The following is a 121,334-nucleotide window of genomic DNA, read 5'->3' on the forward strand; positions in this document are numbered from 1 at the left end:
AACTTTTTATAGAGCTCAAACTGCCCACAAAACCACATGGCCTTACAGTAAATTCCATGTATGGATGGAAGGTAAACATCATTAGCCATGAGTAATTGAACACGTGGATAAAAATAATATTCATACCGTTTGACTGTCTTTATCTGCCAGACTAAATGGCTGTTCTACAATCAACACTAAACTGTGTGTTTACTCCAATTAGCTTTCCGAATCATTGTAACAACTACACAGACCGCTCTGCTTCCCATCATCTCTCAGTAAACATCCTTCACCTTATCTGTTCTGTTCCTAAACACTTAGATCCACCAGTAAGCTAGCAAATTCACGGGACACTAATTGACAGTCATTTGTGCAGGCAAATACTATGTTTATCGTAATTCCTGATTTAAAATGGGTTACGATAAGTGGAACCATCATGCTCAAGAGGTAACTCAGGGTGAATATAATCCATTGAAAATAATGAATGAAAGCATGTACTTTTTAAGAGGGCCTGTTACCTTTATATGTTTACTGTAAGGCCAGTTGTAGTGATTTCCAGAGGAGGTAAATTATTGTGTAATTACAGTTTGGTCCTTAAAGACCAGCTTGCTACTGTATATTCTTCGTATCTGCCATTGTATGTTAATGAGTTGTTCTCACAGACAGGCTTGGGAAAGGTTCAAGGTTATGGACCTTGCTATTGGTTTATATTCATTGGAATTTTTGTGACAGTCTTTGAGAGCTTGTTAGAGAAGACGAGCAGCTCTTTGCTGCCCGGTTGGAGCCCAGTGTTTGATCAACTTATCTCCTCCTCTCCCTTTACAAGTTGGAGGTGGTTCAAAACTGTAAACAGTCAGCTTTTCTATTCACAATCAATAACCAAATGTGAGCTAAAAAGGTGAAAAGACAATAGTGATCACTGAGTAAGAGGGGAAAGGCTATCGTACACGGTTAAAAAGTAAATGTCATTTGCGTTTGTTGAGGGCCATATATGAAGCGAGCCGCTGAACCCTTGTCTGTGCTGTGCTGTGACACACACGTAAGAAAATGTAGCACCATTTATTCTGTTAGTGTTTATCGATTGTGTCCACAACATGTCCACCACAATAAATAAACTGAAATTGTACCCTTACCGATAAGTGGTAACCATACCAAAAATACCACTAGAAAGCAATACAATCTGTTTAATAGTGAAGAAAATACAGTCGCCTACTGTACATGTTACAAGGTTCTCAGTCCTACTACGTGTCCTTCTCATGAGGCCACCACAACCCAGTCCACCCCAAAGCCCTCGGACACACAGCAGCTACTTAGTCCACAAGCAGACAGCAGCCAATGGCAAAGGTCCTGTTTATTTCAGATTGACTGTCTGTTCTGTTGACTCAGAAGGGCCTCTTTGGATGGAGCAACAGACCCATCAATGATTAAACACTTGTTTTTTGGATATATAGAAGCTTATAGAAACACTGGGGCCTATTCCCAGCTTTATTCTCATCACAGCTTTCCTCCTATTACATCCAGTTGTGAATAGTCAAGCAATGAGGTGAATGGCTTCTTACTGTAACACATTGGCTAAACAAATTAAAACAAGGCCACAAAGCAAGACACCCTTCTGAGAACAATGTTTTATGAAGAGGATCAAAATACATTTTATTTTTCTTCAATACTTCAATAGGTATTTCCCGATACTGTTATATTTTCCTACTTTAGCTGTTCTCTTTGCAATCCATCAAAATGTATAGTGCTCTTTCTGCCATACTACATGTACACCTGACAATTAGGTGGCCTAGCCAGGAGAGCCATTCCATTATGGCTACCTATAGACATTGTGCTGAGGTGTAGATTAAACTTTCACTTATAAACACAGCATCATCTAATATTTGTGTTAGTTATGATTTATGAAAAACATGATCCATCTAATGAATGCCTTCCCGACGGGGCACAGACTTCAACATCTAGTTTTGTTTCATATTTGGTTAAGTTTTCGACTAATGTGAATTTAACATGAAATCAACAAAAAATATCACCATGTCATTGGATTTAGGTTAAAAGTTGGGTGAAAAAAATACAAATTGCCCTTAAGTTGATTCATTTTTGCAAATCCAATCAGTTATCCGCGTTGATTCAAGGTCATCTCATAGATTTATTTGGTTGAAATGATTTGACTAGTTTTTGACCAATGGGTTGGCTCTCTGCTTGATCACTTGTGCCTTATCCAAGACCAAGTTGCCTGTGACTAATGTGTGTTAGCATGTGTGTGCATGTGTGTGTGTGTGTGTGCTTTTTTGGGGGGGGGGTTCTGGTCTGGTTTTCTCTGTGTTAGGGAGTACACATGGCTGCCAGATTGCTTTGCTGAATGAGGAGGATTTTGGGGAAATGGGAGGAGGTGGGAGGAGGGGGAAGAGGGGTAGTGCGTTCATGGAGAGGAATGGACAGCTTAATTAATAACCACTGTCCCCTTTCTCCATGACCCCAGCCAGTCACACATACTCTCCCTGCAACCCCAGACAGCCAGGAGCAGCTAGATGCTCATGAGCAAATATTGATGGTGCTGTACTTTACAATGTGGAGATCAGAGAGAGAGGGTGAAGGCTGGGACTAGACTGGACTTACACTGGGGAAATCAACAGGAAGGAATACGGTAAGAGCGAATGATAGAGAGGGACAGGTTGATTCTTTGTGTGGGCTGACAAACTGGCCTGGAGGCCCTTGTTGACATCTTCATGTGGGCTGTTGTTTAATCTCTGGGGAAATTAGCCCTGGCTAATTAATTAAAGCTATGTCAGGTGTGATTTATAAAACCAGTGGTTCACATGGTGATTTACCTCCTCTCTGCTCACTGCATGATGGTGTCAGTTAATGTGGCCATGGGTGCTGTTAGTCAGTAACATATTCAGGGAGACCATGGAAAAGTTTGGGGAAATCACTGTGTTCATTTTACTGTGATAACAGGGGAATAGACTAGCAACTCTCAAGGATCTCTTTAATTATGAATGTACTGCACAGGAACAGACCTCACTTAATACAGAATATAACCTAAAGGGAATACTCATCAAAATAATTGTTTTGGAATTGTTGTGTTGGGTACATTGTGGTTATGGTTACAGCAATAATGGAAACATCACATAACACAAGACAAGTCTGAGTCCATGTCAATACTTAAATCACATCTGAATATTTATTTTTAGGTCTGGAAGATAAACATCAATATCAGGAGTTTTTTGTGTAATTCCCCTTTAATTGTGAATCTAGCAGGTGAGGAATGTGTTGTCTGATGTGCCAGTCTAGTGATGGTTCTGTAATGCTGTTGCTCATTTCATGGCAAAGTTAGCAAATACCAAGTAATAGATCAAAATGATATACTTCCTGATGATATACTTCTTCCAGGTATGCCTACCTTACAGTAAACATTAAACTGAGAAAGTTTTGGGGAAATTACTGTCTGTCAACCCACAAGATGGTTATCACATCAGCTGGCCACACACAGAAATAAGTGAAAGAAATACATGCGCACCACACAGACATACAGGGGAAATATTGCTGGAAATGAATTGGCAGCTATTGTGTTAGGCTTGGCATTTTAAGCCAATAGTAGCTAACCGGGGGTAGGATAATGTCAGCGTTGCATTAATTAGATAGTAGCTGGGAACTTGCAGTGTCTAATACTTGTGAGATTTGTTAATGACAATTTGCAGTGGAACATGTGAAAATTGCATGTACTTTCAGAATTGTTTGGGGAGCTAATCATAGGTGGGCTGAGAGCTACTGGTAGCTTGCGATCAACCTGTTGGAGACCCTAGTTTAACAGGATTTTGCACTCCACACACAATTATATGTGAAGTCCCTCAGTCGAGCAGTGAATTTCGAACACAGATTCAACCACAAAGACCAGGGAGGTTTTCAAATGCCTTGCAAAGAAGGTTACCTATTGGTAGATGGTTAATAATAAAAAAAGGCAGACATTGAATATCCCTTTGAGTATGGTGAGGTTATTAATTACACTTTGGATGGTGCATCAATACACCCAGTCACTACAAAGATACAGGCGTCCTTCCTAACTCAGTTGCCGGAGTAGAAGGAAAACGCTCAGGGATTTCACCAAAGGGCAAAGGTGACTTTAAAACAGTTACAGAGCTTAATAGCTGTAATAGGAGAAGGCTGGAGGCTGGATCAACAACATTGTAGTTACTCCACAATACTAACCTAAATGACAACGTGAAAAGAAGGACTGTACAAAATAAAAATATTCCAAAACAAAAGCATCCTGTTCGCAATAAGTCAATAAAGTAAAACAGTAGAAATGTGGCAAAGACATTAACTTTATGTCTTGAATATAATTTTTATTTTATTAATTATTTAACCAGGCAAGTCAGTTCAGAACAAATTCTTATTTACAATGACGGACGATGCTGGGCCAAATCCAGACGATGCTGGGCGCCGCCCTATGGGACTCCCAATCACGACCGGTTGTGATACAGCCTGGATTCGAATCAGGGTGTCTGTAGTGACGCCAAAAGCACTGAGAGGCAGTGCCTTAGATCTCTGCGCCACTCGGGAGCCAAAAAATGTTATGTTTCGGGAAAATCCACTCTTCATATTTTCAAGCATGGTGGTGGCTGTGTCATATTATGGGTATGCTTGTCATCGGCAAGGCTAGGGAGTTTTTTTAGGATAAAAATAAATGGAATAGAGCTAAGCACAGGCAAAATCCTAAAGGAAAACCTGGTTCAGTCTGCTTTCCAACAGACACTGGGAGACAAATTCACCTTTCAGCAGGACAATAACCTAAAACACAAGGCAATATATACACTGGAGTTGCTTACCAAGACGATAGTTGAATGTTCCTGAGTGGCCTACAGTAGTTGCAGCTTACAAATATATGACAAGACTTGAAAATGGCTGGGTGAGGAAAACATTTTTGTAACCAATTTTGAATTCAGGCTGTAACACAACGTAGTCAAGGGGTATAAATACTGTAGCAGGTTGAAATTCGCTGCTCAACTGAGGGACCTTTGAGATAATTGTATGTGTGGGGTACATACTGTAGATGAGGTAGTCATTAAAAATCAGGCTAAACACTATTATTGCACGTAGAGTGAGTCAATTCAAGTCACTATGTGACTTGTTAAGCAAATGTTTACTCTTTAACTTAACAAAGGGGTTTGAATACTTACATTATTTATTCATCTGTAAAAATTCTGTAAAAACATCATTTCTGTCTGACATTATGGGGTATTTTGTGTAGGCGAGTGACATAAAATCTCAATTTCATCCAAATTCAGGCAGTAACACAATAAAATGTGGAGATCAAGTTTATAAGTAGCCGGCTGGGCTGATGAGACAGTGGATTGCGCAGTCAGATGGAACAGAGTAAATAGACATTTTAACATCATAGATTTAGCCGGTGGAAACTTGTGCAATAGACACCGGATGGAATGCGGTTTTAACCAATCAGAATTCAGGATTAGACCCACCAGTTGCATAAAATGTATTTTATCTGTACCTTGGCAGATTTAAACAGATTTCATCTGTAACTTGGCCACTCAGGTACATTCACTGTCTTATTGATAAGCAACACCAGTGTAGATTTGTGTTGTAGGTTATTGTCCTGCTGAAAGGTGAATTCCTCTCCCAGTCTCTCGTCTAAAGCAGACTGAAGCAGATTTTCCTCTAGGATTTTGCCTGTGTTTTGCTCCATCCATTTCTTTTTATAAAAGAAAAACTCTGCCTGTATTTGCTCATGTCAAGCATACACATACCAGGATGCTTGAAAATAAGGAGTCAGTTACTCAATGAAGTGTTGTGTTAGATTTGTCCCAAACACAAGGCTATGCATTTAATCCAAAAAGTGTATACATTTGTTGTGTTTTTTTGCAGTATTACTTTAGTGCCTTGTTGCATACAAGATGCATGTTTGGAATATTTTTATTCTGTACATATCCAGCAGGGCTTGGACTGTAACTGGTTAATCCCACTTTGTAAAACAATAGAATGTGAAGATATCCAAGGGGTCCGAAAACCTTTGCAAGGGCTAAAGTGTTGTCTGTGAGGTATTTAACAGGTAAGCTACTGTATCACAAAGCTGCTTAACAAAATGTTAAACTCACACTAACGTTATGTCTAGGTGTATCTTCGTTTCTTACAGGATTGGACTGGAAATAATTTACTTCCATCATCTTTATTCTGAGCTGAGGTCCATTCAGATTTGTGAATGAATGAGTGGGTGGGCCCCGAAGTAAATGTGGTGGGACCACTACAGATCCCACACAACGATGGATTCCCATTGTCCGAGAACTCACACTTCTTTGGTAAGCAACCTTCAGTGACGAGCCTGGACCCAGATCAGTACTGTATGTGCTTCATCTAACTCCTCCTACTATTTTCGTCAAGCAATACATAATATGCAGTGTATTATATACAGTTGAAGTCAGACGTTTGCATACACCTTAGCCAAATACATTTAAACTCAGTTTTCACAATTCCTGACATTTAATCCTCGTAAAAAGTTCCTGTTTTTGGTCAGTTAGGATCACCACTTTATTTTAAGAATGTGAAATGTCAGAATAATAGTAGAGAGAAATTATTGATTTCAGCTTTTATTTCTTTCATCACATTTCCAGTGGGTCAGAAGTTTACATACAATCAATTAGAATGTGGTTGCATTTCCATTGAATTGTTTAACTTGGGTCAAACGTTTTGGGTAGCCTTCCACAAGCTTCTCACAATAAGTTGGGTGAATTTTGGAACCATTCCTCCTGACAGAGCTGGTGTAACTGAGTCAGGTTTGTAGGCCTCCTTGCTCGCACACGCTTTTTCAGTTCTGCCCACAAATTTTCTATAGGATTGAGGTTAGAGCTTTGTGATGGCCACTCCAATACCTTGACTTTGTTGTCCTTAAGCCATTTTGCTACAACTTCAGAAGTATGCTTGGGGTCATTGTCCATTTGGAAGACCCATTTGCTACCAAGCTTTAACTTCCTGACTGATGTCTTGAGATGTTGCTTCAATATATCCGCATAATTTTCCATCCTCATGATGCCATCTATTTTGGAACGTGCAGCAGTCCCTCCTGCATCAAAACACCCCCACAACATGATGCTGCCATCCCCATGCTTCACGGTTGGGATGGTATTCTTTGGCTAGCAAGCATCCCCCTTTTTCCTCCAAACATAACAATGGGCATAATGGCCAAACAGTTCTATTTTTGTTTCATCAGATCAGAGGACATTTCTCCGAAAAGTACCATCTTTGTCCCCATGTGCAGTTGCAAACTGTAGTCTGGCTTTTTTATGGCGGTTTTGGAGCAGTGGCTTCTTCCTTGCTGATCGGCCTTTCAGGTTATGTCGATATAGGACTCGTTTTACTGTGGATATGGATACTTTTGTACCTGTTTCCTCCAGCATCTTCACAAGGTCCTTTGCTGTTGTTCTGGGATTGATTTGCACTTTTCGCACCAAAGTACATTAATCTCTAAGAGACAGAATGCGTCTCCTTCCTGAGCGGTATGACGGCTGCGTGGTCCCATTGTGTTTGTACTTGCGTACTATTGTTTGTACAGATGAACATGGTACCTTCGGGCATTTGGAAATTGCTCCCAAGGATGAACCAGACTTGTGGAGGTCTACATTTTTCTTTCTGAGGTCTTTGCTGATTTCTTTTGACTTTCCCATGATGTCAAGCTAAGAGGCACTGAGTTTGAAGGTAGGTCTTGAAATACATCCACAGGTACAGGACGGCAGAGTAGCCTAGTGGTGAGAGCGTTGGACTAGTAAGTTCATATCCCTGAGCTGACAAGGTACAAGTCTGTCATTCTGCTCCTGAACAGGCAGTTAACCCACTGTTCCTAGGCCATCATTGAAAATAAGAATTTGTTCTTAACTGACTTGCCTAGTTAAATAAAAGGTACAATTTTTAAAAACCACCTCCAATTGACTCAAATGATGTCAATTAACCTATCAGAAGCTTCTAAAGACATGACATCATTTTCAGGAATTTTCCAAGCTGTTTAACGGCACAGTCAACTTAGTGTATGTAAACTTCTGACCGACTGGAATTGTGATAGTGAATTATAAGTGAAATAATCTGTCTGTAAACAATTGTTGGAAAAATTGTGTGATGCACGAAGTAGATGTCCTAACCGACTTGCCAAAACTATAATTTCTTAACAAGAAATGTGTGTAGTGGTTGAAAAACAAGTTTTAATGACTCCAACCTAAGTGTATGTAAACTTCCGACTTCAACTGTAACAGTATATGCACAATGCAATGGCGATTTTTTTCCCCCCTTGGTGGGGCAAATGCTTCTTTTTTTATGCATGCCAGCAAAGCCACTACACAACACTAAACAATACATTAATTGCACTATAACGGTGGCAAACAGTGCCCACAAACTGTTAGGCCCTACATAAGGCAGTCCCAACAGCAGAACTTTCTTTTCAGCACCATGGAGTGAATCCTTACCACCGCTACACCTGGTTATCAACGGAGCCTCGTCTGGCAGGGAAACAGTTCATTCAGCCTCATTTACTGCCTTTTTAAAAAAAATATAGCTGATATGGCTGACTTGCTTAAACAAATATAGTTTCTACTGACAATTGAGATGTACAAAGGATAAATAAAGGGGGCCTATAAGCAGACAATGAGAGCTCATACAATATTCAATGATGACATTTCTCTAAACCAGGCTATAGGCTACATGTGCACCACCAAGTCAGAACAGTAGGCTAAGTTATGAGGAGGAAAGGGACCAAATTATTAGGGTGAGACACATGGGCTATTACTACACGATATACTCTTAGTATTACTTTCTTAGCTAGAGTATACATATCTCCCTGGCATATTACATCATTTTTGCAGCAGCATACAATACATTTTTGGACTCACCTTGTTGTGCTGTGCTGTCCTTCGTCGGCAAATTTAGTCATCAAACTTTGTCATCATTTCTCTGGATACTTGGTGCTTTCTAGACATTTGGGAACTCAGAAAGAAACAAGGTCGAATCCTGACTTCAGTGATCTTCAGGTTGAAGCTCTAAAAAGAGGCCAGAGTTCCCGACTTGGAATTCTGAGTTGGATGACAGTTCAAAACGTATTTTCTCAGTAAGATGTTGTCTTGAACACACTGACGTCTGAGATTTCCCAGTTCCGAGTTTACAGTTGTTTTAAACGTGGCAGAAGTTATGCTGGATTAACAGCATGGCCAATGTATTCAACCTTTAATGGCCAATGGTGTTGCATGTGAATGTTTATCCTTTTAACCTTGGAAAAGAGACCCTTAGTCTTAGACTTGGGACCATACAGCCACTCCACTGAACAGCAGGCTTGTGATTGCTTTGCAAGCTTGCCGTTAGCCACTGATTCCTTCCAAACCACTCATTGTTGAATTTGTGATTTCCAACTGTTGTATAATGTTTATGTCCAATGGCCGATGAGCACCGATCTGTTTTATCTATCATTTCTGTTGATATGACAAGGATTGAAAAGGATTTGCCAGTCGATTGTCAACTTGATTCATGATGATGACTGCTTGTCTATCTTGCAAGCTCAGCTTTTGAAAGAATGATGTTGACATGATCAGTCCAATCAAAGCTACGGTAGATATAACATGATTTAATGTCATTTTATCTGTGGCCAATTAACTTGAGCCTTCTTGGATGGGCACTTCTAATGTATATCTATGGCAGCAACCAAGAGGCTTGAATTTTCGAGCTCTCCCTGTAGATTTTGCGGTGACGCAGTGTCCACATGAGTGATAGAACTCTGAGCCAATCACGGTGCAACTAGAGTATATTACTAACCCCTATGCTCTGTATTTTCCACTGGCCCATCACCACCACAGAAAGCACTAAGCTAGGCTAAAACACCTGCATTTTGGAGCTGCCTGTCAAGAATGGAAAAAAGAGACCATATTTGTATGCAACTTTATTAAATCAAAGATTTGCATAACCTGCCATGCGCAATGCGGGTCAACACTGTACATATGGCATAGCAATGATTGTTAGGAGAGTTGGAACATGCAGATCTGGGATCAGGCGATCCAGTGGCCAGCTCTGACACACTTTTACACCTCAGGCAGTAGCAGCCAGTCACACAAGCCAGATGTCAAAGTGACTTTACACATTACGGAACCAACTACCTGTAATGATGGGCAGAAATGTCTGTCAGGTTAATAAGTAGCCATGGCAACCTTTGCTCCCATTTGGCACTCCTAAGTCAGACCTCAAACAAGCACCAAGGTGTTCTGTTCTAGGACTCCTGTACCGAATTATTCTGGAGAAGTTCCATTGACAAAGATATTAGAGGAAGGTATGCTGAGGTAGAAGAAGGTAGAAGAAGTAAAAGGTAAGAGTAGAGCCGCAGAGGGGGATTACTTTTCAGGTGGTCCGAGAAAGAGAGAAAGACCTGGGTGTGCTGGGTCACCCTGAGATGGCCATGGTCTAGATTAGAACAAATCTTCAGGTCAGAATCTCATGCCTGTCGATCGTATTGTGTCAGCTTGGATTATGTGTATTATAAAATGAGTTTGGATAAACTCAATCCTATAGAACTGTACGGCTACATTCCAGCAGCTTTTTTTGTGTTCCAGTATTTCCTTTTACCTTAATGTATTTGAATGAATAAAAGTGAAATGAAATCCAATGCTAGCTGACCTTCAAGGATTCATGACCACATAATATAAATATCATTATTATAATGTATGACACTGATGATAAAGCATTGTGAAATATCAATATATGTAAAACGTAAATAAGATAAGTACTATTATCTCTTTGGAAAATAGCTGGAAAGCTCAAGCCGTCCCGTCAATCTGCTGTGACAGTGTGTTCTGTAAGAGTGTGAGGTTATTTATGCCTGGGTTTATGTAAGTTACTATCCCCTGTTATGTTAATGTTTAAATACTCAGATTAAGTCACTATCTAATACTACTGTAACAGATGGAAAGTGATTTTGACAGTCGTACTACACTATCCTTGGGAAAGCACAGGAGTTATTGGCTTGTGAAATGTGTAGCTATTGTGGATTTTCTGAACCATGCTGAAGCCAAGCTGACTTTTTAGTTGGCTAAAGAAACTTTAGCCAACACTTCTAATCAGTGATACGATAAGTTCATCTATGCGTCTTTCTTTTCTCCTCTCAGATATTCTGGCAGATCAAGGGAGCCCTCTGCTCCAGGACCAAGAGGTCTTATCCTTCACCAACTATCCCAGCATGCAATACCCCTCGGTGGAGCCCACCATGTCCTCCCCTCCATACTACTCCAATCAGAATTACTATCCCCAATACAGCGTTGATGAGTGGTACTCACCCACAGAGATGTATGAACTGAGGAAAGAACCCCTGGAGGGTAGCTACGATGTTGAAATGGAAGAGGCATCCGCCATAGTGCCTGCGGTGTGCAAGAGGACCAGGCACACTTCCCACGCAGGCAGGGTCAAAGGGGAGGAGCTGTGTGTGGTGTGTGGGGACAAGGCATCTGGGTACCACTATAACGCTCTCACCTGTGAGGGGTGTAAAGGTAATTGCAGTGGTTAATTGTGCTACATCTTTATCATAGCTGTAGACATTGAAGTGTTACGGACTACAGGTCTTCACCGTCTTCCACAACATAGATCCAAATAAGAGCATCTTCTACATTCAACACTTGAGAAACCACTCTATGGATGGGCTCACTTCTTCTAAAAGCCTGTGTTGATCACTTCTGGTTTTGCTCTGTAGCTATTGCTAGAACAGTATCGTAATCTGAATATATATTTTTATTTTTTTATTTTTTTATTTCACCTTTATTTAACCAGGTAGGCTAGTTGAGAACAAGTTCTCATTTGCAACTGCGACCTGGCCAAGATAAAGCATAGCAGTGTGAGCAGACAACACAGAGTTACACATGGAGTAAACAATTAACAAGTCAATAACACAGTAGAAAAAAAGGGGAGTCTATATACAATGTGTGCAAAAGGCATGAGGAGGTAGGCAAATAATTACAATATTGCAGATTAACACTGGAGTGATAAATGATCATGTACAGGTAGAGATATTGGTGTGCAAAAGAGCAGAAAAGTAAATAAATAAAAACTGTGGGGATGAGGTAGGTGAAAATGGGTGGGCTATTTACCAATAGGTTATGTACAGCTGCAGCGATCGGTTAGTTGCTCGGATAGCTGATGTTTGAAGTTGGTGAGGGAGATAAAAGTCTCCAACTTCAGCGATTTTTGCAATTCGTTCCAGTCACAGGCAGCAGAGTACTGGAACTAAAGGCGGCCGAATGAGGTGTTGGCTTTAGGGATGATCAGTGAGATACACCTGCTGGAGCGCGTGCTACGGATGGGTGTAGCCATCGTGACCAGTGAACTGAGATAAGGCGGAGCTTTACCTAGCATGGCCTTGTAGATGACCTGGAGCCAGTGGGTCTGGCGACGAATATGTAGCGAGGGCCAGCCGACTAGAGCATACAAGTCGCAGTGGTGGGTAGTATAAGGTGCTTTAGTGACAAAACGGATGGCACTGTGATAAACTGCATCCAGTTTGCTGAGTAGAGTGTTGGAAGCGATTTTGTAGATGACATCGCCGAAGTTGAGGATCGGTAGGATAGTCAGTTTTATTAGGGTAAGCTTGGCAGCGTGAGTGAAGGAGGCTTTGTTGCGGAATAGGAAGCCGACTCTTGATTTGATTTTCGATTGGAGATGTTTGATATGGGTCTGGAAGGAGAGTTTGCAGTCTAGCCAGACACCTAGGTACTTATAGGTGTCCACATATTCAAGGTTGGAACCATCCAGTGTGGTGATGCTAGTCAGGCATGCGGGTGCAGGCAGCGATCGGTTGAAAAGCATGCATTTGGTTTTACTAGCGTTTAAGAGCAGTTGGAGGGCACGGAAGGAGTGTTGTATGGCATTGAAGCTCGTTTGGGGGTTAGATAGCACAGTGTCCAATGACGGGCCGAAAGTATATAGAATGGTGTCGTCTGCGTAGAGGTGGATCAGGGAATCGCCCGCAGCAAGACCAACATCATTGATATATACAGAGAAAAGAGTCGGCCCGAGAATTGAACCCTGTGGCACCCCCATAGAGACTGCCAGAGGACCGGACAGCATGCCCTCCGATTTGACACACTGAACTCTGCAAAGTCTGCAAAGTAATTGGTGAACCAGGCAAGGCAGTCATCCGAAAAACCGAGGCTACTGAGTCTGCCGATAAGAATCTGGTGATTGACAGAGTCGAAAGCCTTGGCAAGGTCGATGAAGACGGCTGCACAGTACTGTCTTTTATCGATGGCGGTTATGATGTCGTTTAGTACCTTGAGTGTGGCTGAGGTGCACCCGTGACTGGCTCGGAAACCAGATTGCATAGCGGAGAAGGTACAGTGGGATTCGAGATGGTCAGTGACCTGTTTGTTGACTTGGCTTTCGAAGTCCTTAGATAGGCAGGGCAGAATGGATATAGGTCTGTAACAGTTTGGGTCCAGGGTGTCTCCCCCTTTGAAGAGGGGAATGACTGCAGAAGCTTTCCAATCATTGGTGATCTCAGACGATATGAAAGAGAGGTTGAACAGGCTGGTAATAGGGTTTGCGACAATGGCGGTGGATAGTTTCAGAAATAGAGGGTCCAGATTGTCAAGCCCAGCTGATTTATACGGGTCCGGGTTTTGCAGCTCTTTCAGAACATCTGTTATCTGGATTTGGGTAAAGGAGAACCTGGAGAGGCTTGGGCGAGGAGCTGCGGGGGGGAGCTGTTGACCGAGGTAGGAGTAGCCAGGCGGAAGGCATAGCCAGCCATTGAGAAATGCTTGTTGAAGTTTTCGATAATCATGGATTTGTCGGTGGTGACCGTGTTCCCTAGCCTCAGTGCAGTGGGCAGCTGGGAGGAGGTGCTCTTGTTCTCCATGGACTTCACAGTGTCCCAGAACTTTTTGGAGTTGGAGCTACAGGATGCAAACTTCTGCCTGAAGAAGCTGGCCTTAGCTTTCCTGACTGACTGCATGTATTGGTTCCTGACTTCCCTGAACTGTTGCATATCGCGGGGACTGTTCGATGCTATTGCAGTCCGCCACAGGATGTTTTTGTGCTGGTCGAGGGCAGTCAGGTCTGGAGTGAACCAAGGGCTGTATCTGTTCTTAGTTCTGCATTTTTTGAACAGAGCATGCTTATCTAAAATGGTGAGGAAGTTACTCTTAAAGAATGACCAGGCATCCTCAACTGACGGGATGAGGTCAATGTCCTTCCAGGATACCCGGGCCAGGTCGATTAGAAAGGCCTGCTCACAGAAGTGTTTTAGGGAGCGTTTGACAGTGATGAGGGGTGGTCGTTTGACTGCGGCACCGTAGCGGATACAGGCAATGAGGCAGTGGTCGCTGAGATCCTGGTTGAAGACAGCGGAGGTGTATTTGGAGGGCCAGTTGGTCAGGATGACGTCTATGAGGGTGACCTTGCTTACAGAGTTAGGGTTGTACCTGGTGGGTTCCTTGATGATTTGTGTGAGATTGAGGGCATTGAGCTTAGATTGTAGGACTGCCGGGGTGTTAAGCATATCCCAGTTTAGGTCACCTAACAGAACAAACTCTGAAGCTAGATGGGGGGCAATCAATTCACAAATGGTGTCCAGGGCACAGCTGGGAGCTGAGGGGGGTCGGTAGCAGGCGGCAACAGTGAGAGACTTATTTCTGGAGAGAGTAATTTTCAGAATTAGTAGTTCGAACTGTTTGGGTATGGACCTGGAAAGTATGACATTACTTTGCAGGCTATCTCTGCAGTAGACTGTAGTTGGGATATTCTAGTAGTTGGGATATTCTATAATGTAATATGATGTCTACAGAGTAGACCACTGGTATGACAAACATCCAGAAGGTGATCAGTATGATATTTCGTCATGACGAGGATGAATGAATGAACTGTCTCTGGACTCAGTGTCAGGAGTAAGCAGCATGACTTTACTGAACGTCTCCATGTAAAAATGACGAGCTCAGTGACACCCAACATGAAGAATCACAACAACACCTCCCTCACCTTCTAAATGATAGCATTTCTACTCTATTTCTTGTAAATCCTCAGGTGAATGGATGTTATGGTTGCGGTCACTGGGCTCTTCTGCCTCGTATCTGAGTGTAGGTTTGAGGTTTGGTTGTCTCTAGTCGGTTCACCCTCCGGATATAACTCCCTCTACGCGTTCCATTCTATAATGGCGTAGGGAACCAGGAGCTAAGCAATGTTAATGTGTGTCGTTGTACTCATCTCCTTGCACTTGAATGTCTAGTTACCTGTTCCAAGCTATCGAGTGTGTGCCCACTGTATGGAACCAGTCCAATAAGGCTCTTAGGGGGCATCTTTCTCACACTGGTAATTAGTGTAAAAATAAAATAAAATGTTATTGGGCTGTATACATATGTTGCAGATGTTACTGCGGGTGTAGAAAAATGCTGATGTTTCGAGCTACAACAGTGCAATAATACCTAACAATACAAAACAATACACGCAAATCCCAAAAATGTATAAAATAATTAAGAAATAAAGAAATATTAGAATGAGCAATGTCAGACTACGCAATATAAATATATACAGTGCATTCGGAAAGTATTCAGACCCCTTCACTTTTTGCACATTTTGTTATGTTACAGCCTTATGCTAAAATGGATGCAATTAGACATTTTTCTCATCAATCTACACAAAATAACCCATAAATACTTTGACATAACTATTCAGACCCTTTGCTCTGAGACTCGAAATTGAGCTCAGGTGCATCCTGTTTCCATTGGTCATCCTTGATATGTTTCTACAACTTGAATGGAATCCACCTGTGGTAAATTCAATTGATTGGACATGATTTGGAAAAGCACAAACCTGTCTATATAACGTCCCACAGTTGACAGTGCATGTCAGACCAAAAACCAAGCCATGGGGGTCGAAGGACTTGTCCGTAGAGCTCCGAGACAGGATAGTGTCGAGGCACAGATCTGGGGAAGGCTAACAAAACCTGTCTGTAGCATTTAAGGTCCCCAAGAACACATTGGCCTCCATCATTCTTAAGCGGAAGAAGTTTGGAACCACCAAGACTCTGAAGTTCAGGGCAGGATACTGGGCGGAGTCCGGCTAGTGGTGACTATTTAACAGTCTGATGGCCTGGAGAACTGTGTTTTCCTTGGAGCGGGTGAATGCATCGGTGTCCATGACGTGGCTAGTTTTCCCTTTATAATCCATGATTGTCTGGAGTCGCTGCCACATACGTCTCGTGTCTGAGCAGTTGAATTGCCTGTTTGGTTGCCTTACGGAGGACATAGCTGGACTGTACACTGTGTGGCCCTTTTGAAAGGGGTTCATGTTAATGGTTTGAAGCACCCATTGGGAATAGGTCAAGACCAAGGGCATAGATCAGCCACAAACCAATGCCATCACTCCATTAGCGGTTTTATTTAAGGGAGATCCAAGGCACGGTCCACCTCTACCACATACAGATCCTAATTCAACCTATATTTTACAGGAAAATAATCCAGCGACAGGTTTGAACATTAATCCATAATGTTGCTTGATCGGTGGTTAGGTTATATAGTTGGGCAAAAGTAGGCTACATGTAAAGTGCAATACAGTAAATATAACTGTGTTTTTGTGGGTTTTCAGTGAATTTAATTAAATCACAAGCTCATCTCCAAATTCTCGGCAACAAAAGAGTGATCAAATTAAGATCCTGCATCTGTAGTGGTGTTATTTGCTTTACAGTACATAATACCACTAGTATTTCATCATATGACCAAAGACTGAGGTCACTGGGTAATTGTTCTGATTACTGCCTTTAGGCTTCTTCAGACGGAGCATCACAAAGAACGCTGTGTACAAGTGCAAGAGTAAAGGGACCTGTGAGATGGACATGTACATGCGCAGGAAGTGCCAGGAGTGTCGTCTCCGGAAGTGCAAGGAGATGGGCATGCTGGCAGAATGTGAGTATATCAGCACTCACGCCAACAGCTGTTGGCATCTCTCCATTTATCATCATGGGATACTGCACCTATTATGTCACACTTGATGGTACAGTCTGTGAGGTACTGGTATTATTGATAAGGAAAGGGACCAAGAGTCAAGGGAAACCATAAAGCATCATTACTGAAAGATTCAACAAGAAAGGTGGTCTTGACATTTGAAGGAACCCCCATGTTTCTTCACTCTTGATGGCCTTTACTCCAGAATCCATGTAGGTGCAGATGCATAGATCTGCTATTGCATTGCTAAGCATATTGCGATTTGTTATGTGCAACAGATTATCTTGCCAATGACAGGAAATTAATTTGGTGATAACACCAGCTCTTTGATTTACTACTATGTGCATTTATTGCTTGAGAGACTACACTGCAGGTTTTAATAACGCATGATACATTGTACCATAGTACCTGCCCGTACAAAAATTAATATTCAACCACTTTCTTTTAATTCAACTGAAGCACTGGCAGATCTCAGAGGACCTTTAAGAAGAAGTGCACCTGCTACTTCCCAATATAACAAATTGCAGGGCATATCTTCAATAGTATTGCATTTTACCACTCATGTATCCAAACAGTCACTCACTCTCGGTATATGATTCAGATTGACATGTGTCTAGCTGTGAGCCTGACTATCTATTCAGACTGTATGATATCATCATAATGTTCTTCCAATGCGCTGGGGACATTCTCAGATCATAGCAGAGAACTCTCATTTTGGATTCTGACACGACTGCTTTGAATTTCACTGAGGGACAGTTGTGTCATACCGCTCACAACAGAAAGGTCTCACCATTGTTGCTATTCAAGGGAGGGAGAGGCAGAGAGAGAGTCAACTGGAAGATAAGGTATTTTTGCAGAAACAAAAGAAGAATGGGGAAAATAAGGTGTAAATCTTGATCAAAAAGACATGGTCATGATGAAATCTTTGTGTCCTTCCCTCTATCCTAATCCTACCACTAAGGAGACCCAATTGGTGGGTGTATTTGGAGTATCAGGCAAGGGGAGCAGGAGGACGGAGTTCTCCATTAACATACTCGCTGCATAAAATACAGGAGTTGTATAATTAAGGAATAAGGCATGAGCGGGTGTGGTATATGGCCAATATACCATGGCTAAGGGCTGTTCTTATGTACCGTACAATGCAGAGTGCCTGGATACAGTCCTCAGCCGTGGTATATTGGACATACTGTATACTGTACCACAAACTGTTTACCAACGTAACATTTTTTGGTTTGTTTGTGGTGCAGGGAGTCAGCTGTTTGTTCACCCACACCTGCGCACAATTGCTAATAAGCCATCCACAACCGTCCGACTATATGTGAAAAAGTGAAAATCTGAGGTTTGCACCCGACCCTAAACCGCAAATATAGAAAATGTGCTGTGGGCTACAGTCAAAGACAGCAGAACAATATTTTGACAGGGGTGCATGATTTTTGGGCCTGATTTAGATATGCTTCTGCTTTGGTAGGCAACTTGTCTATAATTAGATGCATGCAGCTTCTCTTCTGTCATTATATGTTGCCCTAGAAGACTAAATAAACCCTTGTTCACCAGAATAATGTAAAAACGCTAGAATGAATGCTTCAATTTATTTGACATCGGTAAAGTTTTCTCTCTCATCTTCTTTCGCTGAGAAAATATGTTTAGGGGCCCGGGAGAAAATGCAATAACTAAAAAAATACTGGAAAGATTTTCTGTGCAAAATTTGCAGATGACATCAGTTTGACGGGTTGTAAGGAAATAGAAAGCTGTGAAAACGACCCAACATGTTTCTGATAAGATTTCAGTTCGGCATGGATGCATATTTTATGTGGTTGAAATACTATCAGCTTTTATGATGCTGATAAAGATATAGATACCATCTGCAGAGGTGCTAACTGAGCATTCACATTCTCTCAAGATGCTGAAAGAAATGAATCAGATTTCTCCACTCCTGTTCACGAGTCAAAATTTGGCATACATTTGGTGTATCATTTTACAGCAAGAACTGTTTAATTCTGCTGGAGTTCATATTAAGGCTATGTGAGGGGTTATAGACCTATAGTCAGTGTCCAGATCTCAGTTTCCATTTAACCCATCTGAACAGTAGGCTACAGTTCCCTTGACGTACTATAGGCCGATTGGAAGTCCCTGTCTTGTGACTGTTAAATTTGTATAGCGCCTCACAATCAACACACATAATATTGCAGCACTGCTATCATCCTCTTACCACTTCACCAAACCATTACTTTTCTGGTCCTCCTTTCTCTTTATTTTAAACTGTCCTTTCGCAGCTTATCTCTTATTGAATTAAACTCCAACATTGTCATTTTTGCCTCCGTGGATTGATGTTCAGTTTTTCTGCCTGTTCCCAAAATAATTTGGTGATTGGTGGGTAGGATAATCCACAGGGACTGCGGGTTAGGAGTAGGGTTAGGAGTAAACCCGCGCGTCACTAACATGGCTTTCAGCCAATCAGCGTTCAGGGCTCAAACCACCTGGTTTATAATTTAGACTATTACTGGGGATTTCTCAATTTGTAATAATGTCTAAAAGAGTTCCCTAATTATCTGAACTATACATCTGAGCTAACCTCTTACCTTAGGTGAGAATTAATGTTCAGAACTTGCTCAATAACTTTCTCAAACCCATAGTTACACTATAAAGCCAATGTAATAAAATATCAAACGCCCTGCTGTATCATTGGGCATCAGGCCTTTTCTGGCTGGCTACGATGCGTTCACAAAGAGAATCACTATTGAACAAGTAGGGGTGAAATTCTCCTTCAACACATTGTGTTTGAACCCTTCATCACTGCCCACAGGTCTGCTGACAGAGATCCAGTGTAAGTCTAAAAGGCTGAGGAAAAACACCAAGGCCTCACCAAGAGAGTCCACTTGGGACGAGACAGAGGGTGGAGACAACGGAGACAGCAAGCAGGTCACTTCCACCACCAAACTGTCAAAGGTAAAAGCTCCCCTTTTTGCTTTTTAGAATGTTTTTTGTGCTTCAAAATGTGAGTGTCAGTGATTCCCAATGAAGGAATCTAAATACAGAAAACTATTTATTTGAAAATGATTTACTACAAAATGGTGTTAGATGTTTATAGACTAAGACAAAACTAACCATTTCCTGAATGACCTTCCTTTGTAAAACTTTTTTTTTTTAAGTTAGAAAAGTATTCTCGAGAACTCTAAGATAACCTGTGTTGTGACTTTACTTTCATTAATCTGATGACTGTTATTTATCTTATCAACTAACTATGTTTAATTGTTACCTGATTAAATTAATCATGTAACAATTAACTCATTAGGAATTTGGGGCACCACGAGAGCAGCTGTTAAAATAATTACCTATTACATCCATAAAACAGTCAACACATTAATCACAACCTCTTATCATATCATCATTCTGAACAGTCATAACCTCTTGCATGTGAAAAAAACAGCCTTACTTCTGATTCAGTACCACACAAATTGGTTTAATTATTTATTTACTAGCTAACTAAATATACACACTTAATACATTAGGAAAAGGTCCTTAGCAGATTGACACAACATATGTCTGCTTCTTACACAATGACATGGAGAGAGATTGAGAGAGAGAGAAAGATACACTTATCGTTGATACTGTACACTTTAGGAAACTACTCTCACAGTAATCATATACTTTGCCCACAAACGGCTGCCCATTTGGAGTAAGAAATCATTCATGTATTTACGTTTTGAAGGCCTTCGTTCGCAGTGGATCTCTGTCAGAACCAGCCCTCCTTAGGAAGGGTGTTGAGCCTTTCAGCGGTACGCCTATAAGGCTCTGATTGTCCAAAAGGTGGCCTCCCTATCGGCTTCTACTGTTGTTCACTCTGGAAGATGCTCCGTGGAAGATAGGCCATGTCGATGGTACCAGTGGGGTGATGAGAGTAGCAGAATACGTTGGTTTGAAATGTAGTAGAATAGTCCCACTTAAATGTGCTTTTCTAGATACTTTCCTAGGACAGCTAAACAGCCGTACCAGTGATTGTCTGAGAGGGGAGTTTTCTTCTCTATCTCGTGTTGGTATTCAGGGTTCAAACCACTTTACACACACAGCTGCAGCATGGCGACGTTCTGGTCTAAAAGTTCATGCAGTCTAGTCGAAAGTGGTGGTTCCGTCTGGCTGACACACTCTCTTACCTCACTCGGGGCGTGACTACTTACTGTGCAAAGGTCAAAAGAGACAAATTCTCTTATGGATCCTAAAAGCACAGTCCTAACTTAACAAGAATATGTGCATCATTCTTTAAATACAACATTAAGGTTGGATAGTGTATATACTTTTCAAATTACAGTATCTCCTTTATAGAAACAATTACAACATCACAAAATAACAACCCATATGACATTATTATTATTTAGATCACCACTGACCATTCCCCACGTTCTCTGTTAGGAATGTTTTTCTAGTATTCGCTTTAGAACGTGTTAGAGTTTTGGCGGGAAAAGTCTCTGGAGACAAAGGAAAATTTCTGTGTTAATTTGGCGAGGGATGTTCTCTGGATCTCCTTTAATTTACGACAGGGTGTGAGCTGTCAACCCCCCACCAGCTCCCTCCTCCCCCCTCTGTGGGTGAGAGTGGGTCTGGTTGCTGTCGTCCATTGCCAAGCTGATCTGACGCATTAGGATCCTCACAGGACAGTCATGACACCTGCCTAAATAACTATCGCCCTGTATCACTCACATCTGTCAATTGTAAGTGCTTTGAAAGTCTGGTCATGAGACAAATCAACACCATCATCCCAGACACCCTGGACCCACTCCAATTCGTACTGCCCCAATAGATTCACAGATTACGCATTCTCAATCGCACGTCACACTGCCCTCTCGCACATGGACAAGAGGGGAAATAACTATGTGAGAAAGCTGTTCATAGACTACAGCTCAGCGTTAAGAATCATAGTCCCCAAAAAACTAATCGCCAAGCTTTTGACCCTGGGACTGAACACATCCCTCTGTAACTGGATCCTGGACTTCCTGACCGGCCAGCCCAGGTGGTAAGGGTAGGCAACAATACCTCTGCCACGCTGACCTTCAACACGGGGGCCCCTCAGGGGTGCGTGCTTAGTCCCCTCCTGTACTCCCTGTTCACCCATGATTGCATGGCCACACACGACTCGTTGGTAGGACTGATCACGTCATCGATTAGAAAACCTACAGGGATAAGATCAGAGACTTGATAGTGTGGTGCCTGGACAAGACCCTCTCCCTCAACATCAGTAAGACCAATGAACTGATCATAGACTACAGGAAAAAGAGGGGAGAGCACGCCCCCATCCACATTGACGGGGCTTTAGTGGAGCGGGTCGAGAGCTTCAAGTTCCTTGCCATCCACATCACTAATGACTTAACATTGTCCACATTGTCCTCTTGAAGAGGGCATGACAGCACCTATTCCCCATCAGGGGGCTGAAAATATTTAGCATGGGCTCTCTGATCCTCAAAACATTATACCTCAAAGCGCTACAGAGGGTGTTGCGGACTGCCAAGCTCCCTGCCGTCCAGGACCTCTACATCAGGAGGTGTCAGAGGAATGCCAAAAAATTGCAAGACCTCAGCCACCCCAGCCATAGACTGTTCACTCTGCTTCTGTCCGGGAAATGGTACTGAAGCATCAGATCTCCGACCAACAGGCTTTGAGACAGTTTGTACCCCCAAGCCATACGACTACTTAATAGCCGTAAGACAGCTAAATAGTTAATTAATTGTTACAGACTATCTGCATTGACACGGTGACTGAGTTCATCAGGAAGTGTATAGAGGATGCTGTTCTCACTGTGACTATTAAAACCTACCCAAACCAAAAACCGTGGATAGATGGCAGCATTCACGCAAAACTGAAAGCGCGAACCATCGCATTCAACCACACGGTGACTGGTAATATGGTTGAATACAAACAGTGTAGTTACTCCCTCCGTAAGGCAATCAAACAGGCAAAACATCAGTACAGAGACAAATTGGAGTCGCAATTCAACGGCTCAGTCAAGACGTATGTGGCAGGGTCTACAGACAATCATGGATAATAAAGGGAAAACCAGCCACGTCGTGGACACCAACGTCAGCGACGTAGCGTACACAGTCTGTTGTCCCCACTTGCTTCAAGATGTCCACCATTGTTCCTGTACCCAAGAAAGCAAAGGTAACTTGCTTAGTCCCCTCCTGGAGTCCCTGTCCACCCACGACTGCGTGGCCACGCACGCCTCCAACTAAATCAAGTTTTCGTGCGAAACAACGGTGGTCGGCCTGATTACCAACAATGACACTACATTTACATTTAAGTCATTTAGCAGACGCTCTTATCCAGAGAGACTTACAAATTGGTGCATTCACCTTATGACATCCAGTGGAACAGCCACTTTACAATAGTGCATCTAAATCATTTAGGGGGCGGGGGGGTGAGAAGGATTACTTATCCTATCCTAGGTATTCCTTAAAGAGGTGGGGTTTCAGGTGTCTCCGGAAGGTGGTGATTGACTCCGCTGTCCTGGCGTTGTGAGGGAGTTTGTTCCACCATTGGGGGGCCAGAGCAGCGAACAGTTTTGACTGGGCTGAGCGGGAACTGTACTTCCTCAGTGGTAGGGAGGCGAGCAGGCCAGAGGTGGATGAACGCAGTGCCCTTGTTTGGGTGTAGGGCCTGATCAGAGCCTGGAGGTACTGAGGTGCCGTTCCCCTCACAGCTCCGTAGGCAAGCACCATGGTCTTGTAGCGGATGCGAGCTTCAACTGGAAGCCAGTGGAGAGAGCGGAGGAGCGGGGTGACGTGAGAGAACTTGGGAAGGTTGAACACCAGACGGGCTGCTGCGTTCTGGATGAGTTGTAGGGGTTTAATGGCACAGGCAGGGAGCCCAGCCAACAGCGAGTTGCAGTAATCCAGACGGGAGATGACAAGTGCCTGGATTAGGACCTGCGCCGCTTCCTGTGTGAGGCAGGGTCGTACTCTGCGGATGTTGTAGAGCATGAACCTACAGGAACGGGCCACCGCCTTGATGTTAGTTGAGAACGACAGGGTGTTGTCCAGGATCACGCCAAGGTTCTTAGCGCTCTGGGAGGAGGACACAATGGAGTTGTCAACCGTGATGGCGAGATCATGGAACGGGCAGTCCTTCCCCGGGAGGAAGAGGAGCTCCGTCTTGCTGAGGTTCAGCTTGAGGTGGTGATCAGTCATCCACACTGATATGTCTGCCAGACATGCAGAGATGCGATTCGCCACCTGGTCATCAGAAGGGGGAAAGGAGAAGATTAATTGTGTGTCGTCTGCATAGCAATGATAGGAGAGACCATGTGAGGTTATGACAGAGCCAAGTGACTTGGTGTATAGCGAGAATAGGAGAGGGCCTAGAACAGAGCCCTGGGGGACACCAGTGGTGGGAGCGCGTGGTGAGGAGACAGATTCTCGCCACGCCACCTGTTAGGAGCGACCTGTCAGGTAGGACGCAATCCAAGCGTGGGCCGCGCCGGAGATGCCCAACTCGGAGAGGGTGGAGAGGAGGATCTGATGGTTCACAGTATCGAAGGCAGCCGATAGGTCTAGAAGGATGAGAGCAGAGGAGAGAGAGTTAGCTTTAGCAGTGCGGAGCGCCTCCGTGGTGCAGAGAAGAGCAGTCTCAGTTGAATGACTAGTCTTGAAACCTGACTGATTTGGATTAAGAAGGTCATTCTGAGAGAGATAGCGGTAGAGCTGGCCAAGGACGGCACGCTCAAGAGTTTTGGAGAGAAAAGAAAGAAGGGATACTGGTCTGTAGTTGTTGACATCGGAGGGATCGAGTGTAGGTTTTTTCAGAAGGGGTGCAACTCTCGCTCTCTTGAAGACGGAAGGGACGTAGCCAGCGGTCAGGGATGAGTTGATGAGCGAGGTGAGGTAAGGGAGAAGGTCTCCGGAAATGGTCTGGAGAAGAGAGGAGGGGATAGGGTCAAGCGGGCAGGTTGTTGGGCGGCTGGCCGTCACAAGACGCGAGATTTCATCTGGAGAGAGAGGGGAGAAAGAGGTCAGAGCACAGGGTAGGGCAGTGTGAGCAGAACCAGCGGTGTCGTTTGACTTAGCAAACGAGGATCGGATGTCGTTGACCTTCTTTTCAAAATGGTTGACGAAGTCATCTGCAGAGAGGGAGGAGGGGGAGGAGGATTCAGGAGGGAGGAGAAGGTGGCAAAGAGCTTCCTAGGGTTAGAGGCAGATGCTTGGAATTTAGAGTGGTAGAAAGTGGCTTTAGCAGCAGAGACAGAGGAGGAAAATGTAGAGAGGAGGGAGTGAAAGGATGCCAGGTCCGCAGGGAGGCGAGTTTTCCTCCATTTCCGCTCGGCTGCCCGGAGCCCTGTTCTGTGAGCTCGCAATGAGTCGTCGAGCCACGGAGCGGGAGGGGAGGACCGAGCCGGCCTGGAGGATAGGGGACATAGAGAGTCAAAGGATGCAGAAAGGGAGGAGAGGAGGGTTGAGGAGGCAGAATCAGGAGATAGGTTGGAGAAGGTTTGAGCAGAGGGAAGAGATGATAGGATGGAAGAGGAGAGAGTAGCGGGGGAGAGAGAGCGAAGGTTGGGACGGCGCGATACCATCCGAGTAGGGGCAGTGTGGGAAGTGTTGGATGAGAGCGAGAGGGAAAAGGATACAAGGTAGTGGTCGGAGACTTTGGAGGGGAGTTGCAATGAGGTTAGTGGAAGAACAGCATCTAGTAAAGATGAGGTCGAGCGTATTGCCTGCCTTGTGAGTAGGGGGGGAAGGTGAGAGGGTGAGGTCAAAAGAGGAGAGGAGTGGAAAGAAGGAGGCAGAGAGGAATGAGTCAAAGGTAGACGTGGGGAGGTTAAAGTCGCCCAGAACTGTGAGAGGTGAGCCGTCCTCAGGAAAGGAGCTTATCAAGGCATCAAGCTCATTGATGAACTCTCCAAGGGAACCTGGAGGGCGATAAATGATAAGGATGTTAAGCTTGAAAGGGCTGGTAACTGTGACAGCATGGAATTCAAAGGAGGCGATAGACAGATGGGTAAGGGGAGAAAGAGAGAATGACCACTTGGGAGAGATGAGGATCCCGGTGCCACCACCCCGCTGACCAGAAGCTCTCGGGGTGTGCGAGAACACGTGGGCGGACGAGGAGAGAGCAGTAGGAGTAGCAGTGTTATCTGTGGTGATCCATGTTTCCGTCAGTGCCAAGAAGTCGAGGGACTGGAGGGAGGCATAGGCTGAGATGAACTCTGCCTTGTTGGCCGCAGATCGGCAGTTCCAGAGGCTACCGGAGACCTGGAACTCCACGTGGGTCGTGTGCGCTGGGACCACCAGATTAGGGTGGCCGCGGCCACGCGGTGTGGAGCGTTTGTATGGTCTGTGCAGAGAGGAGAGAACAGGGATAGACAGACACATAGTTGACAGGCTGCAGAAGAGGCTACGCCAATGCAAGGAGATTGGAATGACAAGTGGACTACACGTCTCGAATGTTCAGAAAGTTAAGCTTACGTAGCAAGAATCTTATTGACTAAAATGATTAAAATGATACAGTACTGCTGAAGTAGGCTAGCTGGCAGTGGCTGCGTTGTTGACACTACACTAATCAAGTCGTTCCGTTGAGTGTAATAGTTTCTACAGTGCAGCTATTCGGGGCTAGCTGGCTAGCTAGCAGTGTTGATTACGTTACGTTGCGTTAAAAGAACGACAATAGCTGGCTAGCTAACCTAGAAAATCGCTCTAGACTACACAATTATCTTTGATACAAAGACGGCTATGTAGCTAGCTATGTAGCTAGCTACGATCAAGCAAATCAAACCGTTGTGCTGTAATGAAATGAAATGAAAATGTGATACTACCTGTGGAGTGAAGCGGAATGCGACCGGGTTGTTGAGTGCAGAAGTTATATTCGGTAGACGTTGGCTAGCTGTTAGCTGTTAGCTAGCTAGCAGTGTCTCCTACGTTAAGGACGACAAATAGCTGGCTAGCTAACCTCGGTAAATTAAGATAATCACTCTAAGACTACACACTCTAAACTACACAATTATCTTGGATACGAAGACAGCAAAGACAACTATGTAGCTAGCTAACACTACACTAATCAAGTCGTTCAGTTGAGTGTAATAGTTTCTACAGTGCTGCTATACGGTGGACGTTAGCTATGTGGCTAGCTGCTGGGCAGTAGACTACGTTAGGACGACGAAATACGATAATTACGCAATTATCTTTGATACAAAGAAGGCTATGTAGCTAGCTAAGAAGAAATTGCTAAGATTAGACAAATCAAACCGTTGTACTATAATGAAATGTAATGAAAAGTAATGAAAAGTAATACTACCTGCGGACCGAAGTGCGAATGCGACCGCTCGCTCCAACCCGGAAGTAGAGGGCCCTGATGGAGTGGTACCAGGAAAATAATCTCTCCCTCAACGTCAACAAAACAAAGGAGCTGATCGTGGACTTCAGGAGACAGCAGAGGGAGCATGCCCCTACCACATCGACAGGACCGCAGTTGAGAAGGTGAATATCTTCAGAAATGGTCCACCCACAGACAATGTGGTGAAGAAGGCGCAACAGCTCCTCTTCAATCAGGAGGCTGAAGAAATTCGGCTCCTAAAGCCCTCAAACTTTTAGAGATGCACAATTGAGAGCATCCTGTCGGGCAACTGCACCGCCCACAACCACAGAGTTCTCCAGAGGGTGGTGCGGTATGCCCAAACCACACTCCCTGCACTCCAGGAAACCTAAAGCACCCAATGTCACAGAAAGGCCAAACAGATCATCAAGGACATCGACCACCCAAGCCATGGCCTGTTCAACACGCTATCATCCAGAAGGCGAGGTCAGTACAGGTGCATCGATGCTGGGAACGAGAGGCTGAAAAACAGCTAGTATCTCAAGGCCATCTGACTGTTAAATAGCCATCACCGCCGGCTACCACCCGGTTACTCAAACTTACACATTAGAGACTGCTGCCTTATGGACATAGACAAAGAATCACTGGTCAATTTAATAATGGAACACTTGTCACTTTAATAATGTTTACATACCGCTTTACTCATTCAATATGTATGTACTGTATTCTACTGTATTTTAGTCAAAGCCACTCCGAGATTGCTCGTCCTAATATTTATAGATTTCTTAATTCCATTATTTTACTTTTAGATTTGTGTGTATTGTCGTGAATTGTTAGATACTACTGCACTGTTGGAGCTTGGAACATAAGCATTTTGCTACACCTGCAATAACATCTGCTAAATATGTGTATGTGACCAATAACATTTGATTGGATTAGACCCTATCTTGCACACTCACAAGACTATATAAATGCACTATATACACACACTCACTCACACACTACACTGACACTCTCACACAAAACCCACACACATTCACATACACACACATAACACACACATACCGACACATGCACACACATTCACACACAATTTCACACTCATCATATGCTGCTGCTACTCTGTATCTACCTCAAATACCTCTTACCCCTGCACATTGATCTGGTACTAGTACTCCCTGTATATAGCTCCACATTGATCTGGTACTGGTACTCCCTGCATATAGCTCCACATTGATCTGGTACTGGTACTCCCTGTATATAGCTCCACATTGATCTGGTAGTGGTACTCCCTGTATATAGCTCCACATTGATCTGGTACTGGTACTCCCTGTATATAGCTCCACATTGATCTGGTACTGGTACTCCCTGTATATAGCTCCACATTGATCTGGTACTGATACTCCCTGTATATAGCTCCACATTGATCTGGTACTGGTACTCCCTGTATATAGCTCCACATTGATCTGGTACTGGTACTCCCTGTATATAGCTCTACATTGATCTGGTACTGGTACTCTCTGTATATAGCTCCACATTGATCTGGTACTGGTACTCCCTGTATATAGCTCCACGTTGATCTGGTACTGGTACTCCCTGTATATAGCTCCACATTGATCTGGTACTGGTACTCCCTGTATATAGCTCCACGTTGATCTGGTACTGGTACTCCCTGTATATAGCTCCACATTGATCTGGTACTGATCCTCCCTGTATATACTTAATTATTGTGTTGTTTATTCCTCTTGTATTACTATTGTGTTACTATTGTTTTTTATTTTGTAACTCTGCATAATTGGGATGGGCTCATAGGCAAGCATTTCACGGTAAAGTCTGCACATGCGCCGAATACAAAGGGCGACAAATACAATTTGATTTGATTTTAAATGCCCTATACTGATTACTCGATATGGGAATAGCATGATAATGACAGCCCAGTGTTAAAATTAACTATGAATATATCAACATTTCTAAAGCCCTGTTGCCACCAACAAATTGTATTACTCACAGCGAAGACTGCCACTTTAAAAGTATGACTCATAAATAGCCTTCGTGTCATACAGAATAGATTAAAAAGTGATTGCTAATGGTTTTCAGGAGAAGATTGAGCTCAGTCAAGAGCAGCAGGCTATTCTGAGCTTCATCGTAGGAGCTTACCAGAAACATCGAATCCCTCAAGACATGGCCAAAAAACTGGTATGTGATATCTCCTACAATTCTAGCAAATGATTTCTCTTTCAGCAAGCCATCGTATATGCTTTACAACTCAGACTTATTCACAGTTCATGTAAGACACCATAAGAGACCCTTGTAACATATCCCAGAGTAGATGATTTCCAAGTAAGACTCCAGCAATGACTTATACCACATGCGCTCTATCCCAGTAGAAGTCAGACTGTTCTCTCCCTCATATATTAGATGCAGTTGCACAACTCTCCTTATCAGCCAGCAGTGTCATGAAACTTCACACACATTCTGTAATTGTCTTTTGTGTCCCCTTGTTTCTCCAGCTACAGGAGCATTTCAATGCAGATGAGAACTTCCTCCTTTTGACAGAGATGGCCACCAGTCATGTTCAAGTGCTGGTGGAGTTTACCAAAAACATTCCAGGTCTGGACTTCTATGATAATGGTCATTCCAACCTTTTCTCTTGAAAGAAGTAGAATATAGGATACTCCTATTAATTATCAGTCAACCTCTGGCCTTTTGTACTCCATACTAATAGTCTAATTCATGTGACCGACTAATACTGGTTCATAACATGTAACAGACCAGTACCTCACGAGGCCTCTTCTCTCTAAGCTGAGACCTTGAAACTGAGATATTTCGTTCTTAAAACAAAGGGCGTACTGTCTGGGCGTTCTGCCAAACTGCAGCTACTGATAGTGAGGATTCGCAGAACACAGAAAACGGTTATTAGAAAAGCATGTGAATTGAACACAGAAGTTAGTTATTAGAAAAGCACAAACATAAAACATTTCCAGCACAATAGCAACATGATAACAACAATTAACTTCTTTGACTTAATATCATAAGTCAGAGCGGGTACTGATACGGGTCATTACAGTGACACAAGACTGTGTTCGTCCACTGAGCAAAGGTCTAGGCATTAACTCAGGAAGCTAACACAAGTCTTCAGGTCTCAGGCAAGGTTACTCATCACAGCAGCATAGTTCACCAAACCACCTCTGTTACACTGCATTGAAATGGAAAGAAAAGTCTTCCTTAACTAATGTCTTTCTGTTGAGGCTTCTACTGAGTGACTTTATTTTGCCTAGTTTTATTTACTAGCAGGATTTTTTCTGTTTCATATTTTTTCATTTCTCACAAACCGTAGGGGAGGTCCATCCTTCCTTCCCTTCCTCCTTGCAATAGCCTCTCCTGACTGTGTTTGCATGCTTGTGTGCGTGCGTGGATACGGCCCTGACAGGTTTCTCTGCCCTGGACCATGAGGATCAGATAGCTCTGTTAAAGGGCTCGGCAGTGGAGGCCATGTTCCTGCGCTCAGCACAGGTGTTTACCAGGAAGCTACCCCATGGACACACAGATGTGCTGGAGGACAGGATACGTAAGAGTGGTACGTTCATACTGGGAATCTGGAGCATTTAAGGGAAAATACTATGACAATACTCTAATATACACCAACAAGTATACTACTGTTACTAGAAAAAATGGTGGTTATCATCACTATTATCATGAAGTTGTATTTTTTTTTACCACAATCTGTGGTTGTATGAACATGTACATTTCCTCTCTGACTCATCACCTTGTGAGGGCCTCCAGCCCTCTCCTCCACCACACACACACACACACACACACACACACACACACACACACACACACACACACACACACACACACACACACACACACACACACACACACAACTCCCATACTGTACTGTAGATTAGATCTGTCTGCAGGCAGCCACGCAGGTCTGGTATGAATAATGGATGGGCCTGCTCTATCTGTTGATCTATTTGACAAGGATGCTGGCAGACTAGCAGTGTACGGACGTGTTGATCCCTGGCCAGGTGTGGATTACCCACGTAAACTGACCACTGCCCGCCAGGTTGGGGTTCATTCCGTTGTGAGCGCGTATGGGCATTGTGCCAGGCAGTGTGGTAGGGGAGTAAAAGAGGGATGCCTTCTGATGCCAGACTGGATCAGTTAGAGCTATGCCAATGATTTATCCTCCATAAACTGCGTCACTCCGTCTCTTGGCACCTCTCCAGAGTGAATGGATTGGTGGAGAGATATTCAAGCTAAAGGCCAGTCTGAGGGGAAAATAGAGATGTGGTGTCTAAAGAGGCTATTGTTCTTTATCTAAACATCAAGAGCCCTATTGTCCCCCTCTCTCCCTCTTTGTGTGCTCCTGGCATTTCTGAAAGCTTATGGCTCTGATGTATCTGACTGGAGGGGGTGAATTGTTTTGGCGGAGGTGGGGGTAGTTCTGCTCTCCGTATTTTTTTAATTGAAATCTGCAAAAGGTATACGCCAATAGTATGTTACCTCAAATCTTATATCACATCTTTTGGTTCATTATAGTGGGACTGTATGGGAATTATAGTAAGTATCAGTACATCATCTATGCTTACACCTTTGTACCCATTTTAACCCTTTCCCCTCAGTGATATATGAACTATACTGCCATCTATGGAAAATACTGCCATCCAATGGTTGTGCATTGAATACGCGTCTCCACATCTTTTCCAGGAATATCAGAGGCGTTCATTACACCCATGTTCAACTTCTACAAAAGCATTGGGGAACTCCAGATGATGCTGGAAGAACACGCCCTTCTCACCGCCATTACCATCCTGTCACCAGGTGAGCTGACTGCTGGGCATGTGGCACAAGTAAAAATATAATGGTCAAATCAACTGAAATAAACTCAATTATTTGGTTTGATGTTGCTTAAAGTTGATGTGCCGCATGCCTCTATTAATCATTTGTAGCTAGTGGTGGCTAAAGTTATCTGAAGTTTGTAAACTGAACCATGGAATACAGCTTCTTTCCGCCTATAGACTACTTTCAGGGTGAAAAGCCATCTGTCATTAGGTTGTAAAATACGGAACTTCCCCTTTAATTTATTATCCTCTACAGACCGGCCATACCTGAAAGACCAGCAGGCAGTGGAGAGGCTGCAGGAGCCTATGCTGGAGTTGCTCAGGAAGTTCTGTGCAATGCAGCACCCGCTGGAGCCCCAGCACTTTGCCCGTCTCCTGGGACGGCTGACCGAACTGCGAACCCTCAATCACCACCACGCCGAGATGCTTACCTCTTGGCGCATGAGCGACCACAAGTTCACCCCCCTCCTCTGTGAGATCTGGGACGTACAGTGAATGATACATAGAGGCTGCATCGATGGATGGATGAATGGGGGAGAGGAGAGGACAACAAACATTTCAACCTGACGCCTACCATTTCAGTAGCTGCAACCATTTCCAAAGCTGAACATCGAACCATTTCAGAATTTATGACTGCGATGCAATAAGACATGACACCGCTTTCAGATGTTGGAAATTGATATTGTGTAGGCTTTGCTCCGTTGTTCTGTGAGCCTTCGTGATGGGCTACTTGAATGTGACCCCCCGTTGCAGACCAAAGAAACTTGGAGACATTATTTAAAGAAAAGATCTCCCAATGGGATAATGGACTTATATTGTCAAGTCTGCCAGATTTTGTAAAAAGTAATCTGATAACACCCCTAGTATTGGCAAATCATCTTCTGACTAATACACTTGTAGTCATGATATTGTTTGGACCCAGGCACAGCAGTTTGGACTGGATCAGTATGACATACGATCTATCTTGTGGTTTATAAATACACTGAACAAAAATACAATGCTCAAAAAAATAAAGGGAACACTTAAACAACACAATGCAACTCCAAGTCAATCACACTTCTGTGCAATCAAACTGTCCACTTAGGAAGCAACACTGATTGACAATAAATGTAACATGCTGTTGTGCAAATGCAATAGACAACAGGTGGAAATTATAGGCAATTAGCAAGACACCCCCAATAAAGGAGTGGTTCTGCAGGTGGTGACCACAGACCACTTCTCATTTCCTATGCTTCCTAGCTGATGTTTTGGTCACTTTTGAATGCTGTCGGTGCTTTCACTCTAGTGGTAGCACAAGACGGAGTCTACAACCCACACAGGTGGCTCAGGTAGTGCAGCTCATCCAGGATGAGTGGCAAGAAGGTTTGCTGTGTCTGTCAGCGTAGTGTCCAGAGCATGGAGGCACTACCAGGAGACAGGCCAGTACATCAGGAGACGTGGAGGAGGCCGTAGGAGGGCATCAACCCAGCAGCAGGACCACTACCTCCGCCTTTGTGCAAGGAGGAGCACTGTCAGAGCCCTGCAAAATGACCTCCAGCAGGCCACAAATGTGTATGTGTCTGCTCAAACGGTCAGAAACAGACTCCATGAGGGTGGTATGAGGGCCCGACGTCCACAAGTAGGGGTTGTGCTTACAGCCCAACACCGTGCAGGACATTTGGCATTTGCCAGAGAACACCAAGATTGGCAAATTCGCCACTGGCGCCCTGTGCTCTTCACAGATGAAAGCAGGTTCACACTGAGCACATGTGACAGACGTGACAGAGTATGGAGACGCCGTGGAGAACGTTCTGCTGCCTGCAACATCCTCCAGCATGACCGATTTGGCGGTGGGTCAGTCATGGTGTGGGGTGGCATTTCTTTAGGGGGCCGCACAGCCCTCCATGTGCTCGCCAGAGGTAGCCTGACTGCCATTATGTACCGAGATGAGATCCTCAGACCCCTTGTGAGACCATATGCTGGTGCGGTTGGCCCTGGGTTCCTCCTAATGCAAGACAATGCTAGACCTCATGTGGCTGGAGTGTGTCAGCAGTTCCTGCAAGAGGAAGGCATTGATGCTATGTACTGGCCCGCCCGTTCCCCAGACCTGAATCCAATTGAGCACATCTGGGACATCATGTCTCGCTCCATCCACCAACGCCACGTTGCACCAGACTGTCCAGGAGTTGGTGGATGCTCTAGTCCAGGTCTGGGAGGAGATCCCCCAGGAGACCATCCGCCACCTCATCAGGAGCATGCCCAGGCGTTGTAGGTAGGTCATACAGGCACGTGGAGGCCACACACACTACTGAGCCTCATTTGGACTTGTTTTAAGGACATTACATCAAAGATGGATCCGCCTGTAGTGTGGTTTTCCACTTTAATATTGAGTGTGACTCCAAATCCAGACCTCCATTGGTTGATAAATTGGATTTCCATTGATCATTTTTGTGAGATTTTGTTGTCAGCACATTCAACTATGTAAAGAAAAAAATATTTAATAAGAATATTTCATTCATTCAGATCTAGGATGTGTTATTTTAGTGTTCCCTTTGTTTTTTTAGCAGGGTATAAACGCAACATGTAAAGTGTTGGTCCCATGTTTCATAAGCTGAAATAAAAGATCCCAGAAATGTTCCATGGGCACAAAAAACGTATTTCTTTCAAACTTTGTGAACAAATTTGCTTACATCCTTGTTAGTGAGTATTTCTCCTTTGCCAAGAACCATGTGCATGGACAATAAAAGGCCATTCTAAAATGTGCAGTTTTGTCACACAACACAATGCCACAGATGTCTCAAGATTTGAAGGAGTGTGCAATTGGCCTGCTGACTGCAGTAATGTCCACCAGAGCTGTTACCAGATAGTTGAATGTTCATTTCTTTACCATAAGCCGCCTCCAACCTCGTTTTAGGGAATTTGGCAGTACGTCCAACCGGCCTCACAACCACAGACCACGTGTAACCATGCCTACCCAGGACCTCCACATCTGGCTTCTTCACCTGTGGGATCGTCTGAGAGCAGCCACCCGGACATATAATGAAACTGTGGGTTTGCACAACTGAAGAACTTCAACACAAATGGTCAGAAACCGTCTCAGGGAAGCTCATCTGCATGCTTGTCGTCCTCACCAGATGGCAGAAAGCATGTATGGCGTCGTGTGGGCGAGCGGTTTGCTGATATCAACGTTGTAAACAGAGTGCCCCATGGTGGTGGTGGGGTTATGGTATGGGCAGGTATAAGCTACAGACAACGAACACAATTGCATTTTATCGATGGCCATTTGAATGCACAGATAAACTGTGGTGAGATCCTGAGGCCCATTGTCATGCCATCACCTCATGTTTCAGCATCATAATGCACAACCCCATGTCGCAAGGATGTGTACACAATTCCTGGAAGCTGAAAACGTCCAAATTCTTCCTTGGCCTGCATACTCACCAGACAATGTCACCCATTGAGCATGTTTGGGACGCTCTGGACAACAGATCGTTCCAGTTCCCGCCAATATCCAAACTTCGCACAGCCATTGAAGAAGAGTGGAACAACATTCCACAGGCCTCAATCAACAGCCTGATCAACTCTACAAGTCACACAGCATGAGACATGGTGGTCACACCCGATACTGACTGGTTTTCTGATCCACACCCCTACCTTCTTTTTAAAAAAGTAACTATGACCAACAGATGCATATCTGTATTCTCAGTCATGTGAAATCCATAGATTAGGGTGAATGTATTCAATTGACTGATTTCCTTAAATGAACTGTAACTCAGTAAAAACGTTGAAATTGTTGAATGTTGCATTTCTATTTTTGTTCAGTGTATATAAAACAGTTCAACATCAAATATAAACAATTCAACTACTGTAAACCACGATAACAGGCTTTGCTATGCGGTCATTTGACTAGTGTTGAATGAATGATGAGTGACCCCATTCCCAAATATAGTAGGTCTAGCTGGGTAATGTTACCTGTTGGTGAGGATAAATGGATGGTGCCGCTTTTTCTGTCAGCCTGTATGTTTCATGCATGTTGCCATCCACCATTCCTTCATTTCCGAAGCCCTCTTTGGTAAGAACTTTTGAAAATGTCCAACTCCTTCACCAGCGTTCTGGACTTGTTGGAATGATTTTTTTGTTTAATAAAGTAGGTTTTGGTGTCTTGCATCTACAATAGGTGTCATTTTTCAGTGTGTAGGTACTGTGACATTCTTCAAAGCAATGCTACTGGATTACAGATAACGGTAGTCAACTCTGTGTCGAGGTAACCTAACCTACAGGAGGAGTGGGGTTATGGCCAATGACGTAATGCCTTCCAGTTGTGGAAGCTGGATCTGTGGGAGGTCATTTGAGAATCCACAGAAAGTAAAAACAAATGACTATTTTTCTCCCCAGAAATTCTCACTAGTGTGTGTACTTTAAGCGTATGTGTCTTTTGTAGAGCAAAACGTTTAAATAATAATAATAAATAATAATATGAATGTAGTTTGTCCATCTTTCCCATTTTTCCCATTTCCAATCAGAAAATATGCCTGAGAGATTCACAAGACTATAACATTGGAATGTTGTATGGTGCTGCCCTACCCTGGTGGGGATGAATTAATCGCCTCAAAAATAAAACACCTTTTGTCTCTCTGTGTCTCTCTTTCAATTTGCTTGAACAACTAAAAGTTGTTTAGTGTTCCAAATAATGTGGGAAACATTAACTTGCTTGATCGTGCTGTAGGGCATGTAACTGTTTGTTACATGCAACATGCTTTGTGTACTTCACCGGACATAGGTTGGCCTCCGTTTTTGTGATGAAACAAAGGTGTGGTCGGAATTTATTCTGCCACTGTAGCTTCTTATTGTCCCAGCCATTAGACCTATACAGTATATTATGGTCGCAAGGCACATGAACAAACAGGTTATGAATCAAATCCAATTTTATTTGTCACATGCGCTGAATACAACTGGTGGTCGACCTTACTGTGAAATTCTTACTTACAAGCCCTAAACCAACAACGCAGTTTTAAGAAAATAGAGTTAAGAAAATATTTTAAAAATACAAAATAAATAAATAAAAAGTAACACAATAAAATAACAAAACAAGTAGGGGTAAAGTGACTATGCATAGATAATAAACGGTGAGTGGCAGCAGTGTAAAAAAAAGGGGGCGGGGGGGATGTCAATGCAAATAGTCTAGGTGGCCATTTGATTAATTGTTCAGCAGTCTTGTGGGTAGAAACTGTTAAGGAGCATTTTGGACCTAGAATCGCTCCGGTACCACATGCCGTGTAGTAGCAGAGAGAACAATCTATGACTTGAGTGACTGGAGTCTTTGACAAAAAAAATTCCCTTTCCTTACGGTCGGAAGCAGAGCAGTTGCCATACCAGGTGGTGATACAACCGGTCAGGATGCTCTCGAGGGTGCAGCTGTAGAACTTTTTGAGGATCCGGGGACCCATACCAAATTTTTTCAGTCTCCTGAGTGGGAAACGAGGTTGTCATGCCCTCATGTGTTGGGACCATGAAAGTTTGTTTGTCATGTGGACACCAAGGAACTTGAAACTCCCGACTCACTCTTTTCTTCGTGCAGATGGGATTTGGGCCTTGTCTGGGAGAAACATGATATCCTTTGCGTCAGACTCATTAAAGAAAAAATCTTTGTCCAGTTCGAGGTGAGTAATCGCTGTTCTGATATCTAGAAGCTCTTTTCGGTCATAAGAGACGGTAGAATCAACATTATGTAGAAAATAAGTTATAAACAATCCATTAAAACACACAAAACAGCACAATTGGTTAGGAGCCCGTAAAATGGCAGCCATCCCCATTCTTTCAATAATAGAGCAAACAATGTAATTATCACAGTACCCGTCAAAAGTTTGGACACTCTTACTCATTCAAGGGTTTTTCTTTATTTTTACTATTTTCTACATTGTAGAATAATAATGAAACCACACAACTATGAAATAACACACATGGAATCATGTAGTAACCAAAAAAGTGTTAAACAAATCAAAATATATTTTAGATTTCAGATTCTTCAAAGTAGCCACCCTTTGCATTGCTGACAGCATCGCACACTCTTGGCATTCTCTCAAACAGCTTCATCTGGAATGCTTTTCCAACAGTTTTGAAGGAGTTCCCACATATGTTGAGCACTTGTTGGCTGCTTTTCCTTCACTCTGCGGTCCAACTCATCCCAAACAATCTCATTTGGGTTGAGGTCGGGTGATTGTGGAGGCCAGGTCATCTGATGTAGCACTCCATCACTCTCAGTCTTGGTCAAATAGCCAGCCTGGAGGTGTGTTTTGTCTAAAATATATTTAGATTTATTTAACACTTTTCTGATTACTACAGGATTCCATATGTGTTATTTCATAGTTTTGATGTCTTCACTATTATTATACAATGTAGAAAATAGTTTTTTTTTAAAGAAAAAAAAGAAGGAAAATCCTGGAATGAGTAGGTGTGTCCAAACTTCTGACTGATACTGTGTATATATTTTTTAAATGACCAGATCATTTCTGGAATTTAATGGATCCAATTCGGTTCAGATCTCAATTTTGGGATCCAGTAAGACCTCTACTCCAAATATATAGTATTTGTTATGTTTTTTTCTTCCCGAGCCTCCTTGTTGCAGCCTTATGTCCACACCTGGGATGAAGAGGACAAAGTAAGTACTGCTAGCTGAATTCAGAACAAGCATTAGATGTTTGCTGTATGTCAAGCAAAGTTAGAAAGTGCTTTGCTAAAGTCTATGAGCCTTCAAGGAGTGCCTGCTCAAATTGAACAAACTGCATATGAAGTCAACTACTTAGGATCAACAATGATACTCTCCAAAAGAACACATATTTGTGACTCACTGACACTGGGTTAAAATGTCACGTTTCTGAGAATCTTGCAAGTTGGCCTTTAATAGGGTGTTTTCTGCTCAATGTACTGTGTGGGAGGTAGAATAATAAAAATATTGAATAACATAACTGTACATTTTTTATTTCTTATACAAGAGAAGTTTAAATCACACATGGATCAATTTCAGCCATTACTTTTTGGATCCCATGGATGACCTTTGAATCATGGAACTGCTGCTTGAAGGAGAAGTCTACCCAAATCCTAAAACTCCCAAGTGATTCCATATATTGAAAATAGATCAGTGGCGTTTGCCCTCTCTCTCCTCTCTCTCCCTTTTATTTTTTATTTTATTTCACCTTTATTTAACCAGTTAGGCCAGTTGAGAACAAGTTCTCATTTACAACTCTGACCTGGCCAAGATAAAGCAAAGAGGTGCGACAAAAACAACAACACAGAGCTACAAATGGGATAAACAAACATAGTGCTGTACTGAAAAAGCTGCAAAAACGGTCACGTGGCGTTGCTGGATAGAGGCCTGCTCTGCTCCGTTGCCAGCCTGATTCTTGAAGTTCATGGTGTTCGTATTGCGTTATTACCATTGCACCATATAATGTAGACATACAGTACAGGCCTAGGTGCTCTACAGGATGGCATATGTGCCCTATGTATTTATGACGGGCGGTGGACAATAGACATTGTGTCACCTTATATTACAGAATATAATATACAAAAAACACTGTGATATATAAACATAGGCTATATAGGGTTTTGAGCTAATGTCAAAACATAAAACCCACGAATATCCCCATTAATAAAGGTTTAAGAGAAGCAATCATTCATTAAAGTAAAGTTTAGCTACTTACTCATTAGACAACTGTCCATTTGTCCCAGCTGGAAGAGTAGTGCGTCTCCAATTCGTTTTTGGAATACGGATAAATGTTTCAAGGACACCAGAGTTAATCTGGGCAGCAATATCCCTGTGGTCTCAAAAGCAAATTAACTGCTCTTTATCATAATTATGTTCCTCCATTTCTATAAGAATTGTAGTTACATAATCAAATGATCCGCAGCACAAACAATCCTCCTTCGCAGCATTGGAGCGCAATTGCCACAATTACACCACCAGTCAGTCTGTGATGATCCTGAGGATGGTTGGGGCTGTGGTCCAGCTACTGCTACGGCTTCGATGGCTATCACGGAACCCAAACCGGCTGCACGCGTGTGCCATCGTGCATAAATGTATTTTGTCCCCCCACACCAAACGCGAGCACGACACGCAGATTAAAATATCAAAACAAACTCTGAACCAATTACATTAATTTGGGGACAGGTCGAAAAGCATTAAACATGTATGGCAATTTAGCTAGCTAGATTGCACTTGCTAGCTAATTTGTCCTGGAATATAAACATTGAGTTGTTATTTTACCTGAAATCACAAGGTCCTCTACTCCGACAATTAATCCACACATAAAACGGTCAACCGAATCCTTTCTAGTCATCTCTCCTCCTTTCAGGCTTTTTCATCTTTGAACTTATATGGTGATTGGCATCTAAACGTTCATAGTATTACCACGACGACCGGCAAAACAGTTCGACTTTCAATCACCCACGTGGGTATTACCAATTAGGAGATGGCACTTGGGTACCTGCTTCTATAAACCAATGAGGAGATTTCTGCGTCTGAAATAGGAATGATTTTAGCCCCCGGCAACGCAGACGCTTGTTGGCGCGTGCAAGCAGTGTGGGAGCAATAATTGAATAACATGGATTTCTACATTTATTTTGCAACGCTCGAGCACGCAACGTTTCCGGTCTGGTCAGCATGTAAAGCAGCAGCTGCCATCTGAAGCTCAATTTGCCACAATTCTTCATGCGAATACTCAGGCTCAGTTCAAGAAGGGCATACAGTGCCATTTCTACTTAGCAGGGATTCCCCCAAGAGCGCACATGCGCTGTGGCATTTGGTTACATAAAATAATTATGTAAAATAATCGCAAATGTTTTAGGTGGAAAAGTACACATTTCCTGACAAAAAATAGCTGATTCGGCCATACGCCTTCAATAAAACAATGGATTTGTCCACACTTCGCAGATTTCTGAATCATTAATTAACTGGCAACAGAGCATAGCGAGGCCTGCATCCATCAATGTCACAAGTCAGTTGACCTACAGGGAGAGAGAGGGGGAGAGGGCAAACTCCACTGAACTACTTTCAATGTATGGAATACACTTTTTTCTGGGTTTTGGGTAAACTTTTCCTTTAATGAATATTCTTTCACTATGCATTCAGAATATATCAAACATTCATAACTACATCACATTCAGGTTATCTAAGTCCATACAGTCATTCAGGCAAACTATGCAGTATTTACATAGTAGTCTACTCAATGCAATCACTACACAAGTTAAATGATTAAATGGTTTTCTGAGTTTTTCTGAGTCTTTGCAAACACATCTGCTCAGTAAGGATAAATAATTATGTCCCTAAGCATGTCTGTATATATAAAGATTACCTAGGAAAGCTCTACTTATTGTAACACATAGTTTTTGGCGAATGAGAGAAAAAAATCATGAGGTATCCAAAGAATTCTAATGATCCAGCATCATATACTAACATGTAACCCATAACTTTGGTTTAAACGCAGCCAATAACAAAACAGAAAATCACCCACTTATCCACAGACAATTTGGTAATAAAGAGAAACATTACATGATTATGTGTAATAATGTCTAAGCTTGTCGTTGTATCCAAAAAATGAACTCCCAGCCCCATCTTGTGGAATGATATAATACTATGAAATCAATAAATGGCCAACAAATGTGTATCTGTGTATAAGATGTGTATAATATATGTACATCTCTGCCCCATTGTTTAGAGGTTGCTACTGTTGTTGTTCCATCCACACCCAGAAGCTGACTACAGCGGTTCTAAACAAAGCCTATGAAGCATAGTGCAACTTAGCACTGACATTCACACTTTAGATTTTGTAACCATAGCACCATGTACATTTTCTAGGAGGGTCCAGTGTGTTTTGAAGAACTTTGAGCCCTCAGAAGTGAGTTCTGTCCAGGTCCTGGCTGGTGGTGGTGGTGGGCTCAACGTCTGGGTAGACCAGGAAGCCTGAGAAGGTGGTGTAGCGTCCCTGGTTGCTGTAGACGGCGTAGCGCTCGTCCTGCTGGCTGTAGAGCCACACGTTGTCCCCCCTATGGAGCGACAGCAGCAAACTCTGGCTCTGCATCTCCCTCCTCCTGGACGTATCCTCGTCAAACACCATGGCCTGCACCTCGCCTTGGCCTGTCATCAGCTTGACTGACACTGCCCTGCGCGGGTGCTTCCCCACAGTGAAGGCAAAGTAGTAGGCACCAGGGTAGCGGCAGGTGAAGCGGCCCGACGTCTTGTTAAAGTGCCCTCCAATGTTGACGTACTCCACATCAAAGGTCAGAGGCTCCTTCTCCTGGTGCCCGCCACCATTCTCCCCCAGGACCGGGGATGTCCTGGCCATGGAGAAGGCAGAGCGAGGCTCCACAGGGGCCTCAGCACTACCACTCCAGCCGTACATGTGGTCTCCAGGAGGGGGACAGTTGGAGTTGGGGTAGGGCTGCCCTGACAGAGATAGGCGGTTGTTGAGATAGCCAGTGGTGGAGATGTCGGGGTACACCAGGTAACCGGTGAAGGTGATGTAAGGTCCAGCGTTGCTGTATAGAGCATACTGAGGACTGTCCTGCAGCATCAGCCACACTGTGTCCATGGCCCTCAGGCTGATCATGACACTTTGACTCTGGACCTTCCTCCCTTTCTTTTTGTAATCGTCATAAGCTATAGCCTGCACTTCCTGCCCATTCTTCACCAGTATGACAGACAACATCTTCTTGGGATATTTCCCCAACGTGAAGGACAAGTAATAGGCTCCAGGGATTCTGCAGCGGAAGTGGCCCGTGTCTGGGTTGAAATCACTCCCTGTGTTGACTAGGAGCTTGTTGAAGGTCACAGCGTTCTGAGTGCCTCCCAGGATGCTATTGGTCCGCGTGGCTGAAAAGGCGGAGCGGAGGCCAGTCATCACGGGAGCCACATGGAGGGGTGTGACCGACCCCAGGAAGTTGAAAATGCCCAGTAGACAGGCCATGCGCCAGGGATTGCTACATGGTGCCACCTCAACTAGGAGAGATAAACAACAGTGTAAAAATATCTCACTTTCTTCAAAAACAACCTACAACAGTTATATTTATACCCTGGCTGTTCTAGTCTGTGTTTGCTTCAGACAACTTTTGTCATTGTAACAATGTAGCTTTGTTTATTTGTGGGTTTTTTTTATTAAAAAAAGAAACAAAGCTACATTGTTACAATGACAAAAGTAGTCTGATGCAAACACAGACTAGAACAGCCAGGGTATAAATATAACTGTTGTAGGTTGTTCTGAAGAAAATGTTGTTCATTTGAAAAGATAGATTTTCTAAGGGTTGTAGGATTTTGGGCAAAAAAGTTTCCTTACTGCACAGCATTTCACACCTGTACAACGTAAACATTTTTCGTTTCATTTTTTCAATGTTAAAAAAGTTAAGGTTACCAGGACGAATCGAATATGGGCAAATGCAAGCAACCTGTGTGTTATGGGCTAAGATTGTGCAATGTGTCATTGTGTGATGGGCTGGCTGAAATACTATATGAGTGGGTTAGGATGTCTGGTTGAGCCCTGTCAGGACAGATCCCGCTCCTCAAATCAGATGCCCTGTGGAAGCAACAGCCCCTCTAATTCAGCTGGTATTGTCTGTTCTGTCTGTGCACTGAGAAAAAGTACTAGATTAGACCCTGGTTCATCTGTTCCTGTGTGCCCGGACAATGGAACATTTGGAAGGGGGGCAAGGTGGGGCAGGGAAGGGATTTTATTTAGTTCTATAAAGCCCTTCGAGATGGTGGACAATTGGTCGACGAAAGATCACAATGTGACCATGGGAGGGATAGGTTGGGGGTCAATTTGGGGAATGAGATTGTTTTAGGACAACAAGCATCAATACTTTATCATTATGTTAAACATAATTTATATATGATATATCATGTATTTAAAAAAAATCCTGATTAGACTGTTATAAAACGCACTGTTGAAATCTTGAAGTGAGTTGTCATTTCAGGTCCTAAGCAGGTATTTCACCAGCTTGCTAAAATTAATTGATGTTCTCTTTTTGTGTTCTTTCTAACTTGTTGATAGAGCTCTGGTAAATTCATAGTGCAAGGTTGAAAGGGTGGGGAGTTCCCATCCCAGCTTGAATAAGTTATGGCTTCACTCATGAATTAAGCCTGTTTTATGGATCCTTTGGCATCCTCTAAAATAGTGGTTCCCAAACGTTTTATAGTCCCGTACCCCTGCAAACATTCAACCTCCAGCTGCATACCCCCTCTAGCACCAGGGTCAGCGCACTCTCAAATGTTGTTTTTTGCCATCATTATAAGCGTGCCATACACACACACACTATACGATACATAAGAATGAGTGTTAGTTTTTGTCTGAACACGGCTCGTGGGAAGTGACAAAGAGCTCTTATAGGACCAGGGCACAAATAATATACTAATAATCAATCATTTTGCTCTTTATTTAACCATCTTACATATAAAACCTTATTTGTTCATCGAAAATTGTGAATGACTCACCACAGGTTAGAAGGGTGTGCTTGAAAGGATGCACATAACTCTGCAATGTTGGGTTGCATTGGAGAGAGTCTCAGTCTTAAATTATTTTCCACACAGTCTGTGCCTGTATTTAGTTTTCATGCTAGCGAGGGCCGAGAATCCACTCTCACATAGGTACGTGGTTGCAAAGAGCATGTCACGCCTTGGTCATTGTAGTTTGTGTTTTCGTTATATATTTGGTCAGGCCAGGGTGTGACATGGGTTTATGTTGTTGTATTTCGTATTGGGGTTTTGTATTATTGGGATTGCGGTTGAGTAGGGGTGTTGTATAGGCTGGGCTGCCTGAGGCGGTTCTCAATCAGAGTCAGGTGATTCTCGTTGTCTCTGATTGGGAACCGTATTTAGGTAGCCGGGGTTTCACTGTGTATTTTGTGGGTGATTGTTCCTGTCTCTGTGTAGTTTCACCAGATAGGCTGTAATTAGGTTTCACGTTCCGTTTTGTTGTTTTGCATTTGTATAGTTATTTCATGTATCCCTCTTCCTTCATTAAAGACATGAGTAACCACCACGCTGTATTTCGGTCCGACTCTCTTTTGACAAACGAAGAACGCCGTTACAGAATCACCCACCACACACGGACCGAGTGGCGTGGAAACAGGCAGCGACAGCTGGAGCAGCAAAAGGAGGATGAATTATTCGGAGAATGGACATGGGAAGACGTATTGGATGGTAAAGGTTGTTAACACTTGGGAGGAGATACTGGCCGGAAGAGATCGCCTCCCATGGGAACAGGTGGAGGCACTAAGGAGAGCAGAGGCAGCCGGAGATAGGAGCCGACGATACGAGGGAACACGGTTGGCAAGGAAGCCCGAAAAGCAGCCCAAAAAAATTATTGGGGGGGGGGGACTTAAATGGAGTATGGCTATGCCAGGTAGGAGACCTGCGCAAACTCCCTGTGCTTACCGGGGGGCTAGAGAGACCGGGCAGGCACCGTGTTATGCTATGGAGCTCACGGTGTTTCCAGTGCGGGTGCATAGCCCGGTGCGGCACATACCAGCCCTTCCTATTGGCCGGGCTAGAGTGGGCATCGAGCCAGGTAAGGTTGGGCAGGCTCGGTGCTCAAGAGCTCCAGTGCGCCTGCACGGTCCGGTCTATCCAGAGCCAACTCTCCTTGTTTATCGTGAGGAGCCAAGGAGGAGACCAGAACCAGAGCCGGTGTTAGAGGTGAGCGAAGCAGAGACTGTGAAGGAGTTAATGGGGAAAGTGGAGGAGAGAGTAATGAGGGAGTTGCTAGCATGGTGCTATAGGTACGATATTCGTCCGACGGAGCGTGTCAGGGATTTAATGGCACCTGGGTCAGCGCTCCATGCTCGTCCTGAGGTGCGTGTTAGTCGGCTGGTGAAAAATGTGCCAGCCTCACGCACCAGGCCTCCTGTGTACCTACCTAGCCTTGCACGTCCTGTGCCAGTCCTGCTCTCAGGCTCTCCAGTACACCTTCACGGTCCAGTCCATCCTGTGCCACCTTCACACACCAGTCCTCCGGTAGCAGCTCCCCGCACCAGGCTTCCTGTGCGTGTCCTCGATCCTGTAGCACCAGTTCCAGCACCACGCACCAGGCCTCCTGTGTACCTACCTAGCCTTGCACGTCCTGTGCCAGTCCTGCTCTCAGGCTCTCCAGTACACCTTCAAGGTCCAGTCCATCCTGTGCCACCTTCACACACCAGTCCTCCGGTAGCAGCTCCCCGCACCAGGCTTCCTGTGCGTGTCCTCGATCCTGTAGCACCAGTTCCAGCACCACGCACCAGGCCGTCAGTGCGCCTCGCCTGTTCAGCACAGCCAGAGCCTTCCTTCCCTCCTGCGCTATCAGAGCCTTCCTCTACAGCGCTGCCGGAGCCTCCTGCCTGTTCGGAGCAGCCTGAGCTGCCAGTCTGCAGGGAGCTGTCAGTCTGCAAGGTGCTGTCAGTCTGCATGAAGCAACCAGAGCTGTCAGTCTGCATGAAGCAGCCAGAGCTGTCAGTCTGCAAGGAGCTGTCAGTCTGCAAGGAGCTGTCAGTCTGCAAGGAGCTGTCAGTCTGCAGGGTGCTGTCAGCCTGCATGGAGCAGTCAGAGCTGTCAGTCTGCAAGGAGCTGTCAGCCTGCATAGAGCATCTAGATCTGCCAGTCAGCCATGATCTTCTAGATCTGCCAGTCAACCAGATTCTTCCAGATCTGCCAGTCAACCAGTCTCTTCCAGATCTGCCAGTCTGCATAGAGCAGCTAGATCTGCCAGTCAGCCACGATCTTCTAGATCTGCCAGTCAACCAGATTCTACCAGATCTGCCAGTCAACCAGAATCTTCCAGATCTGCTAGTCAACCTGAATCTTCCAGATCCGCCAGCCAGCCAGGATCTACCGGAGCCTACTACCTACCTGAGCTTCCTCTCAGTACTGGGCTTCCTCTCAGTACTGGGCTTCCTCTCAGTACTGGGCTTCCCCTCAGTTCCGGACTGCCCCTCAGTTCCGGGCTGCCCCTCAGTCCCGAGCTGCCCCTCAGTCCCGAGCTGCCCCTCAGTCCCGAGCTGCCCCTCAGTCCCGAGATGCCCCTCAGTCACGAGCTGCTCCTCAGTTCTGTGGGTTCTGGGTGAGGACTATTAGGCCATGGTCGGCGGCGAGGGTGGATTATCCCAGGACGCGAAGGGGAGGAACTAGGACATTAATGGAGTGGGGTCCACGTCCCGATCCGGAACCGCCACCATGGACAGACGCCCACCCGGACCCTCCCTATGGTTTTGGTTCTGTCACGCCTTGGTCGTTGTATTTTGTGTTTTCGTTATATATTTGGTCAGGCCAGGGTGTGACATGGGTTTATGTTGTTGTATTTCGTATTGGGGTTTTATATTATTGGGATTGCGGTTGAGAAGGGGTGTTGTATAGGCTGGGCTGCCTGAGGCGGTTCTCAATCAGAGTCAGGTGATTCTCGTTGTCTCTGATTGGGAACTGTATTTAGGTAGCCGGGGTTTCATTGTGTATTTCGTGGGTGATTGTTCCTGTCTCTGTGTAGTTTCACCAGATAGGCTGTAATTAGGTTTCACGTTCCGTTTTGTTGTTTTGCATTTGTATAGTTATTTCATGTATCCCTCTTCCTTCATTAAAGACATGAGTAACCACCACGCTGCATTTCGGTCCGACTCTCTTTTGACAAACGAAGAACGCCGTTACAGAGCATCATGGTCTTAACAGCGCGATTTGCCAAGGCAGGATAGTCTGAGAGCAGCCCAATCCAGAAATCTGGCAGTGGCTTCTGATTAAATTCAATTTTCACAGAACTGCTTCTTGCAATTTCGATGAGGCTCTCTTGTTCAGATATCGGTAAGTGGACTGGAGGCAGGGCATGAAAGGGATAACAAATCCAGTTGTTTGTGTCATCCGTTTCGGGGAAAGTGCCTGCGTTAACTGCTTCGCTATATCACATTCGACATTGTCGGTAAGCTTGAGTTCATTTACACACAAAAAAATCATACAGTGATGGAATGCCCTGTGTGTTGTCCTTGTTAATGCAGACAGAGAAGAGCTCCAATTTCTTAATTATAGCCTCAATTCTGCCCCGCACATTGAATATAGTCCCTGTAATCCTAAATTCAGATCATTCAGGCGAGAAAAAACATGACCCAGATATGCCAGCCATGTGAGAAATCATCATGCAAGGGGTCAGCCAAGTGAAAATGATGGTCAGTAAAGAAAACTTTAAGCTCGTCTCTCAATTTAAAAAAATGTGTCAATACTTTTCCCCTTGATAACCAGCGCACTTCTGTATGTTGTAAAAGCGTTACATGGTCGCTGCCCATATCTTTGCATAGTGCAGAAAATACATGCGAGTTCAGGGGCCTTGCTTTAACAAAGTTAACCATTTTCACTGTAGTGTTCAAAACGTCTTTCAGGCATTCCCTTGGGAGCAAGAACCTCTCAGTGGATGCTGCAGTGTACCCAAGTGGTGTCGGGAGCAACTGATTGCACACGCGTTACCACTCCACTATGTCTCCCTGTCATGGCTTTTGTGCCATCAGTACAGATTCCAACATGAGCAGCAGCTACGTTTGGCTACATACGGACCTTTAGTGGAATTCCCGTGAGAGCGTAATGGTTCATGTGATTGAATGTTAACTACTTGACTAGGCTATCTGTATTTGACATTGTGTTGTTATTTCGTTATTTCGCTGTTAAATTAGATTTTTGGTCGTGAAACGAGGCTACTCAGGCGAGAAAAAAACCTCACCCGAATATAAATGGTTTGTTTGAAAATGTGAATCATTTTTGTACTTTTTAATTTGGCACACCCCCAATGGAATTGTGCATAACCCTGGGGGTACATGTACTCCACTTTAGGAAGTTTAATTATATATATTTTTTACCTTTATTTAACTAGGCAAGTCAGTTAAGAACTAATTATTATTTACAATGACGACCTGTTAACTGCCTTGTTCAAGGGCAGAACAACAGATTTGTACCTTATCAGCTCAGGGATTCAATCCAGCAACCTCCCAAAATACCAGAGATCCCAATCATATGATGTACAGCTGCTCTTGCAGTAAATAGGCAGAAAACTGGCACCTAGTAAATCAAATATACTGTACATTAACATCAGTAATTACAGGCTTATAACCAGAGATTTTTAACATGGTTATTTTCATATGTCTACCATTGTTGCTTGTAATGTTAATTCCTAAGCACTGTTATGAAAGCTGTGAGTTTCAATGTGTTAAACTATTTGAAAGCTATGCTGAGAGAACAGAACAGTGAGTTGGCAAAAGAGGCCATTTTTTATCAACTGCCATAATGTAAAACTCAAAATCCAGAAGTCAAACTTTGTTCTTCTATTTAAAGATATGGAAACACTTAGCTCACAAAACCAGGACAGAAAAATACCAATACCAGTTCTCACTAAATTGAAATCCATAAAATGGTCGTTTGGAGGATTGTTGACAAATATTTGACATTTCTATCTAAAGTACAATTATTGAAATCAAAAAACAGGTCATATGACAAAGCAAGCGGTAAAGCTTCATACGACACACATATTTTTGCTTTGTAGCACCTACAGATGAAACATTATGGAGTCTTACAGGAGGCCTGAGTAAGGCCAAAATGTCATAAATATGGCAACTTTGATAAATATTTTCTCAATTATGCTTTTAGATACAAATGTCAAATATATGTCAACAATCCTTCATCCAAAGGACTATTCTATGGTTTAATTTTCATAACAATCTGCAAAATAATGGTATTATTTTCTCCTGGTTTCGTGAGGAATCACTCATTTTGAAATATGGCAATCAAAATAATATCATAACAATTCAAATTTGAATGAGATCAGATTTAGTTAGGATTCTTACAGATTTTAACAGCAACAATCCCATAGATCTTACCTCTCACAAGCCTTCTCACAAAATCTAATCATTTCTGTATTGGAACACATGAAATTCTCAGCTCTACATCTTCAGCCTGTAATTGACCTGACAGCTTACGGCAGAGAAATACATCTCTATAGAGTGTGGGTCCTACCTGTTCTCATGTGCTGGTACAGAGTGTGCATGCCTGTAGTCAGCTGGTCACCTTCTCTCTAGTCAGCCTTCTCCCTAGTCAGCCTTTTCAATGGGACCCGTGGAGCTCCAAGAGGTGGAGCTCCACGGGTCCCATTATACAATGTTGATCCCTGCATCCTGATCTGGTCTGGTAGTTTATCATTGAGGGGAGGAAATACACAGGTTTGTTTAGTCTCATGAGGGAACAGGACAGCTAGTTCACTGTGTTCTGTTTATAATCCTTAAAAGCAACAAAAGCAAGTCCTTCAACATCTGCATTGCTTGCTGTTTGGGGTTTTAGGCTGGGTTTCTGTATAGCACTTTGTGACATCGGCTGATGTAAAAAGGGCTTTATAAATATATTTTATTGATTGATTGGTTGTAAATTATAGAGCACCACATGCACAATGCATTGGTCATATCATAGGTCTCTCAGAAATAGATGTACAAAATAATTGTGAAACCCATGTAGGCCAGACATTTTGAAAATGTAAATGAAATCATTTAGCCCTTTCGATTGCCCCCTTACCAAGAAATTATTAACATTTTCAAATTGATCAATGGACAGTGTGTCTGTGTGATGGATACAAAGCCTACCTATGTCTATTTCACGGCAACAGTAAGACTAACATGAAACGAAATTAATCACAGATGTTTACACAAACATCACTGACTTTGAGATTGGGATATGTCCAATCAATCACTGTCACGTATCATACCCATTAACCATAATAAAAGTACATTTTCCAAACTAGCTACATTTATTTACGTTACACTTTCAGGATGGTCTCATGACGCAAAATGAGCAGAACACCGGAAGAGGTGTGTGCGCGCCTTTCGCTGTCAATGCAAACGAAAGAGAAGAGTCACAGCTAAACCCCTCATTAAAGACAAGATGTCAGGACTGCCCCGTAGGATCATTAAGGTAACTAACTATTAATTGCTTTACGAATTACACAGACTATTGTTGTTGTCTATGACAGATTCATTATGTCCTAGCTAGCTAATCCTAAAATGCTCCGCACTATTCGTAATTTATTTTTGCTTGCATTTGCCGCAGCTGCGAAATTACTTCCGTTTCGACCCTGTTCCTAATAAACGGAATAAAGGTGGGTTAAAAATACACCCACGCCTGTAAAAGATGGCAAAGAAATGTATTTTTTGTGATTGTTTATTCGTTAATACACTAAACACAGTGAATGTAGCATACTGACCAGAGTCTGAGAGAGTTAGCAATCAATATAACGTTAGCTTGCTAGTTAGTTATCATAAACCTTAGCCAGCCAGTCACCCATTCCGCCCTTTCCAAATAGCTAGCTAACACTATATAGCGAGCAAACTCTATAGCTAGCCGTACATGTGTGTTGCAATGAATGCACAGTCAGACAGCCTACTCCCGTAACTGTGCCACAATATAAACGGTTGCAATCTTTATTTTTGGGCTAAATTGCTCATGAGTATAAAGATACTTAGTGCTTAAGTAGTAAAGGGTCAATTTAGCAGGCTATTGAGTTAGCATTTAGAACGTTACCATTGTGTGACAGATATTTCCTGTTAGGCCTCTGTTGCTAAGTTAGTTAGCTACCGTAAGTGATGTTATAGGCAGAGGCAAGGGCATTAGCGGGATCTCAGTTTTATGATCTTAATTGAAATGGACGGTACGATTCCCCTTACCAGTCATCACTTCGAATAAAAGTGTATTGGTCTCGTACACAGACAGATTTGCAGGTGCAATTCTTACCTATGTAGGGTAAGTTCATTTGAATTCAGTCACCTTTTGACAGCAAGCTCTTATTTTCGTCCAAAAAGTCCCTTTCTGAGCTTCTACAATGGGCAAATATGTGTGGGAGGTTTCGTTCAAATCAAAAGGGTTGTTGTCAAAAAGTGTAGATATTCCTTGAAGAAAACCAACTCATCCAACCCCCATGTCTCACTCATAATCTGTTCAAATGTTATTGGAGTTTTTACCCTTGTAAGATGGCCAGAATTAGGGTGACCAAATCAGTGGAGGCCAGAGAGAGAAAGTGGTCTGAAATAAGTACAATTGCACAGCAGTGTGTCAACGAGGCTTGATTCTGTGCCAGAATGAAGGCTACCTGGCAGGTTCACTGTCCAGTTGAACTCATCTTCTCGAATCTGCAGGACATTAAACAATATAGAGGTGAGATAGATATCGATTTTGAGACATGACATGTAGTATTTTCATATTTTAGTATACGCTTTTCATATTAATGCATTTGCGTTTAATTCAGCTTGTGTCGTGCTCGTTTTGCTTTTTGTGACATGTGGTAAAGATTTTGAAAACGACCACCACAACATGTAAAATCCTCAGGTTACTACGAGAAAGCTGCACCACTCTGTCAAAACACTGCTCTGTGCTTATTTTGGATGTATTAGGTTATGAAATTCAACTTTTTGGATATACTGGTAATGAAATGTTAAAGACTGCACTGAACAATACAGAATAAGCATATTTGTCTACATATAATGTATTTTATCAATTTCATCACCAAAGCGTGTTTTCACTTACTCTGGGCAGAGTGGGTGGAAACCCTAAAAAGTAATTGAATTCCCATAGATTTACCCACTAGCTAGTTCCAACACTGCAGTAGAATGTCTTGCAAATACAATACCATTACACAAATAATCAGAACAACAAATCAAGAAATGACTGAACTGGTCAAATGAACAATCCAGAGTAGATATATTATAGTGAGCATGTGTCAGAATCCAGAATATGAATACGTGGTGTATATAGACATTAGACATATCATAACGAAATATCTGATAAGAAAGAATGCGAGCTCATCATGTCACACTACAGCTGTCAGGGCTATAGGCCAAGACGCAGCAAATATTTCCGTTTAGCTAGCTTTGCTGACACGAGAAGTGGGACATCAATAGTCAATTTAATTTGACATACACATGAGTAAGTGATTAGGCCTAGATGCACCAGTATACTAGAGGTTCCTTACTTTCAGCATGTTCCCAGTGCACTTGGAGAAATTATCACACAGCAATTGTCACTCCTAAAGCTAGTGTAGCATAAAGATCAGGTCAGGAGAGAGTTGTAAGATTGGTGCAGAGGTGAACATCATTCTATTAGTTATATACAGTGAACTTAAGCTATTGTACTATCACTTTGTGTGTTTAGAATTATTGTTTTGTTCTCACTCACTAGTCTAGTTCTCCGGTCTCTCCTTCCAGTCTAGGCAGTTTGTTTGCATGGGTTGACTGTCTTCACTCATTCACAGATCAATGAAGTCATGACTGTCGCTGCCCAGCATCTGCTCAGCCCGTGGACCACAGCGCCTTGTTTTCATTATCCCCCTGTCAAGTTGATGGCTCTCTGTGCTGAAACAGTCTAGGCTATGGTTGTGGATTCCAGAATGTCTTGTAGCTAGTATATTTAAACTATAAAACAGTTGTTACTAGTTGGCTTCTATCCTACAATTTGTTTCAAATTTCTAATCTCGTGCACCTCCAAAAACATTGTGCCTCACATAGGGAATGCTGTGCTTCATATTCCCAAGTTCATGTCCTCTGTCGTTGGTAGTCGTCATTGAATAAATGCAGTTGTGCTAATAGAGAAAGGGGAATTCACACAGGTGGTGAGAGGGGTTGAGTAAAAGAGGGAACACGTAACATTGGTAACATTGGTTGGAGGTGGTTGGAAAAGACTGGAAGGCTGAGAAGTTCTGGGAACTGTTCTCAGTGGGCTTGAGCCCCTGTGAGTGTGCGACTGGTCCGGGAGCCTCTCTTGTCTGTGTTTGGACTGTGTTTTTGTCTGTGGGTTATCTGAAACATTTCAGGAATCTCGCTCGGAGGTGCATTCAGGAAAAAGAAAAAACAGCAGCATGTACAGTGGTTGATGATAGTCCAGTCTCTTTTTGTTCCTCTTAGTTGTCTTTCTCTCAAAGGTATCTGTAGCTTTAGGGCAATAGCACTGTAATAGAATTACACTTTGATTATTTTTTTCTTACCTTTAAAATCTATGCCAAACAAAAAACATTGATTTCAAAGTTTAACAAACCATACAACTCCATGCACAATAACTACTTTTAAAAAATGTCCACGGAAAAAAAGTACAAAAACTAATTTGGTGTTAACGGAATTACATTAAAATCTCACTCAAGGATTTATGTGATAAGGTTCTGCAAAACCTCTTAAATATCTGCTCCAAATTAAGATTCAAAGATGTCTGCAGAAAGAACGGGGTGCCAGCTACAGTGCCTTGCAAAAGTATTCATTCCCTTGGCGTTTTAAACATTTTGTTGCATTACATCCTGTAATTTAAATAGATTTTTATTTGGATTTCATGTGATGGGCATTCATAAAATAGTCAAAATTGGTCAAGTGAAATGAAAACTGAAGAGGTGTATACATATGTATTCACCCTTTTGCTATGAAGCCCCTAAATAAGATCTGTTGCTACCGATTACCTTTAGAAGTGGCCTAAGTAAAGTCCTCCTGTGTGCAATCTAAGTGTCACATGATCTCAATGTATATATACACCTGTTCCAAAAGGCCCCAGAGTCTGTAACACCAGTAAGCAAGGGGCACCACCAAGCAAGCGGCACCATGAAGACAAAGGTCGTCTCCAAACAGGTCAGGGACAAAGTCGTGGAGAAGTACAGAACAAAGTCGTGAGGAAGTACAGATCAGGGTTGGGTTATAAAAAAATATCAGACACTTTGAACATCTCACTGATCACCATTAAATTCATTAGTAAAAAATGGAAAGAATATGGCACCACAACAAACCTGCCGATAGCGGGCCACCCACCAAAACTCACATACCAGGCAAGGAGGGCATTAACCAAAGAGGCAACAAAGAGACCAAAGATAACCCTGAAGGAGCTGCAAAGCTCCACAGTGGAGATTGGAGTATCTGTCCATAGGACCACTTTAAGCTGTACAGAGTCGCCAAAAGGCATGTGGGAGACTCCGCAAACATGGAAGGTACTCTGGTCAGATGAGACTAAAATTGAGCTTTTTGGCCATCAAGGAAAATGCTATGTCTGACACAAACCCCAACACCTCTCATCACTCCGAGAACACCATCCCCACAGTGAAGCATGGGGGTGACGGTATAAAGCTGTGGAGATGATTTTCATCGGCAGGAACAGGCAAACTGGTCAGAATTTAAGGAATGATGGATGGCACTAAATGCAGGGAAATTATTGAAGGAAACCTGTTTCCGTCTTCTGGAGATTTGAGACTGATGGAGATTCACCTTCCAGCAGAACAATGACCCGTAGCATACTGCTAAAGCAACACTCATGTAGTTTAAGGGGAAACATTTAAATGTCTTGGAATGGCCTAGTCAAAGCCCAGACCTCAATCCAATTGAGAATCTGTGGTATGACTTAAAGATTGCTGTACACCAGCGGAACCCATCCGACTTGAAGGAGCTGGAGCAGTTTTGCCTTGAAGAATGGACAAAAATCCCAGTGGCTAGATGTGCCAAGCTTATAGAGACACCCCAAGAGACTTGCAGCTGTAATTGCTGCAAAAGGTGGCTCTACAAAGTATTGACTTTGGAGGGGTGAATAGTTACGCACTCAAGTTTTCAGTTTTTTTGTCTTATTTCTTGTTTGTTACACAAAATATATTTTGCATCTTCAAAGTGGTAGGCATGTTGTGTAAATCAAATGATACAAATCCACAAAAAAATCAATTTTAATTCCAGGTTGTAAGGCAACAAAATAGGAAAAATGCCCAGGGGGGTGAATACTTTCGCAAGCCACTGTATGAGGTCAAAGGAAATGGAAGGACTAACAGTACAGATGGATAGCAATTAAAACGGTACCATAGAGGCTCAGAATAAGTTAGAGGAAACAGAAATGGAGGAACGTATTCAAAAAGATCAAGAGTAATATATTATAAAAATAAAGCGAACGGGATGGAATATGGAGATAAAATGCAATTATTATTAAATGCTACGAAAAAATAATTAACTGAATCTTGTTACAAATGACGGAGTCACCCATGATTCACAAAACAATATTTTTAAATAGTAAGTAAAGTACTTCAGGCATATGTTTTTGTTTGTCTCCTCCATCTCCACCATCTGATTTCATTATAACTGAAACAGGATCCAAGTGGTAAATATAAAGATCCAGTCCATTTACAAAATTGGAGGCCTTTTACACTATTGTGATACAAAAATACTAACAAAATGCTTAGCGCATAGAATTAAAAATGGCATTGTCGGACATTGTTAATCCTAATCAGACAGTTTTTTTTTTACATGTACGATACACTGGAGATATAAGGCAAGTACTGGAAACAATAGAACATTATGAAAAACTGGGAAACCAGGCCTGGTATTCATAGCTGACTTTGAAAAGTCCTTTGATAAAGTACGACTGGAGTTTCAATATAAATGCCTGGTATATTTAAATTTTGGAGAATCTCTTATAAAATGGGTTAAAGTTATATGTATGGTAACTCGGGACGCACCAATATGACATTTTTGTCCGATATCTGATATTTTCCTTGCCAGAAATGATACAGACAACCGATATTTAACATTTGTGTCCTTTTTTAAGCTTTATAGTACAGTTAAATAGTTAACACACACACACACGGACGCAGCGGTTTAAGGCAATGCATCTCAGTGCAAGAGGCGTCACTACAGTCCTTGGTTCGAAATCAGGTTCTGTCCCATCCGGCCGTGATTGGGAGTCCTATAGGGCGATGCACAACGGGTTTGGACGTAATTGTAAATAAGAATTTGTTCTTAACTGACTTGCCTAGTGAAGTAAAGGTTACACACGCGTACACCACACTGACCAAAAAGTTATTTTGTTGGCATTTACGTATGTCCCCATTACCAATAAAACATCATCAAAACCTATATCTTTCACTTACTTGCTGGGCTGTTTCGTTGTTCATTTGTTCAGTCTCAACCAGGATTTCATTATACATGTCAAGTAGTGAAATTTCAGCTCTGTCTGTCCGTGGCACCTCTTCCTCGGTGCGCACTCTCACGTCCGTGTCCATATTTTCCAGCTATGTATAACGTTTCACATAAACCCTGTTTCTGTGGGAGGGGAAAAATTAAGGAACTTGTCTGTCGGCCCTGCATTGAAGACCAAAATTGGTTAAAGAAAATTGTGATGAATATAAATACACCACTTTATTTTAAGGACCAAAACATTGACAGCAGTGCCATGTAGATTGCAAAATAGTTTGCAAGAGTTTTTCGATGTACCGATCCAATGGCACATGGTTTATGAACTGATAAGCAAAACGATGCCAGATTCAAAACTTTGAATTTTTCAATTGAAATTATTATACAAAATTCTTCCAACAAATTGAATGTTATATATGGGGGATACAACCATCCCAGTTCTGCAGGTTTTGCTGTGAAGAGACTGAATTATAAGATAATTTGTTTTGGTACTGTCCATATGTAGCTTGTTTTTGGTCACAGGTCCAGGAATGGCTGAAGAATTGCAACATTTACCTGGAGCTAACGCTGCAGATAGCAATACTGGGTGATTTGAAAAGTCGTAGTCAATAGATCAATAATGTAATACTTTTAGCAAGACTATTTATTTTATTTACAATCTGTAGAAAATGAGAATAGAAAGGTTCAGAACTTTTGTGACGCATCACAGCACAACACAATATATGGCAAATATAAATCTAATATGGATGGTGTTAACAGATAGATGGGAGGGGTTAAATGAAACTGAAGGGTGGGACTAATAACAACAAGATGGTATATTTTACATTTGTTGTGTCTGTAAAATGTATGTAAGTAAAGAACTTTTGTGAAACAGCACAGTTAAAAATATATGGCAAATAAAAATCAAACTGGATGGGCATCAGAAATGGATGGGAGAGGTTGAGGGTATTGTATTTTCTACATTGTACAACAATAGTGAAGACATCAAAACTATGAAATAACTTAACTATGAAATAACACATGGAATCATGTCGTAACCAAAAAAGTGTTAAACAAATCAAAATAAATGTTATATAGCCTCCCATTGCCTTGATTCTCTCAACCAGCTTGAAGGAGTTCCCACATGCTGAGCACTTGTTGGCTGCTTTTCCTTCACTCTGCGGTCCAACTCATCCCAAACCATCTCTTGGGTTGTGGTCGGGTGATTGTGGAGGCCAGGTCATCTGATGCAGCACTCCATCACTCTCCTTCTTGGTCAAATAGCCCTTACACAGCCTGGAGGTGTGTTTTGGATCATTGTCTTGTTGAAAACAAATGATAGTCCCACTAAGCGCAAACCACATGGGAAGGCGAATCGCTGTGGTAGCCATGCTGGTTAAGTGTGCCTTGACTTCTAAATAAATCACATACAGTGTCACCAGCAAAGCACCATCACACCACCTCCTCCATGCTTTCATGGTAGTAACCACACATGCAGAGATCATTCCTTCACCTACTCTGCGTCTCACACGATGGATTGAACCAAAAATCTCAAATTTGGACTCCAGATTTCCACCGGTCTATTTGTCCATTGCTCGTGTTTCTTGGTCCAAGCAAGTATCTCTTCTTATTGGTGTCCTTTTAGTACCGTTTGTTTTGCACTCTCTTCTGAACAGTTGATGTTGAGATGTGTCTGTTCCTCTTATTTGGGCTGCAAGCTAAGGTGCAGTTATTTTAATTAATTTGTCCTCTGCAGCTGTGGTAACTCTGGGTCTTCCTTTCCTGTGGCGGTCCTCATGAGAGCCAGTTTCATCATAGCGCTTGATGGTTGTTGCGACTGTACTTGAAGAAACTTTCCAAGTTCTTGTAATTTTCCGGATTGACTGACCTTCATGTCTTAAAGTAATGGACTGTCGTTTCTCTTTGCTTATTTAAGCTGTTCTTGCAATAATATGGACTTTGTCTTTTACCAAATAGGGCTATGTTCTGTATACCACCCCTACCTTGTCACTATCTGTCCTCAAAGTTTTCCCCTCTTGGGACTGGAACTAGAGAATATTTTCATAATGTCCTCCCACAAAGTTACCTGCCCTATCCAGTAGCTAACCTTTGGTTTCCCAAACTCGGTCCTGGGACCCCCCTGAGTTCACATTTTGGTTTTTGCCCTAGCATTACACAGCTGATTCAAATAATCAAAGCTTGAGGATGAGTTGGTTATTTGAATCAGCTGTGTAGTGCTGAGGCAAAAACCAAAACGTGCCCCAGGACCGGGTTTGAGAAACCCTTGCCGAGGCTATCCAGTAGCCTATACGCTCCCTTGACAGCTGGAGCTGTCAAACTGACAGCTGGAGCTGCAATTTCATCCTCTTCCATGGCTGTTATCTAATGCATTTGGAGACTGTTTTAAATGTACAATGATTACATCAAGATAGCTAGCTGATTATATTTGATTAACTTAGCTATACAGTGTAAAGTTAGCTAGCTACCAACTTGAGTTAGCCTACAAAGTGGCCTACAGTAGCAGGCTAGTTAGCTAATAATAGGTCGAAGGAATTGTCCGTAGAGCTCTTGAGACAGGATTGTGTCGAGGCACAGATCTGGGAAAGGGTACAAAAAAATGTCTGCAGCATTGAAGGTCCCCAGGAACACAGTGGCCTCAAATCTACACACAACACACCATAATGACAAAGCAAAAACAGTTTTGTAGAAATTTCTGCAAATGGAAATATTATATTTACATAAGTATTCAGACCCTTTACTCAGTACTTTGATGCACCGTTTGGCAGCGATCGCAGCCTTGAGTCTTCTTGGGTATGATGCTACAAGCTTGGCACACTTGTATTTGGGGAGGTTCTCTGCAGATCCTCTCGAGCTCGGTCAGGTTAGATGGGGAGTGTTGCTGCACAGCTATTTTGAGGTCTCTCCGGAGATGTTTGATCGGGTTCAAGTCCGGGCTCTGGCTGGACCACTCAAGGACATTCAGAGACTTGTCCCGAAGCCACTCCTGCGTTGTCTTGGCTGTGTGCTTAGGGTCGTTGTCCTGTTGGAAGGTGAACCTTCGCACTAGTCCTTGGAACCTGCTCCAGAGTGCTCAAGGATCTTTCTGTACTTTGCTCCGTTCATCTTTGCCTCGATCCTGACTCGTCTCCCAGTCCCTGCCACTGAAAAACATCCCTACAGCATGATGCTGCCACCACCATGCTTCCCCGTAGGAATGGTGCCAGGTTTCCTCCAGACATAACACTTGGCATTCAGGCCAAAGAGTTCAATCTTGGTTTCATCAGACCAAAGAATCTTGTTGTTCATGGTCAGAGTCCTTTAGGTGCCTTTTGGCAATCTACAAGTGAGCTGTCATGTGCCGTTTACTGAGAAGTGCTGCAGAGATGGTTGTGCTTCTGGAAGTTTCTCCCATCTCCACAGAAGAATTCTGGAGCCATATCAGAGTGACCATCGGGTTCTTGGTCACCTCCCTGACCATGCCCCTTCTCCCCCGATTGCTCAGTTTGGCCAGGCAGACAGCACTAGGGAGAGTCTTTGTAGTTTCAAACTTCTATTTTTAAGAATGATGGAGGCCACTGTTCTTTGGGACCTTCACTGCTGTAGACATTATTTGGTACCCTTCCCCAGGTTTTTGCTGACATGCACTGACAACTGTGGGACCTTATATAGACAGGTGTGTGCCTTTCCAAATCATGTAACATGAATTGAATATACAACAGGTGGTAAATCAAGTTGTAGAAACATCTCAAGGATGATCAATGGAAACAGGATGCACGTGAGCTCAATTTCGAGTCTCATAGAAAATGGTCTGAATACATATGTAAACTAGGTGTTTTATTTTTCTACATTTGCAAGACTTTCTAAATGGTTTTTGCTTTGTCATTTTGGGATATTGTTTGTAGATGGATGAGGGGGAAAAAAATATTCGGTGCATTTTTTAAAACAAGGCTGTAAAGTAACAAAATGTGGAAAATGTCAAGGGTCTGAATATTTCCCGAATGCACTTTATTGGTATTTTAGGCTACTATAGGAAAATTAGTAGGCTAGTGAAGAGGTCTAGTCCTGTAAGAGTCCATCTTTGTTGCTGCACCTACAGTAATCTTTGTTGCTGCACCTGTCACAGGTGTCCCCTGCCTCTTGCATTACCGTAAGGCCGTATCAGATTGCTTTATGCTGCTCAGTCATGTTGAGCCAGGGCCTAAAATTAACACCCACCACCTGTCGATTTTGTCATTGGCGTGTAAAATGTTTATTTCACCAGCCACGTTGGCGTGGGTAGGGGCACCACAGTGTGAGCATTTCACTCACATTTTTGTAAAAACAGTGAAGTATGATCACGTCTACAGTAAAATAAATGCTGCAGTAGCCGTTTTCAAAGTAGTTCCGCCGTTTTTGTTTCATAGCTGGTAAATTAATCGCACAAACTACGAATCCTATATAGCCTATCCCACCTAGCCATGAAACACTGCCTGGCTGGTGTCTGTGCGCACTTATTAAAGAGCTGTGCACTGGTATAAAATTAGCTCTAATTTAATTTAAACGAAAGTCTACTGATGTGAGACTTTGTTTCTTGGCTATTTACATTTTGTTCATAAACTAGGTGGTTTTTCTGTTTTTGAGTTTCAAATGCTAGGGAAGAGAAGACAACGCTTCTACTAGTAAGACTCAATCTCACAGGTAGAAACATGACTCTAGTCGCGCTACCACGGTAACCTCCCAGCCTTAAAAGGGCAGGTGAACATTTTTGTCTCATCTGTGACATTTTGGTTAAAAGACTCGGGTCACAAAAAATGTATTATTCAATATACCATGTTAGTTACTTCTTACTAGTAATACACATATTGTTTTCAAAATATTACATAGCATGCACATCTTTTTTTATGTTTTGTTGGTGTAATCTTTGCGCCCCAAAATATTTTGGTGGTTAAAAAATCTGAGGTGATGGTCAATTTTAAATCTACCTGCCACATTGGCTGGTGGACCAAAAGGTACATTTTATGCCCTGGTCACAGCCCTGAGCCTGGGGGCAGTTGCTTCCATGCTGAGCTAGTCAGCCTACAAGATGTACTCTTCAATCAACCACTGAAGATTTAATTTATATATATATATATTTGAATACATACATAAGGGGGCTCCACCTGGTGACGCCTCCACATTGACTGGGAAAGTCAGCCCTAGTTGTCACCTGGGTTCTATTCATTAGGAAAACATTTTGGAAAGTTTTGCATCGGAAAACAGCATTTTGTCGACTTAGCTGCCTGATATTCTGCTTTAGACTGTATTGCAGCCAACTATAAAGCCACTAAGCGTAGTGACACACTGCTAGCTGCCTAGTAGGAGGCGTGGGCCAGGATAGGTTAGATGTTTTGGGTTGTAGGCAATGTCTTTGAAAGATTGATCAGTCCTAGCACTGAAATTATAATTTTCTGGTCGATTTTCTTAGTATTGTAAGGGATGAGTAAGCAGTGGAGCAAACATACAAATGTGCCTGCTGAACAATGGTTATCACCACAAGATTTGCATCTAGGCCTAACTCTTTGTATGTCTGTCGTTTGTCAGGAGACTCAGCGCTTGATGGCGGAGCCTGTCCCAGGCATCAAGGCGGAGCCTGACGAAGGTAACGCCCGCTACTTCCATGTGGTCATCGCCGGGCCCCAGGACTCGCCCTTTGAAGGCGGCACGTTTAAACTCGAACTCTTTCTTCCCGAGGAATACCCCATGGCAGCTCCAAAAGTACGCTTTATGACCAAAATATACCACCCCAACGTAGACAAGCTGGGAAGAATATGTCTAGACATATTGAAAGGTAAGGGGCGCTTGACTTGCGTCATTTTACACCGACATGGTAGCCTGACATCCAAACTGATTTTGCTGTTTCACTGTTGTTTCTGTTCAGGTTAAGTTAATCAACAGTGGGCCGCGTTACTTGCATATGCACCTAAATATTTTGCTGTGCGATCTGGAATTTTTATTTAGGAGCGCCTGTGCGCCTAGAAAATAAATCACCAAGATAGTTGTTCCAATGATTACTTCACTGGCCCCTTAGTGCCACTGAGAATACACTGAGCATATTTATGACAGTCATGCTTGCACCATTACTACAAATAAAAATGTTTTTCAACTGAGGTTGTTAGCAAAAACATGGCAAATTATGTCCTGAAAGCATTTTTAAAAATGTGGTAGCAGGTGCAGCTGATACAAGGACAGAGATTCCTTTCATCCCCCTAACACTGTACCCAAACCGGCCGTGCGCAAATTGATTTTGTCCCCCAACACCAAACGCGATCACGACACACAGGTTGAAATATCAAAACAAACTCTGAACCAATTATATTACTTTGGGGATAGGTCGAAAGCATTAAACATTTATGGTCATTTAGTTACTAAGTTTGCAGTTGCTAGCTAATTTGACCTATTTAGCTAACTTGCTGTTGCTAGCTATTTTGTCCTGGGATATAAAAGTTTAAGTTTTTATTTCACCTTTATTTAACCAGGTAGGCTAGTTGAGAACAAGTTCTCATTTGAAAGTTTGTTTATTGTTCTACAGTCCTACACCTGTCAATCCACTGATCAACACATCCTTCTGCACGCTGCCTATTAATCAAGTGTTAACACAAGACCATTTATGAGGTCACATTAGCAGGACCGTAATATGGTGTATTTTGTCACAATGGATCAGCTAATTTCTTGTGGCGTTGCATATGAATTATGATAATGCGGGAGCACTGAGGAAGTTGTCCATAGTTTCCGCTTTTGGCGTGGATAAAATGATAACTATTCTATTTCCATCATTTCAACAGTTCACCCAAGTGTTTTGATCAAAGTTAAATTACAATTGCAGTATTTGGTTAAAAATAACACAGATTATTATTTTTTGCCCAAATTGTGCAGCCCTACGTGGCAGTGTGGAAAGGATCTCAAATGAGTGCAGAATGGAGAAAGACTCATTTCGAAATTGCTTAGAATGTATGTGTTGCCACTCTAGGGTTATGCACTACTTACAAAACAAAATTTGAACTTGTATTATTCAAAAACATCAAATAGCGTCAACATTTAGAAATATTGTGATATGATATGTCGGCCTTATCGCTCAGTCCTAACGGATACAGGGGAGATGAGACGTCTTTAACTGTCTGTCACACCGCTGCAGCTTCTCTGTATGTCTGTCATACACATCAGTGAGTTCAGGCTCGTTAGTGGGACAGGCCTGGGAATTGTTTCCTGACATATACCCACTGCATTAGAATCATGTTTGGCCTGCGAGCGCTATGAGGGATTTTCCTTTTTAATCTCGCCCAAAAGATCAAGGGCTTCTCAGATTCAACTTTTGACCTCCCATTCAAGCCGCATATCCCATTGCTGCGACATGCCCCCATCGCTCAAAATGGATGCATGGCTCAAACTTCTCTTCCTCCCCCTCTCCCCTTTTTCTCCTCCCTTTATCGCTTTCTCCCCCTCATTTGTACTTTTTTGTTTTCTTATAAAATCTCTTTCCACAGATAAATGGTCTCCAGCCTTACAGATCCGCACAGTCCTGCTATCAATCCAGGCATTACTAAGCGCTCCTAACCCTGATGATCCTCTAGCGAATGACGTTGCGGAGCAGTGGAAATCCAATGAAGCTCAAGCCATAGAGACAGGTGAGTCTTGATTAAGCCCGGCTCTGAGCGGTGAACTCCTCAAATGCACTCCTACTCACTCACCACACCCACTTGCCTCAGTCATGTTCGTTATGGCGCACAACAGAAAGGGAAAATGAACTTTTCTTTTTAGACAAGTCCAGGTCGTTTCTCCCTATTTCAGTCCATGTTCTTGTGTGTTTGGTGCCCAGTGAACAAAACCTTGTTCAAATTTGACACAGTAGCTCAGTTTCTCAATGCAGCCTACCGCTCAGCCAATCCAACACTGATTAATATTGGTGCTGATGCTCTATCTTACTGGTAACTTTAGATGCTACACCTTATGAACTCATGACTTCTTTTGATATAAACATTTAATTTGTATATTGTAGCTTTTTTACCCTGTGGCCTATCCTACAAAGCAAGTACAAATGTGATGAAGTTACAACTTGAAGCCTCAAGGATTCTAGCAAAAAAACAATAAATAAATGACTCACTACACTTGCTTTCTGAGCTCATCTCTCTTCCTTATTTTATGTTGCAGCCCGGACATGGACCAGGCTTTACGCTCAGAACAACATAGAAGTGTAGAAAAGGTGAAAAAAGCGGAGAGAAACCAAGCGGGAAGTCAGTGTGAACACACATTCCTCATCTTCTGCCAAGACCTCTTCTTCTACCTAATTCATGTGCATTTAAAGGACACCATATTGGAGGGGGTGTAATAAAAAAAAAGTGAAAAAAAAGACCAGTGAATTTGATATAAATGCTCATAAGAGAAATTGAAAAGCCTGACTTGTCGTCTTTGTCATAATTCACTGTTCAGATGCATCGGCAGATCTGACTCACCACCTGGTTCTTTTTCCATTCATTTTGGAGGAAACCAGCAACATCTGCTTTAATGAGCTTCGTACAAAAAAAATATAAAGAAACAAGTGTCTATCCCATGTCTGTTTGGTGGGGGAGGGTAAGATTTATTGTCCAAGATTGCCTAACTTTTTACTTTTCTTTTAACTTTGTTGTCGCTCGTGATGTTGGTTGTTTATTGAAAGCAGCTGATTAACCCCAGACCCTTTGAGACAGACTATAGGTGGACTCATTCCTCTATAGAAGGCCTACTAGCAAAACAACAACCTAGCTCCTGCTAAACCACATCTCTGACTTGAACATTTAAATACAAGTAACAATATAATGACTAAACAATTAATCTGAGCCTGCCATCATCACGATTAACTGTTGCAACCGCTGTCGATGTAGAGACCCTAAAGTAGGCTTGGAACCTTTGTGTGGGAGAGCGGTAGGGATGGTGGGGACAGGAATTCCATAATTTTCTATAGTTTTAGGGATACATTTTATTCTCATGTCTTATTTGAATGTTTTCCTGACATCAGCCTACTACCGTGAAAGCTGGTGGGAGGAGCTATAGGAGGACAGTATCATTACAATGGAATCAATGGAACGTATCAAACATGTAAACCATGTCTCTACTACTACTGGCTCTCTGGCTACATGGCTCTTCTTTTTCTTCCTGTTTGTCACAATCTAATGTTATAAGACACAACGGTTGACTTCCTCCCCATGGCATTTATTTCAGAAAATAATAGGGAGGGGGCGCATTGGAGTTGTCAGTTCGGCAGTGTGTGCTGAGGGGAATTGTGTTCGAAGGGGTTGTGGGGAGGTAGAGGGTGAGGGGAGATTGGGGGTAAGGGAATGGGGAGATCACTGAACAATATTTGTCAATATTTGTTTTTGGTTTGAAAAGTATTTTCAGTTCCATGTATATTAATTATTTCTATTGAGGGGAAAAATGGTTACCTGCTCTCTGAATGGTATGAAAACAGTCCACCGGTATTTTTTTTGTAAATAAAATCTGTTGATTAATAAGAAAATATTGTAAGCCTTTGTTTTTGAAGTAAGGACAGCGGTTTAGGATTTTTGGCATATCCTCAATTCTGTCATTGAATACATTGAACTCAACAGGTCAGATTAAACCGTGAACAATGACTGCCCTCAGATGAGTAGAGAAAAAATAGTAACACTTGCTTATTTCCAGACAGTCTTAATCTTCACTCTGATCCTAGATTTTTAGTTAGTCTATCCTTCAATTGATGGTGTTAAAGTCAGGCACCACCTGGTGATACAAAGAGATGAGAGATGAATTCGCTCACATATACCATCATCCAAAGCACAAGATGGCCAGGTGCTTCAGTTTCTTGATTCACCATTATAGGACAGCATTAAAGGTGAACATCGATATAATTTTAGGTACAATGGTGCAGGTTTGACTGAGCTGGCTACAAGGTAAATGTATTGGTGTCGAACATTGCATTGAGTGCAGTAGCCTACTTGCATCTTTAACTCAAATAAACGGTTATGTTTTCTTATGGACCTCGAAATGGGGACTTGGCTTTCACTTATGCCAGAATGTAAAGTTTTAAATAGTATACTTGCAGGTAAGAGTAGCACCGTAAACAACTTGAAATTAGATTGAGTAGGCTAGGATTATGACAACCGAGGGCGTTTCATGTATGTTTCAGTTTGGGAAACGGTAAATTATTGAACGTCTAATCGTGACATGTAACGTCGCAGGGGCTGGCGCTGATATGTGGTCGCTGCGTTGTAGTGAGGTCAGCAAGATTGTAGTTGGTTTAGGGAACATGCAGTTTGACAGCGGCAACTAGACAGGATGTTATGCAGAATCATCAACACACCGGGGATATGGGGTGCTTAATTGCTGTGAATGAATAGATGAACGACGTTGAAGTTTGATTGCCTGAAGGTTTATTTTGAGATTCTGTGCGTAGTTTCTTGCTCCTCTCTTGACCAAGTAGGCACTTGACTTGATCTGTTTGGATCCTTATGCACTCCACCTTTCGGATATCCTTGGAGCACGAAGGTTGTGAATATATGATGAAGTTTAAACCCAACCAGACGAGGATTTATGATGGCGAAGGTTTCAAGAGAAGAGCGGCATGTTTATGTTTCAAGAATGAAAAAGAGGACGAGGTATGGATGGTCTAGGTGTTTAGTTTTTCGACCATTAACATTGTATAGATATTCACATGACTGACGCATCACAACATATTTGCCTATTTTACCACGTTCTTTATCTTTCAGATAACGAAAACCTTCAGTAAACTTTTAATGTAAATATATTTTGTCTACCTCTGACAAATTCGTACGTGGCATTAATCATGGGATGTCATGGGAGGGAACTTTACAGGGTGGGTGGGTGTGTTAGGTCTGTTGATAAACTGTGTGTGTGTGTGTGTGTGCGCAAGAGAGAGAAATGAAGAAAGGCAGTTATTGATTCATGGAAGTCCAGCTTAATGGGAATCAGCTATAAATGCACAAACATCTGACCTATAAAAGGATATGGTTATGAGAGCTCATGTACATCATCCTGGCAGTCTCTCTCTGACTCAGCCAGAAAGTGGCCATAACAACACTGGTCCGTATGTCATCGTAGTCATGTCATTTCCAGTGATACAGAGAGAGGAATAACGCATGTTTTGATGCCGCTTACGTTTTATAGTTTTTTCAACATCAATGTTTCATTGACATGGATAAGCCGTGTTTTCTCGGGCCATAGTTTTAATAAACAAATATACAAAAAATACTACCCCCAATTGGATGCAGAGTGAGAATTAGGCTACTGTGTTTGGAAATGTAGTTGACCACCTTTTTGGACCTATAATCACGTTTCGATCCATTTCATGCAGATGAATTACCTGGCTCGTGAAAAAAACATCAGATTTGAAAATGCAATTGAAACACATTTTACCTGTATTTTCTCATCGGTAATTGGAAATGTAACTGCAAAAGTTATTTTTATGTGCACTATGTTGTCATGCACAGCCTTTTATCAGCAAAAATTCAGTTTGATGGAAACATCTCTGGTGGGAAAATGTGTATATTGCTTTATGCAGATTTTAGAATATTCACCTGAAAATCTGTCACAAATTGGATGGAAACCTAGCTATCAAAATCAAATAACATTTTATTGGTCACATACACATATTTAGCAGATGTTATTGCATGTGTAGCGAAATGATTGTGTTCCTAGCTCCAACAGTGCAGTAGTATTTACCTTCACAACAATACACACATCGAAAAGTTAAATAAAGGAATTAAGAAATATATAAATATTAGTACGAGCAATGTCGGAGTGGCATTGACTAAAATACAGTAGAATACAGTATATATGAAATGAGTAAAACTGTGTTTAACATTAGCAACGTGACTAGTGTTCCATGTCTATGTACATAGGGCAGCAGCCTCTAAGAGTTGAGTAACCGGGTGGGAGCTGGCTAGTGATGGCTATATAACAGTCTGATGTCCTTGAGATAGAAGCTGTTGTTCTGTCTCTAGGTCCCAGCTTTGATGCACCTGTACTGACTTCACCTTCTGGATGATAGCGGAGTGAACAGGCCGTGGCTGTCCTCAATGATCTTTTTGGCCTGTGACATCGGGTGCTGTAGGTGTGCCCCCAGGGATGCGTTGCGCAGACCGCACCACCCTCTGTTAAGCCCTGTGGTTGCCGGCAATGGAGTTACCGTACCAGGTGATGATACAGCCCGACAGATGCTCTCAATGGTGCATCTGTAAAAGTTTGAGGGTCTTCGAGGCCAAGCCAAATTTCTTCAGCCTCCTGAGGTTGAAGAGGCGCTGTTGCTCCGCCTTCACCACACTGTCTGTGTGGGTGGACAATTTCAGATTGTCAGTGATGTGTACGCCGAGGAACTTGACGTTTTTCACCTTCTCCACTGCTGTCCCATCGATGTGGATAGTGGTGAGATCCCTCTGCCGTCTCCTGAAATCCACAATCTGCTCCTTTGTTTTGTTGACGTTGAGGGAGAGTTTATATTCCTGGCACCGCTCCACCAGGGCCCTCACCTCCTTCCTGTAGGCTGTCTTGTCAATGTTGGCAATCAGGCCTACTACTTTTGTGTCGTCTGCAAACTTGATGATTGAGTTGGAGGCGTGCGTGGCCACGCAGTCATGGGTGAACAGGGAGTACATGTGGGGGCTGAGCAGGCACCCTTGTGGGGCCCCTGTGTTGAGGATCAGCGTAGTGGAGGTGTTGTTTCCTACCTTCACCACCTGGCTGCAGCCATTCAGGAAGTCCAGGACCCAGTTACACAGGGCGGGGTTCAGACCCAGGGCCCTGAGCCTAATGATGAGCTTGGAGGGTAGTATGGTGTTGAAGGCTGAGCTATAGTCAATGAACAGCATTCTTATTCCTCTTGTCCAGATGGGATAGGGCAGTGTGATGGCGATTGCATAATCTCTGGATCTATTGGGGCGGTATGCAAATTTAATTGGGTCTAGGGTGTCAGGTAAGTTGGAGGTGATATGATCCTTAACTAGCCTTTCAAAGCACTAAATGATGACAGAAGTGAGTGCTATGGGGCGATAGTCATTTAGGTCAGTTACCTGTGCTTTCGTGGGTACAGGAACAATGGTGAACATCTTGAAGCAAGTGGGGACAGCAGACTGGGCTGGAGTGTCCGTAAACAGTTGGTCTGCGCATGCTCTGAGGACGCGGCTAGGGCTGCTGTCTGGGCCAGCAGCCTTGCAAGGGTTAACACGCGTAAATGTCTTACTAACGTCGGCAACAGAGAACGAGAGACCAGAGTTCTTGAGAGCAGTCCGTTGTTATCCTCAAATTGGGCGAAGTAGGTGTTTAACTTGTCCTTTGTGTGTGAGCTGTTGAATTGCGACTCCACTTTGTCTCTATACTGACGTTTTGCCTGTTTGATTGCATAATGGAGGGAATAACTACACTGTTTGTATTCAGCCATATTCCCAGTTACCTTGCCATGGTTTTGCACGAATGCTGCCATCTATCCAACGTTTTTGGTCTGGGTAGGTTATAATAATCATAGTGCGAACAACACCCCCTATACACTTCCTGATGAACTGAGTCTCCCAGTCCGCGTGATAAAAATAATCTTGAAGCATGGATTCCGATTGGTCAGACCAGCATTGAATAGACCTTAGCATGGGTACTTCCTATTTGGGTTTTATGCCTATAGGAAGGGCGGAGCAGAATGGAGTCGTGTTCTGATTGGCCAAAGGGAGGGCAGGGGAGGGCCTTGTAGCCATCCCGGAGGGAGAGTAACAATGGTTGAGAGTTTTTGAAGTGCGAGTACAACAAGCAATGTGTTGATAGAACTTCGATAGAGTTTTCCTCAAATTTGCTTTGTTAAAATCCCTAGCTACAATAAATGCAACCTCAGGATATGTGGTTTCCAGTTTGCACAATGTCCAGTGTAGTTCCTTGTGGGCCGTCGTGGTATCGGCTTGAGGGGGGATATACACAGCTGTGAGTGTAACCGAAGATAATTGTCTTGGGGGGTAATACGGTCAGGATTTGATTGTGAGGTGTTCTAGGTCGGGTGAACAAAATGACTTGAGTTCCTGTAAGTTATCACAATCACACCATGAGTAGTTAATCATGAAACATATACCTCTGCCTTTCTTCTTCCTGGAGAGTTCTTTATTCTGGAATGCACAATGTACAGAATACCCAGCTTGTTATGTGGACGGGGACAGAAAATCCGGAGAGAGCCATGATTGTGTGAAACATGGTGTTACAGTCCCGGATGTCTCTGTGAATGGAGATCCTCGCCCTGAGCTACTTTATTGTCCAGGGACTGAACATTAGCAGGTGATATACTCGGAAGCAGTGGATGGGGTGCACGCCTCCTGAGTTGGATTAGAAGTTCACTCCGAATAGCACTTTCCACCGGCGGCATCTTGGAGCAGCCTCTGGGATACTTTTTTTAATTGCCCTGGGGGGTAGGAACAAAGGATCCAATTCCAGAAAGTCGTATTTCTGGTTGTAATGTTGGTGAGTTACCACTGCTCTGATATCCAAAAGATCTTTCCAGCTGTATGTAATAACACAAACATTCTGGGCTAATAATCTAAGAAATAGCACACAACAAAACTAAATACTGCAAAGTTGCTTAGGAGCTAGCAGCAGCTATATTCAGTTTGACTTCCTTGTCTATCACTCACCTCTGTTTTCTCTTGCTCAACAGCATTCAATGTGTCCGGGTGGCTGGTAGCTAGCATAAAAAGAGGCATGAGGGAAGCCCTACAATATTATGTTTTCTTAAGTAGTGAGAACACTCGGAAGCAAGCAATGTTGAGAAGTAATCTTTAGACATGTTGTACTTTGCTTCAGTGTAGTTTTGCAGACAAAAATACAACTGTGTTTAAAAGAGCCAAGTATTTGTGGGGTAACCTACACTGTAGGTAACCACATGGTGTTTTCCCAACAGGAGGGTGGGGCCGCGACATTCTATCTAATACCGACTGGGTCTATGCAGTAAAGGAGTCAATGAAACGCAGACATTCCATTGTCTAGATTGGCGCACATTCAACAAATCTGGTCTAACAAAGGCGATATTTGTCAAATCAGTCATGATTTATGTATTGTAACAGGCCCACAATGTGCTTACTTAAGTCCGATTTTGATATAGTTGGCTGTTTTCACTGCATAACATGTGGAAGTTGTCCCTTTTCAAGTTTAGAAGAAGTGACTGCTAAATGCTAACTCAAGTTCATATAAGCTGGTTAACATAGCAGGCATAGAGAAGTCGTTGATGGTAGTCAGTCATTTGTAACTGTAATGCAGTTGATTGTTAACGATGACATGGTTGACATCCATACAATCGTTATACTCTGATTTTTACCTCAACATAGTATGAAATACACATACAAACAATAGCCTGAATGTAGACTAATTTTGCTGCGGGGCAATCAGGAGACCCGGGATCTTTCCCTCACGGCCCTTTCCCCCCAAGCGTTTTCAAGACAATTCCATTGTTTTTGGTCGAGTTCGAAGACCTCTTTACAGCATTATGAGTTATACTTAGCTTCCAGTTATACGCAGTGGCGTAGCACGCAACCCTGCAGCCCCAGCTGGGTATTGAAAATCATATCGTCAATTTTTGAAATACCCCGGTATAAATGGTATATCGCCCAAGCCTACTTTGGTCCATAACACACATTTTTTTTATCCTCATCAATGTAATTTGCAAGAACTAAATATTCAAACCACTGTGTATATGATCTCCACTGCTCAATACTTTCACCAAACTGTTTGTTTATAACAATTCCAGACATTTTCCGTTTGTCAATAGAGTCCTGATTGTCACTCACTTCAATATTGTCTTCACCCATGGCAATATTTTCCACAGCCACGTGATTCTCAAGTTGTTTTCCCACTCCGATGTCCGTCTTAAATCCTTTTCTACCATCCATTACGATGCTAACTCACGTTCTCTTAGCTAGCTGAACTATGCACACTTGCCTCTTTTAACAATAAATTGTGCTAACATTAGCCTACCCAGAAAACAGGGGACATCTTGAGGACATTCGGCAACGTTCCCATTTTCTCCCTTGAGGGTTTTGGTGTGACATTATCCCACTGACATTCTGAAAATGTTCTAAGAATGTTGCATGATGGTCCCAAGGGAACATTCTCTGGGGAACCTTTGTTTAGTTCCCTTTAGGTTCCCACTGAACGTTCTTGGGACGTTGTATCATAGTCACCTGGAGGTTTTGAATAGTTCCCTGTTTATCCCAGGGACGTCCTTGAGACGCTGTTTATGGTCCCCTGAATGTTTTTGGGACATTATATCATGGTCCCTTGGAGGTTTTTGTGACGTGATGGTCCCAGGTGTCCCAAACCATTATAAGTAAAGTAATGAAATGGTATGAGGGTTGTATGGTAAGCTGTTTGCTGTTCAGCTAAATTAGTGTAACAATCTTTAATCAGTGACAATATGATTACATTTGACATGATCACTTAGTACTGACTTTTCAATATGTCCCCACCTGGGATTTGAACTCACAACCTCTGGACTTGGTATTCTAATCTTTCTGCTATGCCACTAAGTCTGTAGAACTTCAGAAGTCACCTTCACATTCATAACCTACAATACACCTCTGCTCTTAGCAAAAGAGTGCCATCTGCACTGCTATTTCAGCTATCAGTTAATATGACTATTTTCATTTACTTATTTCAGCAATTTCAGTTTGTTTTCAGTATATTTGTCTAATGTTATTGGGGCATTTTCTGTTTTAATGTTACTCCTGAATCACTGATATAATTCATGTTTAACAGAGCTGAGATTTACTTTGAAGTGCAAAGTGTAGGAACAGACCATTGATACAGACATGGTGGCGTAGCAGGCAGATCGTAATGCTGTGAACTAAGAAGTTGTGAGTTGAAATCCTAGGTGAGGACATGGTAAATAATAACTACTGTATGAATAAATATACACAATGTAGTCATGTATGTCAAAGTGTGTCAAAAAGCACTGTTTTTGTGTGTGTCCCTAGCATTGCCAAAAGACAAATTGCTGTGACTGGATCAGGGGTTCACGAATCAGAGCCTTGATGGGGTTGGCAACAGTAACAAGGGGTGATGTGTAATGAACCTAGGGTGCTAGTGCCCTGGGTAAACATTTTTTTGGGGGGTTCTTTGCGACCATCATGGGACGTCCCCGGGACAAACCGGGAAATAGACAAAAACTTCCAGGGGTCCAAGACAACATCCCAAGAATGTTCAGGGGACCAAGAAAGTCCTAAAAACGTCCTCGGGGGCATCTCCCGGGACCAACAGGGAACCATGACACAACGCCCTGACGACTTTAGGTGACCATTTCATAATGACGCATTTTTAAGAACAAAATAGCCACTGTAGATTCAGACTTATTCATCGCCCATCTTTTGTTAGGTCACGTGGAATTCATGACCACGTCTACATAACAATTCACTAATGATGATACATAAGGCGGACAGGAATTAGTCCAACCATTTATCTAGAACAGTAGTCACCCACCGGTCGATCGCATTCCTTGTCGATTGCCAAACATTTCTGTAAAAAACCCAACGATAAAGCCTTGCGTTCCTATTTTAATTTATTAGTCTCGCGCTGTTGGAGGTAGGTACCCTGATTTCAGTTGCCCTGCGTGCCAGGTTGAACCATTTCATGTGTCTGAAGGTACAAACTCTTCCTTTCCCAGCGCTGGCCAATCGGATGGCTCAGAATACCGTATCTGCAGTAACGTAGCAGGCGTGAAAAAAAGCTAAAGCAAAGTTGAGATTTCAAAAGATTTAAAACCATGTCTAGAGAGACTGTCAACAAATACAGCAAAGAGCTGCTGTTTTCATGAGTGAGTTCATGTTTTTACTCAGCACTGTCAACACATTTATAAACCATAAAATGCTCATTCTTCCTACCACTCCCGATACAACCAGTAATGCAGCTGAATATATATATATATTTAAATGGTCTGAACAACAATGCATTGGCAGGGCAATTCAAACAAATCCAATATGTGGTGTTAATGTATTGGGCCTATAGCCTACTGCACAAACCTCCATTGCTACAGTACTGTTTTTAATAAGTTAATGTTGAATAAGCATTTTGACTCAAAGTGATCTTGACTCTGAAAAGTTTGGTGACCACTGATCTGGAACGAGTTCTGTCTACAATATACAACACCCATGATGCTATGCGGCACAACCCCAATACACAACAGTCACCACCAGTGGCGTGTATTCATGGATGCCAAGGGACATGATATTTAGCAACATTGATTGGACTAAATATTTTTTGGTATCTTTAAGTTTGTTTTCAGTATATTAACCTAAGCATCTATAGCCTTGTTGATTTGATGATGTTTAAATGTTTAAGTTGAAATGGTGCTGGAATAGCGGCGGCGGTGCTCCTGTTGTCTTTGTGCTGACTTGGGGTAATGCCATGGTTCTAAATCACTAGTTGTTTAGTAAACTGTCAAAACATTAACTTGATTGACCATGCTGCAGGTGATAACTGTTTATTACATGCAATATTTGCTTTGTGGACTTCACCGGACAGATGTTGCTCTCCGACTTTGATGAAAACGAACATATGTGTAGTTGAATTTATTCAGCTACTGTGTGACTGTTGTCTTTTTGTTGTCACTGCCTCATTGTATATCATAGTGGTTTATGAACAAATGGGTTACAGGGCAAATGCACAACATGTTGTAATATGGCTATTTTACTGGCTTGGCTTAGTTTCAGTGATTTTTGCCCACACAAAGCTACTGGTCACCACATGTATTAATGTGATTACTAACTATGCTGAGGAACCACAAAGTCAAAGGTCTCCTGTATGCAGTACACACACACTGTTTCGGACTTAACATGGGACTGAAGTGGTAAGAGAGGGGGCATCTTGGATAATGACTGCTCTGCCTGGTGACAAGACTCCATCTCTCAGGCCTGCATGTGATTGTGAGAGCCAGGGGGGCGAGGGGTGAGTGTTACACTATGTGCTAAACACCCGACCAGGTGCAATTTATAGAAACGCTGGGCAGGGGCAATAGCTGTCCCCTATCTGTCTTACCGGCAGCTCTCAGAATAGACAATCGGACAATTTATTTATTTTTATTATTATTATGTTTCTTCTTGGGCCTCTATAACTATATCTATTGTTTTTATTTTTTTTGTTGTTGTGTGATTTGGATTAATCCCTTCTACCACACGGAGCCCCACTAATCTACTGACGGAACGCAAGAGGTGGCTAACAACAGACCTCCATCCTATGCTAGCTTGCTACCGATGTCCTGGCTAGCTGTCTAAATCGCCGTGACCCCCAACCAACCTCTCCACTCACCGGACCCTTTTGATCACTCTACTAAGGATGCCTCTCCTTAATGTCAATATGTCTTGTCCATTGCTGTTCTGGTTAGTGTTTATTGGCTTATTTCACTGTAGAGCCTCTAGTCCTGCTCACTATACCTTATCCAACTTATTAGTTCCACCACCCACACATGCAATGACATCTCCTGGTTTCAATGATGTTTCTAGAGACAATATCTCTCTCTTCATCACTCAATACCTAGGTTTACCTCCACTGTATTCACATCCTACCATACCTTTGTCTGTACATTATACCTTGATGCTATTTTATCGCCCCCAGAAACCTCCTTTAACTCTCTGTTCCAGACGTTCTAGACGACAAATTCTTATTGCTGTTAGCCGCACCCATATTCTTCTCCTCCTATGTTCCTCTGGCGATGTAGAGGTGAATCCAGGCCCTGCAGTGCCTAGCTCCACTCCTATTCCCCAGGCGCTCTCTTTTGATGACTTCTGTAACCGTAATAGCCTTGGTTTCATGCATGTTAACATTAGAAGCCTCCTCCCTAAGTTTGTTCTATTCACTGCTCTAGCACACTCTGCTTACCCGGATGTTCAAGCTGTGTCTGAATCCTGGCTTAGGAAGACCACCAAAAATTCAGAAATTTTAATTCCAAACTACAACATTTTCAGACAAGATAGAACTGCCAAAGGGGGCGGTGTTGCAATCTACTGCAAAGATAGCCTGCAGAGTTCTGTCCTACTATCCAGGTCTGTACCCAAACAATTTAAACTTCTACTTTTAAAAATCCACCTCTCTAAAAACAAGTCTCTCACCGTTGCCGCCTGCTATAGACCACCCTCTGCCCCCAGCTGTGCTCTGGACACCATATGTGAACTGATTGCCCCCCATCTATCTTCAGAGCTCGTGCTGCTAGGCGACCTAAACTGGAACATGCTTAACACCCCAGCCATCCTACAATCTAAACTTGATGCCCTCAATCTCACACAAATGATCAATGAACCTACCAGGTACCCCCCCAAAGCCTTAAACACGGGCACCCTCATAGATATCATCCTGACCAACTTCCCCTCTAAATACACCTCTGCTGTCTTCAACCAAGATCTCAGCGATCACTGCCTCATTGCCTGCATCCGTAATGGGTCAGCGGTCAAACAACCTCCACTCATCACTGTAAAACGCTCCCTGAAACACTTCAGCGAGCAGGCCTTTCTAATTGACCTGGCCAGGGTATCTTGGAAGGATATTGATCTCATCCCGTCAGTAGAGGATGCCTGGATATTTTTTTTTAAATGCCTTCCTAACCATCTTAAATAAACATGCCCCATTCAAGAAATTTAGAACCAGGAACAGATATAGCCCCTGGTTCTCCCCAGACCTGACTGCCCTTAACCAACACAAAAACATCCTATGGCGTTCTGCATTAGCATCGAACAGCCCCCGTGATATGCAGCTGTTCAGGGAAGCTAGAAACTGTTATACACAGGCAGTTAGAAAAGCCAAGGCTTTTTCAAGCAGAAATGTGCTTCCTGCAACACTAACTCAAAAAAGTTCTGGGACACTGTAAAGTCCATGTAGAATAAGAACACCTCCTCCCAGCTGCCCACTGCACTGAAGATAGGAAACACTGTCACCACTGATAAATCCACCATAATTGAGAATTTCAATAAGCATTTTTCTACGGCTGGCCATGCTTTCCACCTGGCTACTCCTACCCCGGTCAACAGCACTGCACCCCCAACAGCAACTCGCCCATGCCTTCCCCATTTCTCCTTCTCCCAAATCCATTCAGCTGATGTTCTGAAAGAGCTGAAAAATCTGGACCCCTACAAATCAGCCGTGCTAGACAATCTGGACCCTTTCTTTCTAAAATTATCTGCCGAAATTGTTGCCAACCCTATTACTAGCCTGTTCAACCTCTCTTTCGTGTCGTCTGAGATTCCCAAAGATTGGAAAGCAGCTGCGGTCATCCCCCTCTTCAAAGGGAGGGACACTCTTGACCCAAACTGCTACAGACCTATATCTATCCTACCATGCCTTTCTAAGGTCTTCGAAAGCCAAGTCAACAAACAGATTACCGACCATTTCGAATCTCACCATACCTTCTCTGCTATGCAATCTGGTTTCAGAGCTGGTCATGGGTGCACCTCAGCCACGCTCAAGGTCCTAAACGATATCTTAACCGCCATCGATAAGAAACATTACTGTGCAGCCGTATTCATTGATCTGGCCAAGGCTTTCGACTCTGTCAATCACCACATCCTCATCGGCAGACTCGACAGCCTTGGTTTCTCAAATGATTGCCTCGCCTGGTTCACCAACTACTTCTCTGATAGAGTTCAGTGTGTCAAATCGGAGGGTCTGCTGTCCGGATCTCTGGCAGTCTCTATGGGGGTGACTCAGGGTTCAATTCTTGGACCGACTCTTCTCTGTATACATCAATGAGGTCGCTCTTGCTGCTGGGGAGTGTCTGATCCACCTCTACGCAGACGACACCATTCTGTATACTTCCGGCCCTTCTTTGGACACTGTGTTAACAACCCTCCAGGCAAGCTTCAATACCATACAACTCTCCTTCCGTGGACTCCAATTGCTCTTAAATACAAGTAAAACTAAATGCATGCTCGTCAACCGATCGCTACCTGCACCTACCCGCCTGTCCAACATCACTACTCTGGACGGCTCTGACTTAGAATACGTGGACAACTACAAATACTTAGGTGTCTGGTTAGACTGTAAACTCTCCTTCCAGACCCATATCAAACATCTCCAATCCAAAGTTAAATCTAGAATTGGCTTCCTATTTTGCAACAAAGCATCCTTCACTCATGCTGCCAAACATACCCTTGTAAAACTGACCATCCTACCAATCCTCGACTTTGGCGATGTGATTTACAAAATAGCCTCCTATACCCTACTCAACAAATTGGATGCAGTCTATCACAGTGCAATCCTTTTTACTACCCACCATTGCGACCTGTACGCTCTCGTTGGCTGGCCCTCGCTTCATACTCGTCGCCAAACCCACTGGCTCCATGTCATCTACAAGACCCTGCTAGGTAAAGTCCCCCCTTATCTCAGCTCGCTGGTCACCATAGCATCTCCCACCTGTAGCACACGCTCCAGCAGGTATATCTCTCTTGTCACCCCCAAAAACAATTCTTTCTTTGGCAGCCTCTCCTTCCAGTTCTCTGCTGCCAATGACTGGAACGAGCTACAAAAATCTCTGAAACTGGAAACACTTATCTCCCTCACTAGCTTTAAGCACCAACTGTCAGAGCATCTTACAGATTACTGCACCTGTACATAGCCCACCTATAATTTAGCCCAAACAACTATCTCTTTCCCAACTGTATTTAATTTATTTATTTATTTTGCTCCTTTGCACCCCATTATTTTTATTTCTACTTTGCACATTCTTCCATTGCAAAACTACCATTCCAGTGTTTTACTTGCTATATTGTATTTACTTTGCCACCATGGCCTTTTTTGCCTTTACCTCCCTTCTCACCTCATTTGCTCACATTGTATATAGACTTGTTTATACTGTATTATTGACTGTATGTTTGTTTTTACTCCATGTGTAACTCTGTGTCGTTGTATCTGTCGAACTGCTTTGCTTTATCTTGGCCAGGTCGCAATTGTAAATGAGAACTTGTTCTCAACTTGCCTACCTGGTTAAATAAAGGTGAAATAAATAAAATCTCTAAAATCACAAGAATGAGGATTGACCCCCACCATCTCAGATTGTTCTTAAGTTGTTTCTGTTGATAAAACAGATAAGATAAGCATTCCTGCAACATTTTGTTGAAATAGATTTTGATATGAGAAATTAAGCTAATTGATCACCCAAATTGCCCCTTTTCTATTTAGAGGATTCATATAATATTTAATAAATATTGTACTTAACAGCCAATTTGGACCCAACCAATGAGTTATACATGAAGAATTCAAATAAATGGTCAACCCCCCCCACACACACACACCCCACGCCAATCCCACAACCAACAACAAGTGCATTTGGAAAGTATTCAGACCCCTTGACCTTTTCAACATTTTGTTACGTTACAGCCTTCTAAAATTGATTAAATTGTTTTTACCCCCTCAATCTTCACACAATACCCCATAATGACAAAGCAGAAACAGGTTATCATTTTTTGCTCATTTATTTAAAAAAAAATAAAAACGAAATATTCCATTTGCATAAGTATTCAGACCATTTACTCAGTACTTTGTTGAAGCAACTTAGTCAGCGATTACTGCCTTGAGTCTTCTTGGGTATGACGCTACAAGCTTGACACACCTGTATTTGGGGAGTTTCTCCACTTCTTCTATGCAGATCCTCTCAAGCTCTGTCAGGTTGGATGGGGAGCGACGCTGCACAGCTATTTTCAGGTCTCTCCAGAGATGTTCGATCGGGCTCTGCCTGGGCCACTCAAGGACATTCAGAGATTTGTCCCGAAGCCACTCCTGCCATGGCTTGGCTGTGTGCTTTGGGTCGTTGTCCTGTTGGAAGGTTGAACCTTCGCCCCAGTCGGAGGTCCTGAGTGCTCTGGAGTAGGTTTTCATCAAGGATCTCTCTGTACTTTGCGCCATTCATCTTTGCCTCGATCCTGACTAGTCTCCCAGTCCCTGCCGCTGAAAAACATCCCAGCAGCATGATGCAGCCAACACCATTCTTCACCGTAGGGATGGTGCCAGGTTTCCTGCAGACATGACACTTGGCATTCAGGCCAAAGAGTTCAATGTTGATTTCATCAGACCAAAGAATCTTGTTGTTCATGGTCAGAGTCCTTTAGGTGCCTTTTGGCAATCTACAAGCGGGCTGTCATGTGCCTTTTACTGAGGAGTGGCTTCCATATGGCCACTCTACCATAAAGGAATGATTGGTGGAGTGCTGCTGAGATGGTTGTCCTTCTGGAAGGTTCTCCCATCTCCACAGTGGAACTCTAGAGCTATTTCAGAGTGACCATCGGGTTCTTGGTCACCTCCCTGACCAAGGCCCATCTCCCCTGATTGCTTCGTTTGGCCGGGCGGCCAGCTCTAGGAAGAGTCTTGGTGGTTCCGAACTCTTCCATTTAAGAATGATGGAGGCCGTTGTGTTCTTGGGGACCTTAAATCCTGCAGAATTTTTTGGTACCCTTCCCCAGATCTGTGCCTCGACACAATCCTGTCTCTGAGCTCTACGGACAATTCCTTCGACCTCATGGCTTGGTTTTTGCTCTGATATGTACTGTCAACCGTGGGACCTTGATATAGACAGGTGTGTGTCTTTCCAAATCATGTCCAATCAATTGAATTTACCACAGGTGGACTCCAATCAAGTTGTAGAAACATCTCAAGGATGATCAATGGAAACAGGATGCACCTGAGTTCAATTTTGAGTCTCATAGCAAAGGGTCCAAATACTTATGTAAATAAGGTATTTCTGTTTTAGTTTCTTATATACATTTGCAAAAATTCAGGGTTATTATGTGTAGATTGCTGAGGATTTTCTTTTAATTTAAGCAACTTTAAAATAAGTCTAATGTAACAAAATGTGAAAAAGTCAAGGGGACGAAATACTTTCCATAGGCACTGTAGTATCAGTTCTGTATGTTTGACAAGTAGTATGGCGCTGTGGCTCGAAGTATTGTTTCTTCATCCTGTTTATTGTAGGGTTGTCATGAGTATCGCGACACTCTGAAGTACCATGGCTAGGAAGCCGATTTGAATTTCTTGAGGAAAACAGTCCTTATGTTATAAACAAAAAGCATTGTTTTTACCTAGAGTCACAATTGTTTATTTTGCAAGCTGTAGCACCCACAATTTTGCATAAAGTTTTGTTGTGCTGTTTCTTTTTTTGAAAATCTGGTATCGTGGCGACACTAATGTGGAAAAAGTCAAGGGTTGTAAAATACCATCTGAAAGCACTGTATACCAAGAACCCATTATTGAAATAAATAGGTGGTGTGGTTAAACAGTGTAACTAAAATACAATGTACAGTAGTAGAAATTTTAGAATGAGCGATGTCGGGAATACGGTATTTAAATGTACAGTGTGAAACGGGAGGTGTCCAGTGGTTCAATGTCTCTATAATGTGTGTGTTTGTGATTATAAGGATGTGTGTATTGTGTGAATAAGTGTGCATCAACTCAAAAGTGTGCATCAAATCAAACAAATGTAGACCTTACCGTGAAATACTTACTTACAAGCCCTTAACCAACAGTGCAATTCAAGAAAGAGTTAAGAAAATACGGTGAGATGCCGATCAGTTTCCATACCAGGCGGTGATGCAACCTGTCAGGATGCTCTCGTTGGTGCAGCTGTAGAACTTTTTGAAGGTCTGGGGACCCATGACAAATCTTTTCAGTCTCCTGATGGGGGAAAGGTGTTGTCGTGCCCTCTTAGCGACGGTCTTCACCTGCAAATTAATGGATTGCTGTCATGATTCTTCAAAAACAATCACCTAATAGCAAGAACAGCACCATCTAGTGTTCAGAACCTGGTAATACCAGGATGTAGGATGGACATAAACCCAACAACTTCAGTGATACATTTCTCTTTACAGGGTAAGGACGGGGATGTATTACCACCCACACCCTATGTCCTGTCTTACTCATTGTTAGAAAAAAGTGTTTTGTCCAAATCGGATGTTAGGTACTATCATTAAAGAATATTATATGAATCCAATAAATTAAATGGCCAATTTGGGTGCAATCAATTAGCTTAATTTATCAGAGATCAAATTATATTTTCTCAAAATAATGTTTCGGGAATGCTTACCTTATCTGTTTCTAACTTTCAGAACAATCTGAGATGACGGATTTCATGGCTTGCTGAAATGACATGGAATGACCCCCCCCAGATTCACTTTCCCACCTCTCCACTCGCTCACCTAGGCTCCCTCTCTCTATTACACACAGACTCACTCTCTCACCCATTCTTTCTCTCGTAAGCTATGGTACTCGTCTTTAGTAGGTTATATTGTCTTTGATTTGTGTTTCTCACACTCTGTGGTAGGCTATCCAGCCAGTCTGCATGCCTGCTTTACATTCCCTTCCCCAAGATATCAGTAAACTCTCCAGAGATGAGGCCAGAGGTCATATTCATTAGGCACCAAATGTAAGAAAACTGACTGAAACAGGGAGGGACTAATGTTGTCCAATGAGGAATGCTAATTTTTGTCTTCGTTACAAAAGGTTTTGCTACGTTGTTCCCTCATGAATATGGCCCAGCAGACCAGGTGGACAGGAACAGTTCTGGGAACAGGCTCTAGACAAGAGGAAGAAGTTAGAGTTGTTGTTGGATCTAGACAACAGGATCCTCAGATTCCTTCCCCGAACTTAACTGAAGTTAACCTTAGCTGAGACGTGTTGGCAGGGTGACAGAGTGCGTATATTACTCACAGTAATACAATGAAGAGGTGTGAACACAGGAAATCCCCCGTCAGTGGCATTGATCACCATTCTGTAAGAAATATCGGTCATACATGCATCTGAGGAGTCATTTTCATTCAGAGATGGGTACATTAGATTTGTAGCTTCCCCCATAGAATGGATTTTTCACTTCTTTAAAAAACAGACACAGAGACAGTTTGGTGTTAAATAACGGTGCATTGCATTTGATTATCAGGAGAAAAAAACAGTCCCAGCCACAATTTTTTGCATTAACGAAGGCTATGATGGAAAATCTATGCAATGAATTAAATTGAATCACTCTGCCAAGTTGAGCTGGTGTACACTTAGTAGGTAGCCTGGTTAAGCCAGAGTGAACGCTTCAATCACCATTGTTTCTGTTCAAGTGGAACAGCATGAAACATAGCAAAATCAGTGGATGCCAGGCTCATAAGTAGATGCAGTAATGTGAGCTTGTTTATGTTTTTTTTTGTTTACATCTTGACAAGGCCCTCACACTGGTATGTTGGATCAGGACTGGTCACTGGTCAGAGTTCAGCTGCTCTGCTAAACTGTTGTGGTTTTCATGAGGAAAGGCAACTGCTGATCCAGTGCTTTTGCAAAAACCTGTTTGGTTGTGAGTACACCAGAGAGAGAGAGAGAGTGAGTGAGAGTGTGTTCTGTGCTGAGTTCATGTGAATTCTTGACAGAGAGTATGCTTTGGAGTTGGGTGTAGGAGTGCTGCTGCCATTGTTTCTACAAACATCTTGGGCTGTGTATTTAAACATATTTCCTGTGGGTGAGACTCCTCTTTCTGTGCCAATTCTCAAAGGTAGTGTTACACACCCTGTTGCATGATAAGTATATACTTCAATAATCCCAGCCTATAAACAGTCACTCCTTGTGCTCCTTTGGGTTGTAATCTTAAAGTTGACCAATTCATAATTTAATCTTTCCAATGTTCACTAGTTCTATTTTGGTCGCCCGATAACACCTAGAAATTCTGAGATTGCGGGTTATTCTATATAAGGGCAATTCTACAGTAACTGAATTGCACTGAGACAAAAAACATTGATATTCAAGTTTAACAAATCATCCAACTATGTGCAAGGCCTACTTTTAACTATTTAACATTTTTACCAAAACACTTTTATTGGAAGAACTGTGCAGATGCTAAGTTCAGAAACAGAATTTTGTTAAAATCTCCTTTGTTTTTTTTGTGTTGTTTTGAGGGTGCTCAACTCTAGTGGACTTTACTGTGTACTGAACTCTATTGCACTGTACTTAACTATACTCTACTTTTCTTTACTGAACTGAAACAAACTAGTTGATAGGGCCTACCTTTTACTTGTTACTTCCGTGAACTTTCATTATCCTCTCTCATGAGGCTGAGTGATTCGAAAATATCAAAACAATATGGGGGTTTTTGTGAATGGAATTTCAAGGCAATGTTTTTTAAACTTACAGAAGGCAGAACAATTTCTCCAGAACTAAATATAAGGGCTGATGTTAGTTGGCAGGGGTCTTCAACATTATTCTGTTTTGATGTAGACTGAGTATTCCAAGCATTAGGAACACCTTCCTAATATTGAGTTGCACCACTGCCTTTTGCCCTCAGAACAGCCTCAATTCGTCTTAGAATGGACTCGAAAGTGTTCCACAGGGATGCTGGCCCATGTTGACTCCAATGCTTCCCAAAGTTGTGTCAAGTTGGCTGGATGTCATTTGGGTGGTGGACCATTCTTGATACACATGGGAAACTGTTGAGCCTGAAAAACGTTGCAGTTCTTGACACAAACCGGTGCGCCTGGCACCTACTACCATACCCCGTTCAAATATTTTGTCTCGCCCATTCACCCTCTGAATGGTACACAATCCAATTTCAATTGTCCCAAGGCTTAAAAATCCTTTAACCTGTCTCCTCCCCTACACTGATTGAAGTGGATATAACAAGTGACATCCGTAAAGGATCATAACTTTCACTTGGATTCACCTGGTCAGTCTGTCATGGAAAGAGCAGATGTCCTTAATGTTTTGTATAGTCGGTGTATTTCTAATTCCTTTTAAGACTTTCTGGTAGATGTTTTCTAACACCCATTTCCATCTGTTTGACCAGAAATATATTAATGTGGGATCCAGACACTGTGGTTAGATCCCCTTACCTGTACCCTGCTGCCATCTGACTCTCAGCCACCTGTTATTAAATTCCATGTTTATAGACCTGGGCATGGGTGGGCATGTGATTGGCACAGAGCTGAGCTGGGGGGTTCTTCTGCTGGCAGCTTTGCCCATCACGGACCCCCCTCACCCTGGAAGGTACTTCTGATATACTATACAACATACTGTATTTTTCAATGGACAGATACCCATATGAAGGCTGTACTGCTGATCAGTGTGTTGGTTAATATACAGTGCCTTGCAAAAGTATTCATCCTCCTTGGCGTTTTTCCTATTTTGTTGCATTACAACCTGTCATTTAAATATTTTTTTATTTAGATTTCATGTAATGGACATATACAAAATAGCCCAAATTGGTGAAGTGAGATGAAAAAAAATACTTGTTTAAAATGTAAAAAATAAAAACTGAAAAGTGGTGCATGCATATGTATTCACCCCCTTTGCTATGAAGCCCCTAAATAATATCTGGTGCAATCAATCATCATGTTGTGGGGGTGCTTTGCTGCAGAAGGGACTGGTGCACTTCACACAGTCGATGTGATGAAAATGATGTGGATATATTGAAGCAGCATCTCAAGATATCAGTCAGGAAGTTAAAGCTTGGTCGCAAATGGGTCTTCCAAATGGACAATGACCCCAAGCATACTTCCAAAGTTGTGGCAAAATGGCTTAAGGACAACAAAGTCAAGTTATTGGAATGGCCATCGCAAAGCCCTGACCTCAATCCCATAGAATAATTGTGGGCAGAACTGAAAAAGCGTGTGCGAGCAAGGAGGCCTTACAAACCTGACTCAGTTACACCAGCTCTGTCAGCAGGAATGGGCCAGAATTCACCCAACTTATTGTGGGAAGCTTGTGGAAGTCTACTCAACGTTTGATCCAAGTTAAACAATTTAAAGGCAATGCTACCAAATACTAGTTGAGTGTATGTTAACTTCTGACCCACTGGGAATGTGTTGAAAGAAATAATAGCTGAAATAAATAATTCTCTCAACTATTATTCTGACATTTCACATTCTTAAAATAAAGTGGTGATCCTAACTGACCTAAGACAGGGAATTTTTACTACAATTAAATGCCAGAAATTGTGAAAAACTGAGTTTTTAAATATATTTTAAAGGTGTATGTAAACTTCAACTATAGATATTCCATTAAAAATCAGCCTTTTCCAGGTACTATAGTAATTTACAACATTAACAATGTCTACACTGAATTTATGATCAATTTGATGTTATTTTAATGAACAAAAATGGTTTATTTCAAAAACAAGGACATTTCTAAGTGACCCCAAACTTTTGAACAGTAGTGTATATATACTTAATCCATTCCTTACTTAGATTTACGTGTATTTTGGGTATATGTTGTGAAACTGTTAGATTTTACATGTTAGATACTACTGCACTGTCGGAGCTAGAAGCACAAGCATTTTGCTACACCCGCAATAACATCTGATAAACACGTGTATGTGACCAATACATTTGATTTGATTTACAGTTAGTGCATTCATCTTAAGATAGCTAGGTGGGGCAACCACACATCAGTTATAGTAAGTAAATGTTTTCTCAAAGTAGCTATCAGCAAAGTCATTGCTAGTAAGTGGGAATATGTTTAGACTCCCACACATCCAGTTTATCCCTCAATTCATGCATCTTGTTTGGACTGTGAGACAGTGTAGTTAGGTAACTCCACTGGCCAGAAACTAGAGGCTTGTGGGATAGCTGTGGCCTACTGTTTAAGTATCATTGGCTTACTTTACCCTTTGGCCTTTGCAGGTGTTGCTGGTGAGCAGCAGTCGGCACCCAGACCAGTGGATTGTCCCAGGAGGAGGGATGGAGCCTGAGGAGGAGCCGTGTGGAGCAGCAGTCAGAGAGGTGTATGAAGAGGTGAGCCCACTCATAGAAATGTTATTATCCTATCATCTATCTGTAATGCACCAAGTTAGAGGAACAGTTTCTTAGATAAATGAATAGCCCTTGTAGACTCAGGTTGAAGGGGAGACCTTGGTTCTAAACGTTCTAGATTGAGCATGTTATACACTGCACAGACAGCCAGTTGAGCTAATGGTTTAGTGGTTAAGTGAAAAGAATGACAGGACTTGTTCACGGAGTCCATGTGTGTTCTGCCATGCTCTGCCCCAGGGTGTCGTGTTGACAGCTGTGAGGAATGGAGCGGTGACATTTAGAGACAGTGTCCAGTTACCCACGTCCTTCTCGTCCTGAGAGAGACATGACCCTGAATAGAGTTAAATGAGTTGCACACCAACACAGGCTGTTGGGAGCTAATAACTCAAATTGTCCATCCACTCTTCTGTCAAGTTCAACACATCCACTCCAAAGAAAGACATAATGCAAGTTTAATGGAGGTTTAATTTGCACTTGAGTTTCAGATTTTTTTTCAATCTTATGATTATTGCAACACAATTCAGTTTTATCATGTGTTCCCTCTTGGTGGCTAAACACCTCAAGGCACTACAGAGGGTAGTGCGTACGGCCCAGTACATCACTGGGGTGAAGCTTCCTGCCATCCAGGACCTCTATACCAGGCGGTGTCAGAGGAAGGCCCTAAAAATGTTCAAAGACTCCAGCCACCCTAGTTATAGACTGTTCTCTCTGCTACTGCACGGCAAGCTGTACTGGAGCGCCAAGTCTAGGTCCAAAAGGCTTCTTAACATCTTCTACCCCCAAGCCATAAGACTCCCGAACAGCGAATCAAATGGCTACCCAGACTATTTGCATTGTCCACCCTTCCTATTTTACGCTGCTGCTACTCCCTGGTTATTATCTGTGCATAGTCACTTTAACTCAACCTACCTGTACATATAACCTCAATTACCTCGACTAACCTGTGCCCCTGCACATTGACTCTACCGGTACCCCCCTGTATATAGCCTCGCTACTGTTATACTTCTGCTCTTTTAATTATTTGTTATTTGTATTTTTTACTTAACACTTATTTTTCTTAACTGCATTGTTTTCTTGTAAGTAAGCATTTCACTGTAAGGTCTACTACACCTGTTGTATTCGGCGCTTGTGACAAATACATTTTTATTTCATTTTGATTTGAACCCTGTTGAGCCCATGTTTGTCAAAAATGTGGATTTGTTTTTTTTTACCCTTTACCCTCTTTGTATTTCAACCATGGGCAGTTTACTTAATTTTATTACATTACAAAATATTTTACAATTCCCCCAAAACATATTGGAATTATCCCATCATAGAGCTGAAGTGTGCTGGTAGAGGCCTGTGTCATATGAGCCGATGGTCCTGGTAACCTAGCCCCAGCCAGTGGTACCCGGGAGGGGTACAGGAACCTAAACCTGAATTATGGCTCTTCTGCAGGATCATGTGACCAGAGCCATGGGCTCCAGTCCTGGAATGCTGCCAGTTGTTGTCAGGCTCCCAAAACAGTCAGAGGCCAGGTCACAAGAATCTTTTAATATTTTTTCTCATGCTTACATCACAATCCGTTATATCTTAGTTGGCCGTTTGATATTCTCATGAACGGTATGATGAGTTTTGAACTTGCTCCACGGCTAAATGTCACCCACCTCCATAATGTTTCTTATCCGCCATTTAATTGAATCTGCTTTCTTTCACAAACATTCTGTTTGACCTTAGCCTATATATTAGCCTGGTCACCAATCTGTTTGTGTTGTCTTGCCAACTCCATCCCTAATGTGTCATTGTTTGGCATCAGTGATCTATTGTTTTTTTTAAAGTGGGTAAAAGCTGATCGCGGTTGCGATGAGTAAAGTAAAGCACTCTATACTTTCAATGAATCTTTCCGCAAAAGGTGGGTAAATGTCGTTTACGTGCGTCTACCCTCTCCACTACATCTGTTTGGCGTGATGAATGACAATGACAGCAATAGAGTTGGCAAGATAGCACAAACAGATCTGGATCTAGGGTAACATTATAGCTATGATCATTAGCCTGTGTTCTTGGACGTGTTTTTATTTTCCAGACCAAACTGCTGTGCGCTTCAGTCCTGGGGATCCTCTCTTGAGACGGGCCAAACCATGAACAGAGAGTTAACATGCAATCCTCTTCATGGACAATTCTGAGTTCTATGGGAGCAGAGACACGCTGTTCCCTTTGGCTAGTCACGTTGATCTGCTGGAATTCCGTCTCGGCATGAAAATATCCCACAGTCAGTCGATGTTCCCATCCGGCTTTTGCAGGGGGTGAGGGTAGAGTACTGTCAAACCTGTTGTCATTGGTTGGGAAAAATATAAAATAAAATTGTATTGGTCAAATACACATGGTTAGCGGATGTTTTTGCGAGTGTGGCAAAATGCTTGTGCTTCTAGTTCCGACAGTGCAGTAATATCTAACAAGTAATCTAACAATTCCACAACAACTACCTAATACACACAAATTCAAGTAAAGGGATGGGATAAGAATATATACATATAAATATATTGATGAACAATGACCGAGCGGCATAGGCAAGATGCAAAAGATGGTGTAGAATACAGTATAGACATATGATGAGTAATGCAAGATATGTAAACATTATTAAAGTGGCATTATTAAAATGACTAGTGATCTATTTATTAAAGTGGCCAATGATTTCAAGTCTGAACAGGCAGTGACTCGGGTGGTTGTTGTCCTTTGATATTTTTGGCCTTCCTGTGACATCGGATGCTGTAGGTGTCCTGGAGGGCAGGTAGTTTGCCCCAGTGATGCGTTGTGCTCTCCACCCTCTGGAGAGCCTTGCGGTTGTGGCCGGTGCAGTTGCCGTACCAGGTGGTGATACAGCCCGACAGGAAGCTCTAAATTGTAAAAATCTGTATAAGATTGTGAGGGTTTTAGGTGACAAGCCAAATTTCTTCATCTTCTTGAGGTTGAAGAGGCACTGTTGCGCCTTCTTCATCACACTGTCTGTGTGGGTGGACCATTTCAGTTTGTCTATGATGTGTATGCCGAGGAACTTAACTTCCACCTTCTCCACTACTGTCCTGTCGACGTGGATAGAGGGGTGTTCCCTCTGCTGTTTCCTGAAGTCCACGATCATCTCCTTTTGTTTTGTTGACGTTGAGTGAGAGGTTGTTTTCCTGACACCACAATCCGAGTGCCCTCACCTCCTCCCTGTAGGCTCTCATTGTTGTTGGTAATCAGGCCCACTACTGTTGTGTCATCTACAAACTTTATGATTGAGTTGGAGGTGTGCATGGCCACGCAGTCATGGGTGCACAGGGAGTACAGGAGGGGTCTGAGCACGCACCCTTGTGGGGCCCCAGTGTTGAGAGTCAGCGAAGTGGAGATGTTGTTTCCTACCTTCACTACCTGGGGGCGGCCCGTCAGGAACTCCAGGATCCAATCGCACAGGGCGTGGTTGAGACCCAGGGTCTCAAGCTTAATGATGAGCTTGGAGGGGACTATTGTGTTGAATGCTGAGCTGTAGGCAATGAACAGCATTCTTACATGGGTATTCTTTTCCAGATGGGATATGTGCTTTACCAAAATGAGCAAATTTCTTGCTTGTGAATATCATGATATATGGATTATTTTTTTGTTGTTTTAATTTGTGATAAATGACTCTATCATAAAGAACTGTATTTGTTTTTGCTTAGTGAGTACCACTTTCCCCTGATTCAGCTCTTACCAAGGCTTGAACCCAGGATATCTGCCTCGCAAACACACACTCCTGAAGCGTCGCGCACAGAAAAGCTAGCTATGCTGCAGCGCAAGCTACATTCAACCCCGAAACTCACTCCTCAGTTGAGCTGAGCGCTACTGAAAATATGGGTCACGGCACCATTTTAAAGGACGTTACACTGCTTGCTTAGTGAATACCACTTCACCCCTATTCAGCTCATACCGAGCCTTGACCTCAGGACCTCAGCCTCGTAAGCACATGTGACCATCTCCTAAAAGGTCTTACCCAGTCGTGCCACCGAAAAACTAGCTATTCGGCAGCATAATTGGGGACAATTCAGGCTGGGGATGGAATTTCACACATCCCCTTATGCTACACTTACATTTAGGAGAATTTGATTCGGTTTTCTGAAATGAATTGTCTTGCTGAAGGTCATTTAACAGTATAGTACAGCTTTCTGTCCACTACATGCTAGCCCTGTAACATAACTTTTAAAAGTGTTTCTGTCTTGTGGATAATGTAGGAAGTGGGAATGTATTGGTATTGGTGTTTATATACTAGCTGACTGTCCTTTGTTGTTATCTGTATGTCTGTGTCACTCCAGGCTGGTGTAAAGGGAAAGCTTGGCAGGCTACTGGGGGTTTTCGAAGTAAGCCTCACAAATCATCATGTCATAGCACTGTACATCATGATGCATGTATCACATATCAAAACATTGCTCTCATTACAACATTATTATTAAATCCAATTCCTTAAACCTTACATAAGTGGTTTTCAAAGTTGGGGTTGTGAACCCTTGAAGAAACTGTAGCGGGGACGCCACATAATAAAAGACAAAAAGAGTACAGAAGTCCAAATTATTCAGTACATGTATTTTGGTTATTTTAGATAGAGAGAGAAATAAATGAATCAGGTTATTTGTTGGTGTAAAAATAGATTTTAAGGTTGTGTCATTAGATTTGGGCTGGGGTGGGGTTGCCAGAAATTCTGGCAAAACAATGGGTTTCCCGGTGAAAAAGTTTGAATACAACACAACACTTAAAAGCCCTGCATGTAATACAGAAACACTTCCAAGACTGAAAGGGTATTATTATGAGTTGAAGCAGTCTGTCTGTTTGTCTGCCTTTTAGCACAACCAGGACAGGAAACACAGGACGTACGTCTATGTCCTGACTGTGACAGAGACCTTGGAGGACTGGGAGGATTCTGTCAACATCGGTAGGCTTCTACTGTATGATGACATCTGGTTAGGGAGCACTATTTTCCCACATTTCTTTACACCTTCGTGCATGTCTTTCGTCTAAGCATTTCCTCTCCGACACAATTGGTGGGAAACTGGGAACTTTTCTTGAGAAATTTAGACAAACAATCTTTTCTTCCTACAACACTGTCTCCCCCCCTCCTGTTTCTCTCACACCCTGGACCCTGGTCTTTCTCTCTGCCAGTCTGTGATTGCAACACACAAACACACTTGTGCATCACGGAACAAAAGAGTTTTGATCTCCTTTTTTTTGACGACTTTTAGTTTACCTCCAGGGTACTTAATGAAAATCATCATCATATAATATTTTAATAGAGAGTGTATTAAATGCAATTCCAGTACATCATTTATATCATGAAAAGACAAACACACGAATACTGCTTGGAGTGTGTAAATTGGAGTTGCATACAGTAGTGCTCATGTTGTATCAAAAAAACAAATTCTTTAGATTGGTAAAAAAGGTTAGAGAAATTGAACACTTTCATGTTAGGACGATAGGACTTCATATAGAGGCTGAACTCAGTTCAGTTAGTAGGAGACCTCTAGTAAACCCTGAGAGGGGAATTAAGACCGACAGACTGACAGGGTCTCTGTTGTCACTTAAGATACTGGCCCAGAGGGACATGTCCATGTCTGTACATGCCTACAGTAATAGTTGTCAAACACCTGTTGAACTTCACTAATGTCAGCGTCTAGCTGGATTTCAAAATAACATTTGAAGAATGGTTTGACAATAGTCATGGCCCCCAAAAATCTGAGAATGACACGAATATTAATTTTCACCAAGTTTGCTGCTTCAGTGTCTTTAGATATTTTTTTCAGATGTTACTATGGAATACTAAAGTATGATTACAAGCATTTCATAAGTGTCAAAGGCTTTTATTGACAATTACATGAAGTTGATGCAAAGAGTTTGCAGTGTTGACCCTTCTTTTTCAAGACCTCTGCAATCTGCCCTGGCATGCTGTCAATTAACTTCTGGGCCACATCCTGACTGATGGCAGCCCATTCTTCTATCGATATTTTGTTCCCCGAGCCACTTAGTTATCACTTTTGCCAAGGTGCTCCATCATGCTGGAAAAGGCCTTGTTCATCACCAAACTGTTCCTGGATGGTTGGGAGAAGTTGCTCTCGGAGGATGTGTTGGTGCCATTGTTTATTCATGGCTGTGTTATTAGGCAAAATTGTGAGTGAGCCCACTCCCTTGGCTGAGAAGCAACCCCACACATGAATGGTCTCAGGATGCTTTGCTGTTGGCATGACACAGGACTGATGGTAGCGCTCACCTTGTCTTCTCCGGACAAGCTTTTTTCCGGATGCCCCATACAATCGGAAAGGGGATTCATCAGAGAAAATGACTTTACCCCTGTACCTTTTGCAGAATATCAATCTGTCCCTGATGTTTTTCCTGGAGAGAAGTGGCTTCTTTGCTGCCCTTGACACCAGGCCATCCTCCAAAAGTCTTCGCATCACTGTGCATGCAGATGCACTCACACCTGCCTGCTGCCATTCCTGAGAAAGCTCTGTACTTGTGGTGCCCTGATCCCGCTACTGAATCAACTTTAGGAGACAGTCCTGGTGCTTGCTGGACTTTCTTAGGCGCCCTGAAGCCAACAATTGAACCGCTCTCCTTGAGGTTCTTGATGATCCGATATATGGTTGATTTGGGTGCAATCTTACTGGCATCAATATCCTTGCCTGTGAAGCCCTTTGTGTGAAAAGCAAAATGACGGCACGTGTTTCCTTGCAGGTAACCATGATTGACAGAGGAGAGAACAATGATTCCAAGCACCACCCTCCTTTTGAAGCTTCCAGTCTGTTATTCGAACTCAATCAGCATGATATAGTGATCTCCAGCCTTGTCCTCGTCAACACTCACACATTTGTTAACGAGAGAATCACTGACATGATGTCAGCTGGTCCTTTTGTGGCAGGGCTGAAATGCAGTAGAAATGTTTTTGGGGGGATTCAGTTCATTTGCATTGGAAAATAGGGACTTTGCAATTCATTTCAATTAATCTGATCACTCTTCATAACATTCTGGAGTATATGCAAATTGCCATTATACAAACTGAGGCAGCATACTTTGTGAAAAGTAATATTTGTGTCATTCAAAACTTTTGGCCACTACTGTACAGTATTTAATGTTCACTTATGTTTTGAAACTTAGTTTGTATATCTATAAAAGGTCAATCAAATTGTATCAAATTATAATGAGATGAAACTGGCCAAATTGTGTTTTTAGAAAGTTGCTTGTATATGTGTGTTATTTCCATGAAGACAATTTCCATGTTCAGTAACTATGTGGTATCTGTGCAAATGACTGTCAAGTAAATATTGTACAGGAGAAAACACCACACTAACTAGACACATTCTACACAGCACTGTAATTGAAAAATGATCACCATAATTGTTTAGGAGGCTGTAGCCAGTGGGGCAATTCCACACCAACGGGAGCAGGAAATATTTTTGGTATGTCAGATTGTTCTGCCAATTCTCACATAGAAACTTAATTGAGAGGAGTTACATTTGACATGCTTTTTACATTTGTATCAAAAACATTTTAGAGAAAATAGTGATGAAAGTGGCAAGTTTGTAAGATCTTATGACCCGTGTGCTCGAACATATGCACATTTTCCAATGAATTAATTTAACATATTAATATTCTTTATGATAAATAAAAGAATGTGAACAGTTGTATTTCAGAATATAGACATACTCCATAATAAGGAGTATAATGACACCAAGATGTTCTGTGTATGGATCATAAGATCTTACAGGAGGCATGTATACAGTAGGTCTATAAAGGGCCTAAAATTGCCACTTTCAGCCTTTGATGTGCACAGTTGTTTTTAAGTCACTGCGCTGTGGCCCCTCCCTCTGTCCTCTCTTGCCCTATACAAGGCATGTGACTGTGCCCGATCAGGCTCTACATTTGTGGGCTTGTCTTACAAGTTACACTCACCTGCTCTTCCAGGGCTAGCGCTAAGCGCTACCTAAGGGGTCAGTGTATCCCCCCCCCCCACACACACTACTCCCCCTCAGTATCCCATTTTAATGTCAGAGGGCACTTGAGGGCCTTTTGCAAATACTTGAATGATAATATATGTGTAGCAATTGGACGGCAGGAGAAAGTGTTTTTTAAGAGCTGTATAAATAACGTAAACTGATAGTTAACCGGACAGATGGTTTTTATGGGAACGCATTATACAGAGGCTTTGGTTGGAAGCCGAGGTGATGGCTTCATAAACACCACAGGATGAATGACAGAAATGTCCAATCCTACTAAAGTTCACAACATTCAGCAGCATTAATGTAAATTTTTTTCAGAGCTGATTGGTGTTTAGGGGTGGGGATAATGTGTAAAGGACTACAGAGGTTTAGTCACTGTTTTCAAATAAATGTTCGTATGGGGAAGTCCAACAAGAAGCACATACAGTGCTTTTGTACATTTTTCAGACCCCTTACCTTTTTCCACATTTTGTTATGTTACAGCCTTATTCTAAAATTGATTAAATTGTTTTTATCCCCCTCATTAATCTACAAACACCCCATAATGAAAAAGCAAAAACAGGTTTTTAAAAATGTTTGTATATGTACAGTACCAGTCAAAGGTTTGGACACACTTACTCATTCAAGGGTTGTTCTTTATTTAAAAAATGTTCTACATTGTAGAATAATCTTGAAGACATCAAAACTATGAAATAACACATATGGAATTATGTAGTTACCAAAAAAGTGTTAAACAAATCCAAATATATTTGAGATTTGAGATTCTTCAAAGTAGCCACCCTTTGCCTTGATGGCAGGCATTGCTCAAATTTACAACCAACTAATTGCGGCATTAGCGCAAAAATGGAAGGGGGAGAAAGTGAGAATATCTGATTCATTCAAAAAAGTATACCAGTTCCATTTAATAAGGACCAAAAAATTGCCAGCTGTGCCATATAGATTGCAAAATAGTTGGAAAAAGATTTTCAATGTACCGATTCCATGACATATTGTTCATGAACTGATACACAAAACAATGCTGGATACAAAACTTAGTTCTTCAATTTAAGTTATTATACAGAATTCTTGCAACGAATAAAATGTTATATACAGTGCATTCATAAAATACTCAACCCCCTTGACTTTTTCCAAATTGTGTTACATTACAGCCTTATTCTAAAATTAATTAAATTCTTTTTTCCCCCTCATCAATCTACACACAGTACCCCATAATGTAAAAAAAGGGGGTTTTAGACATTTTTGCAAATGTATATTTTATCACATTTACATAATGATTCATACCCTTTACTCAGTATTTTGTTGAAGCACCTTTGGCAGCGACTACTGACTCGAGTCTTCTTGGGTATGACGCTACATGCTTTGGCACACCTGTATTTGGGGAGTATCTCCACTTCTCTGCAGATCCTCTCAAGTTCTGTCAGGTTGGATGAGGAGTGTCGCTGCACAGCTATTTTCAGGCCTCTCCAGAGATGTTTGATGCGGTTCAAGTCCGGGCTTTGGCTGGGCCCTTCAAGGATATTCAGAGTCTTGTCCCGAAGCCACTCCAGCGTTGTCTTGGCTATGTGCTTAGGGTCATTGTACTGTTGGAAGGTGAACCTTCACCCCAGTCTGAGGTCCTGAGCGTTCTGGAGCTGAACAAGCATCCCCACAGCATGATGCTGCCGCCACCATGCTTCACCGTAGGGGTGGTGCCAGGTTTCTTCCAGATGTGGCTCTTGGCATTCAGGCCAAAGAGTTTCATCTTGGTTTCATCAGACCAGAGAATCTTATTTCTTATGGTTTCTTCCAGATGTGGCTCTTGGCATTCAGGCCAAAGAGTTTCATATTGGTTTCATCAGACCAGAGAATCTTATTTCTTATGGTTTCTTCCAGATGTGGCTCTTGGCATTCAGGCCAAAGAGTTTCATATTGGTTTCATCAGACCAGAGAATCTTATTTCTTATGGTTTCTTCCAGATGTGGCTCTTGACATTCAGGCCAAAGAGTTTCATCTTGGTTTCATCAGACCAGAGAATCTTATTTCTTATGGTCTGAGAGTCCTTTAGGTGCTTTTTGGCAAACTCCAAGAGGGCTGTCATGTGCCTTTTCCTGAAGTGTGGCTTCCATCTGGCCACTCCACCATAAAGGCCTGATTGGTGGAGATGTTCGATGTACCGATTCCATGACATATGGTTCATGAACTGATACACAAAACAACACTGGATTCAAAACTTTGTTTTTCAATTTACGTTATTATACAAAATTCTTGCAAACAATAGAATGTTATATACAGTGTATTCGGAAAGTATTCAAACCCCTTGACTTTTTGTCATGTGCCTTTTACTGGGGAGTGGCTTCCATCTGGCCACTCTACCAGAAAGGCATGATTGGTGGAGTGGTGCAGGGATCGTTGTACTTCTGGAAGGTTCTCCCATCTCCACAGAGGAACTTTAGAGCTATGACAGAGTGACCATCAGGTTCTTGTTCACCTCTCTGACCAAGGCCCTTCTCAATTGCTCAGTTTGGTTGGGTGGCCAGCTCTAGGAAGAGTCTTGGTGATTCCAAACTTCTTCCATTTAAGAATATTGTGTTCTTGGTGACCTTCCCCAGATCTGTGCCCCGACACAATCCTGTCTCCGAGCTCTACGGACAATTCCTTCGACCTCATGGCTTGGTTTTTCGCTCTGACAACTGTGGGACCTTACATAGACAGGTGTGTGCCTTTCCAAATCTTGTCCTATGATTGAATTTACCACAGGTGGACTTCAATCAAGTTGTAATGTCTCAAGGATGATCAATTGAAACAGGATGCACCTGAGTTCAATTTTGAGTTCCAAGGTTCCAAACTTTTGTGAAACATCACAGCACATTTTTTTTTTAAATATATGGAAAATAGAAGGTAAAACTGTATGGTGTTCAGAGATAGATGGGACGGGTTGAGTGGGGCTGAAGGGTGGGATTAAAAATAAGATAACTGTTGTAAAATATACTGTGTATGTGTAACGGATGTGAAACGGCTAGCTTAGTTAGCGGTGCGCGCTAAATAGCGTTTCAATCGGTGACGTCACTTGCTCTGAGACCTTGAAGTAGTAGTTCCCCTTTGCTCTGCAAGGGCCGCGGCTTTTGTGGAGCGATGGGTAAACGATGCTTCGTGGGTGACTGTTGTTGATGTGTGCAGAGGGTCCCTGGTATGGGCGAGGGGACGGTCTAAAGTTATACTGTTACATATGTATATAGTTTCAGAACTTTTGTGAAAATGCACAGTTGAAAAATATATGGCTAATAGAATGGGACTAAAAACAAGGAAAATGTAACTATTGTAAAATATACTGTGTCTGTAAAATGTGTATAGTATGTATAAGCTGAAAGTAGAAACCTAAGTGTTGTTGTCTATTAGTTTACTCCATATAGGGGAGGGGTGGTAGTCTTATATATCTGCAATATTAAAGCTGATCTACACCCAAATGGAAAATAAAGCTGTTTTTGTTTGTTTTCAATCACAGTAAGGTGCTTGATCATTAACCAGAAATGTTTTGATATCATGATAAAAAATGGCTGCATTGGGTCTTTAATACTACAGCCCTCCTCTCTCTCTCTCTCTCTCTCTCTCTCTCTCTCACTCTCACTCTCACTCTCACACACACACACACCTATTTCAGGTAGGAAACGGAAGTGGTTCAAGATCAACGAGGCTATCCAGGTGTTACAGTGCCACAAGCCTGTCCATGCGGAGTACCTGCGCCGACTCAGTCACCTGTAACCCCACCTGCAGCTCTACCTGTTGTGACCCCACCAATGGCAACAGCTGGGTCTCCCCCCTGACGGACGACAAAGCCCCTCACTACGTCACCTCCACACAGGGGACAGATAGAGGACCACCCTTGGTCAACAGATAGGAAAGACATCGCAATCAAAGGAACCAGCATCATAAGAGGACCTAGCCTAGGTGCCAGTCTATTTCTGCCATCTTGCCAACTCCTTGTGGTCATGTTTGGCTTTCTATCATCAGAATGACATCAACCTCAGTCTTTTGTTTCAAGTTATTCTTATTCTACATTTTGATTCCATAAAGTCAGTCTACTACGTTCTTTGGTCAATGCAGCCCTTTGGTGAACTGCTTTCTACAGGAAGTAGCTCTGGTAGGCCAATAGAAGGTAGTGTTCGCTCTAGAAAGGCTCATGTCCTTTATGCCAAAACCCCAATTGCTGCTTAGTTTAAGTGAGTCTCATAACTTTAACTCTTCACTGCCAAAGTACATTTCATAGAGATATCTCCTGTTGAACAAGTAAATAACTTATTTGGGAAAGTGATATCTAATTTTTAGTTTCCCATTTCCTACGGCTTATAGTTGTATAGTAATAAGTAGCACCATTTCCATGTCCTTACGAGCTGTTTTCTAGTTTACATAGTGAGTTTGAAAGAGCAGCTTTGGCCTAGAAACTGGATCATTTAAAAGACTGTTTGCTTATCTACAACCACACAGTATTGCGCAAGAACAAAAGATTTGTACATATTTATTTTTAGAATATATGGAATACAGCCCAATAATGGTTTCAACAAATATGTTTTGAGTGGGAACATATTCCAAGTTACATTGATATTTTTCTGTGTCGGCCTGCATGATTGACTAGTGAAAGCATAAAGGCCTGTGACTGACATGTCTTTCAAACGGAACACAGAACAGAGTCCTATCAAGTGTCTTAACAGCCATAGTAACCTGTGTAATGTGTGTCAAATTCATAAGATGTGAATGTGGGCACTGGGAGGGAAAACAGATCATTTTAGCACAGATACTTTTACTAGCCTGGTGAAACCAGCCTGATTGTGTGATAGCTCACATTTCGTTTCACTTGACAATTGAAAAAAAAATGAAATGTGAGTACATCGGTCAGTCTGCTTGACCAGGCTATTTATTTGCTGGAGGAGAAATATATTGTCATAGAAAGGTTTGAGAGGGCTTGTGCCTTGAGCTGATTGTCAATGAGACTATGATGCTTTTGCATTGTATTTAGAATGTATGTGAGGATTACATGTTTTGATATGTACATTATTAATGGCCGCCGCCATTAATCATTAGAATTTGGAGTATTTAAACAGGACAGAGGATACACAAGAATATCTGCTCTGGCAGCTCTGGCTTTGACATGTAACTGAAAGGATCAAAAACTGATGCTATTATATAAAGTCTAGTAAAGACATTAAAATAGCATGTGTTAGTTATTTTATCTTTCCAATCAAAGTGATTGAGGGTTACACAACTGCATGTGTACCCATAATGTGTTCTCTGCTCTTCACTCTCGTTCTTAAATAAAGATACTGTGTTTAAATATCAAAACTGGACTATGTTTTTGATGATTGAGTTTCTCAAAGTAGACGATTATAGCTTGTGTGTTTATTAAATGTTTTAGTCAAATGTAACACCCAAGTTTTCAAACGTCAACTATCCTTGAGGCATTGCTCTCGTTGTAAGATATTCCATTCTATAGACCTGCACTCTATAGACCACCAAGAGTCTACTATAAGGATGGTGGCAGAAGAAAGGTGAAGTGCTATCAAGGAATGCAGTGGTCTGGCATGTCTACAAGCATTATAGTTTCTGTCTGGGCAGGGGCTGGTCTGACTTGAATGTATTAATTTATTTATTATTAGCACATAATGTGTCTTGTGATCACTTTTTGATTTTGTCTGAGCTTTTCAGTCAGCAAATTCCAAGGATCTTTGCGGTACTAATATTACTGGTATGGAAACATTTGATTTTAGCCTTGCTTTTTAATTCATTTTGCACTTCATTTGGACATGACTAATTCTCAAGGTATTTTCCAAAATCCTAGGAAGTCCACTCATTTCCCTTTCTTTTTCCTCCATCTGTCAATCGAACTCATGTACCACCTCCTGCAAATTGTTGAGCCTATCACAACTATTACCTCAGCAGGGTCATGAAAGGGTTGCGTTCAAGAAAGCAACATGTTAATAAACAGGGGAGCTGTTGTGTAATAATGGGTGACGGCCACATTGTGATGCTTGCTCACTCCCACCATTTGCTAAATTGGTGTCAGAGTTGGATGGTGTCCAGTGAGTCAATGGTCCGCGTGGTGCATTCTGGGTCAAGGAGTGCACTCTTTGAAGGAGTGAATGGGAGTCAATTGAGCACTAGCTCAAAAACTCAACTTTATCCTTATTTATAGTATCTTTGACACTCGCCATCATAGTCCATTACAAACTTCCCCAAAGGAGTTAAAGGTAGACTCAGCGATATGACATAGATGGACAAAGTAAACAAAATAGTGGGTACATTTCCGCGACAGCTAAAAGTGGTGAAGCACGAGGGTAAACTTCTCCGCTGTTTTTAGTCTCTTGGCTCCCACGATTTAACAGCAATGAATCAAATCTGTGCGTTTGCGCATAGACTGTGTGTGACCGTGTGAGAGCCAAGTCTAGCATCTCAATCATCTCAATATCTGTCGTGCTATTTGTGTCAACATCATTTTTGCTGAGTCTCCCTTTAAAAGGTGTCCGCATACCATAGGCGAAATTGCCATGTGGGATGGTGGGGCATGTCCCCCTCCAATATTTAGAACTGGTCCGGGGCCCCACAGATAGCATATGAACACGTCATAAGCAATAGCAAAATGTATAGAATTGCAGGAAATGTGCTTTAACAGTCCACTTTGCACACAAAAAACAATCCAAGTCCTCTTTCTCAATTTTCAAATATAAATGGGGTGCGCCTTCGAATGCTCATTGATGTGTCATTCTGGGCATGCGCACCGCCACCGACGTAGCTAGCTTGTTAGCTAAGCAAGCCACTGTAGCTTGCCAGTAACTGTAGAGATCAGTAAGACATGGCACTTTCTAACCAAATATCTTATTCATCCATTTTCTATTTAAGCATTAAGAGCCTGATATGATGGTGCATTGATCAATTACACAGTTTAAAGCTGTTACTTTTGTGTTTTTTACCCAAAGTCAACCTTTAAAGTCCAATGTTTCCAAATTTCTATGAAATATGAGTGAAATAGTTTTCCTTCTAAAAATGTTTAATTAAGTATGTTAAGGGCAGTGGGAAGGTAAGCCCCTATATGACAGGTAATCCAAGAAAGAAGAAGAGTAGGCGGCCAGTATGCTTCAATAAACTTTAGTGAACTATTAACATAACATATTTACAAAAGAAGGAAGACTAGAAGTCAAAACACGTTGCAGTTGTGTGTCCCGATGTGCAACGCTGACTGCTCTGATATGTATTCTATCATAAATATATTCTATGAATAGTTAACTAAAGTTCATTGCAACGTACTGGCCTCCTACTCGTCTTCTTTTTTGAATTAAGTATGTTAAAAAGCAGGTATTCTGTGTTGAAATTGTGTGGGAAAACACTGTCATGACGTTGGCCTGGGGGTAGGTTTATGACAGTCATAAATACCTCTTTTCCCCTTTTTCCTCTCTACCCTACTGATGTTACATTTGCAAACACCTTGGTTAACATAGAGATTCTGGGAACATCTGAAGGTGGGGGGGAAATGAACTATATTCTGGTAATCCGACCAATTGAACATATGCGGTGGTACTTAATGAATATGATGTCAGTTCGGTTGTCATCTGAGACATTCTCATCAATGATAAGATGACAAACTCTACAGTGGAAAGTCTACACATCAGAGTTATCGGATTCACATGGAACTGTTGTTCAATTTAAATGTTTGAATATGAAATTATTTGTGATGGGATGAAATGTAATTTTAGCTTCTAAAATGTGAGATTTGGGTTTTCATAAGAGACAACACACATTATGTTGACCCTTGGCTCAGTCCTAGCTCTCAGGCACCTGCACAAGCACATGGTGTAACGGCAGATCGTAAGGCTCGGACCAAGATGCAGCGTGGTAAGTGTCCATGATGTTTTTTAATAATGACAAATGAACACTCGAACAAAAACAAACGATAACGTGAAATCTACAAACTGAAACAGTACCGCGTGGCGACAAACACACACACGAAAACAAACACCCATAAACCAACAGTGAAACCCAGGCTACCTAAGTATGATTCTCAATCAGAGACAACTAATGACACCTGCCTCTGATTGAGAACCATACTAGGCCGAAACAGAAACCAAACATAGACAATCAAACATAGACTGCACACCTCAACTCATGCCCTGACCATACTAAATAAAGGAAAAACAAAGGAAATAAAGGTCCATTTGGGACCCCACTTCACTACCGTTTTTGTCCACCTCCTCAAGCGCCCCCGTGGCCTCTTATGAGCGGTGACCCTCGCTGCCGACCTCCAACTGGGGACACTAGCCATGTGTCCCAAATGGACGGAAGATTCCGGCAGCGCCGGACGGACGGGAGACTCCGGCAGCACCGGACAGGGGGGAAGACTCCAGCAGCTCCGGAGTGAAGGGCGATTCTGGCATCGCCTGGCTGGCTGGCGGCTCTGGCAGCTTCTGGCTGACTGACGGCTCTGGCAGCTCCTGGCTGACTGACGGCTCTAACGGCTCCTGGCTGGCTGGCGGCTCTGGCGGCTCCTGGCTGGCTGGCGGCTCTGGCGGCTCCTGGCTGGCTGGCGGCTCTGGCGGCTCCTGGCTGGCTGACGGCTCTGGAGGCTCCTGGCTGACTGGCGGCCCTGGCGGCTCCTGGCTGACTGGCGGCTCAGGACAGACTGGCGGCTCTGGCGGCTCAGGACAGACGGGAGACTCTGGCGGCTCAGGACAGACGGGAGATTCTGGCGGCTCAGGACAGACGGGAGACGCTGGCGGCTCAGGACAGACGGGAGACGCTGGCGGCTCAGGACAGACGGGAGACTCTAGCGGCTCAGGACAGACGGGAGACTCTAGCGGCTCAGGACAGACGGGAGACTCTAGCGGCTCAGGACAGACGGGAGACTCTAGCGGCTCAGGACAGACGGGAGACTCTAGCGGCTCAGGACAGACGGGAGACTCTAGCGGCTCAGGACAGACGGGAGACTCTAGCGGCTCAGGACAGACGGGAGACTCTGGCGGCTCAGGACAGACGGGAGACGCTGGCGGCTCAGGACAGACGGGAGACTCTGGCGTCTCAGGACAGACGGGAGACTCTAGCAGCTCTGGGCAGGAGGAAGGCTCTGGCAGCGCTGGACAGGCGGGAGCACCTGTAGGGATGAGACAAAGAGACAGCCTGGTGCGGGGAGCTGCCACCGGAGGTCTGGTGCGTGGAGGTGGCACTGGGTAGACCGGACCATGCAGGTGCACTGGAGCTCTTGAGCACCGAGCCTGCCCAACCTTACCTGGTTGAATGCTCCCGGTAGCCAGGCCAGTGTGGCGAGGTGGAATAGCCCGCACTGGGCTGTGCTGGCGAACTGCGGACACCATGCGTAAGGCTGGTGCCATGTACACCGGCTCAAGGAGACGCACTGGAGACCTGATGTGTAGAGCCGGCTTCATGGCACCTGACTCGATGCCCACTCTAGCCCGGCCGATACAAGGAGCTGGAATGTACCGCACCGGGCTATGCACATGCACTGCGGAGACTGTGCGCTCCACCGCATAACACGGTGCCTGCCCGGTCCCTCTCGTTCTCCGGTAAGCACGGGAAGTTGGCGCAGGTCTCCTACCTTGCTTCTCCACACTGCCCGTGTGCTCCCCCCCCCCCCAATACATTTTTGGGGGCTGCCTCTCGGACTTCCAACCGCTCTGCCGTGCTAGCTCCTCATAATGCCGCCTCTCTGATTTCCCTGCCTCCAGCTCTGATTTGGGGCGGCGATATTCCCCTGGCTGTTCCCAGGGTCCTTTGCCGTCCAAAATCTCCTCCCAAGTCCTTTTCTCCAAGTATCGCTGCCTCTCCTGCTGCTGCTGCCTGTTACCATGCTGCTTGGTCCTTGGTTGGTGGGTGTTTCTGTAATGGCAGATCTCCTCTTCATCTGAAGAGGAGTAAGGATCGGACCAAGATGCAGCGTGGTAAGTGTCCATGATGTTTTTTAATAACGACAAATGAACACTCGAACAAAAACAATAAACGGTAATGTGAAACCCAGGCTTTTAAAAAAATTAACTAACGATCCTCTGTGGCTCTCTGGTGAAGTCAAGCTCTCTGGTAAAGTAAAGCTCTCTGGTAAAGTCAAGCTCTCTGGTAAAGTCAAGTATTTTGAATGACTTTATTTAGACAGTAGTAATAATATAATTTTGGCCAAACATACATTTAGTTTAGGGGAAACCAGCATCCGAACACTGTGCACCCGCCAACTTTCCTTTCTAATTCACAAGTTGCTGAAACCAGAAATCTGTATATAATGACGAGATGCTCATGTCTCTGCCCTAGCAATGCGAGTAGTTGTCCCAAAGGCGGGGATACAGGCGACAATCATATTATGCCCATAGAATCTCATTGGGCTTATTCATGACAGATTTTGTGAGAGTGAGTCCTCTCTCTTTGTCTCTCTGCTAAAACACTGCACCTCTGTCTTACAAAATGTAGCCCATGTATCTGATGCTGTCTGGCCAGAAAAAGTTTGTGCAGACAGCATCAGATACCTGATCTACACTTATGAAGACAGAGGGGCGCTGTTTCGTTTGCTCCCATACTTTATCTGAGATTGATGCTTCTTTCTGTCGGGGCGCGTGTCGGTAAAATAATTGATCAACAATTCAATATTTTATATGGACAGGCAAGGAGGTACAGTAGGACGGGCCAGGGCCCACCCATAGCACCCACCTAGGGCCCACCCATAGCAACGGCCCTGCCAATTCAGTAGGAATCCCTACTGTTGACCAATCACCGCAACCTAGTCTCAGAACATTTCATATTATTCTGTATGAAAATCTGAAACACTTAATTTAGTATGATATTTTACGTCTCATATGTATTAATTTGTGGATGTCCATCACCCTTTTCATATATGTTACGAATAACAGTTAAAGTAGTTGAAAAGTTGCTAATTAGCTAAACTGCTAAAGTTGTCGTTGTCGAAATCACAACTTTTGGGTTGCTAGATGTTCACTTTAAGTAACCATCGGTCCTATGTACCTATACCAAACGTAACATATTACACTAAATGGATTGTCTCAGATATACGTACAGAATAATAGAAAATGCTCTGAGATCAGGTTGATCACCAACGAAGGGGCGTAGACTTCGGCTACCGAACTTTGTCAAGCCTCAAGAAAATAAATGTGTGCGTTTGAACAGCCACAAAAAACCCTGCTGAACAATGACTAATAGCAAAATACGGAAGAGTATTAGGGCCTAGTGATGAGAAAAAATAAATAAACGGCGATATGTGGTGCATAATGGTACTTTAAAAAGTGGCAATATTTAGAGAATAAAGAGGAAATGTTTCAGGTTGTATCGACTTCAAGACAGTCTGAATGGCATCAATGAAGCCTACGGATTGTGTAGAATATAATAGAACTTTATTTTGCCAAGGACACAATTCATATATACATACAGTGGCGATTTTAGCATGTAAATCTTGGTGGAGCAAAACAAAAACAAAAAAATGGTGTGATGCATGCCAGCAAAGCCACAACACAACACTAAACAATACATTAATTGCACTTTAACGGTGACAAACGGTGCCCACAACCTGTTAGGGCTTTCACAAAGCTATCCCAACAGCAGAGCTTTCTTTTCAGCACCATGAAGTGAATCCTTACCACTGCTACACAGCGATACCCGTCATTCAACCTCAATTATTGCCTTTAAAAAAACATAGCTGATAAGGCTGACTTGCTTAAACGAATGTGGTTTCTACTGACAATCGAGATGTACAAACTATGGCATGAGGGGAGGACAAGCGGATAAGAGGCCATCCGTAATTTTGATTAAGACATTAATGAACGAACTAAGACGGACGTAGTCAATATAACTATTTGGTCAGCACTTTTGAAATGTACAGTGACAGAATTCAGAACATGGGCCGTTCTAACAGTGTTCTCCCTGTACATCAAGTCAGAAATGTAGGATAAATAAAGGGGTCATATAAGCAGACAATGAAAGCCCTTACAATATTCGATAATAAAGTTTCTCTAAAACAGACTACAGGCTACAAATTATGAGGGGGAAAGGGACCAGATGATTAGGGTGAGGCACAAAAGGCTACTAACAGCTTACTACACAACATACACTAAGTATTACTTTCTTAGCTCCAGTATACATATCTCCCTGACATATTACATCATTTATGCAGCAGCATACAATACATTGTTGGACTCACCTTGTTGTGTTGTGCTCACTTGAACAGGAAGGTGGAGCGATGGTCCTTCGTGGGGAAAGTTTGTCATCAAACTTTGTCATCAAAGTCAGGCATTCTCTGGATTTATGGTGCTTTCAAGACAACTGGGAACGCTGAAAAAAACACGGTTGAATCATGACGTCAGTGATCTTCATGTCAGAGCTCTAGAAAGAGGCCCGAGTTCCCCACTTGGAATTCCATGTTGTCTTGAACTCAATGAAGTCTGAGATTTCCCAGTTCAGAGTTTCCAGTTGTTTTGAACGCGGCAGAAGTCATGCTGGATTGACAGCATGGCCAATGTTGAATGTTCATTCTTTTAAGTTTGGAAAAGAGACCCTTAAACCAATACTTGGACCACACACCCACTCCACTGAATTGCAGGCTAGTGATTGCTTTGCAAGGCTTGCAGTTACCCACCGATTCCTTCCAAACCACTCATTGTTGAATTTGCGATTTCCAACTTGTTTATGTCCAATGGCCGATAAGCACCATTACGTTTTATCTATTTTTTCTCGTCATAATTTTGTCTTCATATGACAAGGATTTGCCAGTAGATTGTCAACTTGATTCATGCTTGCTAGCTAAGATTTTGAAAGTATGATGTTGACATGATCAAAGCTAAGGTACATATAACATGAATTGACTTAATTTTATCTGTGGGCAATGACCTTGAGCCTTCTTGGAAGGGCACTTCTAATATAACTCTATAGCAGCACCCAAGGGGCTTTAATTTTCCAGCTCTACCTGTAGATTTTGCAGTGACGTAGTGTCCCCATGAGTGACAGAACAGAGCCAATCACGGCACAACTAGAAAACATGACCAACTCCTACGCTCCATATTCCCCGCTGGCTACCCCACCACCACAGAAAGCACTGAGCTAGGCTGAAACACCGGCATTTTGGAGCTGCCTTACTCAGGAAAGCAAAAAAAGAGACCATGTTTGTATGCGGCTTTATTAACTCAATGATTATTTTGTTTTACATTGTTTGCAAACTGATATGTGACACGTATTAATGCCAAAATGGTGTGCAAAACAGCAACACAAAAAAACTTTTTTTTATTATTTGTTTTTCTTAGCTAAACAGGTGGGGCTCAAAACAGGTGGGGCTCTGCCACTGTATACATACATAGAGCGTAGTTATTACCAAGCATGAGTCACCACACTGTAGCCTATACATTGGATATATTCAATGATAATGCACGACCTTGAAAAAAATAAAGGTGCGGTTCAATTATGAATGTATGTGAGACATTATTTTTCAGTCATATCCAATAGGAGTATTAAACTCCAGTCTTTGAATGATGCTGTGTCTGCGTGTATGTATTACTATTATACACTTCGACAGTGTATACCAATCCTGGTTCTGGGACATCAATGGTTACACATTCTCACTCTGCAACTCAGCAGATGACAACAGTAGTAGGCCTGATTACAAACAATGATGAGACAGCCTACAGGGAGGAGGTGAGGGCCCTGGGAGAGTGGTGCCAGGAAAATAACTCTCCCTCAACAAAATGGAGCTGATCGTGGACTTCAGGAAACAGCAGAGGGAGCACGGGCCTATCCACATCAACGGGACCGCAGAGGAGAAGGTGGAAAGTTTTAAATTCCTCAGCGTACACATCACTGACAATCTTGAATGGTCCACCCACAGACAGTGTGGTGAAGAAGGTGCAAAAACTCCTTCAACCTCAGGAAGCTGAAGAAATTCAGCTTGGCACCTAAGACCCTCACAAATCTTTACAGATACACAATTGAGAGCATCCTGTCGGGCTGTATCGCCACCTCGTATGGCAACTGCACCGCCTGCAACCACAGGGCTCTCCAGAGGGTGGTGCGGTTGGTCCAACGCATCACCAGGGGCACACTGCCTGCCCTCCAGGACACCTACAGCACCTGATGTCACAGGAAGGCCAAAAAGATAATCAAGGACATCAACTACCCAAGCCACGGCCTGTAAACCCTGCTATCATCCAGAAGGCAAGTCAGTACAGGTGCATGAAAGCTGGGACCAAGAGACTGAAAAACTGCTTCTGTCTTATGGCAATCAGAATGTTAAATAGCTTCCACCTGGTTACTTAACCCTGCACCTTAGAGGCTGCTGCCCTATGTACATAGACATGGAAATCACTGATCACTTTAATAATGGAACACTAGTCACTTTAATAATGTTTACATACTGCTTTACTCATTTCATATGTATATACTGTATTCGACTGTATTTTAGTCAATGCCACTCCGACATTGCTCGGTCTAATATTTATAGATTTCTTAGTTCCATTCTTTTAGATGTGTGCGTATTGCTGTAAATTGTTAGATACTACTGCACTGTTGGAGCAAGGAACACAAGCATTTCACTACAACTGAAATAACATCTGCCAAATATGTGTATGTGACCAATAAAATTGTATTTTATTTGATAGACTAGAACACATGATTTAACTAGTTAAAGGCTGACTTGTAATTCATATATACAGAACCAGAATTTTAAAAAACAGTACACTTCCTATGCACCATGTAAATTCTCTAAAACAGGTTAATCTCAATATCTAATTAAATTCATCTGCACTGATCTGAGGACAAATGATAGGTGTAGTATTTCATCAAATGAGAGACTTGATTTCAACCATTAAAGAATATGAACCAATTCCAGTAGAGAATGTGAAAAGCTTTACTGAAAGAAGTTCATTATCCAAGTGATATAAATACATACATTATGAATACTATAATATTATAAAAACAAGTTCAATCTGTACTTCAATGCACATCTGGTGTGCATCATAAAAACAGAGGAAGAAAGGAGAGGTGGGGAGAGAGGTATGAGAAATAGTGTAAAAGACAGAAAGGGAAAGAGATAAGAACAGAGAAGACAGCAGAATGATGAATGAAATGCAGTGCAACTAAACTCCATAGTCTAAGGTCATCACAATTACATAATAGTGTCTCTAGCGCTGTCTCCTACCCAAGCATTGGGCCCCCAATTGGCCCGAGGGTTGGGAGTTGTCATCCGCTCACATCAAAAGATACCTGCAGATGAGACAGATGGAGAGATATAATTTAAAAAAATAAAGCTTAATCATGCTAACACTGTCAGTCATCATAATCATCAGGACGTGAAATGCAAAACTGACTTTGGATCATTAACTCTGGGACATCTACATCTGTATTTCAATGTAAAGCATCTCCTTACTTCCTGTTGACCCGACCAAGTGACCTCTCACCTCTGATCATGCTGTGCTCTCTGTGTCAGGCAGTTCAGAAGCGGGAGAGGGTCACAGATACAGCCGATGTCAAGGGATTCTTCCGTCGAAGGAGAGGCGGACCAAAATGCAGCATGGTTATAATTCATGGTTCTTTAATAAAGAAACTATACATGAATAAACTACAAAAACAAGAAATGTGAAAACCCAAAACAGTCCCGTGTGGTACAAATACTGACACAGGAGACAATCACCCACAAAACCCAACACCAAACAGGCTACCTAAATATGGTTCCCAATCAGAGACAATGACTAACACCTGCCTCTGATTGAAAACCATATCAGGCCAAACACAGAAACAGACAAACTAGACACACAACATAGAATGCCCACTCAGATCACACCCTGACCAAACAAAACATAGAAACATACAAAGCAAACTATGGTCAGGGTGTGACAGCCAATATAACCTAGAGGATTTAGGGAGAAGGGGGAGAGGGATGAAGTGAAGGAGAGACTGTCATTGGGAAAATAAGGTAGTTAAAGAGAGTGTTCAACAGTAATCTGTGTGTGTGACCTCACCTTGTGTCAACACTGAGTGGATACAGAGTATTTTATATTGAAAAACATGCATAGACACACAAGAACAAACAATAAAGCGTAGTTACATACAGTGCCTTGCGAAAGTATTCGGCCCCCTTGAACTTTGCGAACTTTTGCCACATTTCAGGCTTCAAACATAAAGATATAAAACTGTATTTTTTTGTGAAGAATCAACAACAAGTGGGACACAATCATGAAGTGGAACGACATTTATTGGATATTTCAAACTTTTTTAACAAATCAAAAACTGAAAAATTGGGCGTGCAAAATTATTCAGCACCCTTAAGTTAATACTTTGTAGCGCCACCTTTTGCTGCGATTACACCTGTAAGTCGCTTGGGGTATGTCTCTATCAGTTTTGCACATCGAGAGACTGACATTTTTTCCCATTGCTCCTTGCAAAACAGCTCGAGCTCAGTGAGGTTGGATGGAGAGCATTTGTGAACAGCAGTTTTCAGTTCTTTCCACAGATTCTCGATTGGATTCAGGTCTGGACTTTGACTTGGCCATTCTAACACCTGGATATGTTTATTTTTGAACCATTCCATTGTAGATTTTGCTTTATGTTTTGGATCATTGTCTTGTTGGAAGACAAATCTCCGTCCCAGTCTCAGGTCTTTTGCAGACTCCATCAGGTTTTCTTCCAGAATGGTCCTGTATTTGGCTCCATCCATCTTCCCATCAATTTTAACCATCTTCCCTGTCCCTGCTGAAGAAAAGCAGGCCCAAACCATGATGCTGCCACCACCATGTTTGACAGTGGGGATGGTGTGTTCAGGGTGATGAGCTGTGTTGCTTTTACGCCAAACATAACGTTTTGCATTGTTGACAAAAAGTTCAATTTTGGTTTCATCTGACCAGAGCACCTTCTTCCACATGTTTGGTGTGTCTCCCAGGTGGCTTGTGGCAAACTTTAAACTACACTTTTATGGATATCTTTAAGAAATGGCTTTCTTCTTGCCACTCTTCCATAAAGGCCAGATTTGTGCAATATACGACTGATTGTTGTCCTATGGACAGAGTCTCCCACCTCAGCTGTAGATCTCTGCAGTTCATCCAGAGTGATCATGGGCCTCTTGGCTGCATCTCTGATCAGTCTTCTCCTTGAATGAGCTGAAAGTTTAGAGGGACGGCCAGGTCTTGGTAGATTTGCAGTGGTCTGATACTCCTTCCATTTCAATATTATCGCTTGCACAGTGCTCCTTGGGATGTTTAAAGCTTGGGAAATCTTTTTGTATCCAAATCCGGCTTTAAACTTCTTCACAACAGTATCTCGGACCTGCCTGGTGTGTTCCTTGTTCTTCATGATGCTCTCTGCGCTTTTAACAGACCTCTGAGACTATTACAGTGCAGGTGCATTTATACGGAGACTTGATTACACAGGTGGATTGTATTTATCATCATTAGTCATTTAGGTCAACATTGGATCATTTAGAGATCCTCACTGAACTTCTGGAGAGAGTTTGCTGCACTGAAAGTAAAGGTGCTGAATAATTTTGCACGCCCAATTTTTCAGTTTTTGATTTGTTAAAAAAGTTTGAAATATCCAATAAATGTCATTCCACTTCATGATTGTGTCCCATTTGTTGTTGATTCTTCACAAAAAAAATACAGTTTTATATCTTTATGTTTGAAGCCTGAAATGTGGCTAAAGGTCGCAAAGTTCAAGGGGGCCGAATACTTTCGCAAGGCACTGTAAATATAAATAATGGAGTGTCTTACCATTCTCCATGGTTGGTCCTCTTGCCTATTCTCTGAAAGTAGAAGGAGCCACATCTATACACCTGATCCTGCTTACTGAACAACACAATACATCAATCAGATTGATACAATGTAGGTGTGGGTTGTAGGGTGTCTAATTGTTCTATATTTTTCCAATCTTAAAAGAGCCTGTTTTTGTACAGTCGAAGGGCAAGAAAATGGGATTTGAATAACTGCAGTTGACATAGCTAAGTAAATGGAAGAATTCCCCCACGAGGCAGTCTCAGATGGTCCTGGTCACCCAACCGTGCAGTGCCCTACACGGTAACTGTAGGCAATCGTTTTGATGGAATCTCCAGTTGCAAGATATCTGTAGGAATATGGAAGATAATGTAATTACTAGACTTTTACATCACCAGGTTATTGTGGATTACTACACTATAATATATCTTAAAACAAATCATGATAACATTGGATAGATAGATGCATGAGCACACACATGTGCATGTATAGCATGTGACAAATGCAGGATCATATCAAGGATAGCATCACAAATGAATACATAAATACCACTTGAAGCTAAGGCAAAAAACAAACATGTACACCCCTTTGAGTCCCCAGGACCAGACTGAGAACCACGGCTCTTCATCTGCATACAGGCCGTCACAGCTTTCTGTGTCTGAGGACAAGAAACATAATTATGTAATGATCCTCTTCCTGTAAATGACTGGAACAAAGCGTGGTACGTGTTCATGATATTTTATTAAATCAGAACACTTGAACAAAAATAACAAAGAGAAAAATGAACAGTTATGTAAGGAAACTAAACTATACAGAAAACAAATACCCACCACAAAAACCCTGTGGGAAAAAGCTACCTAAGTATGTTTCCCAATCAGAGACAACAATAGACAGCTGTCCCTGATTGAGAACCATAACCGGCCAAAACAAAGAAATACAAAAACATAGAAAAAGGAACATAGAATGCCCAACCAAATCACACCCTGACCAAACCAAAATAGAGACATAAAAAGCTCTAAGGTCAGGGCGTGACAAATTCATTATACTCAAATTAGACATCACTGAATATTATACTACTATTACCTCTGTCCTCACTTCTTTCTAGGGAGTGGAACTACACAAAAGTACCTGCCCTATTCAGAATAGCCTACTCTTTCTCTTCTTTGACAGTTGGAGCTGCTATCCTTTCACTCGCTTCCATGGCTGTTAGCCAGCTACCTTCAAATGCATTTGTAGTTTGTTTTTTACAATGATAAATACATCAAGATAGCTAGCTAAAATGAAGTTAGGTTGATGGTGACATTTAATTCACTTAGCTAGCCAGCTATAAAGTTGTCTAGCTAGCTAGCTACGTTAGCAGTTAATTTGAGTTAGCCTGTACTGTAGCTAGTTAATAATACAGTCGTGGCCAAACGTTTTGAGGATGACACAAACATTAATTTTCACAAAGTCTGGTGCCTCAGTTTGTATGATGGAAATTTGCATATACTCCAGAATGTTATGAAGAGTGGTCAGATGAATTGAAATTAATTGCAAAGTCCCTCTTTGCCATGCAAATGAACCAAATCCCCCAAAAAGCATTTCCAGTGCATTTCCACTGCATTTCAACCCTGCCACAAAAGGACCAGTTGACATCATGTCAGTGATTCTCTCATTAACACAGGTGTGAGTGTTGACGAGGACAAGGCTGGAGATGACTCTATCATGCTGATTGAGTTTGAATAACAGACTGGAAGCTTCAAGAGGAGGGTGGTGCTTGGAATCATTGCTCTTTCTGCACGCACAGTGAGGCCAAGACTTTTGGAGGATGGCCTGGTGTAAAAGAAGGGCAGCAAAGAAGCCACTTCTCTCCAGGAAAAACATCAGGGACAGACTGATATTCTGCAAAAGGTACAGGGATTGGACTGCTGAAGACTGGGGTAAAGTCATTTTTTTCTGATGAATCCCCTTTCCGATGGTATGGGGCATCCGGAAAAAAGCTTGTCCGGAGAAGACAAGGTGAGCGCTACCATCAGGCCTGTGTCATACCAACAGTAAAGCATCCTGAGACCATTCATGTGTGGGGTTGCTTCTCCGCCAAGGGAGTGGGCTCACTCACAATTTTGCTTAAGAACACAGCCATGAATAAAGCATGGTACCAACACATCCTCCGAGAGCAACTTCTCTCAACCATCCAGGAACAGTTTGTTGACAAACAATGCCTTTTCCAGCATGATGGAGCACCTTGCCATAAGGCAAAAGTGATAACTAAGTGGCTCGGGGAACAAAACATCGATATTTTGGGTCCATGGCCAGGAAACTCCCCAGACCTTAATCCCATTGAGAATTTGTGGTCAATCCTCAAGAGGTGGGTGGACAAACAAAACCCCAGAAATTCTGACAAACTCCAAGCAATGATTATGCAAGAATGGGCTGCCATCAGTCAGGATGTGGCCCAGAAGTAAATTGACAGCATGCCAGGGCGGATTGCAGAGGTCTTGAAAACGAAGGGTCAACACTGCAAATATTGACTCTTTGCATCAACTTCATGTAATTGTCAATAAAAGCCTTTGACACTTATTGAAATGCTTGTAATTATACTTCAGTATTCCATAGTAACATCTGACAAACATTTCTAAAGACACTGAAGCAGCAAACTTTGTGGAAATTAATATTTGTGTCATTCTCAAACCTTTTGGCCACGACTGTACATTTTTACATTTTCAAAATATATTTACTTACAGTACTTGAATATGTTCTCCCAGCTATGTGGATGATTGGAAACAGGGCAGCAAAGTTTGTTTGTCATGAGAGCAGTTTAGAGCATTATGACTATTTATGGGTGAATACATTAATGAAATGGAGAACGGATTAAACTATTTACCCATTTAATAACCAGACCTTATTGATGCACAACAGAACTGCTGTTATATGCTGCCACATATTGCCAGCACGCCCACAAGCAAGCCACTTTGGGCGGACTAAGCGGCACTCAGCATTTACCGCATGTAAGTGTACACAGGAATCATGGGGAAAAGTCCACAATGAAACTGATATTAAATATGAAGAATGATACATTTGCATCTGTTGGCCATCAAGTAGCCTATTAATTCTATGTTATTGTAGACTACTGTAGCCTCCTACCATTCGATACAATATGTTGCAATGGCGATAATGTTGCTGTTACCGTCTCTTATGACCGAAAAGAGCTTCTGGACATCAGAACTGCGATTGCTCACCTCAAACTGGACGAAGAGTTCTTCTTCTTCAGACAGGAGGGATATACAACAACAAACACCCGACCAGGCCGAGATCCCCGGGATTCGCTGGAGAAGGAAATGGAAATTTAGTGGAAAAAGATCCGGGTGCCTTGTGAGGATCAGGCGACGAGTGGATAATCTGCCCTTACCTTCCATCCTGCTAGCTAATGTTCATTTGCTGGAAAATAAATGGGACGAACTGAAATCATGTATATCCTACCAACGGGACATTAAAAACTGTAAAATCGTATGTTTCACCGAGCCGTGGCTGAACGACGACATTAAGAACATACAGCTGGCAGGTTATACACTCCATCAGCAGGACAGAACAGCAGCCTCTGGTAAGACACAGGGCGGGGCCTATGCATATATGTGAACAACAGCTGCTGGACAATGTCTAAGGAAGTCTCTAGGTTTTGCCTGAGGTAGAGTATCTATCTACCTCTATCTACACTATCTACCTTGAGAGTTTTCATCTTTATTTGCCATAGCTGTCTACATACCAAAACACAGACCGATGCTGGCACTAAAACCACGCTCAATAAGCAAACAGGAAAGCGCTCATCCAGAAGTGGCACTCCTAGTGGCTGGGGACTTTAATGCAGGGACACTTAAATCAGTTTTACCTCATTTCTATCAGCATGTTAAATGTGCAACCAGAGGGAAAAAAATCTAGACCACCTTTGCTCCACAAACAAAGACGCGTACAACCCTCTCCCTCGCCCTCCATTTGGCAAATCTAATTCTATCCCCCTGATTCCTGCTTACAAGCAAAAATTAAAGCAGGAAGCACTAGTGACTCTGTCTATAAAAAAGTGGTCAGATGAAGCAGATCCTAAACTACAGGACTGCTTTGCTAGCACAGACTGGATTATGTTCCGGGATTCTCCCGATGGCATTGAGGAGTTCACCACATCAGTCACAGGCTTTATCAATAAGTGGATCAAGGACGTCATCCCCACAGTGACTGTATGTACATTCCCCAACCAGAAGCCATGGATTACAGGCAACATTCACACTATTCTAAAGGGTAGAGCTGCCCCTTTCAAGGAGCGGGACTCTAACCCAGAAGTTTAGAAGAAATCCCTCTATGCTCTCCGACTAACCATCAAACAGGCAAAGCATCAATACAGGAGTAAGATCGAATCGTACTATACTGGAGCCGCCGCTCGTCAGATGTGGCAGGGCTTGCAAACTATTACAGACTACAAAGGGAAGTACAGCCGAGAGCTTCCCAGTGACACGAGCCTACCAGATGAGCTAAATAACTTCTCTCCTCGCTTCAAGGAAAGTAATACTGAAACATGCATGAGAGCATCAGCTGTTCCGGACGACTGTGTGATCATGCTCTCCGCAGCCGATGTGAGAAAAACTTTCAAAAAAGGTCAACATTCACAAGGCCACAGGGCAGACGGATTACCAGGATGTGTACTCCAAGCATGCACTGACCAACTGGCAAGTGTCTTCACTGACATTTTCAACCTCTCCCTGTCTGAGTCTGTAATACCAACATGTTTCAAGCAGACCACCATAATCCCTGTGCACAAGAACACTAAGGTAACCTGCCGAAATGATTACCAACCCGAGCACTCACGTCTGTAGCCATGAAAGGCTTTGAAAGGCTGGTCATGGCTCACATCCACACCACATCCACACCATTATCCCAGAAACCCAAGACCCACTCCAATTTGCAGAGACCTGACTGTGTGGTGCAAGGACAACAACCTCTCCCTCAACATGATCAAGACAAAGGAGATGAATGTGGACTACAGGAAAAGAAGGCCAGAGCAAGCCTCCATTCTCATTGACGGGGCTGTAGTGGAGCAGGTTGTGAGATTCAAGATCCTTGGCGTCCACATCACCAACAAACTAACATGGTGCAAGCACACCAAGACAGTTGTGAAGAGGGCACGACAAAACCTATTCCCCCTCAGGAGACTGAAAATATTTGGCATGGGTTCGCAGAACGGTTTTACAGCTGCACCATCGAGAGCATCCTGACGGGTTGCGTCACTGCCTGGTAGGGCAACTGCTCGGCCTCTGACCGCAAGACACTACAGGATAGTGTAGTGGGTACGGTCAAGTACATCGCTGGGGTCAAGCTTCCTGCCATCCAGGAACTCTACACCAGGCGGTGTCAGAGGAAGGCCCTAAAAATTGTCAAAAACTCCAGCCACCCTAGTCATAGACTGTTCTCTCTGCTACCGCACGGCAAGCGGTACCGGAGCGTCAAGTCTAGGTCCAAGAGGCTCCTAAATAGCTTCTATCTCCAAGCCAGACTCCTGAATAGCTAATCAAATGGCTACCCAGACTATTTGCATTCCCCCCCAGAACGCTGCTGCTATCTCTGTTATTATCTATGCATAGTTACTTAAATAACTCTACCTACATGTACATATTACCTCAATTACCTTGACACCGGTGCCCCCGCACATCGACTCTGTACTGGTACCCCCTGTATATAACCACGCTATTGTTATTTACTGCTGCTCTTTAATTATTAGTTATTCTTATCTGTTGGTTTTTTTGGGGGTATTTTCTTGCTATCCAGGTCTGTGCCTAAGCTTCTACTTTTAAAAATCCACCTTTCCAGAAATGTCTCTCACTGTTGCCGCTTGTTATACAGACCCCCTCAGCCCCCAGATGTGCCCTGGATACCATATGTGAATTAATTGCCCCCATTTATCTTCAGAGTTTGTACTGTTAGGTCACCTATAAACTGAGATATCCATAACACCCCGGCCGTCCTACAATCTAAGCTAGATGCCCTCAATCTCACCCAAAGTATCTTGGAACCTACCAGGTACAACCCCAAATCTGTAAACACGGGCACCCTCATAGATATCATCCTGACCAACCTGCCCTCTAAATACACCTCTGCTGTCTTCAACCAGGATCTCAGCGATCACTGCTTCATTGTCTGCGTCCGTAATGGGTCCGCGGTCAAACAACCCTCCCTCAGTTTTTGATCACTGTCAAAACACTTCAGCGAGCAGGCCTTTCTAATCGAGTATCCTGGAAGGATATTGATCTCATTCCGTCAGTAGAGGATGCCTGGTCGTTCTTTAAAAGTAATTTCCTCACCATCGTAAATAAGCATGCCCCATTGAAGAAATTTGGAACCAGGAACAGATACAGCCCTTGGTTCACTCCAGACCTGACTGCCCTTGATCAGCACAAAAACATCCTGTGGTTTTCTGCATTAGCATCGAATAACACCCGCGATATGCAACTTTTCAGGGAAATTAGGAACCAATATACACAGGCAGTTAGGAAAGCAAAGGCAAGCTTTTTCAAAGAGAAATTTGCATCCTGTAGCACAAACTCCAAAAAGTTCTGGGACACTGTAAAGTCCATGGAGTATAAGAGCACCTCCTCCAGCTGCCCAAGAAACACTGTCACCGCCGATAAATCCACGATAATTGAGAAATTCAATAAGCATTTTTCTACGGCTGGCCATGCTTTCCACCTGGCTACCCCTACCACGGTCATAAGCTCTTCACCCCCTACAGCAACTTGGCCAAGCCTCCCCATATCTCCTTCACCAAAATCCAGATAGCTGATGTTCTGAATGAGCTGAAAAATCTAGACCCCAACAAATCAGCTGGACTAGACCATCTGGACCCTCTCTTTCTAAAATGATCCACCGCAATTGTTGCAACCCCTATTACTAGCCTGCTCAACCTCTCTTTCGTATCGTCTGAGATCCCCAAAGATTGGAAAGCTGCCTCGGTCATCCCCCTCTTCAAAGGGGAGACACCCTAGACCCAAACTGTTACAGACCTAAGGCCTTTCTAAAGTATTCGAAAGCCAAGTTAACAAACAGATCACCGACCATTTCAAATCCCACCGCACCTTCTCCACTATGCAATCTGGTTTCAGAGCTGGTCATGGGTGCACCTCAGCCACGCTCAAGGTCCTAAACGACATCATAACTGCCATCGATAAAAGACAATACTGTACAGCGTATTCATCGACCAATCACTGCATTCTTATAGACAGACTCAACAGTCTCGGTTTCTCAAATGACTGCCTTGCCTGGTTCACCAACCACTTCTCAGACAGAGTTCCGTGTGTCAAATCGGAGGGACTGTTTCCGGATACCTGGCAGTCTCTATGGGGGTGCCACAGGGTTCAATTCTCGGGCCGACTCTTTTTTCTGTATACATCAATGATGTCGCTTTTGCTGCTGGTGATTCTCTGATCCACCTCTACGCAGATGACACCATTCTGTATACTTCTGGCCCTTCTTTGGACACTGTGTTAACTGACCTCCAGACGAGCTTCAATGCCATACAACACTCCTTCCATGGCCTCCAACTGCTCTTAAATGCAAATAAAACTAAATGCATGCTCTTCAACCGATCGCTGCCTGCACCTGCCCGCCCGTCTAGTATCACTACTCTGGACGATTCTGACTTGGAATATGTGGACAACTACAAATACCTAGGTGTCTGGTTAGACTGTAAACTCTTCTTCTAGACTCACATTAAGCATCTCCAATCCAAAATTAAATCTAGAATTGGCTTCCTATTTCGCAACAAAGCATCCTTCACTCATACTGCCAAGCATATCCTAATAAAACGGACTATCCTGCCGATCCTTGACTTTGGCGATGTAATTTACAAAATAGCCTCCAACACTCTACTCAGCAAATTGGATGCAGTCTATCACAGTGCCATCCCTTCTGTCACCAA

The 121,334-nt window shown here is 42.8% G+C and overlaps 4 protein-coding genes and 1 long non-coding RNA gene across 13 annotated transcripts; 3 read left to right on the plus strand and 2 right to left on the minus strand.

The window, feature by feature from the left end:
- Positions 1-2,452: 2,452 nt before the first annotated feature.
- LOC118401096 (bile acid receptor) lies at positions 2,453-34,690 on the plus strand. 6 transcript variants are annotated; one of them, XM_035798322.2, is made up of 10 exons: positions 2,453-2,620; positions 6,104-6,287; positions 11,115-11,492; positions 16,752-16,892; positions 19,735-19,877; positions 29,325-29,420; positions 29,735-29,834; positions 30,655-30,801; positions 31,941-32,054; positions 32,331-34,690. In XM_035798322.2, the coding sequence occupies exons 2-10, from the start codon at positions 6,191-6,193 to the stop codon at positions 32,567-32,569; spliced, it is 1,455 nt and encodes a 484-aa protein (XP_035654215.1). In that variant the 5' UTR covers positions 2,453-2,620; positions 6,104-6,190; the 3' UTR covers positions 32,570-34,690. The 6 variants fall into 6 exon arrangements, with proteins under 6 accessions (XP_035654215.1, XP_035654214.1, XP_052330786.1 ...); XM_035798321.2 differs by having other exon boundaries at positions 6,125-6,287; positions 29,322-29,420; XM_052474826.1 differs by having other exon boundaries at positions 2,455-6,040; positions 6,125-6,287; positions 29,322-29,420.
- A 4,275-nt stretch (positions 34,691-38,965) lies between these two features.
- c1qtnf13 (C1q and TNF related 13) lies at positions 38,966-50,142 on the minus strand. Its single transcript, XM_035797752.2, has 2 exons — positions 50,052-50,142; positions 38,966-43,046 (listed from the first exon to the last, which is right to left on the minus strand). Exons 1-2 carry the CDS (start codon positions 50,080-50,082, stop codon positions 41,941-41,943), a joined length of 1,137 nt encoding a protein of 378 aa, XP_035653645.1. The 5' UTR covers positions 50,083-50,142; the 3' UTR covers positions 38,966-41,940.
- Positions 50,143-50,846: 704 nt separating this feature from the next.
- On the plus strand, positions 50,847-66,473 carry LOC118401097 (ubiquitin-conjugating enzyme E2 N-like). Its single transcript, XM_035798324.2, has 4 exons — positions 50,847-50,996; positions 62,528-62,774; positions 64,468-64,608; positions 65,132-66,473. The coding sequence occupies exons 1-4, from the start codon at positions 50,967-50,969 to the stop codon at positions 65,176-65,178; spliced, it is 465 nt and encodes a 154-aa protein (XP_035654217.1). The 5' UTR covers positions 50,847-50,966; the 3' UTR covers positions 65,179-66,473.
- Positions 66,474-67,113: 640 nt separating this feature from the next.
- LOC118401098 (diphosphoinositol polyphosphate phosphohydrolase NUDT4B-like) lies at positions 67,114-100,997 on the plus strand. Of its 4 annotated transcripts, XM_052474827.1 has the most exons (6): positions 67,130-67,590; positions 87,583-87,693; positions 92,016-92,060; positions 92,542-92,629; positions 98,273-98,375; positions 99,322-100,997. In XM_052474827.1, exons 1-6 carry the CDS (start codon positions 67,444-67,446, stop codon positions 99,323-99,325), a joined length of 498 nt encoding a protein of 165 aa, XP_052330787.1. In that variant the 5' UTR covers positions 67,130-67,443; the 3' UTR covers positions 99,326-100,997. The 4 variants fall into 4 exon arrangements, with proteins under 4 accessions (XP_035654220.1, XP_035654218.1, XP_052330787.1 ...); XM_035798326.2 differs by lacking the exon at positions 98,273-98,375 and having other exon boundaries at positions 67,156-67,590; XM_035798327.2 differs by lacking the exons at positions 92,016-92,060; positions 92,542-92,629; positions 98,273-98,375; positions 99,322-100,997 and adding exons at positions 89,149-89,228; positions 89,774-92,007 and having other exon boundaries at positions 67,114-67,590.
- A 7,885-nt stretch (positions 100,998-108,882) lies between these two features.
- On the minus strand, positions 108,883-117,164 carry LOC118400746 (uncharacterized). Its single transcript, XR_004829092.2, has 5 exons — positions 116,617-117,164; positions 113,399-114,056; positions 111,095-111,173; positions 110,836-110,900; positions 108,883-109,769 (listed from the first exon to the last, which is right to left on the minus strand). It is a non-coding gene; the product is annotated as an uncharacterized LOC118400746 (long non-coding RNA).
- Between the last annotated feature and the right edge of the window lie 4,170 nt (positions 117,165-121,334).

This window comes from Oncorhynchus keta, chromosome 22 (assembly GCF_023373465.1).
Source record: "Oncorhynchus keta strain PuntledgeMale-10-30-2019 chromosome 22, Oket_V2, whole genome shotgun sequence".
Classification (NCBI taxonomy): domain Eukaryota; kingdom Metazoa; phylum Chordata; class Actinopteri; order Salmoniformes; family Salmonidae; genus Oncorhynchus; species Oncorhynchus keta.

What these genes read in the sequence shown, in the direction of transcription:
- LOC118401096 (XM_035798321.2), top strand. Translation starts at nt 6,191, where the DNA reads ATGAATGAGTGGGTGGGCCCCGAAGTAAATGTGGTGGGACCACTACAG. An exon ending in CGAGAACTCACACTTCTTTG is followed by an intron (nt 6,288 to 11,114) that starts GTAAGCAACCTT and finishes TTCTCCTCTCAG; the next exon opens with ATATTCTGGCAGATCAAGGG. An exon ending in GTTTACCAAAAACATTCCAG is followed by an intron (nt 29,835 to 30,654) that starts GTCTGGACTTCT and finishes CGGCCCTGACAG; the next exon opens with GTTTCTCTGCCCTGGACCAT.
- c1qtnf13 (XM_035797752.2), bottom strand. Translation starts at nt 50,082, where the DNA reads ATGCACACTCTGTACCAGCACATGAGAACAG. An exon ending in GTACCAGCACATGAGAACAG is followed by an intron (nt 43,047 to 50,051) that starts GTAGGACCCACA and finishes TATCTCTCCTAG; the next exon opens with TTGAGGTGGCACCATGTAGC.
- LOC118401097 (XM_035798324.2), top strand. Translation starts at nt 50,967, where the DNA reads ATGTCAGGACTGCCCCGTAGGATCATTAAG. An exon ending in TGCCCCGTAGGATCATTAAG is followed by an intron (nt 50,997 to 62,527) that starts GTAACTAACTAT and finishes GTCGTTTGTCAG; the next exon opens with GAGACTCAGCGCTTGATGGC. An exon ending in ATGTCTAGACATATTGAAAG is followed by an intron (nt 62,775 to 64,467) that starts GTAAGGGGCGCT and finishes CTCTTTCCACAG; the next exon opens with ATAAATGGTCTCCAGCCTTA.
- LOC118401098 (XM_052474827.1), top strand. Translation starts at nt 67,444, where the DNA reads ATGCACTCCACCTTTCGGATATCCTTGGAGCACGAAGGTTGTGAATAT. An exon ending in AGAATGAAAAAGAGGACGAG is followed by an intron (nt 67,591 to 87,582) that starts GTATGGATGGTC and finishes TGGCCTTTGCAG; the next exon opens with GTGTTGCTGGTGAGCAGCAG. An exon ending in GGAGGATTCTGTCAACATCG is followed by an intron (nt 92,630 to 98,272) that starts GTAGGCTTCTAC and finishes GACCTTCCCCAG; the next exon opens with ATCTGTGCCCCGACACAATC.